Source organism: Suricata suricatta, chromosome 3, assembly GCF_006229205.1.
Source record: "Suricata suricatta isolate VVHF042 chromosome 3, meerkat_22Aug2017_6uvM2_HiC, whole genome shotgun sequence".
NCBI classification, from domain to species: domain Eukaryota; kingdom Metazoa; phylum Chordata; class Mammalia; order Carnivora; family Herpestidae; genus Suricata; species Suricata suricatta.
Genome location: NC_043702.1, coordinates 93,732,729 through 93,876,907, shown reverse-complemented (window position 1 = coordinate 93,876,907; position 144,179 = coordinate 93,732,729). Strand labels below are relative to the sequence as shown.

The 144,179-nt window shown below is 38.9% G+C and overlaps 2 protein-coding genes across 2 annotated transcripts; one reads left to right on the top strand and one right to left on the bottom strand.

Moving 5' to 3' along the window:
* Positions 1–59,913: 59,913 nt before the first annotated feature.
* ACTR3 (actin related protein 3) lies at positions 59,914–126,153 on the bottom strand. Its single transcript, XM_029934685.1, has 12 exons — positions 126,076–126,153; positions 101,552–101,607; positions 97,412–97,536; positions 90,564–90,674; positions 85,989–86,084; positions 83,547–83,654; positions 78,338–78,481; positions 76,214–76,387; positions 66,336–66,428; positions 66,016–66,141; positions 62,867–62,950; positions 59,914–61,133 (listed from the first exon to the last, which is right to left on the bottom strand). Exons 1-12 carry the CDS (start codon positions 126,117–126,119, stop codon positions 61,038–61,040), a joined length of 1,257 nt encoding a protein of 418 aa, XP_029790545.1. The 5' UTR covers positions 126,120–126,153; the 3' UTR covers positions 59,914–61,037.
* On the top strand, positions 125,382–126,189 carry LOC115287882 (translation initiation factor IF-2-like). The gene is made up of 2 exons (XM_029934687.1): positions 125,382–125,494; positions 125,641–126,189. The coding sequence occupies exons 1-2, from the start codon at positions 125,428–125,430 to the stop codon at positions 126,165–126,167; spliced, it is 594 nt and encodes a 197-aa protein (XP_029790547.1). The 5' UTR covers positions 125,382–125,427; the 3' UTR covers positions 126,168–126,189.
* Positions 126,190–144,179: the final 17,990 nt, after the last annotated feature.

Here is a 144,179-nt window from a genome sequence, read left to right as displayed (position 1 = left end):
AAAAAACAGAAATGGAAGGAAAACTTTTTACTCATTCTATGTAGACAGCATTACCTTGATTCCCAAACCAGACAGAGACCCCACAAACAAAGAACAACAGGCCAATATCCCTGATGAACAAGGATACAAAAATTCTCAACAAGATACTAGCAAATCGAATTCAACAGCATTTAAAAATAATTATTCACCATGGTTAAGTGGGATTCATTTGTGGGCTCTGGGACTGGTTCAATATTCATAAGTCAATCAATGTGATATATTAATAAAAGAAAGGATAAGAAATTTATGATCTTGTCAATTGATGCAGAAAAAGCATTTGACAAAATACAGCATCCTTTATTAATAAAAACCTTCAAGAAAGTCAGGATAGAAGGAACATACTTAAACATCATAAAAGCCATATATGAAAAGCCCACAGCTAATCATCCTCAATGAGGAAAAACTGAGAGCTTTTCCACTGAGATCAGGAACATGAAAGGGATGGGGTGCCTGGGTGGCTCAGTAGGTTAAGCGTCCAGCTTTGATTCAAATCATGATCTCACAGTTCATGGGTTTGAGCCCTGCATTGAGCTCTGTGCTGACAGCTGGCTCAGAGCCTGAAGCCTGCTACAGTTCTGTATCTCCCTCTCTCTGTGACCCTCCCCTGCTCGCACTCTCTCTCTGTGTCTCTCAAAAATAATTTAAAAACATTTAAAAATTTAACTAAAGCAAAAGAAAGAAAAAGTAACATGACAGGGATATCCACATTCACCACTGTTGTTTAACATAGTGCTGGAAGTCCTAGCATCCGCAATTAGACAACAAAAGGAAATAAAAGGCATCCAAATTGGCAAAGAAGAAGTAAAACTTTCACTTTTCACAGACAACATGATACTCTACATGGAAAACCCAACAGACTCTAACAAAAAACTCCTAGAACTGATACATGAATCCAGCAAAGTCCCAGGGTACAAAATCAATGTACAGAAATCATTGGTTGCATTTTTATACACCAATAATAAAGCAACAGAAAGAGAAATAAAGAAAGTGACCCCATTTTCAACTGCATCAAGAACCATAAAATACATAGGAATAGACCTAACCAAACATGTAAAATATCTGTATGCTGAAAACTATAGAAACCTTATGAAAGAAATTGAAGACACAAAGAAATGGAAAAACATTCCATGCTTATGAATCGGAAAAATAAACATCATTAAAATGTCATTATTACCCAAACCAATCTACACATTCAATGCAATTCCAATCAAAGTTGCACCAGCATTTTTCTCAAAGCTAGAACAAAAATCCTACAATGTGTATGGAACCACAAAAAACCCGAATAGCCAAAGTAATATTAAACCAGAAAACAAAGTGGGAGGTGTCACAATCCCAGACTTTAGCCTCTACTATAAAGCTGTCATCATCAAGACAGTATGGTATTGGCACAAAAATAGACACATAGACCAATGGAATAGAATAGAAAACCCAGAATTGGACCCACAAGTGTATGGCCAACTAATCTTTGACAAAGCAGAAAAGAGTATCCAATGGAAAAAAGACAGCCTCTTTAGCAAATGGTATTGAGAGAATTGGACAGCAACACACAGAAGAATGAAACTAGACCACTTTCTTACACCATACACAAAAATAAACTCAAAATGGATGAAAGACTTAAATGTGAGACAGAAAACCATCAAAACTCTAGAGGAGAAAGCAGGCAACAACCTCCTTAACCTCAACTGCAGCAATTTCTTACTCAACACATCTCCAAACGCAAGAGAATTAAAATAAAAGCAAAATAAACTATTGGGACCTCAAGATAAAAAGCTTCTGCACCACAAAGGAAACAATCAACAAGACTAAAAGGCAACTGAAGAAATGGGAAAAGATATTTGCAAATGACATGTAGGATAAAGGGCTAGTATCCAAAAATCTATAAAGAACTCACCAAACTCCACACCCCAAAAACAAATAATTCAATAAAGAAATGGGCAGAAGACATGACTAGACACTTTTCCAAAGAAGACATCCAATGGGCAACAGACACATGAAATGATACTCAACATCACTCACAATCAGGAAAATACAAATCACAGCCACCAAGATACCACCTAATACTGGTCAGAGTGGCTAAAATGAACAAATCAGGAAACTACAGATGCTGGCGAGAATGTGGGGACATGGCAACACTCTTGCACTGTTGGTGGGAATGCAAACCGGTGCAGCCACTCTGGAAAACAGTGTAGAGATTCCTCAAAAAATTAATAATAGAACTCTCCTATGACCCAGCAAAGCACTGCTTGGAATTTACCCAAAGAATACAGGAGTGCTGATGCATAGGGGCACATGTACCTCAATGTTTATAGCAGTACTTTCAACAATAACCAAATTATTGAAAGAGCCTAAATGTCCATCAACTGATGAACGGATAAAGAAAATATGGTTTATATATACAATGGAATACTACTTGGCAATGAGAAAGAACGAGATCATGCCATTTGTAGCAATGTGGGTAGAACTGGTAGATACTATACTGAGTGAAGTAAGTCAGTCAGAGAAGCAGAGATATCATATGTTTTCATTCATACATGGACCGTGAGAAACTTAAGACCATGGGGGAACGGAAGGGGTAAAATAGTTACAAACACAGAGGGAGGGAGGTAAACAACAAAAGACTCTTAAATACAGGGAACAAACTGAGTGTGGATTAGGGGGTGGGAGAGAGGTGAAAATAGGTGATGAGCATTGAGGGGGGCACTTGTTGGAATGAGCACTGGGTGTTTTATCTAAGTCAACTTGACAATGTTATATTTAAAAGATAAATAAAAATAAAAGTAAAAATACACACCAAAAAGGACAAAAATAGAGTAAGAGCTATTTTAAGAGTTGGGTTAGGTCGGTAACATTAGGATGATATTACTGCACTAATGTCTAAACCTACTAAAATGGAGTTCTAATGGTTGTGTAATTAATTAGTGAGAACTACTTGGCCCTCAAAAGGGGAAAAAAATGAGTCCCATTTTAAGATACCGGTTTAGCAAAAGAGAAGAAAAAAAGCAAAGATGTTAGAGGTACAAAAAGACTACAGCAAAAACAGCCCCTTTCCCAAGAGTGATAATGAATTGGACTGGAAACCCTGAGGTCTGTGTGTTAAAACACCCAAGATGTGTCTCCCTTTATTTCCAAAGTGTGAAAGGAGCTCACAAATATTACCTGTAACTAAATATGTATGGCAGAGTTTTTCTGCTCATTTTATAACTTTTATTATTAAGATAAAATAATATAAAGATATTTTCCATAAAACGCAAACGATGTAGAAATGTTTGGAATATCTAAATAAAAATGTGGTCTTAGGGCCATATCTCCTGGGACTCGATTAAAGACTACTTTCCGCTCACATCTTGTCACCTCAAATGCCTCAGGAACACACACAACTTCTCACAGCCCCGTGACCTGCCAACTAAAGGGCACACTCACACACACGCACGCGCGCACAATAAGGGATGATGGACTCAGACTCCACAGTGGCAAATAAAACACCCAGCTGGAAAAGGATGATTCCAGCAACATGTGGGAGTCACTGGTTTACTGTAGCTTTGCTAAATCTCACAGGGCAAGGATTGTGAAGGTGTCATCTCAGGCCTCGAGGTAAGTTGGTTGGTGGCTCACCTGGCATTTTGTGTGTATCCTTGGAGAGCATGTAGGCTTTGGAGAGTGTGCCCTTAGGCTTATAGCTCACTTCCTGCTGAGGCAGGTTTGGGATCAACAGCATTATTTCAGAGGTTGAACAATTACACACATTTGTGGATAAAGATAATCATTACTTGCAACAGTAAAATTCCCTCGAAAATTTGCTAAGCTTCTTGTCCATTTATTTTCCTGCAGTTGCTCTGTACACAAGATCTTATCTTGCACATCTTTATGCCTAAGCATGGAATGTAGAAGTTGGCAAACTTGTCCTGTAAAATAGTAAATATTTTGGACTTAGTGGGCCCAAAGGCAAAATCAAGACTATTATGTAGGTAATTACATAATAAGAAAACAAACAAATGTGCACATTTTTTCTCACGTGTTTTAAGGTGGGGGGCGGGCATACGAAAACAAGTGACCCATGAGATTCACCTGAAAGGTCCAGTTTGCGGACCACTGTTGCAGTCATTATACCCCTGCCTGTGTGCTGCATACCCTCCCACCCATATTCACAGTGGCCACTTGGAAGCCATTGAGACAGGAGGTCTTGGATCGAAGGCAACACCCTACATGCTCTTTGTCACTATTATTATTTTACTTTGCTTATGGTGATGCAGAGAACTCTTAACAGAGGATGCTTGAGAAAGGTCTGCAGCCTTAAGCTATATCCTGGTAAAGAATCCCTACCAGCCATGTCAGTTTGCAATACAAACATACTTGGTATTTTCAGCCCTGCCGGGTCCCCGGTATGACGGCACTGTCAGTTGACTTAGATTGCAAGGCACAGATAGAATCGTATTTTAGCAAAGCCATGGTCCCTTCCACCAACGCCGGCAACCTATTAACCCTGGCTAGAGCTCATCTCTTGTATGGCAAGAATGTTAACACACATCACACGGAAAAAATTTCCACCAGTTCCCTAATCCTAAGGACTCAGTCTGTCCCTGCTCTGCCTCCCTGTGAGCTCAGAGAAGAGTTTTTACTAAATGTTTTGCCACCGCAGAGCAAGGCTTGCCAGCTTGTTAGCGTGCGATTCGGGTCTTCTCACCCACTACCTGACCACATCGACTACTCCTGCGCCAGGTGCTTAGGGGTGATTACTTGCAGCCTCTCACTTCAGGAACCAAATTCCATCTTGCAGCTATTGTATTTTTGGCTTTGATCTTGTCTGGGATTATAGCATTGGCTCCCAGAGAGCAGGATGAGGAAGAGATAAAATCAAAAGGGAAAAGGGGCATGTGCCAGATGTCTTTTTCCCCCCCAAGTTTAAAAGAAGTCTCTTAGAAGCTGCTTAAATGATGCTTTTGCTTGCATGCCATTGGCCAAAAGTAGGGACATGGCTATATCTAACAATAAGAGGATGTAAGAAGTACAATCTCCATGCCGAGAGCCAGATCTCTACAAAGAATGGAGCTTTATCATTTTCGAAGTGAGATTGGTAACTAAAGGTTGATGGGTGGTCTCTGCCATAGAGAGGTGCTGATATAATTCCCATTTTGAAGATGAGGACACTAAGGCTTTAAAACGTGAAGCCAGGGGCACCTGGCTGGCTCAGTCGGTTAAGCATCTGACTTCAGCTCAGGTCATGATCTCCTGGTCCATGGGTTCAAGCCTTGCAGCAGGCTCTGTGCTGAGCACTCAGAGCCTGGAGTCTGCTTCCGATTCTGTGTCTCCCTCTCTCTCTGTCCCTTCCCCACTCATGCTGTCTCTCTCTCTCTCCAATAAATGAACATTAAAAGTTTAAAAAAATAAAATAAAAAATAAAACATGAAGCTAAATGTTGCTTGACAATAAATGGTAAAAACCAAAATTCCAAACCCAGTAGTCTGACTCAGGAGCCTCATGTTCTTAATATAGGGTCACCCAGCTTCTATATAGGGGTACATAGTCTGGGGCTGCCAGTCCAACATGAATACAAATAGATTTTGGTGAAGAAAACAGCTGTGGGATTCTCCTCTGTGACTTTTGGAATCATAACATGCCTTAGCAAAATTATGAGACTAAGTTTGAAAAAATAAAGGGGAAAAAGTAAGTGATGATCCATCAACAGAAATGTGGTATATATCCATACAGTGAAATATTATTTGGTCACTAAAGGGATGAAGTACATGCTACAACATGGACGAACACTGAAAACACTGAGCCAAATAAAAGCCAGTTACAAAGAACCACATATTATATGACTCCTTTCATGTGAAACACCCAAAATAGGGAAATCCACAGAGACAATAAATTAGTGGTTACCGGGGGGGTGGGGAAATGGGGGATGGGGAGTGACAGTTATGGGTAGAGGGTTTCTCTTTGGGGTAATGAAAATGTTCTAAAAATTGATTGTGGTGATGGCTTCCCAACTCTGAGAATATACTAAAAACTGTTGAAAGACATACTACACATGAATGAATTGTGTCGTATGTAAATTGTATCTCAATACAGCTGTTGCCAAATAAAAAGCCCAAGGTGATGTTGCAAGAGGAAAGTTAACACAAGGCAGTAGCTCGATGACACATGAGCACCGCATGAGCTTGCAGAAATAGCTGGTGCCATCAGTCATGCTGGTGAAAGAGTGCCAGGGTGAAGCCACACCCATGTTAGGAATCACAAAATGCAGGTGCTGCCCCACAGATTAACAAACGGAAAAGGAAAGGAAGTTTTTTTTAAAAGAACTATGACAATCAAGGAGCACAAGATGCATAAACTTTCCTCTTAAACTGTTAAATTATTTTAATTTTTGTTATAGAATAATTAACCATCCTTGACATGTTTCATGATTCAATATAGGGCCAAACGTTCTGCAGTTGCAGTAAAAAAATCATATGAATAGGGAAAGCTTTCTCTAGCTGTGTTGTCTCTTTAGAACAATGTAGATGGTGCCTACACTCTCCTCCACTCAGTGCCTGCCCTCACCTAGGCAGTTACTCAAGATTCTACTTATTGGGGCATCAAAGATCCAAATGATCCATCTCCTCTTAGTTTATAGTCAAGCAACCACATTAACCTGGTGTTCAGTGACTTTTCCAAAGTGATGAATCCAGTGGGGGCAGAGCTCCTGACCTCCTAGACCAGGATACTTTACCCTATACCATGCTCAATCCTGAAATAGCAATGAACAAATGCTGTGAAAATGTTCAAAGTTTATAAAACTCAATTCTTTAAAGTTTATTTATCCATTTTGAGAGAAAAAGAGAAAGAGAGCACCAGAGAGAGACAGAGAGAGAGGGGGAGAGAGAGAGAATCCCAAGCAGGCTCTGTGCTGTCAGTGCAGAGCCCAATGTGGGGCTCAAACTCACGACCTGAGCCAAAACCAAGAGTTGGACACAACCAACTGAGCCACCCAGGTGCCTCAGAAACTCAAGTTAATGTAAATATTCTCCATATTTAACAGAGACCAAAGTATTATTGTGGAACAGGTACAAAAATGTATGTGTGCCTACTCACACATCTAAGGAGGAAGAATGCTTGCAAAGCAGGTCAGCTCCTGCGCTGTCCCGCAGTGTGGAGATTCTGGAAAGGGCAAAAGGGAAAATAGAGAGAATAATTGCTTACAACCATCAGGTAATGGTTTTCAGGGACAGGGAAATGAGAGCAGAAGGGAAAGACTTTCAGGAGGCAAAGGATATTAAAAGGAGCAGCAATGGGAGAAAAACTATCTTAAAGAGGGTGGCTGTGTACTAAGAACATACTAGCCCCTTTCCCATTTCAATGAGAAATTGAGTAAAGAACTGAAATATTTCATATAACCTTTTGGCCACTATATTGCTCCTTCGAACATAACAAATCCACCCAAACTGACTCCTGAGATATTCTATAATTTATTCAATTTATATTGATTATCAAATTAATCTATCAAAGTCACCTACATGGTGATACAAGAGAAGAGCTCTCAGAATTTCTTTTAACATTGTTTGTTCTTAATTATTGCAGTATATGAGCTACACCTAGTAGTGAAAATTTAGAAAGCACAGAAGTTCTTACTCATCTTTGTATCCCCAAAGTACCTAACACTGCTTTTACATAGGTGTGAGAATTGTCAATATTTGAACTTTCTGATTATTCTCACATGTGAAAAAGAAACAGGAAAGCAATGCCTGGAGCTCTGTGACAGAACTGACGGTTATCCCCCAAGATCACATAGGATACCTTGGTTGGTGTTGAAAAGAACAATCCAGCCTCAATTTCCATAAAGTGCGGCCCCAAATTTTAGACTCAGAGCTTGATGTTTGGCTTGTAATAGGTTCTCTTCTGGAAAAAGAAAAGGACCGGGAGCAGAGGGTGAGCTCAGAAGACCATTCCAGGAAATCGATCTGAGTCAGAAGCAGCAGGGACAGTTTTTTTGAGAAGATGGCCAAAACACATCAGTCCAAAGTTAACAAGAGTTCAAAAGATCCCAAGTTATTTAGTTAAAAGACAGTTCTAATGCTTTTTCTTGCATACAGCCCATCAGAGCTGAAATAAGTGAACCAGAAGACTTCAGACAATGTCATTAAAGGTATTTCCTTAGAAAACCAACCTTGCAAATCTAACCAGCTCTCAGTCGGCCAGAGGTTGGCAGTTGGATCTGTGAATCCAGACTAATTCTTCATCTCTTTGAGATCCCTGCTATCTGCTTTTTAACACTTCACCAACTCCCTCAAGCCTCAGAGGGAGCATTTAAGAAAAAAATCAAAATGGTTCATCTAGGAAGCTGAATTATCAGGGCTGTATTTTTGTCCTCTGTCCAGAAAGTGATATTTCTCTCTAAGCCACAATCTCTACCATTGACCAAATTTTATGGGCTATTTCTTTCTGTATCAGTCAAGTTATGCAAGGTTGCACTACAATAACTAACAGCCCCCACATCTTAAAAGCTTAAAAAACAACAGCTTACTTCTCAGTAGATGCAAGTTCTGGCACCTTCCAGGGAACTGTCTTGAGTATTGTATCACCCATTGAACTCATATGATCACTGGAGGAGAGGAAGAGAAAACACACCTGTTCTTTTTTTTTTTTTTTTTTAATTCTGGTATTCATTGTTTGTTTCTCTAGAGTACAAGGATTATTTTTCTTTTTTCCTTCTGTTTAAATTGAGATTTAATTGACATGTAACTTTATGCTAATTTCAGGGGTACAATAGAATGATTTGATATTTGTATATATTGGGAAATGGTCACCACAGTAATTCTAGTTCACATGTGTCACCATGTGCAATTACACATTGTTTTTTCTTATGATGAGAACCTGTAAGATTTATTCCCTTAACAACTTTCAAATACACAATATGCAGCATCATTCATTAGAGTCACAAAGCAGTTCTTAAGCATTTCCACCCAGAAGTGACCTATACCTCTCCTACTCACATTTCATTGACCAAAAAGATCACATGGAACATCCGTCTTCAGAGGCTGGGGAAGTGCAATCCTCCCATTTGCCTAAAGGCAGGAGAGCAGGAAATAGTGGTGGGCAGCAGTCATGTCTTCCACACATGTCCTGCTCCTGAATATTAAGAAGCCTTATTATTGTTTGCTTTTTACTTTGATTCCTGAAAGCTTCAAGCATGGCAGGGAGTTCGTCCAGATGCTTGGGAGTAAGAGAGCTTGAATGAATTACTTGCTAAACATGAGTCTGGCCACCCTCATCCTGACCATCCTCTAACATCAATTACTTTTTGAAAGCTACCCTTCAGATGCTGTGGTGACCCTCAGGGCTCTGTTGGCAGGGCACGGTCTATGGGGTTCCATTGTAATGAGCCGTCCTTAGTCTTTCCATCACTTCTTATAAGGAATGTCAAGCATCTGTACAACTAGAGAACACTGTGTGACTTTGGAACCAAGTTTCAGAAAGTCTAAATCAATAACACTTTTTTAAAATGCCCCCATTCCACACAGAGTATATTACAGAGGGGAAGCTTGAGGCCCAGAAATGAAGTGACAAGTCAAAATTGTGAACCTAATACATGGGTGTTGTTTTAAGTTGCTAAATGTGCAGTAGTTTGTTACACTGAAATAGAAGACGAATAAAAGTGATAGTTTCCCCAGAAACTCCCCAGAGTATTTACATTGTAACTAGGCTCAGATTAAGACCTAATGTACTAAAAAGCACTAAAGGCAATTAAAAACATTTGATGTTCCACAGTAACTTCCTTAAGTAATTCAAAATAAAATTTAGTTTTTGAAATATTTATATGTATGGTATAATTAAAAGAAATTTCTTACAGATATCTGATTTTGAGAATCTGGATCTTTCTATCAACAGAGTATTCTGTTCTCTTTTACTAGGAAATCCACCATTGCATTTTAAAAGAAGGAGGCTTAAAGTTAATGTCTAATTATGGAATTCCAGAAATCAAGGTAAGAATGAGGCACATAGGGGTGCCTGGGTAGCTCAGTCGGTTAAGTATACAATTCTTGGTTTTAGCTCAGATCATGATCTTGCAGTTCCTGAGTTCAAGCCCTGCATCAGGCTCTGCGCTGACAGTACTGAGCCTGTGCTTGCGATTTTCTCTCTCCCTCTCTCTCTGCCCCTCCCTTGCTCTCTCTCTCTCAAAATAAATAAATAAACTTCAAAACATAATAATAAATTTAAATAAATTTCAAAAAAAAAAAGAAGAATGGGGGCACATAAGGAATGCTTCTCTGTGATCCAGAAACCATTGCAATCACACCTACCCTGCCAGTCAGCAGGCCACCACCCAGGTAACCTGATTTCATGGCAGCAGGGATCAGCATGTGCTCCTTTATTCTTCCTGTTGGGGTCTCTCATTCTTCCCGCACTACTTTTGACCCAGGCTTCTACTGCCATCCAGCTATGTCAGGAAACTAAACAATACACAGCAGAACTATCAGATGCCTTTCAAATCAATATTCAGGCTGCTTCTGAGGTGGAGAAACCAGTGAGGCCAACAGACAATGCCAAGGCCACCCAACTGCCAGGTGCAGCGATGCACGGCCAGCCAGCATCCCACTACAAATGGACCAAAGGTACTGAGGCAACTGCCCCCTTCAGGGCGACCACTTGTAGCCACTGTTTGCAGAGGGCCCACTGGGAAAGAGGCATGGAAGAGGGGGCGGGGAAATAAATAGAGAGAGCAGGTGGGCACACATGGGCAAGAAAGCAGATGTCAGACCACCATGAAACAGAATTCTACACACCGTAAGCTTCTGTAGAAGTCAATGAGGCCACCCCCAAGGCAGTCTACAGAGGTGAAAAGCAATGGCCTTGACATTGCTTGCTACCCATGACCCTAGGCAAGTTGCTTAACTTCTCAAAGCACCTTTTACCTTGTCTGTAACATGAGGATGATAAAAGTAGCTTCCTCAATGGGTTGCTATGAAAGTTAAATGAGTTAAAACACAAAGCACTTCATCCAGTAGCTTACAGAAATTTCTCTTTTTAAGACACTCTCTTTCTAACCTCTGGTAAAGTTGCTTTCACCACGAAAGGAATGGACAACCATTCTCCACCTTCCTTCCCACCCCTGCCACCGCCATTCCCAAACACACTTGCCCTGCTCACAGGACAAAGTCTGGTACAATTGCTGAAGTTCACTCTGTGCTTGAAAGAAGCAGCGTGTGATGTCACATCATCCTATCTTGGTTTCAGCAACTGCTTCTCCCCTCAGCCCCACCATCATCTCCCTCTATTGCAGCAGCTAATTGATAAAGGACAGTTGATTTTTTTTTCTTAATTTGTGGCCAGAGACAATGGCTTCTTTTAAATAATGGAATCATAGCTCTGATAGTTAGGAGGAGGTCTGAACTCTGTTAGGAGAGGTCGTGTCTCTTTCCCATTCCAAGTTTCCCCTGCAGTGAATCTGCTTGGAGGTAAATATGGCTGGCACAGCCTAGCATAAACGTACAACCACTGAGTGCGAATGCCCATCTTGAGAGAAAAATCACAAATTCCCCACTGTCCAAGGCAGTTAGCAAACCTCAAGCCAGTACCCTGAGCTGTGACAAAAAGTAATGAAACGAGAAAGAAGAAACAGGCAAAAAGATTGTGGCTTTAAGCTACATAGTCTTAATTTAAAGAGATGTCCAGCAAGCTCTTGGAACCAATATAGACAGTATAGGAGGGTGATGAAAATGCAACCCCAGTTTTTGAAGCCAACTGGGAGAGCTCCCTCATACTGGGGGAAAAAAATTACTCAGAAGGTCTTTCAATTTATAGCTCAAAAATTACATTCCCTTGGTCAACTTTCTAACTTACCCTTTGAAGGGACTTTCTCTTCTGAGCCCTGGGCTTAAGATAAGATAAAAATAGAAATAAGGGATTCTAGTGAACTCTTTGATCCCCATAGGTCTTGTTCAAATGACCCAAATCTCTGTGTAAAGTTGTCTGTCACTCAAAGTCACAGATTGAAAATTCTAATTCCAAAAACCCCACTGATAAGACAAAACAGCATATACATTATCTGAGCAACATTAAGAGAGGGAGATTTTTCCTTATTTACTTTTCAGTGTGGAATTATCACCTAATGTCTAAACCTCATGGTTAGAACTTGTAGAATCCCTCATTCCAAAATGCACTGGGTCCATGTCCACAAAGCGGTAGTAATATGCTCCTTCCCGAAGGGAACAACAGCAAGAACAGAAATGTAATTTATTTTTTATTGCTGAGTTGGGCTTTTGCAAATGATTTTTGTAGACATATCTTTAATAGATTTTCAGGCATATTTTATTTATTGAAAAATCCCCATGCCCTAGCATAATTTCAATTATTCAGTGGAAACCATAGTTGGGGGAACTGTTTCCAGCCACTCGTTCAGCTCTTTGAATAAGCTATATATATAACTTCAATTGATTACTTTTTCCATTTGGAAATTAGCTCAGATGAAGAGGGATTAAGGAGAGGATGTGTTTCAAATTCTTTTTCCTCCTGCAATCACACAGGAGCTCTTTGATTCCTTGGAGCAGCTTGGAGCCTGGCTTTTCAGGTCACTGGACTCATAATGAAGAAGTACAGGAGACAGAGGGTGCCGTTGAGGGCACCATGTCCCTGAAGATGCATTCAGCTGTGTGTAACAGAGGTTTGTTTATTCACAATACAAGGTGTGACTAGCCTTCTAGGCCTGCCCTTAGAAATGTTAAGGGTGTTAACTGGCCTTTCCCGATTGGGTGTTACAAGGGTGGTCCCTCCTTCCTTGGGCAATGTGTGCCCTTCTATTGTCTAATGATTCTGAGAATTGACACCTAGGCCTCCAAGGTCAGAGTCAGTTTGATTCAGATTCCTTACACTAGAAGCCTAGGAACACCAGCATCCTACTTGCCACCTTGTGCAATTATTTGAAAAGGGTAAGAAACAATGCAATGACTTTTTAATCTCAGGCAAATTATAAGTGTGATTTCAGAAGTCTAGACAGGTTACCCTGTCCCCAAGCCAAAATATGTCCCACCCACTTCCATGTTGCTGCTCAATATTCCTTTAACTACAGTGAAAGATTTCATGATTCTAAATGCTAACTGAACATCTTGAGCCTCACAAATTTCTCCTGAAATTAGTTTGATGTTTTTTCCATCTCACAGCTTGTTCACCTGTCACAGGCCTTGGTGTGTTGTCCTTCCTAGAGCATAAGCAAATGAGGAGGAAACCATGCCCTGCACATCTAACATCACATTTCCCCCCATCAGTGAATATTAAGTAAGTGCTTGCTGATGGATTGTAAAGTTGAAAATGCAAATCTCTCAGGGAATGTATTGTATTAATATATCTGTGTTTGGAACAGTGTACTGGCGATAAAGTATAGGAGGGTGATGAAAATGCAACCCCAGTTTTTGAATGCCTCAGTTTTTGAATGCCTCAATTTCCACCCTGCTTCTACCAGGATGCCTTGAACTCCCAGAGCCATCAGTATCCACATTTGTAGGCCAGTGCCTGGCCTATCTTGTCCCTGAGTCAAAGGTAGACTCAATGACCCTCAGTTACAGCTACTGTTCTCGTTGGAAGGGGGTGGTGGTGGGGAGGTGAATGGCACCTGTTGGAAAAAACTAGCTGAGAGCAACTCCTTCCTTTCATGAAGGACCAGTGGTTCCACCAAGGCATCATCTCAAGAGAAGGGCTGGCCTGAAGTTCTGGAGAGCCAGAGTAAGGCTCTTTGGCCACTCTAAACCTGCCCCTAAGGAGTGAGATTCCCCAACATAGAAGATAGTGACTCTTTTGTGAAAAGATATCCTGAGGCTTAGATCTAGCCCAGGCTCAGCACTCATTCAGAACATGATCCACTCAGATAGAAGAGGAAACTAAAATCATCACACCCTCATTCATGTAACTGTCTGATGACCCAGCCACTGGCCTGAGGGAAGCTGAAAGCTGCAGACCCACAGAGCTCCTGAGTTCCCTCTCTAAACACCATGCCTGCCCTCCCAACCATTTTCAGGGTGGCTGCTCTCCTATCTCACCTGTGTCTTCAGGTTGGGTGGCACAGCCAGCTTCCCTTACCTCTTTGCCCTTCCAAACATTACTTGCCACCCTTAGCCTGCAGTATAGTTGACCATCCCCTTCCCTGACACACCTCCCAGGTTCTACAGTAGAGACGTTGCTATCCTTCACACATTTTTTTAATGTTTATTTATTTTTGAGAGAGGGGGCAAGTGGAGGGGCAGAAAGAGAGGATGAGAGACAATATGAAGCAGGCTCTGCGCTGACAGCAGAGAGCTGGATGCAGGGCTCAAACTCACGAATGGTGAGATCATCACCTGAACTGAAGTCAGACACTTAACCAACTGAATGTTGGCCTCCACACTTTGTAGAGACCTACACTGTCAAGTGCGGCTTGGAGGCCCTGAAGTGTGGCAGGTCTGACTTGAGATGTGCTATAAGGGCAAAATGCAGACTAGCTTTTGATGAATTCATATGAAAAATAGTAAAATATCTAATATATCTTTATATGGATTACATATTGAAGCAAGACTGTTTTGAATATATTGGGCTCAATAAAATATACTGTTAAAGTTAATTATAACTATTTGTACTTTTTTAAGTGGCTACTAGAAAAGTTTAAATTACTTTTGTGGCTCATGTTATATTTCTGTTGTTTACCACTGATGAGGACAATTCATCATATTATACTGTCATTTGTTTTCTCTATGTCTCACCCACTAGACTGGGAGCCCAAGGAGGATGGTAAGGCCCTCCAGTGCCCAGAGAGAAGCTCTATCCAAAATGAACATTCCACAAATGCTTGTTAAATGAGTGAAATTATGACCAAACAAACAAACAAAACCCTATAAATATTCAATGTTTCTGAAATAATTACAAAATCACTTGGAATTATATGCTATTGTATTGCTATTGAATTGCCACTTATCTCTTTGGTGTGGAGATGACTTCCAATGCATATTGCTGGACTGTATGCTCAATTATGCCCCCAGATATGAATGAAATTAATATTCCAAAACTACACTGAGCATTATGCGTGTGACCTTGAGCTTGTACATTTATCTTGTAGGTGAGCTGAGCAGGCAACTAATTTATAGTCTTGTAAGTGATGATTGCCTTTTCTCAAATTTGGCTTAAGTCAACTGTTCTGTTTATCTCCTTGGGTGGTCCAAAGACCAGCAGCCTAAGCATCACCCAGGAGCTTGTTAGAAATGCAGAATATCCAGTTGCATCCCAAACTTATTGAATCAGAACAAGATCTCTCATTAATTGTATGTGCTTAAAATTTGAGAACCCTGAGCTATGCATTTTTGTTTCTCAGCTCTAAGGAAGAAAGAAAGTTCCACCTGGGAACTTTGGGCTATCATTCCCTTCTACTCTTCACACATTTTTACACTTAAAATATGTTGAGCTTTCACTTTGTGTAAGATACCATCCTGGGCACTGAGATATGAGGACGACCCAGACACATGACTCTGGGTGCTGTGGCTTACGGCAGAGCCTCGCTGCATGTGAGAGAGCTGGATACACTGGATACAGGAGTGCCTGAGAGGCCCTGCAGGAGGGGCAGCAGGAAGTGAAGGGGTCGGAGATGGTGCAAAATGGCCCCCTGTCTGGAGCGAATCTACAGACAGCTGCTTCATGAATCATGCATGCTGAGGGCGTCCAGAGGAAAGGAAACAGCCAAAACTGCCCTTCCCTTCAAGAAGAAAACTTCCAGAGTCTACACGTTTCCATGGAGACCCAAGAATCTGCCAAGCCAGCATCAGCTCTCTGGTCCCCAAGCTCAAGTTCAAGAGAGCTTAATTCCCCTTTGTCTATGTCTCTGGGGTAGTGTGAGTTTTCTTCCTCTGGAGGGAGGTGGGTTTGTCAGTCTCAACTGTGTGTTCCTGGAGAGCCAAATCGATTCAAACTCTAACTTGGCAGCAGTCCCCAGACACCCTGTGGATGGTGAAGTGCAGTGAAGCCTCAGTCCACTCTCACCCAAATAACCTGAAAATTCAACTACCAGGATTCTTTCCCTCTATTCTACAAGTATAATTGCATTCACTTCATTAGTCAAATTCCTTGAGCACCTATGAAGGTCACAATAAAGAATGCAGAGATGGCCCTTCCTAACAAGAAAAACTGATGTGAAAACAGGTTACAGCTTAAAACCTTCCCATAGCTCCCATTACTTCATACATGGAAATTTTGACACAAAAGCACAGCCTACCAGGCTCTTTTCATCCATCCTCACTGTTCTCTAAACTCCAGTCATACTGATTGCTTCCTCCTCCTCCTGCTCTACCTCCTCTTTCTCCACCACCTTCTGTTCCTCCTCCTCCTACCCTTCCCCATCCCAAGGCCCTTATCTGGAATGACCCTCCCTCTAAACCTCCTTTTGCCTAATAAACTCACATCCATCCTTCACATCTCAGCTTAGGATCTTCTTAAGGAATATTCCAGATGCTGAGTGGCCAGCATGCCCTGGGTCCCTGCTCTGTGCTCTCAAGTTATTCTTCCTTACCCTTTCTTCACTCTCCCTTAGAGTATGAACCTCTTTCCTACTGGCACAGACTTTATTCCATAGGTTTTGAGAATCTGAAATTTTCAAGGCCAGGAGAGTTAAGATTAAAGTTTGGGGAAGATGAAGTCAGCAACTGGGGGCAGAGTATATTAAACAAAGGGAGAAACTGCAGGCACAGGAAAGAGACTGGAATGATGTCTTTAAGCCCCAGGCTCAGGGCTGTTTTGAAAATATTATCTTGCTTGTTCTTTACCATAGATTTATGGGGAAGTCATTGATATCCCCAGTGTTTAGTTGAAGAGACTGAGACCTTAAAAATGTAACAACTTGCTCCAGGCCACAGAGCTGGTGGGCCAGGCCTGCCTGGTATCTATGAGAGTCTGTAGAGAAGCTATCATGAATGTTCCTTTATGGGAAGATACAGAAAAGAGAGAACTGACCTGGTAGAGGTTGCAGGGTAAACTCAGCAGAGTGTATTTGTGACTGTTCGTGGGGAGACTGAGTGCAGGGAAACTCATCAAAGATGACTCAGGTTCTCACCGGGCCACTTGCCCCCTGAAGTGCTCCTGCCATGCCTCCTGGGTGTTTCCTTAGGACCCTGTGGATCCCCCTACGAGCACTCGTCACAGACTTTTACAATCCCTAGTCTTCCCCACCAGGCCTGTGGACACCACTGCTGGACAGATCCCCCAGTGAGGCAGATAGCCTGTAAGCATCCAGCAATGTCTTGCTAGATGAATGAGCTGATGAATGAAGGAAGAACCTGGTGACTAGGAGAGTGAAGATGCCAATGACAAGTTTACAGAGAGAAGTTCCTGGGGCAAAATACTAAGCATCAGTCAGCCAGACCAGGTGAGGCAGCTCTCTGGGGAAAACCCAGAGTGTTTGCCTATGAGGAACTTTGTAACTTAATATTCACTAAAGAACGAGACTCTTCCAGGTGTCAGTGAGATGATTGGATGGGGCAGGGCTGTGGCAGCAGAGAGTCAACTCCGTTTTGTACCAAAGCTTGGTACAAAATCAATAATGCCACATTTGAAAGTCTCAGATAAGCCTGAGCTATTTGTCAGTGGGAACATTTGGTGCTTGAAAAACAATTTATGCCACAACTTGTAAAACTTGAACGTGAAGAATTGGTTTCCCTTGAGATTTTGCAAGAACGTTCCACAGAGAGAGAGAATCCATATCTTGGCTCCAAAAATGGCATTTACCTCAAACTTTTTCTGTTCCCCATATGGGAAAGGATCAAAGAGACCTGCAGACCTGTGATCCCTACTTTGTTCCCTCTGGAAGTTGTAAAAACTCCTCTTCACACTCTAGAGGAGCCTCAGAATCCCCCCAACATCTCCCTGTGCTGGCTGTAGTCACCATCCCCCCTCTTAAAAACACCATGCCAGTCACCTCCTTCTAATCTGTTTCCAGTATCTCTCCCCTCTTCACTCTTCCCTCCGCATTGTCAGTAGATTAAGTTTTTCTAAACACTATTCAGAACTAAGAGTAGAAATTACAACTCCTCAAGCTGCCATTTGTGATCCTTCATGCTGGCTGTCACCTCCCTCCCTGGACTCACCTTCCACTGAACCTCCCTTCATTTCCATAAGCCACAGTCAAGCCCATTTCTAGCTTTTCTTGTATCCTATGCTCTGTTTTCCAGCCATATTGCTACCTTCAACCCATTATGCCTTCTTTCCAAGTACTTTGTCAAAAAGTCCTCCTGGCCTTCCAGAATTTTCTCAAATGCCGTTTCCTTTCTGAAGCTGATCCCAATTCTCTCAATGAGAATTAAGCCCTCCTTTATATATGCCCACAGTACTTCCTTTTTATGGCTTATAACCATTTTTCAAAAGATTGCCGCATATCGTAGTAGGTTCCATGACAGCTTGTGAAACAGCCCCATTGCATGATGGTCTCATTTTGTGTGATATGGTTAAGGTACATCAGCACATAAGGTGCAGCACATCAGCACATCAGTGGGTGGTTCTGATATTCTTTGCAACCTAAGAATTTCTGTATTTAATGACCCTAATTAGAACTCTCAGCATATCAAAGGAATTTTTTAGACAAACAACAATTAGCTTTGGAAAATTTCACAATATGTTAACTTTGTCAAGCTCAATAAACACTGGGTTATTTTTCTTCTTACACGTCTTCCAGGGAAAGCTTTGAAATCCTGAAACCTCCCCTCTTTTGAGTAGAAATAGCATGGGCAATCATTTTCCAACTTTACTCTTTTCTTTCCTCTCAAGTGAGAGATTTTATATAGTCTTTAAGGATAACCAACTCAAGCACCCATTATTATTTCCTCTCCTTTGGATAATTCTTAGCTTACAAGAATATGCTGGAATCTCCACATTTAATTACCTCGTCTTAACTCAGTTCCCCACTCCAGAAATGACACTGGCAAAAATTCTCAGAAAGGACTGTTTATATATTCCCTATCTCTAGTTTCTTTCTGTCTATTCTTTGTTTTTAATTAAATTTATATTTGTATTGCACTAAATATAAACCCATTGTGGCAAATTAGAAAATATAGATAAACTATGAGAAAATTAAAGTATTCATATAAGGAAACTGCTAAGCACATGGTAAAATACATTCCCAGCCTCCCTTGCAGTTCAGGTGAACACATTTCACTGGTAAGTGAGACATAGTCTCATAGCCTACTTACTAATGAAATGTGAGTGGTGGTGCTACGTCCTATTTATTGGCATGAGCTAGAAACCCCCATGCACATCCCTCTATGCTCTTTCTTCTCCCTGCAAGACTGAATGGCAGAGACCAGAGCAAACCCGCACCGCCAGGTTTTTGAAAATGGCAGAGCCAATATCAATCCTGGTTTTAGAAGGACACCTGCTAACCTTGAAGTCTAGCTCCAGACTACTTCCAGAGTAAGAAAGATCTTCTATTAAGTTTGAGCCATTAAGAAATTTATTTCCATCATGACAATAGTAAAAAATGCTCGTGACACGGGGCACCCGGGTGGCTAAGTCCATTGAACGTTCAACTCTTGATTTTGGCTCAGGTCATGATCTCATGGTTCATAAATTCAAATCCCAAATTGGGCTATAGGCTGATGGGGCAGAACCAGCTTAGAAATCTCTCTCTCTCTCTCTCCCTCAAAATAAATAAATGAACATTTTTAAAACATTTAAAAATGGTGAAACTGAAAATTATTATTATTTTTGAGAGAGGGCACAAGTGAGTGAGGGGCAGAGAGAGAGAGAGAGTCCCAGGAGATGGGGTGGGGGGAATGGTCAAGAGAGAAGCAGGACTTGCTCAAAGTGGAGCTGTGTTTTTACCCAAAGCGGGGCTCATGTGGTGAAAATTATATTTTAAAAAACAATCATTCAGAGCCTTTGGTCCTAAATATAGAAAGCATCTATTGAAGAAAGTCTATGAAAATTCAGGAAGAAAAATGAGAGTCTGTGGTATCTGAGCCAATACTGCTCCTTTCTTCTCCTTTCCTCCAGCTCAGTAGTTGGAAACTCAATCCCAGACTCCTACAGCTAAGAGGTCAGGGCTCCTACTTGGAGGCAGGACATCAGTGTTTTTTACTCAGTCCTCAGTGCCTTACTGCCAAAGCCAAAGCTAAATTTGGGCAAGTATGATCAAGAAGGTAGATTCCCTTTTTCTGCCCAATTCCCACTCATGGAATGGAGGCTCTACCTTGAATATGGCGCACTGAGAATACTGGGGCCCTTAGGTTCTTTTCTTGACTCATGAATCAGTGGTTCCCCACTAGGAGAGGCAAGCTGAGAGGAGCCCAGGCTGCTGTCTCCTAACAAGTGCTCAATTCCTAGAGTGGGGGGGGGGGGGGCGTTCTTCAGAGTAGTTTGCCATTATCTCTACTCTCAACCCCAGAATTCTGCCTCAGAGATTGTTGCTTAGGGGAAGAAGCAGGTCATAAAACAGATAGCTCCTAATCTTTCTTCCCAAAAGAACTGACTTCATTTGCAACAGAACATATAGAAGTTCAGGCCTAAGAATGCCCTCAAGAACAATGAGGATTGTAGTGAAAGACAATTGGAAGGAGGTTTCACGGATCAATGAAGATACGCCCTAGACTCTAGGCTGGCTACTGCAGGAGAGAAGTGAGAAATAATCCAGCTGGGACAAACCTTCCTGGGGTCAGGACAAATATCAAACACGAACCACCAAAGCCATTCCTACAAGGAGCCACAATTTAATTGAATTAGTTTGCAGAGGAATATATACTCCAGAGTACCATTGAAACCCTATAGCAATCAGCTTGCAATTAGTGGAGTTTAATAGCTTTCTGGGAAAAGAGTAGAAGAAAGCTTTATCAGTACCATTGTTATGAGGTGTCATCCTAGAATGAGGAGCAATATCAGAGGATAACATTGTGGGAGAAGGCAGGGAACAGATTTCACTAAAATAATCTAGCCACTCACCAAACAAATAAATAAGCAAATAACAATAATAAGTCTAGCCAGTGTTGGACGGAAGAAGACCAATACCCAGAGTTGCTACAATATATCACCTAATATGTCCGTTTCCTATAAAAAAAATATTACAAGAAATGCAAAGAAATGGGAAAGTATGACAAATAACAGGCAACAGAAACTGTCTGGCAGAGCAAACAGACAACAGATTTAACAGAAAATACGTTTCCAGGTACCCATTAAGAAAGTTCACAGAAGTATAGAAAAGTATGATTAAAAAGGTAAAGGAAGGCATAATAACAATTTTGCATCAACTATAGAATATTAATAGAGAAATGGAAATTATTTAAAAGTGGAAATTCTGGAGCTGAAAAGTACAATAACTGAAAAAAGACAAGACTTAAATGAATAGAATCAGACATGACAGCAGGACCATTATTACCAACTCTACAGAAATAAAAAAGATTAAAAAGGAATACTATAAGCAATGTATGCTAATAAATTAGATAATGTAGATGAAATGGACACATTCTTAGAAAGATACAACTACCTAAACTGACTTAAGAAGAAGTATATAATCTAAATAGACTTAAAACAAGTGAAGAGATTAAATTAGTAATAAAAAAAACTACCCACAAAGAAAAGCCCAGGCCTTGATGTCTTGTCACTGAATCCTACCAATCATTTAAATTAAAATTAAAACTAATTCCTCACAAACTCTTCCAAAACATAGAAGAGGAAAGAACACCTTGCAACTCATTTTATGAGGCCAGTATTATATTGATAACAGAACCAGGCAGATATCACAGAAATGAAAACTATAGACCAATATTTCTTATGAATATGGATGCAAAAATCAACAAATTCTAGCAAACCATACCTAGCAACATATGAGGAAGTTATTCACTATGACCAAGTGGGATTTATTCCAGAGATGCAAGGTTAATTCTACACTGGAAATTAATTAATGTAACACATCATATCAATAACACGAAGCTGAAAATTACATGATTATCTCAATAGACACAAAAAAGCATTTGACAAAATCCAACATTCTTTTAGGATAAAAACCACTCAACAAACTAAGAATAGAAGGAATGCCCTTAACCTGATGAAAACATCTATGAAAAGCCCAGAGCTAACATCCTACTTACTGGTGAAAAACTGAAGGCTTTTCCCCTAAGATCAGGAACAAGACAAAGATGTCCATTCTTGCCACTTCCATTTATGTCCCGGATGTTTTAGCCAGAGCAATTAGCCCATTTGGGTTACTGTGGATTTAGTGGATTAAACAACAATTATTTCTCACAGTTCTGAAAGCTGGGAACTATTAGATTGTGTGTCTGGTGAGAACATGCTTCCTGGTTGAACGACCAGTCTTCTGTATCCTCCCTGCAAAAAGGACAAGGGAATCTCCAGAGTCTCCTTCATGACTTGACCACCTAACCAAGACCCCACCTCCTAATACCATCACCTTGGGGGTTAAAATGTAAGCATATGAATTTGAGGGAGATACAAATCATGACAGCACTTAGTGAAGAAAAGTAAATAAAAGGAAATCACATTGGAAAAGAAGTAAAACTATATTCATAAATGACATGATCTTGAACATAAAAAATCCTAATGAATCCCCTAAGAAACTATTAGAACTAATACATGAGTTTGGCAAAGTTGTAGGATACAAGATCAATATGTAAAAATCAATTGTATTTTATTACACTAGTAATAAGTTATCCAAAGATGAAATTATGAAACAATTATACTCAAAACAGCATTAAAAAGAATAAAATACTTAGGAATAAATTTAACAAAAAAAAGTGCAGTTTTACATGCTGAAAACTACAATACACTGTTGAAAGAAATTAAAGAGCTAAACAAATAAATAAAAATACCATGTTTATGGATCAAAAGACTCAATATTATCAAGATGGCAATCATCTCATGTAATATAGTGTGCCAACTATATGTCAATAAAAAAAATAAAAAATAATTAAATTAAATTTTTAAAGATGGCAATCACCCCCAATCATTCTAAAGATTCAAAGCAGTATCTGTCGGAATCCCAGCTGAAATTGTAGAAATTTTAGAAATTGACAAGCCAAACCTAAATTCATATGGAATTGTAAGGAACCCAGAATAGCTAATAAAATCTAAAAAAAGGAGGACAAATAAGAGGCATTATACTTCCAAATTTTGAAACTGACCCTAAAGCAATGGTAATTAAGACAGATTTGTACCAGCACAAGGTTAGACATGTACATCAATGGAATAGAATTGAGAGTCCAGAAATAAACCCATACATAAATGGCTAACTGTTTCCCACAAGAGTGCCAAGACTCTTCCAAGGAGAAAGAATAGTCTTTTCAACAAATAGCACCCGGACAACTGGACAGCAACATACAATAGAATGGAACTCAACCTTTATCTCAAACCATATACAAAAATAAACACAAAATGGATCAAAGACCTTAATGTAAGAACTAAAACTATAGGGGCACCTGGGTGGCTCAGTCGGTTAAGCGTCCGACTTCGGCTCAGGTCATGATCTTGTGGTTCGTGGGTTTAAACCTAGTGACGGGCTCTGTGCGGACAGCTAGCTCAGAGCCTGGGGCCTGCTTCAGATTCTGTATCTCCCTCTCTCTCTGACCCCCTCTGCTCACACTGTCTCTCTCTCTCTCTCAAAAATAAATAAAAACATTAAAAAAAATTTTTTTAAAGAACTAAAACTATAAAACTCTCAGGAGAAAATATAGAAGGAAGTTTTCAAGACCTGGTATTTGGCAAAGCACTCTTACATGTGACAACAAAGGCACAAGCAATAAGAGAAAAACTGAACAAATTGGTCAGAGTATGGAAAATAAATTTTTTTAATGTTTATTTATTTTTGATAGAGAGAGAGCACAAGCAAGGGAGGAAGAGCAGAGACAGAGAGGGAGACACAGAATCCAAAACTGGTTCCAGGCTCTGCACTGTCAGCACAGAGCCCAACACGGGGCTCGAACTCAAAACTGTGAGATCATGACTAGAGCCAAAATCAGATGCTTAACAAACTAAGACATCCAGGTGCCCCTAGGGTATGGAAAATAAAATGTTCTTACACAGCTGGTGGGAATTCAAAATAATACAGCCCCTTTAGAGAACAATCTGGCAATTTCTCAAACAGTCAGATATAGAGCGACCAATATGATCAACCCATTTCACTTTTGGTATTTACCCAAGATAAATTAAAATGTATGTCCACACTGGGGAACCTGAGTGGCACCATAGGTTAAGCATCTGACTTCACCTCAGGTCATGATCTCGCACTGTGTGAGTTGGGGCCCCAAGTCAGGGTCTGTGCTGACAGCTCAGAGCCTGGAGCCTGCTTTGGGCTCTGTGTCTCCCTCTCTTTCTGTCCTTCCCCTGCTCGTGCTCTGTGTGTGTCTCTCTCTCAAAAATAAACAATAAGCCTTTTTTTAAAAAATGTATTTCCCCACAAAAAAATTGTACTTGAATGTTTATAGCAGCATTGCAACAAGCTAGGGTGGAAACAACCCAAATTTCCACCAACTGATAAATGAATAAACAAATGTGGCCCATCCTTACAATGGAAAGCATATTCAGCCATCAAAAGGAATGGAGTACTGATACACGCCACAGCATAGACCAACCTTGAAAACGTTATGCCAAGCAAAAGAAGTCAGTCACAAAAGCCCACATATTCTATGATTCAATTCATATTAAATGTCAAGAATAGGCATTTAATCTCATTCCCATATGGGAGTCAGTCATATGAGAATAAAAGGGTAGTAGATGGCTAATGGGTAATGGGCTTCTGACTGAGATGACGAAATGCTCTAAAATTCACTGTGGTGATGGCTGTACGTATCTGTGAATACACTAAAAAGCATTGAATTGTACATTTTAAACAAGATGATTGTATAGTGTGTGAATTATGTATCAATAAAGCTGTTTTTAAAAGTTTGAGCCACTGATTATTGGGATCTATTTGTTACAACAGTTCAGCCTATTCTAACTAATACACCTCCATCATCTTACAATCCAGTGATAGATTATTTTGATGTACATCCTCTGGAATTTGTTTTGTATGAATATAGTTTTAAAAAGAAATAAACCAATATTCCTTAATATGCATTTCCACTTAATTATAACTATTTATGTCAATAAGTATGTCTCATTTTCATTTCATTTAATATCTAGCACTAAAAATTTTGTCTTATTGTAACAAAATCTTGGGTTTGTCAAACAGCTAAATTTTTCTTTCAGTTTTTATTTTATCATCGTAGTATCATTTATTTAACTTTTTTCCCCATCTTTTTATTATGTTTTCATCTGAAAGATTTCCTTAACTTTATTACACCAATTCTTTGAGTATATTTTACATCTCTAAACTTCATCTTTCCTTCTGAATACTCCTTTACTAGAGTACCCTATCATTTTTCATGAATGTAAAATCCCTTAAGTCACTGAAAGTATTAATTACTGGTTTTGGAAGTTTTTGTCTGATCTCCTCATTATCCGACTTCTTTAGGTCCTTTTTTTTTCCTGTTTCTTTGTTTTGTTCTCTGTGTTTTATCATAAAAGATTCTTCTAAATATGTACTTTATTGACTTTCTGCTCATGTTTAAAAACAAGGCACCGGAAGGTAAGTGTGTCAGAGTGCAGTGTGCTAACTGGCGAGCTCACTGAGCAGGCGGGGAGTGGGTATCTGACTCCTTTGCTGTGCTGCCCAGATGTCAGTATGTGACACTCCACAGGTTCTCCAGGTAGATTCCCACCTCCCGGCCTTCACACTTAGTTATGACTGTCAGGTTTCTGGTCACTGAGAAAGGCAAGGGTGTGGAGGTTACCCCTCCCTGTATGTAGAATTTCCCTTGGCCCCCTTACTTCTGTGTGGCAACTCCCAACCCCAAAGCTTCTCTCTCCCAGCCTCTCACTCGGGCATCTTTCTTTCTGCAGCTCACTCTGTCATTTTTCCCATATACCAACCTCTGCAATGAAGAGTCTCTTATGTAAGTATTTAACGGTAGCCATCTTATTAAGTCCTCAGCCTCTCAGAAGAATTGAACACAGCTTAGTATTACTCCTCTCCAGAAACTCCTTATTTAGCCCATGACAAGAGATCTCTCTGCTACCTTGCCGTCCATTTCCTACAATTTTTTGCAAATGTAAAACAAGCATGCCATTCTCCTGCTTAAAATGCATGAAAGCTTTTCAACACACTTTGAAAGTATGTGGTTTCCTCACCATGACCCACAATGCTCCACATCGCCTCTCCCTGCCTGCTCCTCCAGCTCATCTCTGACCATCTTCTGTGTACTCACTCTGCCCCAGACACCCGTGCCTTCGTTCTGTGGCTCAAACATACCAACTCGGTCCCTGGAGAGAGCTTTGCACTTAGGTTGTCCCCTAAGCACTCTTCGCTCAGATGTTCCCAAGGACGGCTCTGTCTCATTATTCGATTCTCAGCTCAAACATCACGTCCTCACCCAATCCAATGATGCGCGGCCGCCACCATTATCCAAGCTACACTCACTGTATCAATCTCTTTAGCTGTCACTATGACATTTAAAATTATGTGATATTATCCTGATTTTTTTTCCTTTACTCTCTGTCCAAATTTCCCCACAAGAATGGAAGTCCCACATGAAGAGGTGCTTCCACAGTGTTGTCTTCTCTTGCTCATAAGTGTCATCAAACGGTGCCTGACATGCAGCAGATCCTTGATAAGTGTTCACTGCCTGAAGGAGTGAAGTGAAATGAGAAATCATTTCAGTACAGTTCAGTGAAGCATCTATTTTTGGCTCAGACTATCCCCCAAAGGAAATCTTCCCAACAGAACAGATTTAAATTCCCTTGACCACCACGGATCCTGGAATGGCTCAGCACCTCACAGAACACAGGACATTTACCGAGAAAGGCAGGAGACCCATCTCCTATAGCCATTTCTCATCAGCAGAAAAGCAAGCAACTAGAAGGCAGTAAGATCTTTCCCAAAAAATTAGTTATGATAAATTCAGTACCTTAAGATGGAACTCTGGACAAGGACACAAGTAAATAATAAGAATTTCACAACAGCAAGTGCAATATGTGAAGAATATCCAAAACTGTCTAAAAGAGGGGCTGCCCTCTTGCCTCTCTGATTAGGGGCTCTAGCCATTTTCTTAGAGTGAAAGAATTAAAATGTGCCACCTCAATTTGCTGTAAGTATTTTAGTTTTTAAGTCATATAAACATGCAAAGTGAACTATATCATAAAATGGCGATGGCTTTGCCACAGTCAGCACATTCTGACTTAAAGAGATTCTTTCAATACTTCACACATACAGCACACAAGCAGGAGGGCACTGCTGTGACTTCCTAAAATCCTGAACACTTTTTGGCCCTACAATTCGACTTTAAAGAAGTTAATCAAAGAAAACAATTAAAAATGAGAATTAATTCTTGGTCAAAAAGGTAGTGATTACACTATCCTTGATAATAGCAATCTAAATATCCAACAATAAGAGTTGGTTATAGCCATTTACAAAATTAAATTACTCCATGGATAAATATTTATTGGCATGTAATGAGTTCATTAGGTTGAAAAAGGAAGGTTACAAAGCAATATGGTCCCATTATAATATTATATAATACAAATTTAAGAAAGAGCAAATAAAAGAGTAAAGGGGCAAGGAAGGACATACACTAAACTAAGATTTTAAAGAAGTTTCTCTAGATAGTAATTTTCTATAAATTTCCCTATGTGTTTTTTCTTTATCCTAATCTGAATTCTTTTTTCTTATAATAAACTGGTGTTAACACTGCAGTTTGAGGGGCTCCTGGGTGGCTCAGTCGGTTAAGTGCCCGGCTTCAGCTCAGGTCATGATCTCACGGTTCGTGGGTTTGAGCCCCACATTGGACTCTGTGCTGACAGCTCAGAGCCTGGAGCCTATTTCGGACTTTGTGTCTCCCTCTCTCTCTGACCCTCCCCTGCTCACGCAATCTTTCTCTGTCTCTCAAAAATAAATAAAAAACATTAAAAAAAAATTTTTTTAAAACACTGCAGTTTGAAAAAAAAGCTGTAAAATTAAAATCAACATTTTGTTGATGATCAGAAGGAGTACAATCGAGTAAGAAACACTCTAGTGTTTCTTAACAGGTTTATTCCACCTGAAACCCCATATACCGTACACACAGGATGACACCAACATTTAAATAAATTGACAGGGTCCACCAGACACCTCCAATTCAGGTGTCTCCCAGGCCTTGCTTCTCCTCTCTGATGCTCACCCCTCTCCACACTTCTCCCTCTGGCATCCCATGAGTCCTTGCTTTCTTTTCCAGAGGCTCCTGCCCCAGTCAGCTTGGATGGCCAGAACAAAATCATAGACTGGGTGGGTGGCTTAAACAACAGACCTTTATTTCTCATGGTTCTGGAGGCTAAAAATCCAAACTCAAAGTGCTAGTGAGAGCTCTCTGCCTGGTTCGCACCTTCTTCCTGTCCTTACGTGGCCTTACTCAATGCATGTAAGCAGGGAAAGAGGTCTCTCTCCTCCCCTTCCTCTAAAGCCACAAATAATAAAGCCCCACCCATCTGACCTTACATAACACTACCACTCGAAGGCTCCATCTTCAAATACCATCACTTTTGGGGTTAGGCCTTTAGAATATGGATGGGGAACGGCGGGGTAGAAAACTCAATCCCTAACACTCCTCTTCTCCTAATTACATATGGATGTTTGCCAGGGCTCTGTCCTGATGCCTTACACATTCTCCATCATTCACACATATGGATGGTTTATTGTTTTTTAATCTCAGATATGTCCCATGAGACCCAAACTCCGATTCCAGACCTCAATCTCTACCTGAGTCTGAGAAATGGTTCAAACTCACATGCCCTGAAGTGTTTATCCTTTTCCTGCTTCTTCTACCACATTCACCCCTGTGGTAGAGGTGTGGCAAGAACATCCACCCACTTACTTGCACTGGCGCACTAGCAGATGGCCTCCTCTTACCCACAGTGGCTCAGCACTCATTTTGTATCATAAGCCTTGGTGGCTCGCGCCTATAGAAAGACATAATGTACACAAGAGGTGCTCAGGCCTCGAAGAACTGGCAGAGAAATGGGGATTTCTCAATCCGGGATCTCAAGACTCAGAATTCAGAACTTAGCATGACAGGTGTGACCTGCCTTGTGTGAAACTAACAGTGGCTTTAGGTGCTGACGTGGCCAGCCGTGAGACCCACACAGCCCTTGGCCTCCCCGACCTGTGGACATCTCACTGGATGGCAAAACCTCCAAAGAACAGGACCCCCGGAAGCCAGAGAAGCACAAGATGACTTTCCTAGTAAATCACAAATGGCATATCATCTGCTCACTTAAGGTTTTGTAAGCAAACAAGGTAAAAGCAGCCTTGGACAGGGGCGCCTGGGTGGCTCAGTCAGTTAAGCCTCCAACTTCAGCTCAGGTCATGAACTCACAGCTTGATATTTCAAGTCCCACGTAGGACTCTGTGCTGACAGCTCAGAGCCTGGAGTCTGCTTCAAAGTCTGTGTCTCCCTCTCTCTCTCTGCCTCTCCCCTGCCTATGCTCTGTTTCTCTTTGTCTCTCTCTCTGTCTCTCTGTCTCTCTCTGTCTCTCTGTCTCTCTCTCTCAAAAATAAGTGAACATTAACAAAATTTTAAGAGAAAAAGCAGGCTTGAACTGAGTTGAAGTCTTCCTTCTCACAAAATTTGTCCTGACTGATGTTGGTCCTGCAGGGTTCTACAACATGTCCTAAATTTCCTCTTCCTGCTGCTCTCCCCTCCGGCTCTAGCCTTTTCTCATGCAGACCAAAGCTTAGCTCCTAGTTTCTCTCTTACTCAAATCTCTCCTGACTCAAAACTCTTGTCCATGTTGCCCCCGGAATGGATCTTTCCAACATGTAAATCTGACACATTGCACCCATTGAAAACCCTGGGGTGGCCTTTGTTATCCCCTGGGAAAGGGACCCTTTATCACGTGGTTTCTGCTGGCCTGTCAACACCTCCACACCTCATTTGCACTCACTCTTGCCAAATTTGCTATTCCCAAGCAAGCCATGTTTCCTGGGTCACCTCCAATCCTTGCACAGGCGTTCCTTCTCACTGGGTCTCCTGGTTCCCAGCCTCCCAGGTCCTCTCCCACCTAAGAACTTCCCTGGGAGCCCTCCCCCCACCACACCCAGAGATGTCAAAGCCACTGGCCCCTGTGACACCTCATACAGCCTCTGGGGTGGCCAGACCTCACCACATTCTGTAGACCTCTCTCTCCTCCATGATGTAAGCACTTAGAGCTCTGGAGTTTTCTCACCTTTCTTCACACTTGTATTTTTGAGCTTAGACATTAATGGTCAAGAAATATTTTTGAATGAGTTGACTAAAAAAATTAAAAACAAATCAAAGAATGACTAGATGGCACCGATGACAGTAGATATTACCTCTAGGGTTAAAATATGCTTCAAAAGCACTTGGGGCTCCTTGTGGCCATGGATATGGAACATCAGACTTGGGGGAATAAAAAGGTTAGAGAACTTGGGGTTGCCTGGGTGACTCTTGATTTCAGCTCAGGTCATGATCTCAGGGTCATGGAATCGAGCCCTGAGTCGGGCTCCTCACTAAGCATAGAGCTTTAAGATTCTCTCTCTCTATTCCTCTGCCCCTCCCCCCCCAGCTTGCATACACAAAAGCATGCACTTCTCTCTCTCTCTTAAAAAAAAGGGGGGTAAGGAACCTATTTGTGGTACATGGAAATCTGGAGAGTCAGGATAATCCAAAGATGGAGAGACCTAAGATACTGGCCTGAAGCAATTTGCAAGCTCCTGTGTTATGGATTTGGTGATTTTCCAATAGCCAAGTGAAGGAAACACTGGAGCTTTTCTTAGCAAATAAACCTACATTTCCTTAGCATATAAACCCACCTTCCCTTAGCAAATAAACTCCAAAAAAATGGCCCCGGGAAAACAAATCCCACTGGAAGCAACATCCTGTTAATCAGGGGCTCTGAGATGTGACCTGCCCAGGCAGCTCCTGGACCTCTTCTGCCATTTTATATTTCCTCTTTAATCAAATCCCTGGATGCTACAGTTCTCAACTTGCAGAGATTTAAAAGGCACTTTGATTAATGGACTTGATCAGTGTCCGCTCTTGTTTAACCACGGTGCTCTCCTCCACGTTTCACATTTCACACCCACATAGCACTGTTCCCCTTTTACTACAGAACTGAAGATTGCGATGGCCTGCCAGACAGCAGAGTAATTTATGAAAAATATATTTTTAAAGGGAGAGTGTATTAAAACTTGAAAAGAACTCAGTGCCTGTTGCTATTTTAATTTTAAATAGGCTATGCAAATAATTAAATGTCAGGTCATATTGACAGCATCAAATTTAGGAGAGTAGAGATGGTGTACAACCCCCGAGTCCCAGGGAATATTAAATCAGGTAAGATTTACCAGGGCACTGAAACATATCTGCTTTTGACATGAAATAACAGTATCGATTGCTTTCAAAATGAGCCAATGTCCAAAAACTTCTACCAGCTACAAATGTTTCCATACATACTACAATTCTTTAAAAGGAGATAAAAAGAAATCGAGATGAATTTGTAACTATATTTAAGCACTAAATCCCTCTTGGGTTGTTTTTTTTTTTTTTACTTTTCTCAATCCTGCTCTGCCTTACACTAGCCTATTTCAAATATTGACTTCCAGGAGAGGATGGATAAGAACAGCCAATATGCAAGGCTAAGGTAATGGATACTGCTCACCTAACTTTAGAACAGTTTAATTTGGGTATTTACCTCAACTTTGCTCATGGCTTTGTACACTTGAGTCTTAATCAGTCACACCAGTGTGCACTGGGTACTGTGGGGTAGCTTTTCCAGATTCGTAAGAAAGTCAAAAATCCTTTGACAGTGGCACTGAAAAACACAAGTGGTTAATGAATAAATATCTCCTGTGGAAAGAACTGTATAATATCATAGGAGTTCTGTGATGAATAAGACACTAAAATACATTTTAGAAATATTTATTTATTTTTGAGAGAGAGCATGCCAGCACAAGAGGGGAATGGAAACAGAGGATCCAAAGCAGGCTCTGCTGATAGCATGGAGCCTGATGTAGGGCTTGAAATCACTAACCGAGAGATCATGACCTGAGCCAAAATCAGAAACTTAAGCAACTGAGCCACCCAGGCACCCCGATACTATGTAATAGTTTTGAGGAAAGGAGATAACAGCAGAAAAATGTATCTTTCTCCTTACGTTCTTATTTGGTGATTAAATTCCTGTTTCTAGGATACCTGATAACTAGTCAAGCTGAATCAAGCGGAATGTCAGGTGGAAACTAGTTTTTCATCCAGGATCAGTTGGCCAATGGCGACCAACCCTATGTTGACAAAAGCTTGGCGCTGACATAGTGACTTGCACCCTTGACCATGGCAGACATCATTCACCAGTTATAGCACTGGGCCATCAATTCCACAAATATTCCCTGAGATTTTCCTACACGTCAGCTCTCTAATAAACACAGAGACATCATAATAGACAAGAGAGACAAAATCCTTGCCCTCTTGGAGCTCGCACTCTAGAAGAAGAGACAGTACACAGGAAAGATTTCAGAGAATGAGAGGTTCTAGAAAGACTGTTAAGCAAATAAAGGAAATAGAGTATGACAGAGAGGGTCATGGAGGGATATCAGTTAGCTAGGGTGCTTGATGTCCTGTCCTCTCTCTAGCAGTCAGTATGTGGGAGAAACTCGACCAACGAGAGAGGGCCAGCCATGAGATCAGACCTCTCCTCAGCACAGCACTCCAAGTGGCAATTAATAGTCAACTGCCAATTGGCTGTGGATGAGCCCTGTGCAAGGCATGCTGGGGGATGTAGAAAATCCAAGGTAAAAAGCAGTCCATGTAGCTATGGGAAGACATTTGGCAACATCAAACATCACATGATTCTGCATCAGCAAATGGAAAGAAGACTTGGAATACTTGGATGCTAGTCTTCCTCTTAGAATCTTTCCTCATCAGTAAAATAAGAGGGTTGGACCAAATGATCTATAAAATTCCTTTCAGAGCCTGTGGCCACTAATTCTAGCTAAAAAAGTGAAGTAGGGTTTTAGACAATTGGAGAGATAGGGTAGACTAAGTAGAGAAGCCCTTTCGTGAAGGGAGTCATTTGAACAGTCAGGTGAGAAATAAGATATAGCTATTGCTTCTTGGAGGCTTCTTGGTGATTTCATAAAAAGCCATAATCAGCCCCTAGTTTTTCAAAGAGCGTCAACTGCCACAATCCAAAGCAGTTTTCACCTTGACTTCTGCATGAAAATTAATTGGTATGATCTTCACAGCCATGCATACATTCAAAATCATCAACATACGGATATGTCATCTGGTCATCTCAGAACACAAAGGGTGGCACAAAGGCAAATCACAGCGCTGTGGAATAAAGAGGGATTCTTATGAGAGAATTCACCTTTCGCTGCTGCCTGACAACAGGAGAGCCGGCACAGATGCGCCGTGGGAGAGAATTATGGGCTTGCATGGTAATGACGGGTCTGGATCAAGACTTCAGTATGAGTGCAAAAATTCCTGATCCCGCTTCACAGTGGCATTAAAAACAGGTCCTAAATGTATGAAAATATCCCCTGACCTACAGGCAATAGTTCCAGCTTGGGTCATTAGCCATAATACAGATACGTACATATTCCTGTGATATTTAGATAATAAACGATTAAAATTCACTTTGTGGGTACAAAGTGCTTCATAAACAATCTCCAGAGAGACTTCAACTTAGAGTTACTCACCCCATTTTTGGACTCCTCCTTACCCCAGTCACACTGGGTCCCTGTTCTCTTTGTAAAAAATTCACGTTCCACACTAGCCTCTTCACAGTTCCCACTGTGGCTGATGGATACTGGCTTGGGTCTTGCCATCCCAGAAGACCAAGAGATCCAAGACAAGCCAGGAATGGCCTTTTGAATGACTTCCAATTCACAAACAGCCCCATTGGCTTATTATTTCTTAGTTTCTCCATGCTCCAAGCAAAATGGAACTATCCATTTTTCCAAGCAAAAATGGAACTATCTCTGGGACTTACCCCAGACCACAGGGATGGATGGTTTCACACATGGATGCTTTCTCCAGAGAAGAGCTCATACTGCCAACCCACTGCTGTGGGCCTGCATACTGTTCATCAGCCACCTCGCAGCCCCCACATCTCAGCCAGGAGCTAAGCAGGAGGCTAACCGAAGACTCGAACTCTCTGGGAATATATGACCGAGTAGTGCAGACATCATCTCCTCTAGCTCCCTCCCTGAAGCAACAGTTCTAAAGACACCTACTCAACATGGTTTGGGCCTATATTCTAGAGACCCTTTAGAGTCAGGATAGAGTTGTACTGGCCAGAGAATTCCCCGTTAGTGATAAAACCCAGCAACAATCCTACTCCATCTTCCTGGTCCTCCATCTTCTCATTCGTAAAATGAAGGTTTGCATCCGTGTCTTAAGGCTTTAACATCCATGGTAGCCTGGGTGGTGGATAAGCCTGCTAGGTGTCCAAAACTCATCTCTGGTGCTTACTGCTATACAGTCTGACCTCAATTTACCTGTTTTTGTGATAAAATAAAATGTTAGTTGTAAGAAACAAAATTAATTAAGCATGTACGTGTTAAACCAGTGAGCTGTTTTACCTTATGTAGCAAGACCTCTTACCTTACCACCCGGCATAGTTCCCTCCCCATGGAGGTCCTCACTAAGCACTAGATTGATTACTTGTTGGACTTAAGCTGAGAACAAAATTGGACCCTCAGGATATCCTAAACCCCACTGGCATGAGGAGTTTACTTGGACCATCCCTGCTGAAGGTGGAGATCCCAGGCTAATAATACTTCCCAATCCATGAAATCTGGTTGGAGCAGCCAGGCATGCAAGTCAAAGGAGCCATGTTAAGAGAAAAGGAAAACCAGGCACCTAGGAGTGAGCATTAAGTGCATACGCACCTGTCCCATTATTTTCATGTCTTCAGACAACACAATTATATCTCATGACTTTGAGGGTCTGGAATTCAGGCCAAGTTTAACTGAAGGACTTTTCAGTTCCACATGGAATTAAATGAAGTCAATCTGTGATGCTTAAATAATGAGGAGACTGGACTGGAGAGTCTAAGATGCATTCACTCATATTTTCGGGGCCTTGGCAACAATGGCTGGAAGACTCGACTCAGCTAGGCTGCCAACTGGAGTATCAGAATGAAACGATGCCAGCACGGGGGCCTCAGGGTAACCAAACTTCTTACATGGTAAGCTGGAGTCTTGAGGGAGTTTTCTAGGAGACCATGGCAGGAGAAGCAAGGCTTCTTCGATGTAGCTTTGGAAAGCAGGCACTGTTGTTTCGACCACATTCTAATGGTCTGCTGCTTCTATTGAATGACTAAGGCTGGTCCAGATTTCAGGGGACAAGTATCTTGAATTTACCTCAATACTTGAGCTTCAGTTCTGCAGCATAGAACCAGGTATGGTAGGACCTCTTTCATCTTCTCATCCTTCCCATTGTCACCGCCAATGTCTTCATCATGGAATGAGAAAGCAAGACTGAGATGTCACCAGGGCCACAGAAAACCCCAGCAGGTAAGGACCAAAGGACCCTCTGAATGGCCCCCATCTTGAAATACCTGGCCATATCCAGCCAGCTTTCATTAGCCCAGAGCCTAGAATACGAAAGATCTTCCCACAGTCTCTGCTCCACAGAGATGAAAACTGCCAACTGGAGGTTCTCTGGAGACTGGCACTCCCCAGGAGGCTCTCTATCATCTGCTATTGATGGCAGTCATCAATGTGAAGGGAATCAGTCTTCCTCAGAGAGGACAAGAAAAATTGTACAGTTGAAGGCATGTCCCTTTGCTTCTGGTAGCCATCATGCAAGAGGGACCCAAGTCTTCTCGGGGTTGTCAGGGTGCCCAAGCCCTCTCCATTAGTCTTAGCATCCAGGGTCTTACAACCGAAATGTACTTGTTCATATGCTGCATTCGTTCTGGGTGGGGCTGTGGCTTTGTTCTGCACCGTCTTTACTCCAGGACAGAGACTGGAAAAGCTTCTGTCTGGAACATTATCAGCCCTCACAGCAGAGGGAAAGGCGAACACCATGATTCTTAACCCTTCTGCTCCAAAGTCCTCCTGTCACCTCCTACAATCACATGTTGTTGGTCGAATAAAATCAGATGGTAGCACTGAACACAGGAGGACCAGGATGTAGAGCCCTCATACTGCAGGGAGAAGCCCTGCAGAGGAAGGTGCCACAATATTTGGTAAATACTAACATCATCCACCACAGTCTGTACTCTGGATGCCAAACACGCAGTTCCCTCCCCTGCCCCTGTAAGAGGACACTTATCCCTCCCCAAGGGAGACAACCCCCAATTCCCTTCCAGGTACTGCTCTGAGCTCAGAGGCCAGGACTGGGGCTTATACCTTATGCACCTCTGTAGGTTTGGATGTGCCTGATCCTTTAGATGAGGACACCTGAAAAATTAAGTAAGTCACTTGCTCCCACACACAAACTCAATATGCAGTTAGGGACGGGGCATAATAAACACTCCCATTGGGAAGTGGATGCATGGAATTCATTTACCAGTCACGGACCCCCAGTAAGGCTAAAGTCCCACCAGGCAGGCATGGTGAGCAGCCCCTTGTTCTAAGGATGGGCACATTCCTTGATTAGTCCCCGCTCCCTAATGCTTTTCTGCAGCAGAAACTCCCCAGTTCTCTCTTCTCCATGGTCCTTGGTTCCGCCCACGGAGAGGTCCACTTTTTCACAATCCTCCTTTGTTCTATCTACAAGGGAGTATGGTCTTCTTAGGGGCTAAGCAGAGCTCTCGGCCTCCCCTACATATAAAAGATTGGGGGACGGGCAAAGTTTAAGTAACAAGTGGGTGCAGTCTCTTTTACTCCAAGCTGGTGGCTTTCCCCCTCCCCCATACAATTCTTTTAAAATGTTAGCTGGTTTCTTATATGTTTGATTCTAGTCAACCTCCAGAACTAGGAAAGATAATACAGTGACTACTTTTGCTTTAAGCTCATCAGTTTGGGGTTGGTTTGTTACGTAACTATAGATAACAAAACTGCAAAAAGTACAGATACCCAGGCCCAGGCAAGGCCTGGTGAATCAGAGTCGCTGGTGGAGAAGCCTGTACCTCATCACTTGGTTTCTCCAGGTGATTCTATTGTTGCTGAGGGTTGAAAAGCTGTTGATCTTCTGTAGGCGATGCCAGTGAACAAAAATAAAGGGTTACACAAAAAGTCATCTTTGGCTTATCCCTGCAAGAAACTCCCTTTTCTATTTTTTTCCCCATCACATTCACATAACAGTCAGATAGGACCATGGAGCCAGTGACCAGAGGGTAAAGGGTTGGATGTTACATCATAGGAAGAAAGTAGGGGAGGAGGTGCATGGGGAGGCGTCTAATGCAGAGAAGAAAAGTTGACAGGGAGCACTTAGTTATCTCCGCATATTTAAATGGGTAAGAAACACTTTCTCTGCTTACTAGAAATCAATAGGAAGCCATTAGATAGAAATCACAAGGATAAAGATTACACTTGATATGATTGATCGTAATAAGATGGAGAAAGCAGTATTTTCTTAGTAGCTCTTACCAGAATATATAACCAGGGCAGGGATTTGGGCTTTTCACAAATAGCCTGGTGTTCTCTCATTCTGCGCACCTGACAGGATTGCATTTCTTCACCCCTTTGAGGTTGGGAATGACCAAATGACTCACTTTGGACAAAAAAGAAATGTGATTGGAAATGCATATTCCAAAAAAGACCCTTCCAGAGCCAGCATGCAAACGGCCACATCCCCTTTGTTTCTGTGATGGTTAGATCGTAGAGGCACCATAAACCTGGGTCCAGAATGAGGTCCTGAAGCAGAGCCCCCAGGTAGGGGTGCTGGGTAAATTACAGGATTTCCAATTAAATTTAAAGTTCAGAAAATAATAATAATATTTTAGTATGCATTTTTGGGGCATATGTATGTTAAAAACAAAATTATTGAGTATTTGAGGGTGCCTTATTTTTTCCTTCCTAATTCTGGCAACCACACTCCCGAGTGATCCCTGTAAGTCATGTAACATTAGAAAGAAAGAAACTGTTGTTATTTTAAGCCATATAGACTTGCAGATTATTTATTACAAGCCAAATAACAGCCTAAACTGACTTAACTATTTCCCACATATTTTGATGAGGCCTAAGCGTGGCCTTAGTATGTGAAAGGACTAGGCAGCTTCTCTGCATAAGAAGAGAGAAAACTGAGAGCTTCCAGAGGTAATTTGAGAAGGAGACATGGATAGAAAACTGTTAAATCAGGGAATTGTTTATCTACTTGAAAAACAAGAGAAATGATGGTAAAGAGTAATCTTGACGTCCTAGAGGTCATTGTGGGTTTAGTGTAGGCATGGAAGGACTTCACGCAAAACTGGGCTTGCCTGACCTGGGGGTGGCCAAGTAATAGGAGGAGAGCTGAGCCCAGAAATGCCCCGTGGAGAACCGGCGGGACCATGTCTGCTCTACACCGCCACCTACCAGCGTCATCAGTGCTGCAGGGCATGCTGGAGGTAAAGCTCTCGGTGGCACCTGGACCCACCGTCACAGGCCTGTGCTAATGCTGAGACACTAATTGCATTCCATGATGCAGATGTCAATGCCCCTCCTGCACCGCTGGCAGGCAGGGGGATGGTGGTTGGGAGTTCATTTCAATGCCCAAGCATTTTTACTAACTTTTGTTTGACACATCAGCGTTATAAAAAAGCTCCTTGATAGCAAGGGATCTCTCATTTCTACGTGCCCTCACCTCACATGCCCCCCTCTTAGCACGTGGTGGGTGTTAAATAAACATACAATGTAATTGATGCCAGGAGGCCCAATACTTTGAGGCCCCTTTAGCCGCGACAGCAACTCGTTTGGCCACCAGGGGGCAGCATAGTGTCACGAACTAGAAATTGCGCTGGGGAACTTCAGAATCAGGGTAGATGTGATTCCCATAAACCAGTTGGTAGGGGAGAGCCCAGGCTCTGCCAACATTTTCCTGAGCACCCAGAAATGGAACATAGGAAGATAGACATTTTTTTTCCTATAAAGCTATATCCATCCAATTTAAAAGAGCTGTCCTTTATTCTGAGATTTTCTTTCCCAATTTTTTACCATTAAAACATCCTTACTTTTATGGGGTAGGATTTTTGTTCTATTTGCTTATGTTTTACATTCTTATTTAACCAAATAAATATTGGCAACCTTCCGGTGTCCGAGGACGCTTGCAGTAAATGTGTGATCAACAGTTGGGAGATCGCTTAGCGTTGGCCCATGACAAAAATAGGGGAGTGGATAAACTTCACGTTTGGGCCCCTCAGACCTTCTTTCCTGCCACCCATTGCTCTCTCCTTTGTGGCCAACGGGCCAGCTCAGGGCCCTCTTGCTCTCTATCTGTCCAGCCTCCTCCTCTAAGTTGAAACCTGTTCTCGGAAAAAATCTACTATCAGTAGCTTAGACATCAGCGAGAATTTAAATTGCTCCGTCTCCCTTCCAGAAAACTTGCCTCGCACGTCTTATCTCCGATTCCAGAATGCAGGTGTTTGTGGCTGCAGGGGAAGACATGAGAAGAGGGAAAGGCGGTCAGCATGGTGATAAAATCAGGCCACCCAAGGGACTCACAGATCCCACTCTGCTTCAATAGAGAGGCTACCAGAGCCGCCCCAATGCCCCAGTGCGGGTAGACCAGAGTGGCTCCCAATGCTCATTCTTCCTTCACCTTTATGGAAAATCGTAAGTCACACCCACAAGTGCTTATGGTCCTGATGACAGAGCCTTCTATCCGTTGGACCAGGGCAGCCCAGGCAAGAGACAGTGCCCCAACTCATAAAGGGCCTGCTTCAGTCACAAATCAAGACGTACTGCCCCTAGTGCGTTGTGGGAAACAGCAGCATTTTTAGCAATGACTATACCAAACTAATCAGTGAGCCTGTGCGGAGACCTGGCATGGCGGGGGCTGATATGCTAGTGTTATGGGGAGATACAAGGAATTATGAGACACAATGAGGCTGCCGTCAGAAATGCTCCAGGACTGGGGCGCCTGGGTGGCTCAGTCGGTTAAGTGTCCAACTCTTGATCTCCGCTTAGGGGGGTTCGAGCCTCGGGCCAGACTCTGTGCTCTCAGCTTGGGATTCTCTTCCTCCCTCCTTCTCTGCTGCTTCCCCACTCATGCTCTTTCTGCCTCGAAATAAATAAACACACTTAAAAAATACTCCAAAACAACTGCCAGAGTTAAAAAGGAGATGACAATGTGTTTGGGACGCTTGAAAAGCCTTCCAGCGCTGGGCCCGAAATAACACGCAGGCTTTGGAGGGAAACCACAAAGGGAGAGCGCCATCCAAGGGCCGGGGCAGAAGCGCAGGGTTGTGCTCGGAGCGCGGGGCCCATGCGGCAGGGAACACGGACGCTAAGGAACCGCAGGGAGGCTTGGCGGGCGGCAGCGGCGGCCTCCAGCCCAAGGCCACAACGGACCACTCGGTGGCCTTGGTTGACTCCCTAAAGTCACAGCGACTTGAGCGACCTTAGCCCCCGAACCCAAGCAGTACGAAGTTTAATAGTAATTGTTACTGTTTCCTCACCCAGCTTCTGTCTCAAGCCCCGTTCCTCTGATGTCGGAAACGTCATTTCCCTTGGTCCGGGCGCCGCTGCACGAGGCGCGTGGCCGGGAGGGCCCAGCAGGGGCGGCATCGGCAGAGGCCTCCGCACCCCCTGGCGGTCTGGGGGCCCGCACTGCCTCGCCTTCATCCTCGCTGCCGTCCGCAAGGCTGGCTGGGGCTGCCAAAGCGAAGCGCTCCAGCCCTGTGGCTTAAATAACATTTATCCCCCCACCGCGTGGAGGCCCGGAGTCTGAAACTGCCGGTCAGCCGGGTCGACCCCTTCCGGAGGCTCCAGGACAGAATCCTCCGTCCTCGTCGCCTCAGTACCCCCTCCCCCGCACCCCACCCCCGTCACCCCCACCCCGGCCCCGCCCCAGAGGCGGCTGCGGGCCCACGGCTTCCCCTGCTGGCTCCGCGCCGCTCTCAGCCCAGGAACCCGCCGGCCCCCTGCTCTGGGCGCGGGTACAACTGCGTGCTCCCTGAGGCCCTCACAGCCCTCCCGTGCTGTCCCCCAGCCTCACCCTGAGCTCCCTCAAGCCCGTCATTACCCCTGGGGAGTTTGCCAGAAGGCCGAGGACAGTCAATGTTACTCCCAGCTCTGAGGCTCAGTCTCTCTCCCCAGCCACTCCCTCTTTGCCGGGAACATTGTATTTATTTATCACATCTTCTCCCAAATCTATGGGTTAAGGCCTAAACTTCTCAACCTCAAAAACCAAAAGAAAGGGCACCTGGGTGGCTCAGTCGGTTGAGCGTCCGACTTCAGCTCAGGTCACGATCTCGCGGTTCGTGGGTTCCAGCCCCGCGTCAGGCTCTGTGCTAATAGCTCAGAGCCTGGAGCCTGCTTCGGATTCTGTCTCCCTCTCTCTCTGTCCTTCCCCTGTTCACACTGTCTCTCTCTCTGTCCAAAATAAATAAATGTAAAAAAATTATTTAAAAAATGAATTAAAAAAAAAACAAGAGAAGACCTATTTCTAACAGAGCTTCACCATTGTTGACATAAGTCTCGCTGGCTAAAGGGGACAAGGGAGTCTGGTAAGAAAACACCAGCAACAAAATGATTTCTTATTTGAAAAGGTTATTGCACTCCCCCGAGGCGCCCAGCTCACAGTGTAGGTGAAGGTCTGGCCCCGCCTCTGGTGTGAACATTCCAGTCTATGCCCCGATGCCAACCCCAGGGCGCTTTACCGTCAGGGCTAAGAGCAGGAAAGTACCAGACAATCCAGGACACGATGCTGGCCACGCAGTAAACGTCGGGTTCGTTGCCCGACCAAGGACACTGAGCCACCTTGGGACACTACTGCTCAGGCCTTAGTAGTAGTTCGGAACCCAAACTGTTGAACAATGAGGAGGTCTCTCCAACAAAGGCTTTCTTTTACCAGGCAAGTGGTTACCATTTCAAAGCACCGAGTGCTGTTTGGTCTCCCGAGGACCAACCCAAAGATGTCATTGAGGAATTTTATGACCAGACCCACCCCAGGGGCTAAGCTCACATTCCTTTCCTCCCCCAGAGTCTTCTTTACTACTCGATTCCACCATCTGCACGTGGCTCTCCCCACCACCACAAAAAAAGGACACCTTGAGTTGCGCCCCATATTCTTGAAAATACAAACACGGTAACCGCCTCCACCCCCACCCTTTATGGCTCCCAGCCGGACATTTGTCCCTATCAGCTTCTGTTCCCCTCGTGACAGCCAGGGGCAGGCATCGGATTCTGCGGCTTGTCAGCCTGTCGGGCTGGGTGGAAAAACAACTCGGATTTCCACCACCTGAAATCTAATTTCTGGTACGAAGGTACCATCTGGTGGATATTTGGGAAACTGCTCACGTCCTGCGTTTGAAAATGAGCATCTGAGGGCATCCTGTGTGGAGCATGCCAAGGGAAATACTCCTCCAAGATGGAATGAGACTGCCGCATTCAAATATGGGCCGATGCCCTAAATGTTTGACTCCACATACACACAGTCGTCTTAGAACCCATCAGAAGCATCTACAAGAAACTTCTCTGTTTTCTAGGCTTCTTTGTCCAGTTTGCCATAATTCAAAGAGCTATTTATTGTGTATTCTCTTCCTCTCACAGTATAGTTCTTGCTTCTCTTTATCATGGAAATTTATCTGTGAGGGCTGTACCTTGAGAAATGTGGTGATACGACCATATTCACGCAGTTAGTGATCCTTTATGGGGTCCTCTCCGCTGAGACTCTGTCCTGGTCTTCATATACTTGCACCAGTCACTGGACATGAGTCACCTGGCAAAGGCCAGGGCCTTGGACAAGGAGGCTCTCTAGAGCTGAAAAGTTGCAGCTGATCAGCCCCCTAGCAGTAGTAAGATAAGTCTGTCCCTAAGGGAGCCCCAATCTGTGAAAATAGGCTGGGCTTTAATATAATCTTTATCCACTTGTTAAAGTCTTGTTTCCACTAAAAGATAGGATCATTCTTGTTCTCTTCCTTCTTAACTTCATTTAAAACCAATGGACAGTGGCAGTTACCTAAAGTAGATTAAAACCAAGGTTGTGAGGTTGTGAGGTGACTTTTGTGAGGAGTTCTGGGAAGTCATCAATATCTGTTCTATTTCCACTTTTGCTCCTTTGCCCCTTCCTTTTGCTGTAGCCTCTCTCTATTCCTTCCTTCTGCAGCCAGAGTTTTGTTTTCTAGGATAAGAAACAGGACATACTGATTCATACTATGGGGTAAATGACTGCTAACCAATCACTCCAGTCTAATGTAATCTTCTCTATTCCTACTATGGTCCAAATGTTCATTACAACTGTATTTAGACAATCTTCTACCAGCTCTCTCTTTTCCATTTCTTCTCTAGGCTACCCTGCCTATTGAAGCCACACCAGTCATCCTTAAATATCACTTTTGTCATGTCACTCCCTTGTGTAGTATCACCTCACCTCACTGACATGCCCAGTCCAAGGACAAGGAGCACTGGACCAGGAGTCACAGACCTGAGGGGCCATGAGGGTCTCAGCCATTAAGACCACAAGCTCTGGAGCCCAACTGCAGGATGTGAGTCTCAGCTCCACCACTTACTGGCTGGACTTTGGGCAAGGTGTCTCTACCCTTCTGCCTCAGTTTTTCCATGTGTCAAAATACTATTTTGGAGATGAAAATGGCATAACTTTCTGTGTTAGATTAGTTCATATACCTAAAGCACTTAGATTAGTGGCTGGCACATAGTAAGTGCTCTATAATCTTAGCTATTAATAACACTGTTAGTACTTTTATTACTATTGTCATTCATAATATTAGTACTATTATTGGTTATATTATTAGTACTACTACTACTAATACTAATGATCACTGAGTTCCAAATAACTGAGTGACCTTGACCTTGAATAAACCACTTCATCTTGCAGAGGAGTTTTAGTTTTATCATCTTTAATTTTTTTTATATGTTTATTTTGAAAGAGAGAGAGAGAGTGAGAGAGCGAGCAGGGGAGGGACAGATAGGGGCGGGGACACAGAATCCAAAGCAGGCTCCAGGGTCTGAACTGTCAGCACAGCTCACATCAGTCAGAGCCTGATGCCAGGCTCAAACCCATGAACTGCCAGATGACCTGAGCCGAAGTGAGACCCTTGACTGACTGAGCCACCCAGGCACTCCAGTTTTATCATCTTTAAAGTGAAGGGCCAGTATCCCTTCCAGCCCCAGAATTTTGTTTCTCCCATCCTCTTCAAGGCCTCCAGGCCTGACTCAACAATGTGCATTGTCATATAATTGTGGGGTAGCTCCAATGTTCAGCCCACAATTACAGGAGCCTTTGTTCAGACTTCTACCTGCCTAGAACTGTCCGCGCACCTCTCCGTGGGCTGGCCCTCTTCCCACATACAGGACGAAATGGTCGCTCTGATCTTTGTGTGTGTCTACGGACTCTGGAATAGCTTCTTCTATCTAGGTGTTCAGGAAATGTTTATTGACCAAATTGATGTTGAGCACCAAATGGTTCTGGCCACTTTCCAGCGATTTGTCTCCCCGGCCTCTCTCACTCTGGTGTCACTGCTCTAACAGAGGTCCTGGAAACGCTCTGGCTTTGTCAATTGCCAGTTTAATTTGCCACCATCTGTCATAGGGTGTGTGTTCCCAGAGGCCTGGCGCACATCTTGCAGGGGCATGAGCACTGTGCTGCATCCAACTCCAAGCAGAGGGAGTTTACATGCAAAGAAGCCCTGGATCCTGGGTGGGGGATGGGCAGGGGGATGGGCAGGGGGAGGGGAGAGGGAAGGTGGAAGCTGGAACGGGACACATCGTATATGGCCTCCACTTTCTAAACTGCCCTCACTCACTGTGCACTGACAGAATTTAGGAATTGATTTCTAAACGTTTAGAAAATTCAGTGTCCTTGAATGCAGAAGTAGTCCAGAAAGACAGCCTCCTACATACATTGTTTATTCCTTTGTATGTTAACACTTATAGCACCAACCGCAAGTAGTTTCAGCTTAGGTCACGGTAAGAGAAGGAAGTGACAAAAGTCTTAAGATCCACAGGTGTGGGAAGGGGGGTGGGAGATGCCATTTGCTTCCTAGAGGGATTGGTGATAAATCTGTGCTGTGGGATAAAGAAGCCAGCGCGATGTGAATGAGTGCAGCAGCCTTGGACCAGTGCCCTCTGCCTAGAAGGTCAACAAACATGTTTATGTATTTCAACTTGTGTATATTCGGGCCTTTTACAGTAGCCGTACTGAGAACACTGGCTAGGGGATTCAAAAATCAGAGCATCTTTTTAAAGAGGTAGCCAGATTTCAACCCTCCAGCTCACAACTGGGATCCTGGCACTCGAGTATAAAGGTCTTGCTGTGCCCCCAACTGGTGTGCACTCACGGAGTTAAGGAGTCCTCCTAGCCTGAGCAAACCGTATGCTCACAAGCACCATACTCACTGTGAAGCCCGTCCAATCTTCCGGGAGCCCCTTTTGTGCTGCCGACAGGATTCTAGGAATGCAAAGCAGCAGAGCTTCTGAATTCCAAGTCAAGTATGTCCCAGGTTCACAGTGCCAGGCTCCCTAGCCAATGCCGATCTCAGCTCTTGAAGCTGGGTAGTTCCATCCCTGGTTAACCTGATCAGGAGACATGTGCCCAGGGTCTCTTGCTAATACATCACGGTTGGGTTCCTAACCTACAGTTTGCTGCCACCTGCCATGATACAAGAGAGACGGCAGATTGTTTCCTGGGAGAGGGATCTCTACCACCAAGCCTTGATCAGCTGGAAAAGGTCTCCTCTATATGTACCGCTTTGAAATCCAGTCTCCTGAACCCTAAAGGGGACATTTTATAAACTTCACTTATTGAGAGTAAATAGAACAGAAAATCCCTTAAGGAGCATGCCGTACTGAGAAGCCACCACAGCTGGGATGCTCTGTCCTCACCAGGGAAGTCTCACCCATCCTCGCTTCTACTGCTTTCGGAAAACAGGACTGAGCCATCATTCTTCACAGCTCACCACCCTTGGCAATTTCCATCCCGCCGTTACTCACCTCTTCCGGGAAGCTGAGTCCGACACTCTCCTGCCTCCTTCGCCCAGGCCATGGGCGTGCTCCATGTTTCCCAGGGAAACAAACCAATTGTCCTGTCTCCCAGTCTTTCCTCTCACCCCACTCCTACCCCTGAGCTCCTTATTACTCCTCTGAGTACACATTTCTTGAAAAAAGCTATTTATAATTATTGCCTCTCTCCCAGTACCCTCTCTTACTCCACAGACCCTTGAAACTTGCTTTAGCAGCAGAGGAGGGTGGAGAGGGCATCTGAAGCAGGTTCTGCACTGACAGCAATGAGCCCAACATGGGGCTGGAACTCATGAACAGTAAGATCATGACCTGAGCCTAAGTCAGATGCTTAACTTATTGAGCAACCCAGGTGCCCCACCCCTGGCCATTTCTCTTTTTAAGGTGGTCCCTCAAAAGCCAGCCGTGAGCTTCCAGGTGGGACATTTAATGTCCAATAATGCCGTCTTCATCTTGGTCAGCTCTCTACAGCTCTGGCATTTCTGCCAGCTATTTCCATTCCTTTGTTTTCCTGGTTCCCAAGACACTCCATTTCCCTGCATTCTCACATACCTTTGCCATGACCCCTTCTCCCTTTGACTCCTCTTCCTGCTTGAGCCCTCTGCATGGAATTTTCCAAAGCTATTTATTCCCTTAAACTTTCCTGTTTCAGGATTTCAACATTCACCTCCTTGTGTATAACTCCTGATCTTCACCCTCAGTCCTGAAGGTGCTATGGAGCTAGAGGTCCGTACTTTCACCTGCCTCATGGGCATTTCCATTATGTTCTTCCACATCCTCATCAAAATCAACAGGTACCAAACTAACTCACCGCTTTCCATCCTAGACCTGTTCTCCTATTTCTCTTACTGACACCAACACCATCCTTATCCCCAATCTGGTCATGTTGGTCACCCAGGCCAAACTGCTCAGCCCTGTCCTTCCAGGACTCATGAGGCACCAACCTCCATGGATACCACCTCCACCAGCTTTCTCCGCCCTGTTCCCATGTTCCACTCTAACTCAGACCCTCATCACCTCTTCTCGGGATGACTAGGTGGCACGCTAATTTGTTGAGATATTAATTGGTGTGTTTTTGTGTTGTCTTTCCTTCCTCCATCCCATGAAGATTCAGCATGGAATACTTGCTGCATCCTTGCCTTTAGTAAGAGCCTTTCTGGTCTTTATTGAAGAAAACACATGTAATGCCCTAGAATGCAACACGGGGAAGGAGGTGATGCTTTTAAAGAGAGAGGAGGAGAGGCAGGGAAAGACTTAAATAAATAAATAAAAGTGAAATACTCTTCCACAATAAAAAAAAATACTAAGCAACAGAAAAGGAATGAATACTGACATACACAACAACATGATGAGTGTCATTGATAAAATGTTGCGTGAAAAAAGCTGCAGTAGGATTCTACTTATGTGAAGGTCTAGAACAGGCACACTAATCTATGGGGACAGAACTCAGAAGAGTAGGTGCCTCAAGGTAAGGAGAGGGTGGCGTGGAAGGAGACATGAGGGAACTCCCTTGAGTGACAGTGAAGTCTTAGATCTTCAATGGGATGTGGGCATATGGGTATTCCATTTATCCAAACACAGCAAGCTCGACACAAAAGGTCTATAAATTTGACTGGATGCAAAATTTAAAAAGAGTTCAGACTCAGGGAGCATGATGGGAGCGGCAGTGATGGCAGCACCCTGAAGAGGGAACACCACTTACAGGAGATCACTGTCCGGGGTCTTTACGGAATCGGGACCTTGGGCGTCAGGGGTCCTAGATTTAACAAAGCTTTGCATGCTCTTAGGCCAGAGAGGACTACCAGTCTTCAAAGATGTCCGTGCAACCATGATGGAATGGAGATTGGGGGTCCTTCCCAGGCCTCCCAGGTGCATTGTAATCTTCCCAGATTCCGGTGCATCCTTGAGAGGGCAGGAAATAATGACTGAGTTTCCTGTCAGCCCAGCAGAACAAAACTGGAAACTCAACCTGAAGAAAATAAACAAATGGGCATTTCCAGCACACCAGACTTGGTGGACTGAGGGGTCAGACCTCCTGCAAATGTAAAGACCTCTAATATTTCTCTCAATTCTTCTTATTCACTCTGACAGATTAATCTTCCTAAATCACAGTCAGGGTCATGTCTTCCCTTGGCTAAAATCTTCCACGTTTCTATCTACATTCCTTGAAGGAAAAAAATTTATATCCCTTAGCCTGAATTTCAAGGGCCTCCTTAATCTTTCTTCCCAAACTCAGTAGCCACCACCTCGTAGTAAGGAGAGAGCAATTAACTCTCTGGTTAATCTTTGTAAGATTAACACCAGTCAGAAAAACATTTTAAAGGCTGTTGTCCTGTTGCTAGGAGGGGACCCCAACTCAAGGCCACAGGACTTCCACACACTCCTGGGCCAGTGTTTAAAGCAAGGGAACACATTTTAATATTTATGCAACCAAAATATAATTACAAGTGCAAATCTCAAAATCTGAAATTTGTTCATCATGCTTTTCCTAATCACCACAGAGGAAACCCTCATGCACGTGTGTTTGGGGACGGAGACACACTCAGCTTTTGGGATGAGACAGACTAGGTCTGAATCCCTGCTCTGCTCTGACTGTAGCAGACATGGTTGTGCATCCAACAATCCAGCACGTGCGCACACGTGCACACACACATCCCTTCCAAACAGCCGATTCGTTTCAGAAAGTCACACGTCCTCCACTCGGTCTCCTGCTAAGCCAGTCCTTGAAATCCATTCCACTTAGGATGGACATGCGGTGGAATTCTGATCACTGAGACGTAAGGAGAGCTCTTCTGAGAGGCTTGCAGGAAAGTTTCCTTTCTCTTAAAAATGACCACCCAGGAAGAGGTGTCTCTTCTGCTACTGGATTTGTCTGGATATGAAGCCTGAAACTGCAACATTATCTGTCATCCACAGGAGACAGCCTGAGGACAGAGCCTCCACAGCCACAAGGGCACAGCAGAAAGATGGGCAAAACTGCTGCGGGTACAGGAAATCAAGTTGAGGTGAAGAATTGTGCATTTCCTCCTGCAAATTATATTCTGTATTTCCTCAGAGGGGAATCTGACAGCATACCATCTATTTGAGTTCCTGTGTGTCTATTTCATCTCTAATGACACCACTAATGGGGCGCTTATTTGCACTTACCACGCACTAGACAAACACATCTATCCATTGGCATTTAGGGGACTGCAGACAAACGGAATGATAAAAAGCTTCAATTGCTCACAGCCTCATTGCCTGAGGGTAATTTGTACTTTACAAGGCAGAGGTGGAATTGTGATGAAGATACCACAATCTGCTGGTTTCAAACTTAGGGAAGGTATCCAAGAAAGAGCGAAGACACAAAGCTACGTTGATTCACCATGGAAAGTATTTATTGAACATCTACTGTAGGCACAACAACAGCCAAGACATTGAAAAAAAACTCAGTTGAAATTTTAAGCAGCCAGATTCCATCCACCAAGAAGAGATACTACTTTTGTGGAAGGAAAGAATTTATATACAAAATCACAAATGTGGAAAAAAATGAAAGGAATGGATGAAATGTATATATTATGTAAACAGGCTACACATATACATCATGTATTTAATGCTAGATTGAGAATTGGCAAAATGGAAATTTTAAATGGAATGGTCAAAAAGGAGAAAGTTTATGGGGCCTGATATGTGTAATACCAAATAAACTGTTAGGGAGTGACACACCTAATAAACCATTAATACAAGTGCCTTCTTGAAGTGTTCCTCAACACTTAGTTAAAATCAGTTTCTAGGGGCACCTGACTGGCTCAGTCAGTTAAGCATCTGACACTTGATTTTAGCTCAGGTCATGGATCTCACAGTAGTGGGACTGACCCCCCGTGTTGGGCTCTGAGCTGGGCATGGAGCCTGCTTGAGCTTCTCTCTCTACTCCTAAGATTAAAAAAAAAATGTATATAAGTTTCTGGATCCTATTGTGCTTTACACTTTGAATGCACTTCTGTCCTAGCTCAACCAAAGACCTCAAAAGCAAATCAATAGTCTGACAAAGTCAAGTTTATTGACCCATTAATATAAAGGACACTGCACATGGAGGAAAGGTGGAACTTAGAAGATTTGGGGTATGGTGACATTTAAATAAATGAGCATGGCAATAGGTTCAGAGCAAAGCAGGGATGTGTGTAGAGGGCTAAACATCAGGTCTGGACTGCAAAGTGGACCTAGGACCCTATATCCTTGGGAACTAAAGTTTAGATGTGGAAGGCTGTGTCCCCAAAACCCTTGTCTGAAGCTCTGTACCTCATGGAAATTGAGGCAACTTCTCCAGGTCAAAGTAAACTATGTAAACATGAGATATTTCATTCTTACTTATGTCAAATAGCAACATTTCTGATGGTCAGATTCTGGAGAACAAAGTTCCTCTAGAGAGGAGTAGTCACCTGCAAAGGAGTTGTTCTGACAAGTTGCAGCTGCAGAATGTCCTTGGGAAAAACATTTTTTTTTTCCTGTTAACTGCAGCTGGCTTTATCTGTGTCTGATGAAGGGCAAGGCAGATTTATATTTTCTTAGTCTGAGCTAATTTTTACTTTCTCACCTCCATGACAACTCAAAACACACACTGTCCTGCATTTTGGTTACTTATGTTCAGAGCTGTCTCCAAGCTAGACTATAAATATACCAAGGTCTAGCAGTGTCTCCTATGCAGTGTGTGCTCAGAAATAGTTTCTGGACTTAATTTGATTAGCAATAGCAATAGCAGTATTTCAACTTCCTCAACGAGGGCACATTGGGTCCAAGCAAAACTAAGATCAGGTCACATCAAGTGGCAGGTTAGGAAGCTCTTCTAACAAAAAGGCCTTCCCACTTACAAAACTGAAGGCACACCATTCTTCCTCAGCTGGAAGAAACTTTTAACAGGATTTCAATAGGAATGCATTCAGCAAAGTCGCACCTACAAAGGGAACTTGCAAAAGAATAGGGTTATTACCCTTCTAACATATGAACAGTATACTTTCAAATCTGCATTTTTCAGATTTTGCTCTTTTTATGAACCATGGTGGTAATCAGCCTTTTCCATCTTATCCTGCCCTTGACATCCATAATTGCTTAAAAAGGCATAGCCTGTCAAGTATTTATTTGCTCAAGTAATGTCTGTTTAATCATCTCAGTTCAGATAGGTCATCATTAAACAATCACACCCATTATAGAGAACATAATGAAACCATTTGGAGTGGAAAACTGTTCTTAACCCCAGAGTACCCCTCAAGTAAAGGGCTTTTGTGTTGTAGGAACACTTTCCACTTCCTCTCATCATGAAATGTTAACATGCTGCAAGTTGTTTGTAAATTGGCCTGGCGGTGAAAACCAGAGAGCAATCGGGACAAAAAGCTGTTGTTCCCAAGACCTAAAGAAATGACATCGGAATCTCTCTGTGCACTTAAGAATTCTAGCGTGAACTTAACTAGGAGTTGGCGGACACAAGAACCCCCATCTGATAAAGTAGTCTGCTTTGTACTCAACTGGAAGCAGGAGTTCATCGGTCAACATTGAGATTACCAAAAAGAACGCATTCTGAAAGAGCATTCCTTACTGAGGGTCCCTCCACGCCCTGGTGCTGAACAGCCCTATCTGAGAGAACAGGGGTTCAGCTCAGGATGGACACGTTACGACACACAGTTCAGAAGCAGCAGGGATGACAAATGTCAGCGATGTCACTCCCCATAAAAGACTGCTTGGTTTTCACTGCATGTGTGGAGCCTCCTTTTGAGACCAGGGGCAACAGGGCAGAAACTACAGCTCTTAGGGCCAGGGGTCTCCTGCCAGGTGTAATCTGGAAGCTTTCTCACTCAACATAACTCAAGGCCTCTTAAAATACAATCTGTCAAAACAATACACAGACATTTATTCCTGTTTTCAAAACATTTATATTTAACCTCAGGCAGCTTTGATCTCAATCTGAAGCACCATCACCCAAATTTACAACAGCCTTTGGGCAAGGGTTGGGGGGAAATTCGTTGAGAGTTAGCTTTAGGCTTGTGCAGAGTCTGTTTTGAGATTCTCTATGATGCTCTAGGAGCTCTAGAACAGACTAGCATAGAGAGAAAAGAAAAACGCCTGCTTGTTTGAAAAAGTAGAACTTCAGTTTATTTCTTTACCACTTAGGCTAAAGTGTCCTGCATCCACAACTTAAACTTTAATCACTTCCTTCTGCTATTGTTATGTTGCTCATTTTTGAGACCATAATGGGCCCAAGCAGGAAAAGTGTCTTGAGAATGGGCCGTGACCTAGCCAAGAACACAGGCACTTCAGAGTATACAATTACTGGGTCACAGAATACCATAAATTCTGTTTTTGGTGTTAACGGTTAAGACGTTCATCAGTTAAAAACAAACAAACAAAAAAAGTCACTGAGATTTTCTATGGAAAATAACCAATACGTTATTAGAATATAGAACAGAGGAGGGAATATCTTTAGTTAATATATTTTGGAATATAAAACCCAAATCGGAATCCTCCCCCATGCTAAAGTTCAGGACGCTTATTGTTAGCTCTATCCTTAAATAGTAAGAGCAAGTCAACCAACCTATGCTGTATCACCTACGGTTCAGCTTGATACATGTAAAACATACTACTCACAGAGTTCTAGATTATATATTGCAAATTGCAAATATATATTATAAATTGACCCTTTTTTCCAGATTAGAATCTTCACTTACACTACATATATTAATAGGAAAAGATAGGACACTTAGTTGATGGGCACCTGAAATCTGCATGATGAATTAAAGGCAATTATCATGTCCATGCACCTTATTAGTAAAGGAACATTTCTGCAATCAACCTTTGCATCTTTTTAAGAATCCATATCACTAGAGAGAAACTGTACAAAGTCTAACCTAAAAGAAACATAAAAGACACTAAAAAGTAATATTAGACACTGAAACATGAAAAAAAGCTTAAAATGTTACCCAATCCCCTACTTTTTCTGGCTTTCCTTAACACAAGAACATAAATGACGGGTCTCATATCATATTGAAATTTTACTATTTTGCTATGACTTAAACATTCTCTTAAACTTCCAGGATGCAAAAACCATGTCTGTTTTGCTATTATATCCCCATATCTTGAACAGTTTTCAGTATAAAGTTCCAAAATGATACTGCTGAATAAATAAATTCCACTGTGAATTACTGTCACAGCCTAAGTTGCCTCTTTGTTTTTACTGAAGGCATGGATATGTTGCTGAAAATAGCATACTTTAAATGGGAACATGAAATGTATTATTTCCATAATTCACATCCAACTTGCTTTTGACAGCAGCAAATTTAACTGAAATATATTCTTTATAGGTGAAGGGAGAAAAGAGAGACATCTAGTGGACAGACTAAAAGACTCAAAACTCAAATGCCACATCTGTCTCTCCTTCCATCTTTTGTTAAATGTCTCTGAAAAAATTAATTTGTCTTCTTTATCAAAGGGGTCAGAGACAAGTAGTCACTTCAATTTCAAGAATACTAAAATGTTAATGCTTGAACAAAAAAGCCTTATGCTGGGACTTCTAATGTTAAAGAATCCACTTCGTTATCCTTGGGGGGGGCAGTGCAAGGAGGGTGAGGGAAAGTTACTTAAAACCATTTTATTCATACTTCAAGTACCCTAAAGAATAATGTCCATAAAGTTGTAACTTTACATTTTATAAAGGTGAGGAGAGAAACAGGTAGAAAAATATACTACTGCTCAGGTCAAATAACTCTCTTTTGAGATATATTAGTGGCAGGTGAATCTACCAACACAATTCAATTAGCATCCAAATGTGCAATCATTAGCAGATCCCCGATCTTGAGTTTATTAAAATATAACATACATGTAAGGGCTGAACCATTTTTCAATGGGCCACCTTGAAAAGGATGAATTTTTAAAAGACTATATGTAGCTATAAATGGGTATGTATTTTTTTAATGTTTTTTTAAATTTGTTTTTGATACAGGCAGAGACATAGCATGAGAGGGGGAGGGGCAGAGAGAGAAGGAGACACAGAACCAGAAGCAGGCTCCAGGCTCTGAGCTAGCTGTCAGCCCAGAGCCTGACGCGGGGCCCGAACCCACGAATGTGAGATCTGACCTGAGCCGAAGTCGGAGGCTTAACCAACTGAGCCACCCAGGCGCCCCTGGATATGTATTTTAATTTGTGCCAATAGTGATCTATTTTAAAAATGGGTACTGGGGCACCTGGGTAGTCAGTCAGTTACAAGTCCAACTCTTGATTTCTGCTCAGGTCATGATCGCAAAGTTTATGAGTTAGAAGCCCTTTGTTGGGCTCTGCACTGACAGTGCAGAGACAGCTTGGGATTGTCTCTCTCTCTCTCTCCCTGCCCTTCACTGGCTCATGTGTATGCATACTATCAAAATAAATAAATAAACAATAACAAAAAAATTGGCAATATCCTGCCTGTATCCTAAGTATTCTCAATTACTAAACCAAAATCATGGTAGGGTCAGAAACACCATTTCCAGAAGCCTTTTTCAATCCAGATAACTTTATTCAACAACTATTAGAGCACTTGCTCCATGCCAAGAATTGTATTTCATAATAGTAGCACAAAGTTCACTTTTATTTGTAGACTAAAAATGCTTTTCCAGTCTTTAAAACCAGTTCAGGTACTTTCTAATTCATAAAAATCCAATTATGTCATTGTCAAGTTTAACTTTCAGTATGAGATCTGCAAATAGGTACATAAATTTAGCCAATTTGGAGAGACATGGCCAAAATGTCCAAGAGTGTAAACTCTTGGCCTAGATCAGGACAGTTTAATGTTCCAATGGTTGTTCTATATACAAAGAGGTCTCTTCCTTTTCCTTCTTTCTTATTCAAGAGTTCATTTCCTTATAACATCCAATTCAGTCTCGAACAGACTTGCTGAGATTTAGGCTCTTGCTATTAACTCTGGTAACTAAGGAGATCATGCATGATTTGGAAAACATATTTAAGGTCATTTGATGGGGCACCTGGGTGGCTCAGGTAGTTAAATGTCCGACTCCAGCTCAGGTCATGATCTCACGGTTCATGGGTTTGAGCCCTGCGTTGGGCTCTGAGCTGACTGCTTGCTCAGAGCCTGGAGCCTGCTTCGGATTCTGTGCCTCCTCTCTCTGCCCCTCCACCTGCTCATGCTCCATTTTACTCTGTCTCTCCAAAATAAATAAATGTAAAAAAATGTTTTCTAAGGTCATGTGACCCCCTCCCTCTCATGAGCGGCATCTAGCACAATAAGGCTATCACCTCTCTTAATTAAATGGTCAGAGAGGCTAAGCAATATTGCCAAATAAATTTTATGAAAAATATTTAATAAACCATATGCTATTCAGTATAAATAAAACAGAAAAAGAAATATTACAGGTCTTATTCTGTCCATAACTACTTATGTGGCTTTTACCAAGTCACTTACAATGGTAAAACGTGATTTGGATTAGACCAAACTCTAAAAATCCCATGTTACTGATGTCAGTTGTTTGCATATGTGATCGCAACCTTAACTGCATCCATTTTTAAGTTTTTCAATCCATGTGTGAGGACAGTACACATCCCCCAATGTTGTTATCCACTATTTCCAATTTGTTTACAGCCACAATACATTCACCCCTCATCACAATCACTAATTGTTACTCAAGTCCTTTCTTCCATACCTAAAATATTTTCCCTACCTACTTTATCTACCAAAATCTTACTCATCATTCAAGTGTCCTGGGAAAGAGGAATCAGTCTATTCTAATAGAATTGCTCTGTATTTAGTCATCTCGTAAAGGTACAGGATATCCCAACTAAGCATTATTCCACCAAAACATAGGTCTCGTATTTTCTTACTGCCCCACTTAACAGTGGATTCTTAAGAATTTGTTTGTGAAGGATACCATGTACTCCCAAAAAGAAAAAGGCTGTACTTCCAATTCCGGTATCAACTTTCTAATAAGCCTCCAAGAAAGATTAACAATCTACTGTACCACTCATTCTTACTCAGTGAAAACAGAGGGAATTTTAGGTCATCTTCTCTAAATTAATGGTCTCAGAATGGGATTTGACTACGAGAGAATCAAAACTGGTCAACAAAAGCCAGAGCTAAAATTAGTAGGGTTTCTACTGATGATGTTGAATGACACAAAACATTTCAAGGCATTTCAATTAGCATCATATAATGCTCAGATTTTGAGTGCACAATCATTTACACTACGGAGATTTAAAAATTACCAAAAACCTAGATAAAGAGTTACTGAAGACCAACCTCAGAAACTTTATGATAATTTAATAACCCCCCACTGTTTTACACAGAGTATCATGGTTTAAGATAAAAACTAGTGGGACAGAAAAATGTTAATTATTCAGTTTTACTTTCTTGATAAATCTGGATATTTTTAAAGGACCACAAGTTGTATATACAAGTAATTCAAATCTTCCATTTCAAAATGAAAAACGGATTTTATTCACACATCCATTCATCTATCAAACACATTTACTGAACCACTACTATGTGCCAGGTATGTAAGGCACTAAAAATACCAAATGAATAAATACCAAAGTATCATTATTTTGTTCAACTATTGTTGGATGTAACATTTTTCATTATTTTGAGTAACAATTTCAGGCACACATAAGACTTCTTATAAACCACAGCCACACACTGTAACTATACTGTACTTAGAGGTTTTTTCCCTCAAAACCACCACCACAACCATCACCTTTACGAAGAAGAATTCTAAGCTTAGTAAGACATCTTGAAGTCTCACTCCTCTGTGAACTGTGTTCAGTACTACCCCAGCCTCTGAGCTCAGAACAGAGTGTTTTATTCATGACGAGGCACAGTGCCTGAACCCTAGTACATACTGAAGAAAGAACTCTTGGATTGAAGGCCCAAAACTTGATGCAGTTCACAGGCAGTATAAATGAGTTGTAGTGTTTAAATAATAGTGACACCATTTCAATTCAGCACCTTAGTTTTAGTGTGATGTATAAAAGTCACCAAAAGTGATGGGTCACTGGAAAGCAGTAAAGATAAATCATTTGCAAAATCAAAATAACAGAATAATTTTCTTCTATTTTTTAATTTTCTCAGTTTTTTCTTTTAGGTTTTTTTCCAGTTGCCATTTTTTCTAAGTCATTCATTCACCTCTATTTTTGTACCTTTTAACTGCTGCTGTATACATGGGAGCAATGTTAATAAAATTCTGAATTCCAACAACGTTATTTAATTTCAGCTCCCAACTTCTAAATACATCAGTTTACACTGGGTTATGGCATAGAGAATACCAGGAACAACCACAGGGTTTAATATATTTTTGTTAAGATTCTATCAAGACCAAGCACACTGTAAGGAAACTTCTGGTATGCTGAAAAACAAGTAATATGGAAGAGGAATGAACAGGACAGAAGAGTCATCAACATGAGTAGAAATCCTTTTTCACTCAAGTCTCCAGACCTCCCAACAGATCTAAAATTCTTAACATAAGCTTAGATGTGATATGGACCTAATTACAAACACAAAGTACTTATTTTTAGGATCTGCTGTGAACGTTCGCCAGAACTTCTCTGCGTGTGGCCATGTATACTGGCTACGTGCTATTACACTGAACTATGTTCTGCGGCACAGAGCAGAACGTTTTACCTCACAAGTTTGTACATGGTTGGTTTGAGTGTATTTTAGGTAATACATTTAGTGACATTAACCTAACTTGGGAATCTAGGTGCTAATAGCTAAAGAGACTGCAGGGGGCTATCAGAGGGACTGACGCATGGTGATGATGAACGAGATTTGGCAGTTAGAGGGGGCACAGGAGTCAAAGCAGAGCTGGTAAGAAAAGCAGAAATACATGGGACTTTATCACTGACAGATCAGTCCAATATTTAGTGGTGCAACACTCTTCACAAAATACCGCAAATACTCTTTGATACTACAAATAATTTGGTCAACAATGCTACAAAGTACTCTGGTACCATCTTTATGGTTATCTGAAGGAAGTTTCTATCTATGTAGACACATTTTCCAAGACTTCTCAGCAGAAATTAAGTAGAGAATAAAGAACAGAATAGCTTATTATCCCTATACATCATATTATTATTTCTGAAGCTATCTCCACAAATCACTGAAAGGACAGCTATATCCACTTGTTCAAGTAGCTTTGAAAGCAATCTATTGGTGGACCTGATCGATAAAACTGCTGTATCTCTTACCAAAAAGGAAGACAGCTCAGAAGGTGATTACTTGCAGTATATGCAATGTAATAATGTGTAAGGATTAAGTTGTAAAACCCGGCTTACTGAAGAGTGGACAAGTTAGATAACCATCATCTATTTTATTTCTGCCCATTAAGATTTCCCAATTGATCAAAGCCATGCCTATTGAAAAGGAGACATCAGAAAACACCCTTACTAACACAAATAAATCAGTTCTCACAACTCAGAAAAATTGCACTGTTAATCCAGATACCACCACCTTCATATGTGGATTAAGGTCCAGAAAGTTCAAGGAATTTGTCTAATATTATACAAATATATCTTCCATGTTTTAACAATAACAACAAAAAAATCAAAGTTGAAGGAGTTGTATCACCAATCTGTACAATCAGAATAAAACTTTCAATCACTGGTCTTAATTTGGTGTTTTTCCAATGTACCATGCTCATGTAGCCTGACAGCGAACCACTGTTATAGATTTGAATTCATCTTGGCCAGCATCCACACATATACAATCAAAGGTGCTATGAACTGAAAAATGATATACAGTGATAGGAGAGATGTAGAGAAATAAGAGTACTGTTTCTATCATATTATAGCTCAGTCCTATAAAAGCAGTGCAAAGGGGTATCAGGAAATATAAGAAAGGTTGGAGTCTTCTTGTTTCCCTAAATACATCTAAGTTTAAAGAAAAATTCTTGACCTTCACATTTTTATATCAAACAGTTAACACTTTATATAAGTATGCATGAGATTGTAATCTGTAGCTTCGTAAACATGGTTTGAGCTTACTCATTTACTCTTCGATAATACTAGGTAGAAAAGATATATTTAAGGCAATGCTAATGGGTCAGAAGGATGAAATCTTTAATGCTTATCAATTTAGTTCTGTATCAGAAGATCCATGAAAAAGCAAATGAAGAACAGTGTATGTAGCAAAGTCCTATTTGTGTTAAAATAAGGTGGCTATGCTCCTTTCTACACACACAAAAAATTACCAGGACATAAAGACACTTCTAAGTGTAATGAGGAGGTAATAAAAGTGAGAGTGGAAAATAAACCTATTTTCACTATCTACTCTTTGGTACTGTTTGAATAGTTTATTTTACATGTTCATGGACTACTTTCTCAAGTAAAAAAAAGATCCTTGATACTGATACTACTACTCCTTGAGGGCAAACATTCTGTTCTTTACTCCCACATTCAAAGATTCATAGAAATGATTAATGTAAGGATCCAGCTTCACTCTCAATAAAATCTGAAGTTTACTCCCCAATTCTATCTTTATATTAAATATAAACAACAAAGATATGCCAACTGCTCTTTAACTTTTGGACAAAGTATACTAATCCTATGTGTTATCTTCATGGATAATGAAGTTCAAGTGTACCCTGGCATTGATGCTAAAGCTCTAAAAGGCCTATAAAACATTTTCCATTTTATTCTTCTATAAATAGCTGGTAAAATTTCAAGTTCACAAGATACTTTCTGCCATACACATTATAGAGATTTTAATGAATCCCACTATTCCAACAGAAACAGAAATCATATAAAATACATAAACACAAAGTAGAATGATACTACTTCTTAAAAAAAAAACATTAGAAAAGGTAATTCAGTTTTAATTTATTTTCATCACTGTTTCTTCATGATCCAGATATTTTAAAATGCAAAGAAAATTAACTTTCCATGATATGTCAGGGACGGGCACTAAAAAAATTTTCAGACTGCAAATGAGTTATACAAATGAAAATATCAAATGGAGATCCAGTTATCAAAATGAAAGCACTCAACATATTAAAATTTCACAATTATTTGTTCAGAGCACATAAAAAAGTCTGCTTGCTAACCAACTGTTGTGATTTTAAAGAACTATTGCAGAGGTTTGAAGAAAATAGGTTAGTTAACTTATAAAGAGATTAAAGAGCTTGAAACAAGTATTAAAAAGAAATTTGTGCCTTTATTAGAATGGTGTTAGGCTTTAAATATACCAATTTTGGTAATCAAATTATTTATTTTTAATAAGAAATGACACTACAGAACTGCAGTACTGGTCCAACAATCTGGTCTTCACTTTTCCATTAAAGCAAGAAACAGGATTCGAGTAATCAGAAAGCACTAGCAGGCATCAGTTAATCCAAGATAACTAGCTTCTTAGTTCCAAAAGCACTTGCAAAGAAAACCGTTGTGGGGGTACAGGGGGACGGAAGCCATTTGTAATAACTGGAATCCCGTGAGTGTGTGTGTACGCCAAGTCTCATGAGGCTTTTTTAATTTATCCTTTACTTGGTCACTTGTTTTTCCTCAAATACTAGTTTTTCTTTGACTTTTTTTCCTCAAAGTATAAAAAGTATGAAATATAAACAAGCTCTTGCATTGCACACTTAGAAGTGTACAACTCAAGCATTATAGAGCTATCTACATACCGATAAATCCCATCAAATCTTGGATAATTCAATAATATACAAAATATCGGGGCACAGAAAGAACTAAAACCCACTTCTTTTTGTTACACATAAGATTCAAATATTCAGTCTAAAGAAAAACAATCATTTTGGCTCTCCTCTACATTCGCATGTTGATATACTTATTAAAATATTCCTGTATAATTATGTTTGGTCTTCTTACTTCAAGTCAGGCTTAAAACCTCAAAACCAGCCATCCAGACAAAACAGGTAATCAGAAAGATTATTTCTTCCCCACCTCCCTAACCCCAATAATTATGAAATCAATTTTACGACATGACTCCAAACACTGGATTGTGACGACAAATGCTAGGTCCAATTTCTTCATAATCCTTTTTGGTGTGGCACACTTGGTAGAACTCGGGCTGAAAATAAAAACGTGTATTTTTACAAAGGTAAATATGCTTTAAATTACTTTTATGTTTATTTATTATAGAGACAGAGAAAAACAGAGCATGAGTGGGGGAGGGGCGCAGAGAGAGGAAGAGACAGAATCTGAAGCAGGCTCCAGGCTCTGAGCTGTCAGTACTCAGCCTGATGTGGGGCTCAAACCCACAAACTGTGAGATCATGACCTGAGCTGAAGTCGGATGCTCAACCAAATGAGCCCCCAGATGCCCCCAATATGCTTTAAAATAGATTTGTAGCGCGCCTGGGTGGCTTAGTTGGTTGAGTGTCCGACTTCAACTCAGATCATATCTTACAGTTCTGAATTTGCATCCTGTGTCAGAGCCTGGAGCCTGCTTCAGATTCTGTGTCTCCCTCTCTTTCGGCCCCTCCCCCACTCCTTTGTCTCTCTCTCTCTCTCTCTCTCTCTCTCTCTCTCTCTCTCTCTCTCTCTCTCAAATAAACATTGAAAAAAATTTTTAATAAAATAATTTGTTAAATCTAAAATTTTTACTATTAACCTATCTCAATATTTGAACAAAGCTTAAAAATTCTAGCAACTTTGACTTGAAGTCAGTTATAATTCTTAATCAGAAAGGAAAAGTAGCATTTAACACATGTCCTAACACACATCCCCCCAACCTTAGTATAATTTTGAAATTCTAAAGACTGGCAGGTGGATTCTCAAAAGCCCAGACTATTCTGCTGAGGCTTCCCCCCACTGCACAATTAATCAATAATCTAAAAGAGCATCATTAAATCTAAAATATAGGTAAACTCCTATTAGTCATATACAAAAACTTCTAGATCAACTTGCTTTCCTCACTCAAGGTATGGACAGAGGCTCTCTCTCTCTGTTAACTCCTTTCTCAAAGGTCAAACTTCAAACAAGTTATATGGCACAAATGAAGATGACTAAAATTAGGGACGAAAATAATTTTTACTTCTTCATTGTAAATGGTTTTAAAAATCCAAGCATGTATAATATTCAGTAATTGAGATTAAAGCTTCTTTATTTTATTTAATACTCGGTGCACTACAGGATAAAGCACCAATATTTAATAGACTAATGATGTTAAATTATCTTTTGAAGGGATTTTGAGATGTTTTGGTTTGGGAAGTGAGCTCTTAGAACAATTCCTTTTATTAAGTTTTGAACACCGTGCTTCCTATGCAATGATCTTAATGCTTTTAAATACTTGCACAGAAAAAACAATGACCTTCTGATATCTATATTATCACAAGGTTAAAAGAAATTTCTCTACAAATTTTCAAACCATACATGCTCACTAGAAAAAAAGTCTAGCAAGCAAAAAAATAATATCCAAAGGACTTCTACTTTTTAAAATACTATGTGTGTGTGTGCGGTGGCGGATGAATCTTAAAACCTGCTCAAGCAATATACAGATGCAATGTAAAGGAACTTCCCTTGTTCTTCCATACTGTATAAGCACTGGGGTGCCTGCCTGGCTCAGCCGGTCAGGTCACAGCCTCACAGTCTGTGAGATGGAGCCCTGCTTCCAAACCTGCACTGAAAGCAGGGAGCCTGTTTGGGATTCTCTCTCTCCTTCTCTGTGTGCCTCTCTCCCCTTGCACACATACGGTCTCTCTTTCTCAAAATAAATTAACATTAAAATTTTTTTTTAATTATAGAAGTACTGGTGAATTCTCCTATCTGAAAAACCACACTTTAAATGTAAGCTGTATCTTACCGTGGAAGCCAGCATCGACCCTCCAAACCAAACTGCGTATCGCTGCATGTGGTGTGTAATGACTTGTACATCAATAGGTTTTGGCTAAAAATGAAACAGTAAGAGCAGTTCAATAGTAAATTCAAGTAACAATTTCTATATTAACTTTAAATGTACATACATAAAAATGTAATGTTTCACATGCCCCAAAATAATAAAATTTTAACAGCACACACGTAAGGCAAAACAGAACACAACAGAAACAAATAAAGCTAATTTTTAAAAAATAAAAAACAACCACATTGAAGTGAGGAAAGCGACTAACCCAAGTAACTTGTGAACACAGTATTAGGACTATGCACTCTGGCTTAAGATAAAAACTAAGTAAATGTTGAATGCCAGTTAGTATATTTCTCACAGTGGTGTGGATTAACAATTCTGAAAGTACTATATACATATTCCAGATTTGAGCAAAAACATAAATATACTGTACATAATGGAAGCCAAGTTTCTTACTGTCAGAGAGCACAGCATTACAAATATGGAAAAGAAGGCTAGAATGGACCTCTGGTATTCTGGAATGGGCAGTATCTGTATACATTCAGAGTTTTAAATTTATATAAATTTATACAAAACTAGACACAGGTTGTATGTGTGTGTGCGTGCACATGCACACACAAACACATCCTAGTTGTCTGCCCAGGTCTGAAGCAGTGACTCAGTAATAGTGAACTAACTAGTATCCAAAACTTGGTTACCTAATAGTTTCCACAAAAAGGAATCAAAATGGCACAATGAACCTGAATTATTCTGAGTCAAGGAGTAACAAAGCACCTAAAGAATACTAGCACTACATCAAAAGGATAGAGCCATCTTTCATGGCTCCCACTGGCAAAATCTGAGAAAATCTGAGCATCAAAATTAAAGATATTAATAGTATTAAGGATATGTTGATATTATATCACAATATTAAATTATACAATAATATGAGAAATCAGGTTTTCACAGAAATATTACTGAATGAATGAATGAGAAGGAACAACTCTTCCTTACAGTAAAATGAGATTTAAAAACACAGAAGGAATGATTGGAATTTACAAAATACCAGTTGGCAACTACCACAGTGACAACTATTTTAGAAAAGAAAAATGGATATTAAAACCAGTGGCTGAAAGTTTGGTAAGAAATAGGATAGCTATACTGTCTGAAAGTGTCTTTTCATAATATTCTTATTAAATATAAAAAAAACTTCATAAAGAAACCTAACAAACACAACTCTATTAACCAACTGATCAAAATTAACACCTGGGACAAATTATACTATGTGTCTAGTGATACAATGCACTAAAAAGGATACAGCATCAATTCTGTGATACTACTGCCACAAGTACATGATCTGAACCTAACTAATCATGAGGATATATCCCAAATTGAGAAACATTCTGCAAAATAAACAGCCTATATTCTTCAAAAACACTAAGGCTTAAAAAGACAAAAAAGACATAGAATTTGTTCTAGACTGAAAGGACATAAAAATTCAAACAATGTGATCTTGGATTGGATTCTAGACCAGAATTTTTTTTTTCTTTTGCTATAAAGGACAATAAAGGAAGAACTGGCAAACCAGGAATCAGGTCTATAACTAGATTATATATTGTATAAAGGTTAATTCTGTGATTTTAACAAGTATAATGTCCTGAAATACACACTAACTTACTTAGAGGTGATGGACAATTATATTTTCAACTCACTCTCTAATAATTCAGAAAAATGTGTGTATACACGGATGTGTTCATATATTTAGATACAGAATAAAGGAAACATAAAATGCTAACATTTTGGGAATCTAGACAAACAATTTATCAGAATTCCTTCCACTAGGTTTTATAACTTTTCACTATGTATGAAATTATTTCAAAATAAAAAGTTTAAAAACTTACAGGTCATAAAAAATGGCTAATTTTGTTTCTGTTAAAGAAAGCTATTTTAGTTGCATTAAAGATTACAGAATGAAAGGGAATAAAGCCAGATGTAGAGACAGATCTATAATAATGTTATGAAAAGCCATAAAACATCAAATAAAAGAAAAAGACAGGCAAGAGATCTCCAGTAAATGGGATTTTTCCTATATCATTTAATGTCCATACAGCTGACATCACTGAGGGGGGAAAAAAAATCTTCATTTATTTTGAAATGTACAAGAAGCGTAAAAATGGTAACTTTTCACTTTATTAAAATTCTACACACAAAAACAGCATTTCCAGTTTCATTTCATGTCTCTATAATGAGTCATTATAAACTAAACAACTACTTAAACATACTTTATTCTGTGCTCTGAGGGGCAGGTTTAAGATAACCAGAATTTAGGGGGTGAAAACAGTCAGCTGTCATGCAATTTCTAAACAAGCAGCAAACCCCAGAGTACTATGTTTGACTTCTAAGTAATTTTGAATGTTTGACTTCTAGTAGTCTCAGATGAAGCCCTCATTCTTGATAATTTTCCAAGTTGAAAAAAATGTATTTTTATTTAGCAACATACCCTCTAAATCAATGTTTTACTTCAATCGTCTACACTGAATAAGGATGAAACATAAAATTTACTGAAAATCTGTCTCATGAATACAGAAAGCAAACATAGGAGAATTTAATATTAATTCTGATTTTGACAGTGAACCCCAAAATCCAGGACATGTAAAAGAAAAGTTTTTTCCTGCTGAACCACCAATTTGATTTTACACTCGAGCTGCTATGGAGGGCAGGAGGGGTAGGGTCAGTCTGTATAAGCAGGCTTGATCCCACAGCATCAGCTTCCCTCTCAACTCAGCTTTAGTGTACTACCAGAAGAGTATTTAAAATTGTGTAGATCCCTAAGGGGTATTATCCTTGGAGTATGCAAGAAATCTGCTCTATATATGTTATCTGTGAGAGAGGTATGAAAAAATGTCACTCACACAGACTACTTTCCAGGAATGCAGATAATAGCCCAGAGGAATCAAATGACCAAGAATATCATAGATCTGAATCTGTAGTATTAATACCACTTTCCATTAGACTGCCTGATAGAGGCCTCTTACTTTTCTAAATTAAAGCAAAAGTTGGCAGACATCTCCCATCACCATTACAGGCATCAAGGAAGCCTCAGCCCTCCCACCAATAACCGATAAACCAACCTTCAATCTGCCACCACTCAATTCCTCACTTAGTTTCAGCCTGGCATCTACGGTTCTTTTCAAATCTCTTTGCAAGCGACGTCCAAAGTCCCTGAACATAGTTGAACCTCCAGAGAGGACAATATTCTATATTGGTGAAGAAAAATAAATAAGTATTGACTTTTATTTAAAAAGAAAATATTTTTAAAGACATAAGAAACAATACTAAAATCCTATCAGAGTCTTTTGAAGAGAGTTTTAAATTTCATATTCAAGAACAGACCAAAAATTAAGTTTTTAAAAGTATGACTCTGAATAACAATCTTACTGTAAATACTGACCTTGTAGAGAGGACGTCTGACGTCAATAGGGCAATTCTGAATTACTTCATCTACAACTTCTGAGATAGGCTGAGTAAAGTCTGGATTAGCAAACTGAAAAGTAAAGGTAGTTATACGATAGAGATTAGATCACTACTGACAGATATCACAATAAAGCAGTAAGCATGTCTTCAGTTCAAAAACAAAAGAATTTTTATAAACCATAAATTCTGGTCTCTAATTCAAAATTAGACACTGAAACAGAGATTGCAGAAGTCAAATTGTAACAATGATGATATATACCATTTCACAACCATCAGAACAGCAAAAATGTAAAGCCATGCATACACTATGAGCTGATAAAAATCTGTGGGCAGGCACATAGCAAAGCTGCAAAATTCTGAACTTATCAACACATTTATAGTTGAGGGCAAAGAAGGAAATGCTCAGCCTTCTCATTTCACCTTTTATACTATAAGTGTCGTTTTCACAATATAGGTACTGTCACAGTTTCCACATCTTTGTGGGTGATTTTGCTCTTTAAAATGGTCTCCAACCACAGGAGCGCCAAAGGGCTATCTTCTGTTCCTAAGCTTGAGAAGGCTGTGACGTATGTTATGGAGAAAATATAAGGTTGGATAAGCTTCACTCAAGCACGAGTTACAGGTATGTTGGCCATGGGTTCAATGCTAATGACTGACAATACATATTCATGTGTCTTTAAACAGAAACACAAATAAAACAAGGTTATATTGTATGTTCAGTTGACAAAAAATGTAACCTAAAGCTCACAGGACCTAACCCTGTATTTCCGATATGAACAACGGTTTAGTATTCACCAATTTGGTGTTCAAAGCAACTTTACAGAGAACTACTATGAATAATGAGAGTAAACTGTGTAGTTACATCATGATATACTACATTCAAACTATTTCCAAATAGCTGACACTCAAAAGCAGAAGTTTTTAAAAAGCTAACGTCAAAAAAATTTGAATAATTTTATACACACACACACACACACACACACACACATATAAATCTTTTTAAAATGTATGTTTTGGGGGTTCCCGAGTGGCTCAGTTGGTTGAGAGACCAGCCTCGGCTCAGGTCATGATCTCATAGTTCATGAGTTCGAGCCCCACAGTGGGCTCTGGATTGAGAGTATGAAGCCAGCTTGGGATTCTCTCCCCGCCCCCCTGCCCCTCCCCTGCTCATGCATGCATGCATGCACACACACGCACACACACACACTCTATCTCTCTCAAAAATAAATAAACGTTAAAAATTGTTTTTAATGTATGTTTTTGTGAATATACGCATTGTTAAAAACATGAGCTGGATATATACTAAGTTTATGACAACCATCCTTAGGAGAAAAAGAAAGAATGAAAACCAAACAGAGAAACAAAAAGGTCTGAGGAAGGGAATACTTTATTTCTTAAAATAAGATCTCAGTATGATAAATATTAATATTAGTATGTATTTATTTGGAATGGAATGTACATGTATTATGCAACACCTTTTTTTACTGGTTAGGTAAGTTCGAGATGGAAAGTCGTTTGACAAATTAAATCATTATTGAAACAGAAGTAGATTAAAAATAATAAAATTTTAAAAACAATCTTTACATACAACAGGCCTTATACAAGGAGAAACAGTATTAGGGAAGGTTTCTTTTCTTCCCGTCATTTATTTTTATATGCATGCCTGTGGCATGCTGTACGTATATTTCTAGATTTCCTTAGAAGAACTACAAAATATAACAGTTTTTCTTTTAACTTTATTTTAATCTGAGAGAGAGAACAGGGAGAAGGGTGGGGGGAAGAGGAAAAGGAGGGAGGGAAAGAGAGAGGGAGAGAGGAAGAGAGAGAAGAAAATCTTAAGTAGTCTCTACACTCAGTGCTGAGCTACAATGAACTAGATGCGGGCCTCAATCTCATGACCTTGGGATCATTACCTAAGCCAAAATCAAGAGTCAGACACTCAACCAACTGAGCCACCTCAGCACCCATAAAATAGTTTTTGAATGCTAGATCTCAGAATTCAACTTGTATTTTGAAACAAAGATCTCAGTTTACTAGAACTTTTCAAAAATCTATGTAAGTGGCCATGTATTACTCTTTAAATTGGAAAGGAAATGCTAGATGGGGTTTTTTCCTAGCTAAAACTAAAAGGTCAAAAGTTAGCCTAATTTGTTAAAATAAACAAGTATATTTCATTAAAATGAATAAAATTTAAAGTACTGTCTAGAAAATGAGTTGCCAACCACGTTTCTTGGCCTCTCACAATGGGAGACAAAATTCCTTTGTTCATTAAACTGATTCTAAAACTTGACTGACAGATAACTCTTAAGCATGTGTCAATTTTTTCCAGTTTTTAAAATTAGTTTTAAGTTATTTAGAGTCTGGGCATATAATGAAAAGAGACTTAATGTTACTTAAGTGATGAAGCAAAATGCTACAAAATATTTTAATTTAGATAAAGTAGAATATCACTAACAAAGAGTCTACTGACCTCTATTATCATAATAAAAAACCAAACGGCAGCCAACATCTATCTGTTTGAAGCATGCCCTAACAGGGATATCGAATCCCTAAGCAATAATGAATACCTAAGAAATGGGTATAGAAATGGGACTCATAGTGAGGCTTGAAAATCCAAAATACAGACTATTTGTCCCATCTGTTAAAGGCAGTCCATATTGCATCCTGTGGGAAAATGGGAGAATATGACCCCACTGAGCTGGCTCTGTATGCCATTTTCAGACAATCTTAGTTTGCAGGCAGGGAATGGCTCAGTTCACAATTAACTGGAATGAGTAACAGAATTGGAATCCTGAAAATTTCATTTTGTGATCTATATAACCATCTCTCTAGGCTTTCGTCTATGAAATCTCTAAGGAAACTTTAATTCTCAAAACATGCTTTTATGATCCCATAATGATACTTCAACCTGAGAACCTGTCATGAGAGTTAATCCCCAAAATGTGAATACAGAACATTAACAATTTGATAGAAAATATGGTCTATAGTATCTCATCAACTTATTAATATAGAACTTACAAATTCTCTACACTGTCTTTTGTTAGCCATACTCCTTAGTATTTACCTAAATAATACACACACACACACACAGGAGCATACACTCAAGGGATTAACCTTCACATAATTCTTTCCCAAACCTCTTTGACACTTCAATTGCTATAACAAAGCAAGAAGAAGGCAGGGATAGTGTCATTCATTCCTGTGCTATGCCTCTCTCCTAGCAATTTTTAATCAGGAATATACAAAAGATAGAATTTATACAACCTTTAAATATTCATATACCCTGGATCCACTGACAGAGATTCTGATTTAGAAAGAAATGAAGTCTGATTTGAACAGATCTTTACAAAATGCTTGGTGACTACTGTGCTATATAGAACCCACGTGAGAATGTGCAGAGTAATATGTAGTGAAGAAGCAAGCAATGAATACTTAGTAAATAAATGAAGGAAAAGAGTTAAGAATTCAATAAATTGTTGCAATTTATTTAATACTTTAATATTAATAGGCTCAACCAAGGGTCCCTACTCTGCATATTTTTAGGCCTTTGCTTTCACTTTCAGCAAAAGGATTGGTGCTGCTTCTGTCCTCTGATCATGTCTTAATACTACTACATGTGGCTATCAAAAGAAGAGTATTTTTTCTCTCTTCTGAAAAATTTACAGAGAATACTCTCAAAGTAAACAAAGCAGTCCAAACAACTTTGGCAAAAAAATTAAATTTCCTTAAAAAAAAAAAAAAAAAACCAAAGTGCCAAGCCTCTTCCTTTTAAAAACAGTTCAAGAATTTGCAAAAAAATTAGCAATTCCTAAAATGAACACCCTTACTCTTTCAAACAGTTTATCATCAGTGTTCAAGTTCAGATACCTATACTTTTGTCTAGACAAAACAAAAACCACAGTGAATTCTTCAAATGACAAGAGGAACTCTGGCATGGAAAAATCTAGAACTACCCAAGACAGAATCTTAAAATTCACTTGGGAAGTGACACAGTTCATATGATACAAAAAAAAGGGGGGGTCTATTCTGCAAAACATGATGAACTGTACACACATACCTCATCTTGTTTTCTATACTAAAAGCACCAATAAAGATAATTTATTAAAAAGGCATAATCCCAAATGTATGGAGAGAAGAGAACAGGAAGAAACAGCAACAAAATTTGGCAAACTAGAATCTGGAAAGCAGATGGACAAGACCTTGCACTCCCTCCAAAACACTGAGTAAGTCATCAGTAGGGAAAGCCAAGAATAAGGCTGTTTTCTCTCACCAGCCCTCCTCCCTCCCCCTACAGAACTGGCTGTACCTGTTAGCACTGCAATGGAGGTAGAAGGAGGGCAGGGAGGAACACTGGTTGAAAATGTCTGTGAAGAACAATTAAAGTCCTAAATCCCACACAAAGAAGTCTATCAAAGGCCTCCTCCTCATCCAAGGAGCAAGCTGGCTTATCTATTCTATAAGGAGAATTGATTGGCCCTGGGACTCTTACACATGCTAGAAAGAATGAAAGCTGGGGGGTTTTAAATGAAGGTATACAGCCTAATGGTGACACGCAAATGCCGACCCTCTTGCCCATTTGGCTGCCAACCTTTGCCCTCCAGGTAGCAATCCTCCTGGGAATCAGATTACCTGATATGATCTAAGGGAACACACATAGGGCTTTCTACAAAGAAAGGCCAACAGGCCCTACACCCACAAAGCTCAGATTTCCAATCAGGTTTTTAGTGTCCCCCTACTTAAATTGAGTGGCTCCCAAAAAATCTCTAGCATGGAAAACACAGGAATCAAAACAAAGAGAAAGGTAATCTGGAAGAAAGAGACAATACACAAAGAAGAAAACTTCAAAAGCCCTAGACTAATATCCTCAGAGAACCAGAAGGTACACATCCATGAAACAAGAACAGAGCAACATAAAAAAGGAACATTCAAAAACAGACATAGGGGAAGCCCTTGAAAATTAGGTATGTTAGAAGGTTCAGAAGGTAAAACTGAAGAAACATCTAGAGAGTAAATAAAAAGATGAAGTGCAACTAGAAGAGAAAACAGCACATCAGAATGCCACGGGAACAAAGGGACAATCTACAAGCAGCTAGAAAGAAAAAAAGCAGGTCCTATATAAGGTTTAGAAATCAGAACAGTTTTGACTTCAAGTAGTAATGGGTAACTGAACAAAGGCTTCAGAAGGCTGAAGAAAAATGATTTACAATCTAAGATTCTATACTCAAATTATCAGACAGATGTGAAGATAAAAATGAATACATTTTCAGACCTGCAAGGTCTTGAAATTTTCAGCCCTCATGTACCCTTTTTACCAGGAACCTCACTGGCAAATGATCCCCACCAAAATAAAGACAGAAAAAGATACGAGATAGAAGGGAGAAGACTCAAAGTGAGAGGCAACAGGAATCCTCACAATGATGGTGACAGAACAGGACAACTCTATAGCAGGTACAAAAGGAAACAGTTTCAGACTGGGATGGGAAGAGGCTCTGGAAATCTAAATTGATGATAAAAAAACCTCTTCATCTGAATACCCTGTCAAGACAGTTATAAAATTGGTGGATAGAGTTTAGAGGTGAATTAAGGATCATTTTTTAAACTAAGCAAACAGCTTACTGTTTTCCATGGAAAACAAAATATAAAATAGGACAGGAAATATTTCATGATAAACTACATGACTCAGAGCTGATTCAAATTTGTACTGACAAAAATGTAATAAGCACTGAATTTTCACCTAACTGAAATTATAATGTATTTATTGTGACAAAAGGGTATGAAAAAGTACTGTTTGTTCTGGGGACAAAAGAAGGGGAGAGAAGACAATCCTCATCTTCCATAGAAACTAAATAACTTGGAAGGTGCGAGGTCACCAAAGCAATCTGTAGCTGTGGAGGCGATCACCAAAACTTACAACTACAGAAGGTTGAAGTGCTCACCTCGCAGGGAAAAAATAGGGAGAGGCGCATATGAGTATCCAGGGCACTCCTAGTTTTTGTCAGAATTTAAGTAACTAGGGCTTTGAAACAATGTGCATATATTAATAACTGATCCTATAAAACAACTATGAAAAAGAAGAAAAACAGATTTCTCACACCAAAAATTATTTTCAAAGAAAAAAAGTGCTATGGAGAGTAAAAGATGATACAAAGTTTTGGGGTGCCTGCATGACTCAGTTGAGCATATGACGTCAGCTCAGATCATGATCTCACAGTTCGTGGGTTTGAGTCCCATGTTGGGTCTGTGCTGAACACTTGCTCAGAGCCTGAAGCCTGCTTCGGATTCTGCGTGTCCTTCTCTCTCTGCCCCACCCCCACTTGCACTCTGTCTCATTCTGTTTCTCAAAAATAAATAAATGTAAAAAAAAATTTTTTTAAGATGGTACAAAGTTTTTAAAAATCTTAAGAAAACTTCATATATCAAATATTTCTTAAATTAATGAAAAAATTATATAAATGGAAAAATTATATATGAAATATTAGAAACTCATATCCAAACAACTATCCCTTTCCTAAGCAGCATGACAACCAAAACATCAGAGTTTCTTTATATATCTAATGTCTCAGGGTTTTTAAGACTTTCAAGACATTAGCGGAAGATGTCTGTAAAGAGTATTCTACTCAAATGGTTCTCCTTTAAAATCCAAGATATCTCTTATCTCCTATTGCCTTATGGATCCCATGGTAATGATTCTGTAGGCTAAGACTCTGGTTCTGGATCTTCTGCAGTACTCTAATTCCTGTCCTCAACTTGAAGGCTTAGTATTTGTCTTCAGCATTTCAACTTCAATTGATGCTCCTTAACCCAAGTGATCCTTAATCCATTTCTACTTCAAGAATCACATATACATGGCCCCAGAGGAAAATCTGACCTCACTTCCAGCTACGTGGTTACCTTTCTCTCCATCTTCTTGAATCACTACTAAAATGACATAAAGAAATTACAAGGAAAGTTAAATGTCCAAGGACAAAAAGAAGAAATAAGTAAAAATGAACAAAATACTTCAACTCTGTTTGGAAGACAAAAAAGGAATGTTATAGCGTAAGAGCTTCCATGCTTCAGATTCTGTGCCTTCCTCTCTCTCTACCTCCCCCTCATGCTCTTTGTCTCTCAAAAATAAAAATAAATAAACATTAAAAAAATATTTTTACTAAGTGCTTTCAGAGGGGGCATATCATCCCGTAGAACCTTCAGAAGTCCCCAAAATTTAAAGTATAAGACACCACACAAGGAAAAGTAAAACGAGATTTTTTTTTTTAAATGTTAAAATTCTCTATATAGAAAGATTGAGACCCCCCCACTGCAGGATCCCTTCCAGATCTTGTAAAACCAGACAGTTAATTACAACTTCAATGAATAAATGAAAGAATGAACAAACAGAAAATAAAACAAATGAAGATATGAGGCAAAAATTTAGGAAAAGCTCAATTGTAAAATAAAAAAATAATTACAATAGCATCTCAAAAGCAAAAAAACATTAACAGGTATAATACCATAAATACTATAAAACTGAGTAAGCCAATAATTAGAACATAACAGGCCAAACGAAGAGGGTCTAAGAAAAATACCAACTAACCTAAAAGGAAGTTAGCAGATACATTATTTACATTGATATGTCATACGACAGGCAGGTAAGTGAAAATCTGGAGGTAATTGCCAAGGGCGAGGGCTATATGCGAGGTCCTGGATGCTCTGCAGAGCACAAAAAGGGGCAGGGGATGAGGACCTGCTGTTTTTGTTTTAAGCCTGTCAGTATTATCTGACTTTTAAAACTATATGCATATATCCTTTTGTTGATTTGTATTTTAAAAACTGGAGAGAACATGTGCTGTCTAAAACCTTAAAACACCCACATACTAGTCTGACCTTATCCTTCAGGTGGCTCACCCCTTTGCTCCCAATTTATAGCTATTTGCACTTCATCATAATCTCCAATTCCTGTCCACATCCTTCACTGTCCCTAAATAATTCAGGCCTTCAGATTCAGGCTCTTACACCCTGCAAAGCTTTGACCTCTGCCTTGTCAAAAACCTTTGTTCCTTTCCCACAACTGCCTGGGAGGGAAAACATTGTTGTATGACTCAAAGTTCTGAGTCTCTAACTTCCACTACTATGAACAGAGTTACCCTCTCAATTCTCCTCACTAATGATTAACATACAAGTTATTGTTCTCTCCCAGCCCTCAACTATACGTCCATTTCCTTCTTCCAACACAATAACTTGATTCCCCTTCATGAAAAATAAAATTATGCACTGTGACAATGAACTTCCTCAGCTACCTGCCTGCTCCTCCGTCTACCCTTCCCAGCTCCACATTTTCCTGTACGCATGCATAACTCTTTACCGCTGCTGGAGTAATCCCTCTTAAAGACAAAACTAACCTCAGCCTTATTCTTGCAAATGAGTTCTTACCAGTCCCTCCTTCATCTGGAAAGCTCAAATAAACTCACCTGTTTCCAACACAATTCACACCTCTGTTCTAATTCATCCAACCCAGTGTAGCCAGAGTGACCTTTCTAATACCATTCATAAATCTGTGTCATTTGCACTGAAGATTTCTGCACAATTCCAAAATCCAGTAAACTCATTTCTGTGCATATTAGTCTCTCATGAACACCTTTCTGGACCCATCTCCTAACACTCCTTTCCTTTCTACTTCTATCATCCAGCTCTCTTCTCTCCCAGACTTCTCTACCCAAACTATCTCCTCTGCCAGAAACATGCTCCCCTAACACACCTGCCTGACAAATTCCTATTCATCTTTGAAGTCACAGTTCATCTGTTACCTCCTCTAAGAAATTTCCATAGTTCTCTCAAGCTGACTTAGATGTTCTTTGTTCCTATGCCCTCCCCAGATCCATGCATATTAAAGTAACTAACTGTTTAGATACTCATCTCCCTTAATGTCTGAGCTCAGTAAAAGATAAAATAATTTTTCATCTTTTAATACTTAAACTGAGACCATGAAAATTGTATTCACTTACTATTCGCTAAGAGAACAGTATTTTTTTTTAAAAACTGTTCTTAATGTACAATAAACACAAAAAGCATTTAATGTAATTTATTAATAGGTTTCTGACCAAGGCGCATGGGTGGCTCAGTCAGTTAAGCATCCCACTTTGGCTCAGGTAATGATATCATGGTTCAGGAGTTCAAGCCCCACATCGTGCTCTGTGCTGAGCCTGGAGCCTGATTCAAATCCTGAGTTTTCCTTTCTCTCTCTTCCCTCCCCTTGCTCATGCTCGCTCTCTCACTCACTCGCTCTCTCTCTCTCTCTCTCTCTCTCTTTCAAAAATAAACACTAAAAATATTTTTTATATAAGTTTCTCATACTAAGTTACTAGAACTTTTCATTATTAAAACACATATTTCATTAATTTAATAAAACTTGTATATTACTAGCATTTCATAGAGATACAAAACTATTTTGCTAATAATATTTTGTTACAATAGTTCACTAAAGATTTTTGGCCTAATGGTCATTTTATATGAGGGCAGAGGTAGTTCTAGAACTTATCTCAAAATATTGATTTAAATGGTCATAAATTTTAAGGGCTCCCCTCTTTGCATGACCTCACATAAACCACAAATATTAAAAAGGCAATTGTCAGTTTCCTAAATGTGTGAAAAATAGTAACTTGTTTAGCCTATTTCAACATAGGCAATCTTTCCTCTTGAAAATGATTAATTCCCTATAGTATTTTAGTATACAAAAGAAAGTTCCTGAGATTAACTCTTTCCTGAATATACTATAGCTGACTGACAATTTCTGCCAAATATTTCAAAACAATTCCATCTAACAAAAAAAAAAAAAAAAAAACAACCAAAAAAACAAAAAACAAAAAACAAAAAACTTACCTCTGGATGAAAAAAGATTTCAGGTCCCAAGAATCTTTCATAACCAACATCAATAGAAAATTCTTTCTTTGAGATAGCATTGATCCCAGTATATTGCTTAATCCACTTTGATCCATCTGTGTCATACTTGTTAAATTCTTTTACTAAATCTGGGCAAACATAACTATAGCGCTCCTAGAAAAACAAAAAACTGAGTAATTATTTCCTCATTTTAGTTTACAGAAAATTAAAATGACATATTTTCAGTAAATAAGAATCAAATGAACAAACACCTTCAGAAAATAAAGAAATTAAGCTGAAGAAAATTTTATGTTATGGTCGTAGCCTTGTACAAATAAAAAGCTCGTCTCATCTCCTACATACAATTCCTGGCTTCATACATAAATTGATTAAGATTTGAACAACTGAAGAGACCATCTCTACTATCTCAATGTTATTCCATGAAAACATTCATTAATGTCATTCAACATTTTAAACTACTTCAGTAATTAATGGAGTTTGCATTCTAGAGAAAAGAAAACATAAAATACATAAGAACCAGAGAGTAAATAATAGTTGGAATAACCACATAAATTAATACAGATACTTAATCCTTAATACCTATCTGGAACAAAACTAAATATAGTCTAAGTAAATGAGCAAAAGAAAAATGACTAAAAATATAAATTATTCTTTTTTACTATAACACCTACAGTGCTAAATTGTTCCATATCTGATTACGTTCTAGGTAAAATTTTTTATCAAAAATGCAATTCAAAAATGTTATGGGTTATAACATTCTATTTGCAATTTATGGCTCCTGAATCCAAATCTCTGGTTTTTTTTTTCCTTTTAAGCCTGGGTGGCTCAGTCAGTTAAGCACTGACTCTTGATTTTAGTTCAGGTCATGATCTCATAGATCCTGAGTTTGAGTACACATCAGGCTCTGTGCTGATAGCATGGAACTTGCCTGAGAGTCTCTGTCTCCCTCTGTCTCTACTCATCCCATTCTCTCTCTCTCTCGCTCTCTCTCTCTCTCTCTCTCTCTCTCTCTCAAAACACACAGACACACTCATTTCACCTATTTTTGCACAGTAGGAATTCTAATCCACGACAGCTACAAATATTATTACTAATGATCAAAAGACATAAAAGGAAAAAGTACTGGAATACAAAGGACAATCTGATTATGCTACCATAGGTCTTTCTTCAAACCTTAGAAGTAGCAATTACATGGAAATAATAAGTTTTAAAAGACATTCAGACTAAGCATCAGTATTCTCTAGATTTAAATCCTTGGTGCTCTTGTCATTTCTTTAAATTCCAAAGACTTCCCAAAGATGTTAAAGCAGTAATGTTCATATTAATTTTTTTACATATTTAATTTTGATGCCACCATTGAGGTGAGTTTTATCAGCCATTCAGTAACTCCTTTACTACTAAAAACAGTGAATTCCTTTTCATTCCTAAGCTTTGACAATGAAAGAAACCCTATAATCATGCAAATACAGGCAAATAAATAGTTATTTCTGCTGGGGCAGTTTTGCTTTCACATACTGAAAACATAGGACAAACCCACAGAAATATGTTTAGGTACACTGGCAAATGAGAAATTTAAAAAGCAATGCTAAATATTTTGATAGTTTACATAAAGCACTGATAGACTTAATGTAACATATAAATTATTAAAACACCTTAAATAGCTTTCACATTCTTCTATTTGCCATATCACTGGAGCCAAACATCACCTGTATTCTATAGACAAATGAAACCAATTACATAAAAAAAAAATTTTGCAACAGAAAACCATGAGGATTAAAATAAAGAATTCAGTGAAGAAACTGAGACAAGAGGACACTGAAGTGAACTAATTATTTCTACAATGGGGAATAATCATAGAAATGTATGCTCAAGTATACAAATGTTCTTGACTCAAATGTGAAATGTGGAGACAACAGGCACAAGGCTAATAATTCCCCAAAAGTTATTTACAAGAAATACAGAGAAAACATACACATAATTAAGAGTAATGATTTACAAAAGGTTTTTTAAAGTACTGTTCTTCACCTAACAGTTTCTCATGTTAACACTGTAAAATTTGATTTTAATTTCTAAATGAATTACACTCTCATCATTACTTTGTACCTTTACTGCCTTAGCAGTTTCCAAAGATTGTTCTGGAGGGATTCCTACTTCTCGGTCTCTCAGCAACTGTTGAATAAAATATGTTATGTCTCGTCCTGCGATTGGAATGTGCTTAATACAGCTGCCAATCACATACCCTTCGGCCTAGATGGAAAAAAAAAAGTGTCACATTTACTTGCATTGATTTCAAGGTTAATGTAACTAATCACAAAGACTAATTTCCCAAGTTGGTATATTTATAGTCTCAAGTATTGTTTTATCGCAGGAGGATTCTTCTAGTCTTTACTCCTCAAGTCTATTCCTTACAGTACTGTATTACATAATTTATAATACTATACAGATATTATGAACAAGAATGGCCAGTAACTCAGATCTATTCTTTTACTGCTAAGAGTTTATAACCAAGACTGAACTGACTGAACAGCACAAACAACGAATTTCAGAAGTATTAAATGTTTTGATATTAGACCAGATAGAAAATTATTTTAAAACCTTTTATAATTTCAGTAAACAGTTTAGACAACATTGCAGGAAATTTGTAGTCTACAAACTATCTTTTTTCCTACTGATGTAGGTACCAGTTTCACAAGGCTGAGGCATTCTATGCATCATCATAATGCCAAATAACTAAATTCCATACAATGAATCCAAATTTTCTGATAGGAGTCAGAGGTACAAAAAGTAATGTAGCAAAATTAAATTTCATTAACAAAGAATATTAGGGATGTCCTCATCTGGCCATGACAGATTATTTGTGATTGGATTTATCCTCTCACCTTAAAGAAAAAACAGTACAAATGATATGAAACAAAGGTTTTCAGACAGTGAACAACAGGTCGAGTAGGGCAGTGCTCCCCAAGAGGAGAGAAACAAGATGAATGCTAGGAACATCCCATCTCACTGCCTCCGAGAGTTCCCACACAGCAATAACAGGAGGGAAAGCCCAAGCAGAGCCCGGGAGTCTCATTAAGTTAAGGATACAGAGTTTTGATTTAAGAGAGTCAAAATTGCTACAGTTTCCAAGTCAAACTACTGAAGTGGAAGGAGCTGCACTGACAAACTCTGGAGATGTGAAAAGTAACACGATAGCTGACTAGTAATCACCACAGCCATATTAGGAAGCCATCAAGACCAGAGAAAGAACCTCTAGAAAGGAGAAAACAAAATAATCTCCAAAGCTTATGCATAGCTGGGAACAGTCTACCTTCCCATTAATTACAGTTTAAAGATCTCAAACACAGGGCATTGAGTAGAGTCCTCAGAAGGGTAGGGTGAGGATAGAGTAGAACCAGACAAAAGACTATTCCAGACTTGCTCAATAACACTTAAAAGGAGCTCCTAAAAGAATCAAATGATTCCTAGTAACTTAACTGTGTTCCATGAAAGAAATCTCAAAATATTTTAAGAAGCCCCCAAACCCAGGACACAACAATGTGAATATACAGTACCTAATGAAAAATTATAATCAAGCAAGGAAACAGGAAAATACAACCCATGACTGGGAGAAAAATCAAAAGCAAAAGCAAAAGAAATACCAAAGATAATAGCATTGATAGCCAAAGACACCAAAACTACTACTATATATTCCACAAGAACAAGATCAATAGAAACATAAGTTGGAAAGAAAGGGAAGATAAAAAAGACCCAAAGAGAACTTCTATGAAGAAAAATAAAACATCTGAAATAAAAAATATTCTAGGGGTTCAGTTGGTTAATCCTACAACTTCAGCTCAACTCATGATCTCACGGTTTGTGAGCATAAGCACCATGTCAGGCTCTTTGCTAACCAGCTCAGAACCTGGAGCCTGCTTCAGATTCTCCCTCTTTCCCTCTATCTTCTCTCTCTCTCTCTCAAAAATAAACATTAAACAAAAAAAGAAGAGCATTTAAAAAATATATGCTAAATGTGATAGAGCAAATTAAGTTAACTGCTCTAATAATTAAAAAAAAAAGTAAACATGAGGACAATAACGAACCATTTAATTCATGAGTTCCAGCCCCACATCAGTCTCCGCGCCCACGGTACAGAGCCTACCTGGTATTCTCTCTCTCAAAAAACTTCGTGGAGAATAGAAAAAACAACAACAACAAAAAACAGAAGAATACATATATCACAAACTGCTAAAAACTAGTGGACCAGGAATATATTACAAGAAAATCTTGATGGCAGCCGGACAAAGAAGAAACATTACAAAGAAACAAGCTTAGGAATAATACCAGACTTATTTTCAGAAACAGTATAAGCAAAAGGACAGTAGAACTACATCTTTAAATTACTGAAAGTAAAAAGCTATCAACCTAATACTCTATACCAAGTAATAGCTTTCAAAAATGAATAGTTTTTCAAACAATGTACATACATTGTAAGAGTTCATAGTCAGTAGACTAGCACTTTAAGGAAAGCTAAAGGCCATCACCATCATTCTGACAGGAAATTAGGCTAGATGGAAATCTGGACCTTCATAAAGGAAACAAGCCCTAGAAATGATAAGTGCATAAATATGAAAGAAACCTATTTTTTTAGAGATTACGATTTGTTATGGGCTGACATGTCCCGCCTCTCCCAAAATTCTCATGTTGAAGTGCTAACATCCAATACCTCACAGTGTGACTGTATATGGAGACAGGGACTTCAAAGAGATAATTAAGTTAAAATGAGATGATCAGAGTTGGCCCTAATCTAATATGTCTTACATTTTTAAGAGATTAGGACACAAAGGGAAGACCATGAACAGATAAATGGAGAAAATTAGGCCATCTTGATAGAAGACACAGAGAGAAGCCTCAGAAGAAATTAACCCTGCCAACAACTTGATCTCAGACTTTATTACCTCCATCTGTGAAAAAATTAATTTTCTATTGTTTGAGCCAGTCTGTGGTACCTTGTTACAGCAGCCCTAACAAAACTAATATGCTATTTACAATGGAACAAAGTAATAACACAGTGTAAGTTTTTAACATGTAGAAGTAAAATGAGTGACAATTATAGTTCCAAAAGGAAGTACAAGTACAGTACCTACTTATGAAACATTAGAACATTATTTGCACTTCAATTACAAATTCAAGATGTTTATAATAAACTCGAGAGCAATCACCACAAAAAAAGAAATGACAGTAACAAAGAAGTAGAACATAGCTAAAAAGTCAGTAAAGAAAATAAAACAGAATATTAAAAAATACTCCATTAATTCAAAAGAAAGAAGGAAAAGAGTACCAAAACAGGAACATCCAGTTCTTTATATCTTTACAAAATTTCCCTCTTTTTCATGTTCATAACTTCTATTTGAAAATTACCTCCTATTGAAAATTATCAAGATACTGATATTACTGATTAATTGTATAGATGTTCAGACTTGGGTCAGCCAGAACCAGTTCAAATACTAGCTCCATAACCTACTATTTGCTGATCTTAGGCAATTCATTTATTTTCATTTTAAATAGGTAAAGAGAGGTCCTCAAAGGATAATATAACCTACATAACAGATTTTGAGGGTCAAATAAGAATTTGAAATGAAAATTTTAAGGTGTATGTACCACTAAGAAAGAAAATTATGATGCCAAACTGAACTATAAAAAAAATGAAATACTGGACACATTCCAATTGCCAAGATATTAAAATATCCCCCAATGGCAAAATAAAATGTGGCATAGCCATACAATAAAATATTACATGGCATAGCCATGTAATGAAATATTATGTAGCAATAATAATAATAGAAGTACTATACATGCTACAATTTGGATGAATCTTGAAAACTTAAGGCTTCATGAAAGAAGCCAGTCACAAAAGACCACAAAGTTTATGACTCCATTTATGTGAAATGTCCAGAACAGGCAAATCTATTGAGACAGAAAGTATGTGAGTGGTTGCCAGTGGCTAAGGTTATCAAGGAGAGAGTGACTGCTAGTGGATAGAGCGTTTCTTTTTAGAGTCATAAAAATGTTCTAAAATTGACTGCACTGATGGATGCACTTTGTGAATATAAAAAAACCCACTGAATTATACATTATAAATGGGTGAACTGTATGTTGTATAAATTGTATCTTAAGAACGATGCTACTAAAAAAGGGACAATTAATACCAAAATTATGATGACATTGGGAGAGTCAATTATGACATCTAATCTAAGTCACCCTGAGGATGTAATCCTCAAGAGGTTGCCTGATCCATTAAAAAGGGGCACTTGTGGAGAAGAGCACTGGGTATTACATGGAAACCAACTTGGTAATAAACTATTAATAAGTACAAAAAATAAAAAAAGTAAAAAAGTAAAACCCTCTCTTTGCAGGACAAATTAGAAATAAAAAAAAATAGGTATGAGAAAATGAAAAAATAAAAGTTCAAAATAATTTCATTCTTTACAAGACATCTAATATACTGTAAACATTATTTGAAAAGCTAAACCTTTATATGTATATCCATCTAATATTATCAAGTATGAATTCAAGTGGTCATTTTCAATGTACCAGGCACAATAAAAACCCTAATTTGTCATTACGAATTGGAAGCACAAACGCCTTGGCAGAAAAAATGTTATCTGATGTATTTTTCTTAATATCCTTTACTAAATCCAAACCATAAAGCACAATCATAACTTCAACTTTTTATTAAAAAAATTTTTTTTCTGGGGCACCTAGCTGGCTGTCAGTAGAGCATGTGATTCCTCCTGATCTTGGGGCTATGTGTTCACGGCCCAATATTGGGCATAGAATTTAATTGTAAAAAATAAGTAAATAATTTCCCAAAATTTTAACAGCCATGAACTTTATTATAAACTATTTAGTTAGCCTATATACCCAACTGCAATCTGTTAACTAAGGATAGCAGAAACTATCAAGTGGCTAACATACACACACAGACATATCCAACAGGAAAACAGAATTCCAGGTTGAAGAAAAGAAAGGCAAAATATATTTCTATTCCAGTTACTCCAACATTTCCTAATTATGAGTTAGAAATAATTTCTAATATCTTTAGAATCATTTTCTAATTACAGTACAAACCTATAGCAAAATAAAGATTTCAGAATTTGTTTATAGAATTTTAATATTATTTGAACAAAATACAGCTAAAGCTGAATGACCAGATTAGAGCCGATTTTTAAAGTATAACATTTAAAATTTTCTAAAAGTAGTATTAATTCATATAATTTATTTCTGCCAGACGTGTTATTTGCTGTCCTATTTGGTAATTGTAAAATAGTCTTACCACAGGAATGACATGAGTGACACCATCTCCACTGTCTATTACAGTACCAGTCAATGTCCGTTCTCCTACTTGTCTTGAGGTCCAAGATGCAGCTAAGGCAAGAACAGCCTTTGACACACACACACACACACACACACACACACACAAATTATGACAGGCAAAAAAAAGAAAAAGAAAAGAAACAAGGGCAAAGAATTAATAGAAAAAAACTATTTCAATGGAGTACTTCAATTTTAAATGTACAATTGACTCTTGAACAACACCAAGGTTAGGGACACTGACCCACCCCCCAATACAGGCAGTTGAATATCCAAGTATAACTTTTAAATCCCCCAAAACTGAACTACTAATAACCTACTGTTGACTAGAAGCCTTACCAATAACCTAACAGTTGATTAATAGAGATTTTGTATATTATATTATAAACTGTATTCTTACAAAAAGCTAGCTAGAAAAAAGAAAATGTTAAGAAAATTGTAAGGAAAACACATTTACAGTACTCCACTAGACTTATAAAAAAAAATCCATGTTAGTGGACTCACGCAGTTCAAAACTCGTATTATTCATGGTCAACTATAGTATTTTTGGAAAGAAAATACACAAAACTAATTTACATTATGCAATAAAATTACTCATCCTTGCATTTTAAGACTAACTTATAGGCTTATATTCACTTTCAGGGGCATATTCAAAAATGTTCCATGTTTTTGTAACAAGGGCCATTTTTCTCCTAAACCCCACAAAATGGGGAAGAGTAACATGAAATATTACAGTACTAAGAGTGCCAGGACTTAAACTATGTTTATATGGGCTAGCCTAAATACAAACCACAAAGTAAAGTGAAAGGAAGATCAAAAAATACACAAAGACCCAATCACCAGTTATTCCATACATAGATGGAATTACCTCTAAGGTAAGATTAGCTCCAAATTTTCTAAGTGCTACATGCATTTAGAAATATGTAACAAGTTATTCAACCATAGAAAAAGCCATTATACTCTTCTAAATATTACGATTTAATCAGGAAACAAACACTGAGGGGATTGCATTTTTCAATGCAAAATACTGCCATAGGCAGCAAGATACGATTCTTTTTTAAAAAGTTTATAAATTAAGAAATTAACATAGCTAGTTCATTTTTTAAAAACTAAATTTCATACAATCTAAGCCTCGAATAAGATATACAGCCAATAATTAAGAACAGAGCTAAAGTGGCTTTATTTTACCTACTTGCAATATAATAGCTGAAAGGGACCTAGAAAGTTATCTAGGCCATCCTCCCATTTTAGCACAAGATCACACACCATAATCACTGTGACCTAAGAGAACTATACAATAGTTTACATACTTATTAAGCATTTTAATATGATAGCTAGGCATCACATTTGCTACAGGGTTAAAAAACAAGAGGTGAGCTGTAATCCTGAAGGGTAGGAGAGAAGCCATTCCATGAAGATATACTTACAAGTAAGTTCAATATAATACTACAGGGATTTATGATATATGGAAAGCAGAGGGGCAAAAAGTAGAAGGTGGTCCAACATACCTAGCAGTAAGTTAATCAAAACAGACTATGAAAAAGAATACAATAAATGTTTCAAGGATAAATGAATATGTATATAAAGTTCCTGACCTGGAGCAAACACTCACTAAATATTAGTTCCCTTATTTCTGTCTCATGAAAGCTTTGAATTATCACAAGACCATTAACTTATTTCCTTCAACACTTCTCTTTTGTTGATTAGCTCTATTCCCTATGATTTCTAAATTATTGATTCAGGAAAGAACTATAGTATACTTCGAGGTTATGAAAAATATGTATTTTTTAAGAGCAAATTAAACCTTAGATTAAAAATTTTTTTTACGGCACTGGACTTATTTTTCTAACTTTAATTCCAGCATATTTAACATACAGTGTTATATTAGTTCCAGGTGTACAACACAGTGATTCAACAATTCCATACATCACCCATGACTCTTCATGCCAAGTGTACTCCTTCATCCCCCACCACCTATTTCACCCACCCCTCCCCCCCATCTCCTTTCTGGTAACCATCAGTTTGTTCTCTATAGTTAAGAGTCTGTTTCTTGGTTTGCCTCTCTCTTTTTGTCCTTGAAAGCATGGCGTTTCAAAAGCACTCAGAACATACTCAAACCATAACTCGCCCCATGACTAAGTCCCAATCTTATGAGTACTACAAGGAGATCCTATGAAAGACACTCTTTTGCTCTCCCTTTAATAGTGAGGAATGAAGTTGAGGAGGGAAGATAAAGAAAAGTATAAGATACAGTTTTATTTAACATATATTTACGAAGAGCCTCCTCTCTGTAAGGTAGTGGACTAACAGAAACAAGACATTCTCTATTCTTCTGGTTAAATGGGGCAAAGAGTTAGATTAAAATTTAAGAGTCATGCTTATGTTGACTTGTGAACTTGCTTACCTGCACAGCAATGTACAAGCCTGGAACATTGAAGGACTCAAACATTATTTCAGCAGTATATTCCCTGTTTTCTGGGGTATTCAGTGGAGGTTCAGTCTATTAAATTGAATAACATATTAAATAGACAAGATCAGATTATTCTGGTAACTTTATAGACAATTTTTAAATAAGAAATAATTTATGTCATTTTATTTAAAAATCTTTTTTTCATGTTTATTTTTTTGAAAGAGAGAGAGAGACAGAGCGTGAATGAGGGAAGAGCAGAGAAAGAGGGAGACAGAGAATCTGAAGCAGGCTCCAGGCTCTGAGCTATCACACAGAGCCTGATGTGGGGTTTGAACTCACGAACCACAAGATCATGACCTGAGCTGAAGCTGGATGCTTAACCAACTGAGCCACCCAGACACCCCTATTTAAAAGTCTTTTAATTAAACTTTTAAACTTGCAGGTACAAAGACAAACATACAGACCAAAGGAAAACTAATATAAAGAATTCAAACAGATCTATGTGTATATGAACACAATATAGTTCTTCACACAAGAAAAGAAACTGACTTCCTATGTCACACCATTAAGAGAAAAGAGACCCAGTTAAATCATCTTGTAAAAGGGTAATGACAGACCTTCAGGGAAACATCAATCATGATCTGCTGATGGAAGAATTCTCAAGACATGTAATATTTTCAGCAGGATGCTCCTGGTCTACTTATTACTACAGCAAAAAAGTCAAGATTCTATAAATTTATAGCATGGCTTCTTGGAAAATGTTACAGAAGTCCTATAACTGTTACAAGTATTAAATTGGATATGTGTAGGGGCATCTGGGTGGCTCAGTCAGTTAAGCGTCCAACTTCAGCTCAGGTCATGATCTCACGATTCATGAGTTTATTAGCACTGGGCTCTGTGCTGACAGCTCGGAGTCTGGAGCCTGTTTCAGACTCTGTGTCTCCATCTCTCTCTGCCCCTCCCCTGCTATGCTCTGTCTCTCAAAAATAAACAAATGTTTAAAAAATTAAAAAAAAAATGAAGAGGTTTACACCATTTTCTCTCATTTATGTGACCGCATACATCATTTAGAAACCTGTAGGTTAATTAAGTCTGGGCCAGAATGCATCCCAAGGCAAGAGTGGATTGAAGAAACAGTGCCTGCAATCCTGGACTTCATGTTTCATCTATGCTTAAATCATTTACATTATTAAAGCTTGAAACTGGGAAAGACCTCTAATTCTTACGAATCTGATTTGACAATCCTTTTTGTTATCTCAAATATTTAAACAGAAAGGTAAAACTTTTAAACTTCAGAAGAATTGCCTTTTTGACCTTGAGATAAGAATGATTCCTTAAATTTCAAGAGCACAAATTACAAAGAGAAAGATGGATACAACTTTAATTCATTGCAAATTAAATGTCTTTTCTAATTAAAAAAACTATAAAGTTTTGAAAGAAAAAAGTAAACTAGGAGTAAACTTTTTACATACGTAAATGCTTTAATACTAAACTCCCTGATGTGTTTACACTTATTTAAAAGAGTTTTAAAACTATGTTCAGGGGTTTGGAGATAATTCAGTGATAGGCACATAGAAAATTAAGCACACTAAAAAAAAACAAGGCAGTTAAATTATAAACGTCAAGAAAAACAGAAGTTCTATATAAAATATAATCAGAAGACCTCCCAAGGAAAATATACAAATACCTAATAAGCACATGAAAAAGTACTCAAGATCATTAGTCATCAGGAAAATGCAAATTAAAACCAAAATGAGAAATCTTATACACCCACCAGAATGCTAAAATTAAAAAGACTGACACACCAAATGTTGGATAGAATGTAGAACAACCAGATTGCTAACACATTGCTGGTGGGTGTGCAAAAAGGTACAACCCCTTGGAAAAAATTCTGAAAGTTTCCTATAAAACCAATCATGCACCTACCCTATGACACAGCAATTCTGTATCTAGGTATTTACACAAGACAAATGAAAACATGTCCACAAAAAGACTTGTATAAGAACGTTCATAGAGACAGCTGGGTGGTTCAGTAGGTTGAGCTTCTGACTCTCAATTTCAGCTCTGGTCATGAACCCACGTCCACTCTGCTGAGTATGAATCATGCTTGGGATTCTCTCTCTCTCTCTCTCTACACCCATCCCCTGTTCGTTCACATGAGCAAACACACACTCTCTTCTCAAAATACACATTTAAAGGGCGCCTGGGTGGCTCAGTTGGTAAGCGCCCAACTTTGGCTTAGGTCATGATCTCACAGTTCGTGGATTCGAACTCCACATTGGGCACTATACTGACAGCTCAGAGCCTGGAGACAGCTTCAGATCCTGTGTCTCCTTCTCTCTCTGCCCCTCTCTCTCTCTCTCTCTCTCTCTCTCTCTCTCTAAAATAAATAAACACTTAAAAAAAAGAGTTTTAAAAAAAATAGACATTAAAAAAAAAGTTTACAGTGACCAAAATATGGATACTAATCAAAAATTTGAAACAGCTCAGGTAATCATCAATAAGAAACTGGAAGGTGAGGTACATTCATACAACAGAATATGATCCAGCAACAAATTACTGGTATACCCAACAATGTGGATGAATCTCAAAGATTACTCTGAATGAAGGCATACCAAATAGCTCATCTTGTACAATTCCATTTATACAAAACTCAAATATAAGCAAAACCAATCTGTGCTGGAAAAAATCAGAACAGTAGTTGCCTCTAGAGCATAGCGGCATAAATTAATCAGAAAAGGTCATCAGAAAACTTTCCAGGCTGATAGTAACGTTCTATATCTTGATAAGAGTTGAGGTTACACAGATATATTCATCTGTCAAATCCAGGAGATGGGTGAACTACATCCTGTATCCTGTAAGACAAATCCACCCCACTTCTTTCTGTAAATTCTATTTGACTGGAACACAGCCATACCCATTCATTTAAGTATTTTCTGAAGCTGCTTTCCTGCTACAACAGCAGGCTGAGTAGATGCAAGAGACGATCTGGCACTACAAGCCAAAAATATTTGCTATCTGATCCTTCAGAAAAAGTCTGGCAATGCCTGGTCAACATCTACAGAATGGTAGAATTAAGATTTGTACATCTGATAGAATGTGAATGTTATATACGTGAAAGAACTATAAACAAATAATGAACTCTATTTGATAATATGCATGGTAATGTATTTAGGGGTGAAATTACTCCATCTACAACTCATTATGAAGTAATTAAGATTGTGGCACCTGGCTGGTTCAGTCCGTTAAGCATACAATTCTTGATTTTGGCTCAGGTCATGATCTCACAGTTCACGGGTCTGAGCTCCACACAGGGCTCTGTGCTGATGGTGAGGATCCATCTTGGAATTCTCTCCTTCTCTCTGCAGCCCCCACCCACACACATGCCACACACATGCTCGCTCTCTCTCTCTCTCTCTCTCTCAATAAATAAACTTTAATAAATAAATAATAAGATGGAATGATGGAAAACCTAAGAGCTGTCATGAAGCAATTATAATAAAATTAGAGTCTAGGTTGTGTACACGTGGATATTTATTGCAAAGCTCTTTTAACTGTGTTTATGGTTTACCCATAAGCAACATTCACAAATCACCATAGTAGAATATAGAATACTGATTTACCAAAAATTATAATATAACTATATTGCAGGTAGGGGGAGAAGATAGGGACTTTGTGTTAAGAGAAGGGGGATAAAAGGAAAAGAATAAAAGCCTCATCTTTCCTACTAGGTACTTAGTAGGTAGTGTCTAATATTTAATTAAACAAACAAGAAATAGAAAACATGTTTAAATTTATGAAATAACTAGCACAAAAAATTCTTAAAAGTTTAAAGTGTTTTCCTCTGGGGAATATGAATCAAAGGTTGGGAAAAGAGAGTACTATCTTTTTATTTTAAATCTTATACCACTTAATTTTTTAAGCTATACACATATATTATTTTGATAAACATAAGAAAAAAGTTTAAAAGTAAATTATATTGTATTTTTTGCTGTCAAGAATTATTAATAAAATAATAATCAGACTAGTTATTCAAGAAAAGCAAAGTGAGTGGTGTGTGGGTGGCTCAGTTGGTTGGATGTCTGACTCTTAATCTCAGTTCAGGTCATGATCCCAAAGTCGTGGAATCGAGTCCCTGTGTCGAGCCTGCTTAAGATTCTCCAAATTCTCTCTCTCCCACCCTCCCTCTCCCCCTGCTTGTGTGTACATACACATGCTCTGAAAGAAAGGAAGGAAGGAAGGAAGGAAGAAAAAGAAAGAAGGAAAGAAGGAAGGAAAAATGCTTCATTTCTAATTTGTTTTGAACCTTACTTACTGTTCTTATTATAAAAATTAAGTATTAATTATGAAAAGAACTTCCTAAGCACCTAACTCTTAGTGCTTCAAGTGGTGCTTTCACTCTAGTGGAACCCAGAATTAGATCATCTTAAAGTCAATACACCTTTATAACAAAGTCCCTTGGGCATATGGCCATGTAATAAACAAGAAAGTATGCCCTACTGAGTACAGATGTGATGAAAATGTTGTTTCTTCAAAACTGTCCCTGATGAAATTATAATTTGTACTTACCAAAAGAAAATAATGGTCTTCTGGTTCTGCCCTTAAATATTTAAAGATCACCTGTTCCATAAACCTTTCCATCAAGTCCCAATCTTCAACTATACCATGGCGAATTGGCCACTATTAAAACAAAACACAAAACAAATAAAATCGTATTAATATCAAAAGTAAATACAACTACCCAAGAAAGGGAATATTAAATCAGGACAGCAGTTCTGAGGTGTGATTAAATGAGACTGCAGATTGTGCTTAGAAGACACATGCTTAGCTACTTAGAGATCAATGAAATTATTCCTACAGCATATTTTCAGATGGTCCAATTAAAATAAATAATGCAAATACGTCAAGTGCTAAAAACTCTTACATTTAGAATGAAGTTCACTGTACCAGTCTTTCTGGATTTCTGAAAAATCTTGTAATAATGGGAAAATAACCCATTAAAACTAGTGTCTATGAAGAGTATAATTGATTATAGTTTCCTTAATTTACAATTTATTATTCCTTTCAATAATATCACTTCTTTGAGAAGCTGGGTTGCCAGCAGTTGCTATTACAGAAACCAAGTACCTCCCCTCAAAATATTATGTAAAATAAGAAATGAGGGTGGCCATGAAAGTTGTTAAGTGCTCAACAGGCATATGCATGTGATTATTTGACAATTAAATAAAAATAGTTTCATTTTGAATAGTGTCTTATTTTTTCAAATTGCTACTAGCTACTTAGTAAACACAACTGCTGGGTATTTCTTTCTGTCTAGGTGGCCCAGTAAAAATCTTACTGAGACACTGAGAGCACTGAGAAAGTTTGTGAACCTCTACAATAATAGGTCCACAACATATATAACTAACAAAAGATTAGTACTCTATATAAGGAATTTCTTAAGCAAGCAAATTAAAAATTTAGGCAAAAAAACTTAAAAAATATACGTAACAGAAAAGAAAAAATATAGTTTCATGCATATAATACACACTCAGTGTCTAAAGCTGAACTAAAGAATGAACAAGTAAACATCCTACAGTTGTTTACTCAATCATTAAACCTCTTATCTATTAATCCATAATGTTCACATCTCACTCCAGCATTGTAGGTACTCATTTAGTCATTATACTTATAAAATGACTTCTACTAGAATTTAAATTAAAAGTTGAAATAAAAAAATACTGGGGCGCCTGGGTGGCTCAGTCGGTTAAGCCTCCGACTTCGGCTCAGGTCAGATCTCACGTTCGTGGGTTTGAGCCTCGCATCAGGCTCTGTGCTGACAGCTAGCTCAGAGCCTGGAGCCTGCTTCCGGTTCTGTGTCTCCTCTCTCTACCCCTCCCCCTCTCATGCTCTGTCTCTCTCTGTATCAAAAATAAATAAAACATTAAAAATTTTTTTTTAAATACTCAGTTTGCTCTAGGGAAGGAAAATAAATGTACTTTCATTTTATAACATTACTGGAAGTTTACATATTTCAATGTTCTAAGAGCTTATTATTCATTTTTTAGTCAAATATTATTGTGCACCTAATGTGAACCACTGGCAAACAACTAAGGACATGAACATCCTGCCCATAAGAAGCTCAGACAAATGAAAGAAACAGATATAAATATTACATTGTAAGTTCTTAAAGAAACAAAGTATCTAGGACAAGATGACCAACTTGGCTTCTGAAACAGAAAGGCTCCTCCTATTCCCTTATGACTGAGGTCATATTTAAGCTGCTTTGCTTAAAGGAGCAACCCTGACAATGTTGTTTTTTGGGGGCAGAGGGAGAACATGGAGATAGAACAGGAAAGATATACACAAAGATAAACACTACATAATATACACACACTGCAGTTATCAAAAGGATTGGGAGAGGAAATATAAAGAGATAAATCTGTCCTAGATGAAGGAAACCAGATTCTCAAAAACTGTATTTACTTACCACGTATTTGTGTTTTATTCTATAAGAAATAGCTCATCTGGAGAATTTTAAGCAGTGCACTGACAAGCCCAGCTTTGATTTTCAGGAAGATTATTAGAGCAGCATTGGGAAAGCTGAAATTCATCTTAAAAGAATCAAGCAAGAGAGAATAAGAGCCCCAGTTGTGGTATGGATGATGTTAGGCCATATTGAAGATTTCTGTCAATAAGAATGAAAACAAACTCAAAGATATCAACAAGTTTTCAGTTCTGAAGTCAGGCTGGAGAGGATCAAGACACAAAAGTTCTGTTTTGTCTTGTCTTGGAATAAGCAAGGGTAGAATATCTATAATGAATTTTGTTTTGGATATATTAAATAAGAGCCTGGTAGTTGAAAATGTACCGGTCAAGGAATTGGAAGGAGAGATCTAGGCTGTAGTTGTAGAGAATGAAGTGCATGAGATCACCTAGGTAAGAGGGGCACCTGGGCGGCTCAGTAGGTTAAGCTTCTAACTTCGGCTTGGGTCATGGTCCCACATTGCATGGGTTCAAGTCCTGCACTAGGATCTGTGCTGAAAGCTCAGAGCCTGGAGTCTGCTTCGGATTCTGTGTCTCCTTCTCCCCCCCCCCCCCCCCCCCCCCCCCCCCCCCCCCCCCCGCCGCAACCCCAGTCTCTGTCTCTCAAAAATAAACATTTAAAAATCAACCCATCAATCAACAAAACGGAATCAGGTAAGGCACATGCAAATAAAACATCTGATTAGAGGCAAAGGGGCAGGGGAGTTAAAAAAAAGAAAAGAAAAAGTAAAGTCTATGTTAGAAAGAGAATTATTAGAGCAATCCTGTGATAGACAAAGTGAGAAGGATAAAGATTATTATATACCATTGGATTAACAAAAAGTTTAAAAATAATCTGCACTCAAATAATCTGAGACTAAATAAGAAGTTTGGTTTTAAAGGGGAAGAGGAAAATGATAGCTAAAAGGCTGAAGAAAAAGAGTAGGACTTGTAGATTGAAACAAGTTTTATTGTTTTGGTTTGTAGCATTTGAAAATGTGTTTAAGAGAACAGAATCAGTGCAGAGAAACTCTGGCCTCTTAGCTCACTGACCTCATAACCTTCAAAGATTTCTTTTCCATTCTGGCTGCAGTTTAGATCTTGGTATCACTATCATCTCTAAATTCCTGGAATCCAAGTATACCCCTCTCTGATCACAACCTCTTCTGGATTACTCCAGTAGCCCTCTATACTGCTGATCACAGTTAAGATTTGCAGTTCATTGGCTTCTGTAATTATTCCCTAATCATCAACCATCAACTCTCCCCAAATACACACACACACACACACACACACACACACACACACACACACACACACGGTTTAGGTTTTATACCCCACCACTTTGACTATTCGTATTTCCTTTTGTCATTCCACCTATCAAAACCCAACCTAACATAACCCTTTGCTAAATGTGCCTTTACCCAGAATGCTGACTATACTGAAGACACATACATAACTAGGTAGATAAAACTAAGTATTCACAATTGCATTCTCAATTCTATACCTAACTTTGCCTGGCAAGCCTTTGTTTCCCTACTCTGTTCATCTAACTCTTCACAATGATAATTTTAAATGTTCTCCCTATCTAATATATTCTTCCCCCACTCCGTAAGCAGCAGAGATGATGTCACCATGAACTTCATTCACAGAGAAGGTAGAAGCTAACAGTCAAAAATTCAATCTCCTTTCACCAAACCAATAAATTTGATTCCATACTTACCCCTGTTTCTCTTTCACTTTTTTATAATTGAAGAGAACCCCCCTCCACCATATCAATTCCATCATCTGTGCTCTGGATCCCATTCCTCTATATTTCTGAGACACCTGGAATTGACTACATCTTTCCTGTTACTTAAAAATCTTTTCCTAATGACTCTCTCACATTAGTATTTAAACATCTCTTCTATCTTAGCCCCACAAATAGTCTACTTATCTGTCTCTGCCTCCTAATCACAGCCAACCCCCAATGAATATTACTGTCATTCTTTCCTGGCCTAATATTCACAATCCAGCCTACGTGAACCCAGCCTCACTGAGTTCTCACTCTTTAAAACTGTTCTTAAGGTTACAAATGACATCCTTGTAGCTAAATACAGTAAATACTATATGGCCTCTAGCTTACTTGATAGCTTGGTAGCATTCCACGCTGTTTATATTCCTTCCTATCTAGTTGAGTCTCTCTAACCACAGGTTCTCAGTCTCCTTTGTAGGCTTTTCCTCTTCTACCCAAATCTAAAAGGTGCATCCTGGGCCTCTTCCCAAGGACACTCCCCTAAGTAATTTCATCTCTTCTAGAGGTTAACTGATACCTTCCAAACATTTGACTCTAGCTATCATGTTTCTGAGCTCCAAGGGCCAAGAATCTAACTGCATAATAATGTCTGCCTCTCAGGTACCTCAAACACAAGACATTCAAAACTAAACTTACCCTCTCCTCCCTATACCACTCCAGTCAAAAATGTTTCTCTTCAAGTGTTCTCCATCTCAAGAAATAAAGAGCAAGAAGACCGTCCAGGAGCTAGGAACAGTCCTCAAGTACTGTTTACCACTGATGTCTTGTTAATCGTTCCCTATTACTCCTTAGGTATCCACTGTTTTCTTCTTGGCAAAAAAAACAAAACAAAAACAAAAAAAACTCCAAAAAAACCACATAACTTATAACATCTAACCAGCCTCCTACATTTAATACCACTTTACAATGAGGAAGTAAACAAAGAAAGCAGAGAATCATGTTAAATGACAAGACTATAATCATCAGAATCCAGAAAGTGGGACATTTAACAAGACAAATAACCAAAATTTTTCCATAAATAAAAGAAAGAAAAAACTCTCCCTCCCTCTCCCATGCAAGCACACACACACACACACACACGCACACGCGCACACACACACACACACACGCACACGGAACAGAAGCCCAGACCTAAGCAACTTGTCAACCAAATCAAAGGAGCAGACCTGGTTTAAGATCTTGATTCAAACAGATTAAACAATATAAGAAATAATCAGGGAAATTTGAGTACTTACTAAATTTGGGATATTCTTAACAAAGTGCATTTAGGTATTTAGCTGTGGTATTTATATTTTTAAAAGTTCTTATCTTTAAGAGAGATTTGTAAGTGAAACAATATGTGAGACTTACCTTAAAATAATAGGAGGAAGGGGGACGATACAGATCAAACAAGGCTGGTTAAGGGTTGGTTAAGTGCTGAAGCGGTATATTTGGTACATGGGGGTTCATTATATTCCTTTCTATACGTTTATACATATGAAGCTTTCCATGATAAAAGTTAAGTGTGTGTGTGTTTGTGTGTGTGAGACACATGCACATAATTTCTGTTTCTGTCCATCCCCACTGCCATCAAATGTAGTCCAAGTCACATATTCCTTGTCTCAGCTACAGTATGGCCTTCCCAGAATCATACTGTCCCAAATAATAAAAACAGCTACCACATATTGCTCATTTGTTATGAACAAAGCACCCCATTAACAATTGCTTTATATGCATTATCTCATCAAACCTTCCAACAATAGTGAAGTACTGAAAATATTTCCATTTTATAAATCAAGAAACTGAAACTCAGAAAGCTTAAGTTGCTGAATGATAATCACAGAACAAGAAAGAAGCACAGTCAGATTTCTGGCCTAAGCACAGAAACTTCAATATTTGTGTTTTTAGTCACTAACATTACCCTCTACTGAAACCCATTAATGTTGCCCATGGGACAGAGTTCAAACCCTTTAACATGTCTGGCCTAACAACACTTCCAACCATCTTCTCCTGGCCTCTATATTCAGCCTCCTTACTTCTTTCCACCTTATTCTCTATGTTTCAGGCACATTGGTTGTTCAATTCCAAGCTCCCTCATACTTCCAAGCCTTCCTGAATATTAGAATCTCAGCCTAAAACAACCTTGTCTACGCAATTCATTCATCAAACTCTTGTGTTCTTCTTCAAGCTTGAGCTGAAAAAATTCCTCAAAGACTTCACTAAATCCACAAACCAGGTTAGCTACTCTTGATTCATATTCCCAAATCATCCTGTACTTTTGTTTTTTCTAACCTTCATAACACTTGTAATTATTTCTTCAATGCCTTCCTTTCCATCACATTATACTAGCCTTATAGACAGGGAAGCCATTTTTCTCATTTACCATTGTACTCTTAGCACTTAGGGTTTTTTCCCCCCACAGTAGTTGTTCATTAATGATTAAATTATCAGGAAATAAAAGAGGTATGAAGGAGAAAATGCACAAATAAGGCAAAGTCGGTGTCTAAAAATAAGATAATAAAGGTCACAATGGTGTTTGCCTTCAGAGTGGGCAGGGGTGGTAACGATGGGAGGAGGTACAAAGAAAGCAGGTGGGTCACTAGATTTATTTGCTCTATCTGCTGAACTTTAAGGACTATGTTCACAATTATTTTTAAACTACAAAATGAAGACTTACTTATTTCACTACATAGAAATTATACCTCAATAAAAAGGGAAAGGAAGGAAGAAAGGTCAAGAATGAGAAAAGGACAAAGAAAAAGAGGAAAAGAGAGAGGCACTTCCAGGTGACATAAGCTTCAAAGGAGAGAAACAGTGTGAGTCTGAAGATGGGGGCACATGTCTCTAGATGTGGCACTATGGAAGTAAAAGAAAGCCCCTCCCGTTGATGGCTGTGAGATCTAATCAGCATGGAAAAGTAAATACTGCTCATTTGAATTGGTAAAAATTTTCCTCTCAGGTAGAAAAACCAGAGTTAAAGCAAGGTTGGGAGGAGTCCCAAGAAGAAGAAATTTCTACAGTGAAGGGGTTGAGGGCATTAGGCCTATCTGTAATGGAGTAAAATTCTACATGGAATAATTATTGAATGAACTAATTTTTTAAATATATATGTTTACTTATACAAATCATAAAACTATACCTTTGTTGCATATGTAGGTTTTTCTATTGCTTCATCACCAATAAAGAAGTCTAGGTCATCAACACCTTTCATCACCCTCCTTTGAGCTTGATCACCCACTTTGGCTGACTCCTTAATAGCAATACCTTAAAAATAAAAGTTATTTATACATGTGAAAGTCTGCTTTTCTCAAATGAGACATTTTAACTTATATTTCTTCCATTATAAAGTATTATTAAATACAACATGATCTAACACAAAGTAGAGCACAAAGGTCATTTAAGAAATTGATGACAAAATTCATTTAACACAATAAAATCTCAACATCCATCCAGAGACAAGGCCTCAAGTGTAAAAGATATAATAGAAGTACTGCTGTGGAAATGTTTCAGTTATATTTTTAAAAACTATGTAGAATCTATCTTGATGTGAGTAAGATTATAATCCCATCGAATGAACATATACTTAATGGACAATCAGAAAGAAAAAAAATGAAAAACACAAATGAAAACAGGAAAATTGCAAGGGGAATATTTTTTCAGAAGCTTCTTCCTGTTTGCACTATTATGGACTGGCAATTCAAATATAACACTGGGGCACCTGGGTGGCTCAGTTTGTTGAGTGTCTGACTTCAGCTCAGGTCATGATCTCAGGGTTCAGAGTTCAAGCCCCACATCAGGCTCGCTGCTATCAACGCAGAGCCCATTTCAGATCCTCTGTCCCTGTCTCTCTCTGCCCCTCCCCAACTTGCACTCTCTCAAAAATTAAAAGTAAAATTTAAATACAACACTGGCATAGGGTTCTGTTAAACTTTAATCCCATATTTAAAGGGAAATTTCAAATCATTCAGGTATACTCCACAAGAATCCCCGTAAATAATTTCAGAAACCCAGACACAGTTCTTGACCTAAAACTTAAATTATGTATTTCTTAATTAAAATATAAATGTCTGAATCCTTCAAGTTAAGCAGTCATTCATTCAAAATTATTTTCTACATGCACTCAAACTGATCCAGCATTCAACTGCTGAACTTTAGTAACAATTATATCCTTAATAAGATGCGTAAAAAATACTGACGGGAAGACATTCTTAATCCAGTCTACTCCTTTAAAATGTTAGAAAGCTTCCTAGTAATTTATTTATAATGTACATAGACATCCAGATGGCTCACTACAAGATTCCTGAGAAACAAAGATATATGCAAAAAACTTTGAACCACATCTACAGACCTTCCAAATCAAATATCCATGCTCATCAATGGCAAGTGACTGTATCTGCTGATTACAAAAACTGGGCCTGCAGCATTAAAATTGGGTGAAAAAAACCCAACTCAACAACTCCAAAATCAAAAACCTTCTTTCAGTAGGCAAATGGATTTTTAACATGCTATAACTTCTCATAAGACAAAGAAAACTAAAATTGCATATTTTGGCAAAGAAACAAAATAGAGAATGGGTACAATGGTGATGAGATCCTACGGTTTCAAAGATCAAGATTATATGGTTGTCCAACAAAGACAACATAGCCACTTAAATAAAATAAAATACATTCAATAATCTCATGAAATAAATGATTAATCACACCTTATAAAAGATTATAAATTATGAAATAACAAAATCAGCATTTTATGGGTTGAACATCTCCCCTAAAGTATGTTGAAGTCCTAACCCTCACCCAGTACCTCAGAATGTGACCTTATTTGGAAATAGGTTCTTTTGAGGTGAAACGAGATTATTAGGGTGGGCCCTAATCCATCATGACTGGTGTCCTTATACAAAAGGAAATTTAGACAGAGCCACAGGGAAGACAATGTGAAGACACACAGGGAGAAGACAGCCATGCGACTGGAGTGATGCATGTACAAGCACTGTCAGCAAACATCAGAAGCTAGAAGAAGAAGCAAAGAGGGTTTCTCTCCTAGAGCTGTCAGCAAGACCATGGCCCTAATGACACCCTGATTTTGGAATTCTAGCCTCCAGAACTATAAATTTCTGATGTTTTAAGGCACCCAGTTTTTGGAACTTTGTTATAGCAGCTTTAGGACACTAATACAAAAATACACAAGGGTCTAACACTAAACTCAAAAATAACCAAAGACAAGTGCTAGTCCACATAAGTAATTCCTTATTAGTGGGTAATAAAGCCAATATTTGTTATCAAAGTCTTAAAATAAACAATCACTATATGGATACAGAAATGTGAGGGAAAAGTAAAAAAAAAAACAAAAACAAAAACAGCAAATCTGTCCTTCAGTGTAGACAACATGTATGAATAAAACATAAAGAAAAGACAATAGTACCACCAAACTACAATCGCTATAGTCACATGAATGACCTATCTCATCAGTGTCACCCAAAATCCATTATATGTATTAAAGAATTAGATTTAGGTAGTAGCCTAAATTTTTTTACTTTTTAGTTGAAGTGTAATTAACATAAAATGTTTACTAGTTTCAGGCACATAACACACTCATTCAACAACTCTACACATTACTCAGTGCTCACCAGGCTAAGTGGTGACCATCTGTCACCATAAAACGCTATTTACAATATTATGGTCTATATTCCTTATGCTGTAGTTTTTATCTCCATGACTTACTTATTTTATAATTGGAAATTTCTATCTGTTAGTAAGCCTAAGTTCTTACAAAATCAATTCATAGCTAAGTGTACCAAGTGTATCAGAAGTACAAAATCAAACAGGTTTGTCAGTGAAGAGGCTAAAAAATAAAATACATAAACATTTATGTATTTATATCTATATATAAATGTGTATGTATGTATGCACATAAATATAAAACCTCCCCTCTTAAATGCAATTTTAACAATGTATTTCTCACATTTCACACCTAATTCTGTCCTTGCCATATTAATTATAAAACCACTGACCTACTCATGTCCAGTGAGTGCCCACTGGAGACTAAAGATCTGCATTTTTGACAATTTCTACCATGTTCTCAACTTCACTGATCTGAAACCTTAGCTCTTCTCCCTACTCTCCTGCATGTTTATTTTCCCATTTCCTTATTTTCATAAATAAGGATAAGCTATACAAAAATATTCAAACAGTCGCCTAAATACTACTCCATAAGACTAGTGACACTCCACATGCTAAGCAAAATAAGTCAGGCAGAGAAAGACAGATACCATGTTTGTACTCATAGGTCTAGCAGGAGAACAGGAGAAACCTAATGGAGGACCAGGGGGAGGGGAAGAGGGAAAGAGAGTTGGGGACAGAGGGATGCAAAACTTAAGAGACTATTGAATGCTGAGAATGAACTGAGGGCTGAAGGGGGAGGGAGGGAAAAGAGGTGGTGGTGATGGAGGAGGGCACTTGTGGGGAAGAGCACTGGGTGTTGTATGGAAACTAATTTGACAATAAACTACTTAAAAAAAATTTAAAAACAAACAACAACAATTACAAAAAAGACTAGTGACACTCAAGGAGTTAGCACCACCAAGCAATGGCTCAAAAGGTTTTTCACCTGTTATGTTAAAGTTTTGATTTGGCAGTAGGACAAGTGTTACCATATAAAGTACAAAAGGTACTTTATATGTTTGAAAGCCAAAAGAACAAAAGTACATCCATTAAAAGCCAGATGCACAATCCACGCTAACAACCAAGAGGGTTAACAAACCAAGGGTGAGAGTATTTTTTAAAAACTACTGAAAGACAATCTACTGAGAGTTGATGGTCAGGCTAACATAGGATAGAACAAAAACAATGTAAATATGCTTATAAAATGTTAGAAAATAGCTCAAGTCAGCATTTCTAAATAGGAGAGGCCATCCTTATTTTGAAACATGGTCTCTCATCAGGGATGTAAGTAAACACAGGTCTGAGCGGTCTTCACAGGCATGCAATGGAGGATGCACTACTCAACAGTTACACCTACACACTGTTAATAGAAATTCCCTCAAAGCAGAAAGTTGTGTGATTTTCAGTTCATTCATTTTTATCTTTAAAAAGAGACATTTGGTAGATTTAGCAAATGAAGAACTAAATATCTAAAATGAATGGTGAGAGATGTGCAAATGAGGTCACACTTAGCAAACCATGTTTTTAAAGGACTACATCTTACACAATGTCAGAAATAATTATCTTTTACTTTAAATCATGATCTTTAAATCAGCTTATTGGTGGCTTAAAAAAATACTTACAAGAAGGGATGATAAATTGTGGTTCTGTGTTTCCAGCATATCCTAGTTTTGTATACCTGCAAAATAAAAAAGAAAATTTTAAGCATTTCACTAATATCTCAGCAATTATGAATTTACTTCTCAGATTTCCACTGGTTATGAAGTGAGACTCCACTGTTGGTAAATTTACAAAATCCCATAGCTTTAATGCATGTAAATAACCCTACTTTCCAAAGCTATACCTAAGTTATAAATACCCACAGCTTTTAACAAGAAATTCCACTTCTAGAAACTGATCCTACAGGAATATCCATACATATGTGAAATAACAAATACCAAGGCCACTTGCTACAAACTTGCTTTTAACAGCAAGAGTCTGAAAATAACCTAAATAAACGTGAAATGGGAAACTAGTTAAATATGCTAACTATCTCCTTTTATACTATGCAGCTATTTCAAAAAAGATTGGAAAAGCTCTGGACTGATAGCTTCTTGGACTGACATGGAACAACCTCCAAAATGTACTGTTAAATGAACAAAAAAGCAGGGTACAAAAATGTTTCACATAGGCTATACAGTATTTGTATAAAGGGAGAGGAGTAGGAACATATACAATATACTTGATTGTACAGACATACAGTATCTCTGGAAGAATATAAAGACATCAATAATTTTGGTTGTCTCCAGGAAACGAACTGGGTAGGTGATGGGCAGAAATGAGGAGGCGATTTTCTTAATGCATATTTTTTCATACCATTTGAATACATGACTCTTCAAAATAACTATAATTTTTAAATGCCTTGCCACAGTGGATTCAGCCTTTATTCTTACAATAACAAAATAATGACAACAATGATTAGGAACTAAAAGCTGAGCTTTGATAAGCTGCATGTTGTGGGCTACATAGGAGATATCCAGCTAAGTATGAAAACCTATAAACTATGAGCAGGCTTTAAAGACAAAATAACAACATTTTATATTACTCCATATTCAAACTCACTGCTAAATAGTAGGCAGGTAAACTGTTATCAGATTCTTGAATTCTACTAGTATCTGCAGAACTTCTTTTTTCCTAATATATGAAGGTGGAAAAAAGCTCTCTTTGGGGAGAACTTATTCAAAACTAAGTTCACAAACTAAGAGTGCCAAATAGGCTAACTCACTAAAAGTAAGGAGAAAACATAAACTCTTCCAAATGTGATAATGCTCTGACAAAACCTCTTCCAAGATTTCCCTATTTCACTATCCGTGTTTAAAAAGTAAACAAACAAAACTTCTTTGCAATGCACACACAAGAGCTCTTTTAATATTTGGCTCCTGATCACCTTTCCTAACAGAGCTGACACACTACACCAGGTTCTGGAGCCATAAAACTGCTAACACTTTCTGGACAGACCAACTCATTTCATGCCACAGAGCAACTATTAACACTGTTCCAACTATAGGAGATGCTCTCTTTTCAATGCCAAACGCAACTGCTAATCTCTCCCCCATCCTGCAAACTGCAAGGTAAAGATCACTGCCTCTCAATGAAAACTTTTCTAACATTCCAACAGTATACTTTGCCCCCACATTGGACAAATGGAACTGACTTATGTTTTATTACAATAAAGACTTAGAAAATAAGACAGTCTAAAACTGGCTGAGCCATAACATCCTAGAAGTTTACTATCTAACACTTAGAGTAAGACTGATACCTAATTATTTCCTTCTCTAATCACTCCACTTTTTTTTTTTTTACCATTAGTCACCAAAGCAGTTCAAGTCATTATAAATAATACCCTAATAGAAGAGAATGTTTTCTTCCAATTCTATTACCCCTACAAAGAATAATCTCTGTAAATATCACGGCCTAACTCAAATATCTTCAAACAAGGCTCTATTGCTTACAAGATTAAAGTACAAATTTGTTCTCATTTCTATAAAATGATTCATTATAATAAGTCCCTTTCAGATAAAAAAAAAAACACATGATTCTGATTCCTTCAGCTGAATATTAAGGAACTCCACAATAAGCTCCAATTAATCGTTTTAAGTGCCTCCCATCATTTGCTTCCATGAACCCAGCTCAAAGCACACTGCACTTGTTACTCATTTTCCCCCCACAATGACTTGCAATTTCCCCATCACATGTTTTGTGTTTACACGGCACCCTCTCAGAAGGCTCTCACCACAACTTCGGACTCCTCCATGAAGTCCTCCCTGATCACTTTAATTATCAGTCATCCTTTCCTTCAATAAACTTAACTTCAACAATCACTCACTACACAAGCCTATACTGTTAAATAACTGTGTGTAAATAGCATCTCCTCAAATAAAGTATTAAGATACTTGAAGTAGAAACCATATTACAGTAGAAACTCCCTTAAGAAAACTTCCATTTATCAACTTCACCAGATTAATCAATCCTCCATCCATAGTCAAAATCAAACTCCCTAAATTGAGCACACTCAGCAATAGTTTCAGAACAAATACCAAAAGAAGAACCTAACCAAATACAAAATAGTCAATACATAATCAAAACAAATGTGCCCTTCCCCCAAATACAAAAATAACTCCCTTAATATTAGCTATATGGATATACCATAATATTTCACCATTTCTACTATATTTATAACACCACAGCCAAAAAATTTAATTCTAAATTTTTGGAGAATAGCCAAATATATTTTCCAATGTTCTACTGTCCTAGACTTAAAATTAAATAGTATCTCAAAGATACTCAAATATCTCAAATAGTATCAAAAAGTATCTCAATTTTAAGAAATATAAAGGGAAATCTAGTTTACTTAACCTTAAAAGGTGCTTAGCCTCTAAAAATTAATCTGGCTTGTGGCTTAAAGAAAAATGTTTGTGGTACAAAATACAACCTAAAAATACTGAAAACGCCTTATCCTAAAATCTAGAAAAGTTATATTGAGTTAGGCAGAAGTCACATTTTACTGGAGAGAGAGCAAAGTGCTAGATAAAAAAACAAGAATATGACTCTTTAAAACCACTCTCATTCTATTAGCAAACTTTAAAAGTTGTTTTTAAAAACAGCTTTGAAAATACTCAAAATCCACAGAAGTCCATTTTTTTAAGTTTATTTACTTTGAGAGAGACCACACAAGCAAGGGAAGAGACGAAAGGGAGGAGGGGAGAATCCCAAGCAGACTCCACGCTGAACTCAAACTCACAAACTAGAGACCATGACCAGAGCTAAAATCAAGAGCTGGACATTTAGCCCACTGAGCCACCCAGCCACAACAAAGAAGACATTTTAATGTTCTTATATGAGCAGAGGAGCATTTAAATAGGGAAAGGAGGAGAGAGGAAAGGAAGACCTGCAGGAACTGTTCATCTGAGTCTAAAAGGATGAGCCAGAACAGCACATATCAATGCACACAAAATATGGTAATATGTGCAGAGTATACAGGAATGTACTGGAGAGGATTTGGGTACAGGTATAAGAGATTTGTTTTTAACCTTCATTTAAACTTTCTTAACATAAATATAAGAAAAAATATAAATTATTAATAAAGATATTAAATACTAAATTTGTTTACAAGTATCAAATTAACGCTTTTTAAATATAACGTAGCCTCCATTAACCTAATTTAATTTATCTAGTTTTATTCATGAAATGGCTAATTTGATTAAGGCACTTTTATGATAACCTCTCAAAACTCTTGATGGTCACCACACAGAAGAAACCATGCAAGTACATGACAGAAAAGTTTTACTCATCTTTCTCTGACTAAAAATACTCCCTCCTCATAATTAATGGCATTTGTTAACTTGAACTCTTTAAATTATAATTTAATGATGTGTTCACTGTATTTAAAAGTTCTCTGCTTTCACGGACACATAAAAAGTTCAAATTGTGTAATAAAGCAGAGATTTCAAATCAAACTTTTCCATATTGACTTTCTCAAGCCATGCATACGTTCCTCTCCTTGTTAAACCAATATTCTTTAGTATTAAAATACTGACCAAAGATCACAGTGAACCATTTTTTAACTTCACTCTTACAAAATGAATTTTTGTTTTAAATTGATAGATTCGGTCAGTAAACTTTATTTTTTCCAAAGGCCTTGCAATTTCCTATTAAGTTCTTTTGGGTGTTCAAAAAGTCTTCTATATAATTAAGCAACTAAGGAACACAATACTTAAACCAGATTATATAATAAATCTACAAAGAAGCATTCACACACACAAATCAAAATCTAAATTGCCTTCAAGCAGAAGCTCTTCCTTCAGACCACTAGTAGACGCTTCGCTAACATTTCCACCCAGCAACCTTTACACATAGGATTAAACAGCTTGGCTTTTTCTTAAATTTGCCATTTGGATAATATCACTTAATGTTAAGATTCAGACTTGGGACAAATCTTTATGTTTGTAAGAGATTTAATCAAATCAATCTACAGACTCATGCAATCCTTATCAAAATCCAAAGAATTTTTTTTGGAGAAATAGAAAAAAAATCTATCCTAAATTCAGATGGAATCTCAAGGGACCATGAACAATCTTGAAAAAGAACAAAGTTGGAGATCTCACACTTCCTGATTTCAAAGTTTACTACAAAGCTAAAGTAACCAAAACAATGAGACACTGACATACAAACAGACATATAGACTAATGGAATAAAACAGAACTCAGAAATAAAACCTTCCATATATGGTTAAGTATTTTTTGACAAGGGTGCCAAAACCATTCAACTGGGGAAAGGATGGTCTTTCAACAAATGGTGCTGGGGAAAGTGGATATTTACATGTAAATGAATGAAGTCAGACCTTTATCTTACACCATATAAAAAATTTAACTCAAAATGGATCAAAGAGGGACACCTGGTGGCTCAGGTGGTTAAGTTTCTGACTTCACCTCAAGTGATCTCAGGATTCATGGATTTGAGCCCCATGTCAGGCTACATGCAGACAGCTCAGAGCCTGGAGCTTGCTTCAGATTCTGTGTCTCCCTCTCTCTCTGCCCTCCCCGATTCATGCTCTTTCTTCCCTCCCCCCCAAAATAAACATTTTTAAAAAGTTAAAAAAAACATAAGAAATAATAAACAGGTAAATGTGAAAGTTTTTTTTTATAGTTTTTGAACACACTTAAAACTAAAGCAAAAATCTGATTATCTTGTGGGGTTATACAGTGCACAGATGTTAATACCTATGACAACTAGAGCATAAAAGGACAGTGAAGTAAGCAGAGAGGCAGCAAGAGTTAATAGACCTCCTGAGATGCAAGATCTCTACTCTTTATATGCAATTTTAATTAACTCTAAAGAAACAGTGAGTAGTGAATTTTCTTAAAGACCATATATTGTAATCTCTAAAGCAATCGCTAAAAAAATGCAAAGAGGTATGGAATTACAAACAACATTCAAATGATTGAAAAGAAGGCAGAAAAGATGAAAGCACAACAAATAGGGACAACAAAATTTTTTAAATAAAGAAACAAAATGGTATACCTAAATCCAACCATAACCATTATTATATTAAATGTAACAGACAAAACTCCCCAATTAAAAGGGCAAACCCCAACTATATGTTGTCTACACGATATGCACTTTATAAAGACAGAATGAAAAAAAGATGGATAGAAAACAAAAATCAAGTGTAAGAAGGCTGGAGTGACCATAGTCATGTCAGATAAAACCATTCTTTAAGAAAAAGAGTAGGGGCGCCTGGGTGGCTCAGTCAGTTAACCATCCGGCTTCCGCTCAGGTCATGGTTTCATGGTTTGTAGGTTCGAGCCCCGTGTCAGGCTCTGTGCTGACAGCTAGCTCAGAGCCTGGAGCCTGCTTCGGATTCTGTGTCTCCCTCTCTCTCTGACCCTCCCCTGCTCACGCTGTCTCTCACTGTCTCTCAAAAATAAGTAAAAAACATTAAAAATTTAAAAAAAAGAAAAAGAAAAAGAGTAATATGAGGGGTGCCTGGCGGGCTCAGACAGTTAAGCGTCAAACTCTTGAGTTTGGTTCAGGTCATGATCTCACCTTTGTGACTTAGTGCCCCAGGTGGGACTCAACACTGACAATACAGAGCTTGCTGGGGATTCTTGGTCTCCCTCTCTCCCTCCCACTCCATCTCCCTCCCCCTCCCCCATTCACTCTCTCAAAAATAAATTAAAAAAACATTTAAAAAAAGAGTAATATGACAGTAATTTTATAATAATGAAAGGTTAAGTTCATCAAGCCCTCTAACAGTCTTAAGTGTGTATGTGCCTATTAATAGTTTCAACTTACTTGAAATGTGTCATAATTAAAAGCTGAGGTAATTCAACTCTTAGAGCAAGAAATTTTGTCACCTCTCAGTAACAGATAAAATCACACACACACGCGCACACACACACACCAAAAACTCAGTAAAGGCATGGAGGATCAATGTTAGTAACTATTTTGGTCTGATATTTACAGAATATACTCAAGAAGTGCAGAATATGAATTCTAAGTATACATGAAGCATTCATTTGGACCATGGATGGACAAACTATGGCCCGAAAACAAAATTCAGCCTGTTGCTGTTTTGGTATCACTATTGAGTTTAAAATTATTTTTATATTTAAATTTTTAATTTTAATTTAATTTTATTTTTTTACATTTTGGGAGGAGGAAGGGAAGTGAAGAGAAAAGGGAGGAGTGAAAAGCAGCAGCAGGGGCCATGCATGGCCCACAAAGCCTAAAACAAAGACCATATGTGGCTCACAAAGCCTAAAATATTTACTATTTGGCCTTTTATAGAAGAAGTGTGCCAATCCCTGACCCAGACCAGATGCTAAGCCATAAAAAACAAATCTCAATAAATGTAAAAGATTAAAATCATAAATACAATATTCTCTGACTAAAAAAGAATTAAATTAGAAACCGACAGCAATAAGATATCTAAATAAGCCCCAAACATTTGGAAATTAAACACACTTCTAACTATAATCCATGAATCAAAGAAAAATTGTAAGGGAAATTACTTAAAGTTGATTAACTGTGAAAATAAAAAACATCAGAATGTGTGGGATGCACCTAAAGCAATGCTTAAAGGGAAAATTCCTACTTTAAGTGCTTATGTTGGAAAAAATAGAAAAGTCTATAGGATCAGTGACCTAAGATTCCACCTTAAAAATTGCAAAAAGGAGGGACGCCTGAGTGGCTCAGTCGTGTCAAACTTTAGCCCAGGATATGTTCTCCCAGTTCATGAGTTTGAGCCCCAGGTCTGGCCCTGTGTTGACAGCTCAGAGCCTAGAGCCTGTTTCTGATTCTGTCTCCCGCTCTGCCCCTGCCCTGCTCACACTGTCTCTCTCCCTCTCAAAAATTATTAAATATTTTTTAAAAAGCTAGAAAAAGTAAAGCAAAGTAAACTCAAACCAAATAGAAATAAACAGCAAACAGAAGGGCACAAATAAGGTTAACAGAAAAGAAACAGAAAATTAACAAGAAAAAGATGGTACTATGAAGACAGGCTGATCAAGAGTAGTACAGAAATTGCCAACATAAGGAATGGAAAACTGGTGAACACTACAGCTCATATAGATGAGAAAATGATCAAAAAAAAAATAATACTATAAATAACCACGGCCATCATATTAAGATGTAAGGGGCAAATTCCTTCAAAGATACAATCTACCAAAATCAATACAAGATGAAACAAAAAATCTATTTGAATAACCCCAAAGCTTTTAAAGAAAATATCAGTAACCTTCCCCAAAAGCAAACTCCAGGCCCAGGTTTCACTGGTAAATTCTATCACTCATTTAAGTTAGAATTAAACAACAATTTTACGTAAGCCTTTTCAGAAGAGAGGAAAAAGCTTACCCCAAACCCTTTCGTGAGGTAGGCAAAATTCAAGTACCAAAATCAGATAAAGACATTTCAAATAAAGCAAACAGCAGCCCAATATCCATTATGAATACAGATGAAAAAAATCCTTAACAAAACAAATAGAACAACATGCAAAGAGGATATAAATCATAACTAAGTGAGGCTTAGCCCAAGAATCCAAACTCGGTTTAGCAGTCGAAAAATCAAGCTTCTGCTTTTTCAGAACACCTCAACTGATTCACTGGTTTGAAGACTACTCAGTAAGTTAGCAGTCTGATGCCTGCTTACCGCACCACTCCCCCCGCCCCCCAGACTCACCCAAATACTTCACCTGCATAATCCTCAACCCCTACAAAACACATTTTTTATCTAAAATAGAATTACTCTTATAATGCTTTAATAATTATAATTAGGAACAAAACATACAAATCTTGAGCACTTACATAACAGAAATGCTCATCCCTCTTTCCACTGTTGTTTTTGTTTTACTCCAATCCTTTGATTCCTTATAGGCCCTCTCCAAATCTTCCATTTTCATCATTCCTTTTGGAGACATTTGATTTTCATAGTACTATTCCTAAGCAAAATTAGTACAGTCCTAATGCCTTCCAACTGGCTATTCTTTAATAAATGGTGAATAAGTATGTGTGTTCATGTATGTGTACTTTTAATATTAAGTACATCTTGTTACCTTGAAATATCTTTAAAAAACTTTCAAACCTAGTCATTTTTAATCTCAATTCTAAACAGGAAAATAACATTTTGTGAATGTCCTATCTTTTTTTGATGTCAATTGTAAACAGAAATTTACATTTAAATGCAGAGTAGAAATAAAATTACAAATCAAGAAAAATTCTATTACAGAATGCATTCTTTTTTTTCTTCTGTAAGTCTACAAAAGAAACAGAAAATTGTGAGGCATCTGAGTGGCTCAGTAAATTAAGCATCTGACTTCAGCTCAGGTCACAATCCCACAGCTGAGTTTGAGCCCCACATGGAGCTCTGTGCTGAGAGCTCAGAGCCTGGAGCCTGCTTCGAATACTGTGTCTTATCTCTCTCTCTGTCCCTCTCCCACTCATTCTCTCTCTCTCTCTCAAAAATAAACATTAGAAAAAAAAAGAAACAAAATTGTCATTGTCTCCAGCTAGGGGGATGGAGAAAATGAATTTTCTAAATTTACACTGTCATGTCTTAAATGATCTAACCATATACATTTAAGACATAACAACAGTGTCACATTACTTTTTTAATTAAAAGAACTTCTGAACTGATAACATTAGCCCATTAAAAATTTTTATTAGTAACACTGGAAAAGTACTAATGTAAGTTACCCTACCATGCCTTTCCCTAGCGACCCAGTTGACATCCCAAGAGTAAATCATTTACATATCCCAGAAATAATTCATGCACGGACATGTACATATATTACTTTAATTTAAAATATATCATTGGCTTATGTAGGAAGTCAAATTATTAATCCACTTAATTCCTTATGCTTTCCTATATTTCTAAAAAAGTGTCACTTTCTAAATAGTTTTTAAAAAGAGAACATAAAATGAAAAAGGCAAAGCCATCTTATCTAATGTTTATGAAACTTATAAGCACAATACAGTATTTTGGGAAACTAAACCAAAGAAGCAGGTTAGATTTACAGAAACTCTCCCTGAGTTATACAGCAATGGGGGGGAAAAAAAAAACCTCTGATGCTTATTTTGGCCAGCAAGGAGGAGAAAGAAATTGGAAATGGCTTAGAGAAGGAAATATAGTAAAGATTAAAAAGCATCTTTGAAGTTATCAAAGACTTTGTGACTTTTGAAAAATAGTAGTGAAAATATAATAAAGTTAGAAGAAAGGGATTACCTGCACTGGGAGAAATGAATGGCAAAAAGCAAATGAGTTTTATTTAAGAAATGGTTGGTCTATCATGGTCCTAACTGCCTCTAGGGCAGGGAAAAATGGATTTGGGAATAGTCATCAGTAATGTGCTTTTTTTTTTTTAATGTTTTTTATTTATTTTTGAGAGACCTAGAGAGACGAAAGCACATGCAGGGGAGGGTCAGAGAGAAAGGGAGACACAGAATCCAAAGACAGGCTCCAGGCTCTGAGCTAGTGTCAGCACAGAACACGACATGGGGCCCGAACCCACAAACAGCGAGATCATGACCCAAGCTGAAGTCAGATGCTTAACCTACTGAGCCACCCAGGTGCCCCAGTAATGTGCTCTCTTAAAAAGAAATGAAACAAACATGATAAAATGTTACTAGGTAATAATAGTGATAAGACTATCTTATATTATTCACTATACTTTTCTAAAAGAAAAAACATTTAAAGATTATTTTTAAATAATAAAACCAGTTAGTTACGCTTGTAATGTAACACATTAGCATCCCTTATGTTTTTAATTCTGGGGGCGCCTGGGTGGCTCAGTCAGTTGAGCACCTAACTCCAACTCAGGTCATGATTTCACAGTTCATGAGCTCAAGCCCTGCATCCAGCTCTCTGCTGTCAGCAGAGCTGGCTTCAGATCTTCTGTCCCTCCCTCTCTCTCTCTTCCCTGACTTGTGCACATGCTCGCTCTCTCGCTCGCTCTCTCTCTCTCAAAAAATGTTACTTTTAATTCAGCAAATTCAAATTTTACTTATTAAAAGCATGTAGTTAACAAAGAGTACTTTTACTTAACACATGGTTCACATTTCTTTTTGCTTTGAAAACAATCTCACAGCAAAAAGCAAAAAGTTATTTGAAGATTCCAATATGTTACTGATACTGAACCACTAATGGGAATAAAATCTTAAAAAAAATACAGTTCAAAAATGACTGGAATAAAAAGCTACAACAACAACAAAAATCATTCCAGAAAAGAACAAATATGTATTGAGGTTATTATGCTAAATATAGTATATGTACCTAGAGCCTATGTAAGGGAGAAATGGCACTAGATATAATTTTAACTTTCCATGTTTCATCAGTCTTCAACCATGTAACAAAATGAATATAAAACCTCTAAATTTTAGGATGGAAAGAACCCTTAATGATCTAGTGCAACCCACATTTTCCAGAATTTCTTTGTATTGACAACTACTATTTTAAAGTTGAAAGAATTCCACCTCAATATGAGTAGCTTACATCTTTACTATATAACAAACACAAACTATATATTAAGCATAATTATCAAATTATAAATGAAATTGGAGGTCTACAAATGAATCCCAATGCTTAACTTCTATAATACCTCAATTCTCAGCTTAGCTATCATTTCTTTTTACTTCTAGTGTTAGGAACTTTTACAACAAGAAAGCAGTTATGGAGAGCCTGGGTGACTCAGTCTGTTAAACATCTGACTCTTGGTTTTAGCTCAGGTCATGAACTCACGGTCCGGTCCGTGAGTTCTAGTCCTGCATTGGCCTCTGTACTGACAGAGTGGAGCCTGCTTGGGATTTTCTCTCTCCATTTCTTCCTTCTCTCTTTACCCTTCGGGTATGTGCTCTTGTTCTCTCTCAAAATGAATAGAATAGAATAGAATAGAATAGAATAGAATAGAATAGAATAGAATAGAATAGAATAGAATAGAATAGAATGCAGTGGCTAATTTATTGGGAATATTGGCTATAAAGATAATTAGCAATTATTTAAAGAGCATTTGCAATGTCCTCCAGTGTTCTGCTCATTAAAGTCAATGTTTAGTGCGACACAAAAAGACTGATAGACTGAGTGAAGGAAAATGGACTCCTCTGTGTCTACAGAAACAACATTTTCCCAATCCGTAAGATTTAAAATCTAAAATCTAACTCCTTTTCACTAGTGGGAAAGAAAGAATATGGACCTTAGAATCAAAAAGTTATCAGTGAAATGCTTGTTGTACCATTTACTATCTATCTTATGATCATAAACTGTATTCCTACTGTGTAAGGAATAAAACTGAATTCACAAGGCTGTCACGAGGATTAAAGAAGGTAACTGTAGATGACACTATATATTTAGTAAACTTTTCCTCCCCCAGATCTTTTTCCTGTATCCATGAGCCTCCTTTTACTCCTCTACCATGCCTGTGATTATTTTTTCAAAGACTTAGCAAGTTATCCCAAACTTTTTGATGATCTACATAATACATTGCCAATCAAACCAATTCGAACCCACTGTTTCCCATTTAAAATCTTTCTGAAATAAGGCTGGATATAAATGAGTAAAATTAACTACTTTCTGTCACACAGCTACAAATGGGGTCAATTTCAGGTAGGGCAATCTCCTAATTGATTCCTCCCTCAAATATTTTGAAATTCCTGACTGACCTCCCTCATCAATAAAATGTTACTGAGCATTACTAAATATAATGCACAAGGCAATAACTTGGAGAGTGAACAAAAAAGACATCCTACCATCATAAAGCTTCCAATTTAGCTTACTTTAACAAGGTTTTCCTTCCCTTAGATCTATCATATCCTACTTTGCATTTCCAAGAATTTGAGCAAGTTTAGCTCCTTCATAAACCATCCTCCAAATACTACAGCCTTTAATAATGTTCCCAATTAAACACTAATATGCCATATTTAATTATTTCACATACATCTCTGGAGCTAGACTGTTAAGTCTTTTAAGGAATAAAATCATGCTATAGCTTTCTAAATATACCACAGAACAGAACTGAGAATTCCAAAAGTGAAATAGTTGATCACTTGTATGTTGATTACGCATATAAGTAGTTGATTATTTTTATAAGATCTTTAACTATAGCTGCAGTTGTTACTGTATGTCAATTATTTTGCTATGTTCCTTATATTATCCCTAATCATCAAAAGCATGCAAAATGGATGTTTATACATGGAGAAACTGCAGCTCACAAAGAAACCACTTCCAAGAGATATGAAAGCTAGATATGAAATTAAGTATCCATCAGCCTCCAAAGTCAATGTCTTTTGTACTCCTTTTAAACATGAGTGGTTACTTCCAAAATAAAACCAGAGAAAGAACAGGATAGTATATTATGCTAGCTATGTGATCTTTGGCAAGTAATTTACGCTCTCTGTGTCAGTTTCATCTGTAAAAAAGAATAAAAGTACCTACCAAAAAGATTAGGCATCAAATGTATTAATATTTGTAAAGCAACTAGAACAGTGCCTGGCACACACTAGGCACTATATAACTGTTGGCTATTATTTTTATCATCAAAAAACACCATAATGAAGTCATCAAATGTGCTTCCTACACTAATAAACTTGGTTTATGATAGATTATGGCTTCGTACTAGCTACAACATAAAGACCAAAGTAGTGCAGAATTCAAGGACATTCAGACCTCCATAATCCAGTTCAACGTATCTTTTTAATCCAACTCAAAAAGCACTTACTGAGCACCTATCATACATCAGACACTTTCACTACTTTCTGTACCTATATCTGCACCATATGAAACATCACTATTGCCTCGCACCATATCAAACCTAACATATCCAAATTCAACCTATATTTTTCTCCCCTCACTTTGTTTCCTTCCACTGTTCTCTCACCTGGTACATTAGTCCCATTTCTGCCTATTAATATTTTACTCATCCTTAAAGGCCTACTTTAGTTATCATTTCTTCCAGGAAGCCTTTTTTTCATCTTCCCTGGAAAAAGTACATTTTCCTTCACCTTTGATTCCAAAAGGTTTCATTTATACTTGCCACAACATTTATCATATTGTTACAATTATGTACATGTAAGCTTCCTAAAGGCAGGCACCATTTCCTAATCATCTTTATATTCCCCACATCAAGAGTATTGCAAAAGTATGCATTTGCGGATCTTTACTACAGCTCCTGAGAAACAACTTTTCCAACTATAACCAAAATAGATGCAAAAACTACTTCCTATTTCCTAGTTTTGTTTATAAATATACACAGGCAAATATTGACATATATATGTGTATGTGTGTATATATATTTACTATGTATGTAATCCCATCATGTTCTGAGGAAAACAAAAGTACAGCTCAAATTCTCTCAATTATTATTATCTGAGGTTTATTATCAATTATTATTTACTATCAATTATTATTATCTCTGGTTTATTATTTTTAAATTTTTTGAAGCTTAAAGAAATAGCCTGTCACATCACTGCATTTATCGAGAAGGTCCTACTTTCCAAAATACTCCATACTCCCAAAATAACTAGACTGTTATACCTCTGTCCTAATGAAAAATCCCATATTATTCACACCATCATTAATTATTCCTTTCAAAAAAAAACTGCTCTTTCATATATTTAGATTGAACACTCTGTGAAACTTTTTTTTCCCCAAAAGTTTTTGTACTTTTGGAAAAGAATGTGTTAATTTAAACTGCTAAGTAGTAAAGGATCAAGCAATTATCAAAATAAAATAAGGAATTTAAGGCAACATAAAGAAAAATGGGCACAGTCACTCCTTCTGCGAGCATCAAATCCCCACTCCCATTCTGATGAACCCACCAAGGATAAAATCTTTGCAGAACGTAAAACTTCACACCCCTTTATAGTACTCCCGTCAGCTAGTACACATCACATGACCTATGTCTAACCAATGTGAGCTTATGTAAGAACGCTGACCATCCCACAGATGTTTTAGAATTCATACTGCTAGTCTCTATCTAGCTGCAGCATCTTGCAGACTTCAGGCAGCATGACTTTGACAGCAGGCTCTCACTAACTGGCCTCTCCTTTCCTCTGCTTTTCTGACCCCAGTTCTCCAGCCTTCCCATCGATTTTGTGATGTACACCATATCCTTTCAATAATTCATGTTTTGCCTTATATAAGCTAGTTATTTTATTGTTTGCATCCAAGATTTCCACAAGTTACATTTCTCTCATTTGTACTTCTCATGGAGTCTTTTCAACTTAAATCCTATTTCAGTTTTTTTAAAGCCAAAGTTTTGTTTTGCTTTTTATTAAAAATGTTTATCTTGACAGAGACAGAGAGACAGCAAGCAAGGGAAGGGCAGAAAGAGAAGGAGAGTGAGAATCCCATGAACCCTGAGATCGAGTAACCAACTGAGCTGCCCAGGCACCCCTTGTTTTGCTTTCAAAAGAACTTTCCTGACAGGAAGACAACTTGACACAAGGCAGACCCCTTTGAAATGCATTTTGGAAGCTATAAAATTCTCAGCTAGTCTATTATACAAACAACAAATTAAGGAAGGAAAGAAAAAAAAGCCCAACAAAGTCTCTTTCCTTAGCTCTATTACCACTAACTTTTTTAATTAGCGTGAAGCAAAATTTTTAAATAAGTACTTATTAAATAGGAAACATAAGTTTCTACTAAAACTATAACTTTTCAGATAAAATGCATCAAAATTCATTACATACTTGAGATAACAATCTCTAAATACTGTCTCAGACAGGGTGCCTGGGTGACTCAGTTAGGTGTTTGACTTCCGCTCAGGTCATCATCTCACATTTTGAGTTCAAGCCCCACATTGGGCTCTCTGCTGTCAGCACAGGGCCCACTTCAGTTCCTCTGTCACCCTCTCTCTCTATCCCTCCACCCCCACACACACTCTCTCAAAAACAAACACTTAAAAATAAATAAATTATATTTTATGGATAAAAACTAATTTCTGGTAACCCCTATGTTTCTCTTAACCTATATATTCACTATATTCCAACTCAAATACCAAACATTAAGTCTTGAGTCCAATTAAAATTTTTTCTTATTAAAAAAAATTTTCTTATTTATACTTCTATATTCTTAAGTTCTTACTCTGAAGTTCAACTGTTTCATTTCTGTGTTTTATGCGGTCAGGAATGAGAGAAATGACTTTTGTAATGCATTAATTATTCATTTCAAACAGTAACCTCAGAAATATACCTTCATTCTGAAATTATATGTAATTAAATGTTATTTCCTTGAGTTGTCCTGAATGAACCAGCAACTATCAGTTTTATCACGTTTGACAAAATTTCTGTTCTCACAATATTCAAAGTTAATAAATAATTCTACGTCAATTAACCTGCTTGTGTTTCAGGTTAATCAAATCAATGAACTCGTCACTAAGACTACCCTATATATCTCATATTTATAGTAAAAATCAGCAATTCTAAAAAAGATTTTTTTAAATGTATATTTAAATTTGAATATTCTCCCCAAACTCAGTTAACAATTTAATTGCTCTTACAGAATATATCCCAACTGAGGGCAATGAGCTCTGGAGTCAGATTGCCTGAGGGCTCAGACTCTAGATCTACTATTTAACCACAGCCACTATTTTCTTGAGCAGGCTACTTAAGTTCTGGATACCTCAGTTTCCTCATCTTAAAATAGTAATTATATCACAGTACCTATACCTCATAGGGTTTCTGAAAAGGTTACAAATAATTATCTAAAAAACATAACTCTTAAATGGCTTTGAAAGGCTGACTTGTACACACCCACGCAATGTCTTTAAATAACTGAAATCCAAAAATAAAAATAATTTTAAGATTTAAATAACTGAAACAATAAAAAAGCTTATTTCCTTAAAAAAAAAGCATTAACTCCAAAATAATAGTTTCTGAACTTGGTTTAAAATGTTATGATGGGAAATAATTCGTTTTTCATTTGTGCCATCCAGTATGTATTCGTACTGCCCAAAAACCCCAAGGATTTCATGTACTGCACCATGCCTCAACCAAAACCACTCTAACATACTTTGTGTCATTTCGACTAGTAATAAGAAACTTCAACTAATATAATTCATAAATGTGAACTCCTAAGAAAATTTAAGAGAACGCAACAAGCTATCAATTGATAGCTAGGAACACACCTGAAAGATATTTCTCAACTCTGGATCTCTGTTTCGCTTCTAAATAGAGAGGGTTAAATTATTTCTCTAAGTCTTTTTTTTCAGCTCCATAATTCTATGTCAATCATGAGGCACTTCCCTTAATTCACATTAGTTTCACATATTCACTTTAAAAGCTATTTTTGTGGCCTCAATGTAACTGAATTTAAAAATGCTTATAGCGAAGAAAAATGCACCATATTTAATTTACTAAGTTCTAAGACTTTAAGGAAACAAACAACTGAGTTTTATCATAGAATGATACGAACAATTCAGTATATATTTTTACAAAGTTCCAAAACCAACCTTAAACTGTAAGGCATTTTGTACCCTAATTCCCCATTTTAAGACTTTCAATCTCCTTGTCATAACCCCTCATTCACACTAAATACTGCAACTGAAAACGTCTTCAACACCCTTCCGATGAATATTGCATTTTCACGCTGGGCAAGAAAACTTGAGAATATTTAAAGATGTAATGTTCAACATCAGAAGAGATGAAGAAAATACTCTTGTGAGGTATGTGTTAGGAGTAGAGAGAAGTTAGAAAGAAAATTTTTTCAGACCACACAAATTCAAGACTGTTCCATTCCTGGTTGTAAGGAGTATGTAAGAATGACTTGAATTTAAAAGTCAACAGTTTTGGGGCACGTAGGTGGCTCAGTGGGCTAAGTATCCATCTTAGCTCAGGTTACAATCTCTCGGTTATTGAGTTTGAGCCCTGCCTTGGGCTGTGGGCTGCCAGCTCAAAGTCTGGAGCTTGCTTTGGATTCTGTGTCTCCCTCTCTCTCAGAGATAAACATTTTAATAAATAAATAAATAAGTCAACAGTTTAGAAAGTGTTTGGTTTTTTTTTTTTAATCCTGGAAGAAAATTAGGAAAATTCCACAAAATGGTCCTTTGGAAAAATTAAGATATTATTTGTCTTTTTGTTCTGGTATTAATCAATTATGGAAGTGTCTCATTTATATATTGTATGATATAAAGGTCCATATAAAGATATAAAACACTAGTAAACAAAGTAATATGTCACTAACCTATTCTGAAGAACCAAATTTAACACATTAATCCAATAACATCACCTTATCTTGCACTGTCACTTAACAATACGTGAATTTATAAGAAACTATAAATCATGTTAATGGAGTGTTATTATTACTTAACTGCCTTGCTCTTACCTCTCTGAGCCAGATCAGTATGCTATTACAGATCAGTAATGTCATTAAAGAGCCTACATGTTTCAACAGAATTAAAGATGAATACTGAAATGCTTTTCTTATAGAAGAATTCTGTTTCAGAAAACATTACTTGAAGCTACATTTTAACCATTCCACACTTCTGCCCCTATTCCAATCATTTATCTGTTTTCACTTGTTGGAGAGGGCGCACACTGGACAAGGAAGACCATTGTGGTGAGCTAAAATCTCCTCCTAAGGATTCCACCTCTAAAACAAAGTGAGAGGAGACAGATGACTGGCTGTCAGCGTGGCTGACTTGACTTTAAGCCACAACTGCTCACTCATTCTTACTGTGAAATTCAAGAAGCCAGATTACACAGCCACGATTTCTAAAAGACAGAACATTAATATTCAATCTTTGTTTCTCTTTATCATTTCATTAGCTTCCATTTATAAATTGTAATGATAATCGCCACATCTCCACCTTCATTCCTGAGGTTCCTATAGTTTTAACTTCTCAAATGTTTCCAACTATGGTCCTAGTCCAAATTCAGTAACAAATTCAAATAACAAGCCTTACTCACCTTCTAAAAACCAACTCCCTTATTGTCCCACTCAAACTCAAAAACTTGAAATTATCATTGATGACTATTTACAATCCATCACAAGCAAATGCCAAGCCTAGCTATACCTCCATCTCTCGAATCAGCAAAAACATTTCAACTGTGCAAAGAACTGTGTTAAACCAAGCACTGCAGGAGAAAAAAATAAATGAGCATAAACACTGTGTTCCTTTCCTTAAAAACTTCAATTCAATAAAAACAGTAGCTCAGTGATAATTGTAATTACAATGTATCAAGTTATTACCATGTGTTAAGCACAGTTCCTAACCATTTTCAAGCATTATCTCAAAAAACAACATCTCTCTCACACACACACACACACACACACACACACACACACACACACACACAAACACACACACCAAAAAGGTAGATACTATGATCTCCAAATTACATATGGGGAAAATATAATGTGCAGAGTTTGAAGTCCACAAAGTCATACAGCCAGAAAAACTTGAACTCAAAAATGGCTATGACTACAAAGTCCTTGCTAACCATAAATAATACAAAATATAATTGCATAAGAGAAGTATAAACAATAAAGAAGCAATTTTCCCCAAATTTCTCTCTTCTGCTCTTTTCCTACTATCAATACCCTATTTCAGAACTTGTGCAAAGCTGGTGCTGGGAAGGTTGGTTAAAAATCATCTAGACAGACCAATTATATGAATATTCCTAGGCCCAACCCTTGAGATTCTGAGTCACTGGGTATGGAGTGTCTCCCAGGCGGTTTTTTTTTTTAAACCATACACCTAATTCTTGTTTAGCCTTTCATCTGCCCATTCATCCAACAACAATGTGAGTTCATATTCTATGTGTCAAGTCCCATAATTTCATCCCAAATACCTCCTCTATATCTGATCCAACTTCATTCCACTCTGCAAATATTTTAAAAGTCCTACTTAACAATATTTAACTCCTCTCATAAAGGATTTTTTATTCCATAGCAAATAAAAATATTTTGAATCAAAGTTTTCCTGACATAAAATGAACACCTGGTAAAGTAAGTGCTCAATAAATGTTGGTTCCTTTTCACCTGACGAAAGTATTATTTCATTATGTTATTACATAGTCCTCAGATTGTAAGGGAAGGGAGTGGTACAACATGTGCTAAACAGGCTAAACACAAGAAGTGGCTACTCTCCATTCTGCTGCATATGCGTTTCCTTCCCCTCTGTATATTCAAATCCTTAAAAGGAGAGTGTATCCTACCTTCACTAATACATCTTGGACCCTTCCTAACCACAATAATCTCGTTCCTTACAACCTATGGAACAGCTAATACTGTCAGAAAAGTAAAGATCATAATATTTGATTAAGTGGTCTTTTACCATTCTTTTTAAAATGATTTTTAGCTCTTGTCTCATTCAGATTCTTGAGAGCAGATTGTATTACACATTTTCGTTATAATTCCAAGGGAGTCTCACCTGCTGCCAAGTATATAGTTAGCCTTAGATTTGGCATACCACTTTTTCTACCTGTAAGAGTGATCCTTAAGTCACTAACATAACTTTCTGCCTTTACAACATCAAAAATGAATTGTCAAAAAAAATATCAAAATGACTAAAAACTGCCAAAGGTTCATCCTCTATGTAAGAAACATATCATATAGTATAAGGGCTCTCCCACACTTACTTCCTATAATAACTTGGGTAAGTAGATTAATTTCACTAAACCCTAAATTTTTCTGTCTATAAAATAGAGATAATTCTTAGATTGGTGTGAAAAGTAAATGAGATAAAGCATTTAGCGCTAGACCTGATAGGTAATTCTTCATAGATACTGGCTATTAGTATTTCCTCAGAGTAACTTTTTTCCAGAAGTTAAATTTAAGCAAAGTGACAAGAAAATAAGTTAGGAATTCATGTATCTTTTATATATACATACATATATATATATATATATATATATGTACACACACACACACATAAAATCAGAAAGATCTGCACAAGAATGGTTTCTCTAATTCATTAAATCAAATGTGTAAGGCTATGATTTATAATCACATTTTAAAGAAGAATAGAATTAACCCTACTAATAAAGCAGTGTGCATAGTTCTGATAAGGTGCTCAGGAGTCCCCACAGTGTAACAGAAAGAACACAGGGCTTCAATACAGAAAAGCTTACGTCCAAATAGCAACTCTTACCACCTGCTTACTACATGCTGTTAAAAAAGTATATTAAATTTGTAAAATCCTGTTTTCTCACTTGTAAAATGAGGTTAAAACAGCTGTCACAAAACTAACTAAAGTAAATAAAACCCTGGCCAGCAGATCCCCCACTAGGGGAGCTTTCCATTCTGTCCTTAAAACTAAATTTCTGAGCAGTGTTTTACAACTAGGTCAGAAGGTTCATTACATACAATGTATATACAACCCAAAGTTCATATTTCAACACAAAATTTGGATGCAGGAAAACAGATTGGCGGGAAGAGAAAGGAGAAAGATTGTAGGTAAGTCTAACTAAGAATCCAACTTCTCAACAAGAGCCTGTATGTTATGCTTCAAACAGCAGGTAAAACATGACCCGTGAAGGAGTAAGAATTTCTGGTACTAAGACACTGTGAATGCTTCTGTCCTTAGAGACGGCTGGAGAAATAATTATTAAATATTATGTACAGAACTCACATATGAAACATGAGCCTGCCACTTATGTTTTTCCCCACACACTCAGCTCTTCCACACTGGTTCTCAAAGAAAATCGCCCTACCTGCACTAATTGCTACAATGTAGCCACAGTATGAATTACAGGAGCTCCTTATCCACTGACTCCAACAAAATATTTATGCTTATATTGAAATTTCTCGGAAGCTTGAATCAATTATGGAAATTCCTGAATTCATTCTAAATCTGAATATATCTAGCTCCCAATATACAGCTCTACAAGGCCATATTAACTCCTGCTATCATAATGGAGATAATTTACCAACAAAGTATTTATCAGTGAAAAAAGAAAGACATAAAGAGGAAAAGGCAATTTCACAATGCAGAGTTGTGTAATCAAGCTATAGCATAGAAGAGTACATAAGGAATTCCTTCATTTAGCTTCAGTGTTCAAGAAATGAATGAAAGAAATGAATGAAAACACGCAAACTATAATTTAGGATCCTCTTAACTTTGCATGTGTTACAATGTTATAAAAATGTTTATTTTAAAAAGATGTTTCCCTTAGGGCACCTATGTGTCTCAGCCAGTTGAAGAGTTTGACTTCAGCTCAGGTCATGATCTCACAGTTCCTGAGTTTGAGCCCCGCATCCGGCTCTCTGCTGTCTGTGCTGAGCCTGCTTCAGATCCTGTCCCCCTCTCTCTGTGCACTTCCCTTGTTCCTGCTCTATCAAAAATAAACATTAAAAAAAAAGATCAATGTTTCCCTCATCACGGGTAGCAGGTTTGAGTTTTGTAATTCTAATATTAGGCTACCAGCTCTATCAATGAGAATCTCTACCCAAATTTTATTCTACAGTACTATACCAGTGAGGACAAAAAAAAAGTGTAGATATGATATCATATGAAAGTATTATTTCTAAATTCTTTTCAAAAGGAGTTATTTTCTTTCATGATCTGAGCTTAGGTGATTCTTTATCTTATGGTGAGATACAGGATCTTTGCTAGAGGATCTCTAAAGTCTGGGGTATTAAGCTTCAGGTTTCCTAACTCATAGCTTTTCATAGCTGAGAACATTAAATTTCATAGATGGTCACTTTTTCAGTCATCATTTTCCTAACTTACATAATGAAATGGAATGAGCAACCAGATTCAGGTTATAACTATTCACTTACGTTAAGTAGGTAATTGTAATTATAGACCAAACAGATGAATACATTCTCTAAAGCACAAAGGAAAACACAAATTACTGGCGCACAATCTGCATCTGGGGACCACAGTATTCTGTAATACAGAACTCCCTATTAAGGCCTTACTAAGATATGCCTATCGCAGGCCCCATCTCAATGAGCTAATAAAGAGAGCCCCATCTCTCTGTGCTAATAAAGCTGAAGGTGTGACTTTCCTGGAGTTGTATTAACAGGCAACACCGAAGACTAAAAAACCTTTTAAAGACCATACAGATGATAAGAACGGCAAGAGAGAATGGGAATCTTAATCAGTGCCATTTAAATCATGACTGTCCAGTTAACTACCTCACCTTGTGAGGTAAAACTAATGTAATAACGTCAAATGTGATAATGTAATAATAACTGAAATTTTAAAATAAAAATAATCCCTAGAATAGACTGAACCCCTCCTGCACCTCCTGGTCACTCAGCATGTGTTTTAAATTCAGGGTTGCCCTACCAGAAGGAGGTCACTTAAGGACAGTCAACCTCAATGAAATACCTAATACACTAACTCAAAAATAACCAGAACTGTATTTCAAAAAGGGAAAAACAGAGTGAGAAATGGTAACATCCAACTTAAGATGTAAACCATGTTAGTTATTAGGGTTACAATTATCTACACTAATTTTGTTAACAGCCCCATAATTTCTAAAGCATAAAAAATTTAATTATGCAGCAGTATTTTCCATTTTAACAAAACACACTTGAAAATTCCTTCTCAGGCGAAATCTAATTTTAGAACTGACCCTAAGCAGGGAACTACTCACCAATTAGACTAAGGGGGGAAAAAGGAAAAGAAAATACTGACTCAAGAAAATCAGACTGGATAAAAAATAACTTTAATAAGCTGACCGTTAGAACAATACATTTAGAAGTTCCAAGGCTAAAGAGGGCTGGTGATTCCCAGAGAAAAATATTAATAAATCGGTTGTTTCCATATGCACAGTGGGGATTTTAGAAACAAAGTTATGAGCATGAAGATTAGAGCTGTTGTATGAGAGCAAATGGAGTGAGGAACAGATTAATAAAAGGAGGGAGCCTGGCACTCAACCGCTCATAACCCCCCCCAACTGGATCATTTGATACCCCCCCAACTGGATTATTTGAGGAATGAGAAATGTAACAGCAGCAGAGGACACATACACACACACACACTCCCAGCGCTGAAACTTAAAGCAGTTATTCCACATAAAAAATATCTCTATTTCTATGAAAACACAAGTGTGCCAAACTCCTAAGACTCCTATTTATTTGCTTTAACGCCATTCTACATGTTAACAAACTACCTTCCTGATCTGGTGGCTCCGAAAGCAAGCACGTCCCTTTATAACCCAGTACCACCTTCCTTCTCGACTTGAGATACCTTCACAGAATGAAGGCACAAAACCTTAACGATTTTCCTGGGTGCTTCCCTTCCTCCTACCTCGCGAAACGCTAATACATATAATTTTTGAGCTCACATAAATTGATAACTAGCACCAGCAACTCAATCTAACTGAAATATGCTTAACCGTGGAAGTTCTAATAAGAGGTGTTCAGGTTGGAAACGAAAAACTACCTTATAAGGGTATGAAAGACAGAAAGCAGGAAGCGGCTTTGACAAAACTAAGGAAGTTGCAGCGCGCTTGCTCACTGGGGGGACTTTTTCGAGGCAAGAGAAGTAACACATGACATCTTTCTCTCTCACATTAAAATGGGACTTGGTTCACCGGTAAAAGCGCAGTGGGAGATGGAAGAGACCGAGAGTCGGAAAGGAAGAGGTGGGTGGTCGAATGAAAGCCCCGACCCAGGTTCCCATTTTCGGAGTCGGATTCTTCCCTTTCCCCACCCACACCCTGGGCAGGGTTGTCACAGCGATCTTGCAAAACCTACAAGGAGTGCTTCTCTTTGCTCGCTCCTCTGCCAGGCTGTCCCCGCGCTCGATCCACTCCGTCCCGAAACCCACGGAACAGGAAGGGACGCCGAGGAAAAGGAGAGCCGGGCGCGCCGGACCGGCGACCACCCCGACCGCACCAAGGGCCCCGGAGGGACGACCGACCCCAAGTCTCCTCGGGCGGCGCTGCCCACCGCGATGGGGGAAGGGCCGGGAGCGGTCCCGCCGAGCAAGCCGCCCCCAGGAGGGTTCTCGGCCCCGCACCCCTGCCCGGGTCCCGGAGGGTGAAGCGAGGCGACGAGGGAGGCCCTGGCTCCGGGCCCCACCCCTCGCAACCCGGCGGAGCTACGACTGACACGGCCGGCGGCAGCACCTTGCCGCAACACACATCTCCCGACCTCCACCCTCCCCCGCCATTTGCGCCCCTTGCGCCTCAGTTTCCCGACCCCCGCCCGTCAGCCCCCTTACCCCGTGCCACAGTCCACCACACAGGCCGGCAGCCGTCCCGCCATCTTCCTCCTCGCCTGCTGCTGCCGCTGCCGCCGTCTGCTCCGTGCTGATTGGGGCCAGGGATTGGCGGCGGGAGAGCGGAGCTATCTGACCATCCACAGCCGGGCCGCCCTCTCCGTCCGGGGGGGAGCCGGGAAGCCGAAGCAGTAGCGAGAAAGCAGCAGGTTCGGTCAGCGGCTACCACTTCCGCAACCCAGGCGGGCAGGCAGTCCCCGCCCTGCCCCGCCGCGGCCTCCTCCCCCTCTGTCTCTCCCCTCCTCCTCCCTCCTGCCCCCACCCTACAACTTCTTCCCCCCAAGCCGCCTTGCCCCGGGAAGCCAAGATGGCTGCCGGTGCCGCCGCCCCGGCCAGGCCAGGCCCAGGCCGCGAGCGCTCCCGCTTCCGGCTCCGAGAAGGAGGGGCGAGAGAGCATGCGCAGTGACGTGCCGCCGCCGGCCTGCGCTCGCGTCCGCATAGTAATGAAGTCCGCTTCGGGTTTTCCAGACCGTAGGGGCGGGGAAGTCGGCCTCTGCTTCCAGATCTCCTTCTGAAGCTGGAAGGGCTTTTTAGTTTCAGTTACTTCAGTGGTAGGTTGAGGGAGGAATAGAACTGCCTCCGGCAGCCGCGAGTATCTTCTCCATGCCCCGGGGAAAACTGGCCCGATAGAAAACGTTCTCAGCGGCACACAACATTCTTGTAACTTGGAGCATCTGCTTTTCTAGGCAGAAAAGCGATACAAGACCGAGGGTGAGCAGTCAGGAGGGATGGGTGAACAAAGGCTTTCACGGTAGCTCTTCTGCCTTTGTGCCGGGTTTTTAGTCATTTCCACCTGTGCGTGGTTACAACATTGCACATTACAAGTGTTACAACATTGTCTAGATTTGTAGCCCCCGCCCACTCCACGGGTAGCCCTGTACCCACGAGGACAAATAGTCCGTTACTCAAGGCTTTTGGATGATGACAAAGATTCCCTCGGAGTAGTTTAAGATTGTACTATTTTACCAGCAGGATTATACCAAGGATTAAGGGCCAAAGAATTGGAGGGGGGTGGGGGAGGCTAAAAACTGGGGAACCCAGAACAATGGTTTTCAAACTTAAATGTGCATCAGAATTACCTGGAAGATTGTTAGAACAGATTTCAGCCCCCCCCCCCCCGAGTTTTCCACTTCGTTTGGAGAAGGGCCTGGTAATTTGCATTTACACCAAGTTCCTGGCAAGGGTCTGGGACCCCACCTGGAGAGAATCTAGAAGTTTAAAAGCTTTCCACCAGGCTTATTCTCTGATAAATCATCAATTTGCTTATATGTCGGAAATAAAAACATTTTCCCTAAAAAAGGTGTCTAGTCACTCCAGGAGATAACAGTATGGTGTTAGAGCAGCCTGAGGAATGGAAGGTGGGTTTTTCATTCATTTAACAGATTATGTATTGCTCACCTACTCAATTATGACAGGGACTGTACTGCCCCTAAAGAGTTATTGGGCCCAAAAATAGATAAGGTCTCTATTCACCGTTCATGATGTAATGGGAAAACATAAATTTTGTTAAAAGCAATAGCAGAGAGCAGGGCCTATGAGAAATGGGGGTGAAGGGTGGAAGAATGGGAGGAAAGTGGAATATAGCTTCTCTGACAAAGCGACATTTCAAAGGTTAGGTAGGAGGTAGTGGAAAGGGTGAGGAGAACCTACCAGAATGGAAGAGCAAGAGTCAAGGACCTGAGGTGGAAAAGAGCTTGGATTGTTTCACAAATTCAAAGAAGACCCAAATGGTCAAAGTGAAGCAAGCCAGGGAAAATGAGAGGTGAAGCCTGAGAAATAAGGAAGAATCAAACTGCAAGGATTTGTAGACTTCTCCATGAATCTTTAGCCTAAAAACAACCTGGAAGACATCAAAGAGATTGAAGCAAGGAAATGTGGCTGCTTTGTAGGAAATGGACCCCGCAAAGAGTGATGTGAGTGGTCTGAGAGTACATGTGTGCTGTAAACCAGGGGTAGAATTCTGTGAGCAATAACACCCAGAAGGGATCAGACATGTGCAGAAGAGACAAGGGGGTGATCATCATCAACTAGTGCCCAGCACTTCCACAGCTCCTCACAGAAAATAGGTAAATAATCCTCCTGGGAGACTTTCTTCAGCGATTGTCTTACAAGAAGTCACACAGAAGTGGTTCTCTGTTCAGATGCATAGTTGGGGTTTTTTTCCCTACATTTTAGATGATGCAAAACGGATTCTTTGCTGCTTTTTCTCCCATCAGTTAAGGTCATTTGGAAGAATAGATGCTTGAAGATAAGCTGTGGCAGAAAAGGGACATGCGGGTTGGTTGGGGTAAACAGTTGTTTCCAGAATTACTTGTAGCAAGCCAGGAGTGAAAGGATCTTACCAGAGGGGTCATAAAAACAGGTTAGGCCCTTGAACAGGTCGCTCAAAGAAACCCACACTGGTGGATCCTCAAGATGGCTGCCTACACTGGCCTTGTGTGGGCTGACACAAAAGTAGTTACATTAAGTGTCAGAAACTGGAATGTTTCCAGGGTAAGCAGGTGACATTATAACTGAAAAGGACCATGAGGAGGTTTGACAATAGAGTCCACATCCCCACCAACAACAAAACTATTGCTATGCAGAAATGTAGACCCAGTATTGCCAGAGCCTCTCTTATTCAAGAAAAGTTGGAAATCTGTATTTTTATCTATTGGTAATTAATTCTTTGCAGGCTATATCTGACCTGTGGGCTACCAGTTTTCAACTTTTGCTTTGAGAAGTCATTTAACAGTTTACTTGTATATTGGATTCACATATACAGCTTATGGCAGTGCTGTATACTGTATCTCATAGATATGAGGAAACCTTCTACAGATAGTCTCTTTCATGTAGCCAAGTCTGACCTTTGTCTGTAAAGGCTGTGACTGTTAGAAGCATTTGGAAGCTTCCAACACTTATTGAAAGTATCATTTGTGCTTGTTCCTCATAATTTGTCTACCGAAACACTTTGCTTGTTTAAGACTCCTCCTACTTCCTACTTGCTACATGCCAAAATTGGTCAACCTCTGTGCTCTTGCTGTGGTTAAGCCTTCCTCAGCTGCATGCTGCATTCAGATGCATCCAGCCAGGACGTTTGTTTGCATATATACCCTTTTTGCTCCAAATACAGGGAAGCAGAAGATGTCAGAGCTGGAAGACCTCACAGAGATTATCTTGTTCAGACATGAAAAGGGAAGCGGTGGTGGATCAGTGGAGTTTGTATGACCACCATATATCCATCCTTTAATAGCATCCTGATTTCTTTGTCATTCAGATCAACCAGGTGCTTGTCACTTTCTAAGCCTGGTCCCCAACATTTCAAGCACTGTAAGTCTTGTAATATCCTTTCAAGAAAGCCCTATTTACTTAAATTGGTAGTAATCAGCATTCATTACTTGCATCAAATTTAAGAACACTAAGTGACATAGAAACCAGGGAATGTAAGTGATTTTCCCAGTATCTTAGAGAAATTAGGGAGCAGGACCCAGACCAAAGCCTGGCTCTTTCCAGTGCTCTTTAGTTGAAACCTCACAACGTTTTTAAATTTTGACTGATATACTGGTTCACAGTTATTGTGTGATCTCCTAGGTTATTTGTAATTTAGCACTCAGCTCTTGATTTTTGCTCAGGACATAATCTCATGGGTTCATGAGTTCTAGCCCCGCATCAGGCTTCACGTTGATAGCACAAAGCCTGCTTGGGATACTCTCCCTCTGGCTCTCACTCTGCTCCTCCCCAGTGCTCACTCTCTCTTTCTCCCTTTCTCTCAAAATAAACTTTAAAAAAATTTTTTTAATGTCTCTGGATCTTAAAATGTCCACAAAATTCACATGTCACTCAATCTCCATTATTTTAATATGGGAAATGTTATTTTTTTTTAAATCAATGTAAGTATTTCCTGCAAGGATGACTATTTTCAAACGAACAGACCAGTATTGATTAAGGGCAAAGAGACAAATGGCCAGGATGGCCATGCAGCCAAGTGGTCAGAGGGAATGTTTGTAAACCGCGGCTTCTCCCTACTCCAGTTGTGTGATCTTCGACAAATTAGTGTGTAGAGAGAGCCCTGAGCTTGAAATTAAGAGACTTGAGTGTGAAATCTTTAATCTGTCTTTATCTATACATTTGCAGAATAACTAACCTGTAGGGTTGTAAAGTTTAAATTTCAAGGAAGCATATTATAAATTATGGGATGGTATTATGGACCAATCAGGAGAACGATAGTTTAATTATAAGATAATGACTCATTTACTTACTACCTAAACAAACAGTCCTGTGTCCTCCTTATCACAAAACTTATCTTGGGGCCTGTGTACTCCTTTAATGCTACCATTGTACAGAATATATTTCAGATCCTATAGCACATTCTTTCAAATATCTCCATTGGTGGCAAATCTTGGGCTTTTTGTGGGTAGGTTTGATTTTTGAAACTTGTCAAAACACATTTTGTTCAGAGCCAAGTCCAGTGAATAAAATGTCTGATCAACTACAGCTATGTTTTCTGATGATCAGCTTTATGTGATTATGAAGTAATAAAACTGGATTCCCAAGGGGACTTGTCAACTGCTGCTGTCTATGAACTTCCAAAAAGAAGTTCTAGAAAGACATTACTCAATGGACACATCCTTAGGATAAAAATGTTCTATTCATCATATGTTTTATTCCCATTGAAAATATATTTCAGGGACACCTGTGTAGCTCGGTCAGTTAAGCATCCAGCTCTTGGTTTAAGCTCAGGTCATGATCTCATGCTTCGTGGGATCAAGACCCACCGACAGCACAAAACTTGCTTAGGATTCTCTCTCTCTGCCCTCTGCCCCTCCCCTGCTCTTTCTCTCTCTCAAAATAAATAAACTTTTAAAAAGTATATTTCCTATAGTAATAATAGCTGTACAGTGTTTGACATGAGGTGAGATTCTGTAGGATATCACCCTAGTCTCCCTCACTGCTGCAAAAAATGAATAATTTATTTAAAATATAATGGGGCACCTGAGTGGCCCAGTGGGTTAAGGGTCTGACTTTTCATCTCGGCTTAGGTCATGATTTCATTGTGAGTTTGAACCCTGCAACACACGTCTGCACTATCAGTGCGGGACCTGGATGGGATTCTCTTTCTCTCTTCATTGGTCTCTGGCCCTCCCCTCACTTTCTCTTTCTCTCTCAAAATAAATAATAAACATTTTTAAATAAATTGAAAACATAAGTCAATTGGAAAGACAATACAAGCTACACTCCCCCCCTCACACACACATCACATATAAAGACATGTTCCATATGGGCTACAAATCTTCAATATACAGTAGAATCCATATTGGTCATTGTGGCCTCCTAAGACTGCTGTATTCTGGTGTCTGCCTCCCTTTTCAACTTCTTTTGTCCCTGATGTGTTAGCCCCACATCAGCTTTCTCGCTCTTCTTCACATACACCACGGCCATACCTCCCTGCATCTTTTCCCTGGACTTCCCCCCTAATCCTTAGTTCTTCCGGAAGCAGTTTAAAATCTCACTTGCTCAGGATAGCCTTTCCTGATCACCTATTCTGAAGGAGTCTGGCTCACTCCACCATGTCATCGTATTTTAATTCTGTAATGAAGTGCCTCATTTATTTATTGGTTCATTTGCTTATACTCTATCTCTCCCAGATGCCCACTAGAATTTGAAAAGGACCTGGCTCATAATAAAGTGCACAACAAAGATCACTTAACTGAATGACTTGAATAATAAAAATAAGACTATAAATATACTAAAAGAAAATTTAGGAAAATATTTATATCATCTCAAAGTGGGGGGAGACTTTCTTAAGTAAAAACTCATAGCCATTAATGGAAGAATTGGTTACATAATTAAATTTCTATTGGCTAAAGGATTTTCTAGAAATTATAAATTAAAAGAAAATATTTATGTCACATATTACAAATGTTGATACTCTAATAATTAAAAATGATTAGAAAAATGCAAATAATCCAACATAAACTTTGGCAAAGTCCATTAACACAAAATCCCTACAGAGCAGTTGGACAATTAACCTAGGGAAATAGGCCTTTCATTGCTGGTAGTAAGGGAAATACCGTTTAAACAATGACACCATTTTTAACCCATCACTAACAACATTTAAAAGAAGAAAAAATATCCGGTGCTGATATGTATACAGAAAAATGTACCTGCACTAAACACTGTTCCCAAGAAGCTAAATTGCTACAACATCCTTACAAAGTTAACCATCAATATCAATTCATTTATGTCTATGTATTTGTACACATTAGTCTTAAGAATTCCATGTTGATGAATCGTTAAAAAAGTAAAGTACTGTTATAGGAGGGTGAGAAGATTATGATCATGAAGAATTATTTTGAAATTTGGAGATTTTAGAAATGCATTCTTTGGGAGCACCTGGGTGGTTCAGTCAGTTAAGCGCCAGACTTCGGTTTAGGTCATGATCTTGTGCCCCATGACTTGGAGCCACTCTGACTTGTCAGCTGTGCTGACAGCTCAGAGCCTGGACCCTGCTTCGGGTTCTGTGTTTTCCTCTCTCTCTGTCCCTCCATTGCTCATGCTCTCTCTCTGTCTCTCAAAAATAAATAAATGTTAAAAAAAAAAAGTTCAAAAAGAAATACATTCTTCAAGTGCCTTTGTGATCAGGTAAATCACTTATAGATGATTGGCAGGTAATAAAGGCAGACTAGTGAAAGTATAAATATTAGGGAATGGAGAGGACGATGTTAAATTGGAAAGCCCATGCAGCATGAATAATATTAATGCCATGCAGGCATGTAGATCCAGATCTTCCAGTTTTTCATATTAATCTTTCTCCACTGTTGTGCAAGCAAAACATTTTCTTTGCTATCTCTAGACTTCAGGCCACCATTTTGTGACCTTGATTTGTAATGTGGTCTAATATGTGGGAAAATACATAAAAGGGGGGGGATAAGAGACAAAGAAAGGAAGGAAGGCCCTATTGTTGACACAAAACAAACAAACCTTTTAGAATCTCTAATACAGAGTTTAATTCAAGCCCAGGTTAGGAGGGCTGCCTGGAAACACCCTCTTCTCAGGGTAGAAAGTGCTCCAGAGAATGAACAGTTTTTAACAGGGATGTATATTTTTGACATCTTGTAAATGCTCAGTGGACTATAGATTTGCATGTAGGCAAGGATCATAAGTTTTACCATAAAGGAATGCAGGTGGTGGGTGCATTGAGCCATATTCAAGGACAAGATGGTTTTCCATTGGGGGTGCCAGGGTGGCTCAGACGGTTGATCATTTGACTCTTGATTTCGGCTCAGGTCATGATCCCAGAGTTGTGGGGCTGAGCCCTGCATCGAGCTGAGCATGGAACCTACCTGGGATCCTCTTAATAGTGCGCGCGCTCTCTCTCTCTTGCTCTCTCTCTCTTTTTCTAAAATAACAAAAAAGATGGTTTTTTGTTAGGCATTCATAAAGCAGATGTACGATGCATGCGTGGAGAGCCATAAATCAGGTTTCTGGTTTGAACAAAGTTTATGTACAGTCATGTTGACTTAGAAATCTAAGATGGTTTCCCTTTAGAGAGTTCCTCCCTCATCACTGTATATGTACAGTAGCCCCCCCTTTGCCGTGGTTTTGCTTTCCACAGGGTCAGTCCCAGTCTGCAAGCTGATGAAACTCCTGACTTAGCATCAAAGGTTAATGGTAGCCTAATGCTATGTCACAACACCCCACTTCATCTCATCTCATAAGCATTTTATCATCTCACATCACAGGAAGGGTGATTAAGACGACAATAAGATATTTTGAGAGAGAAAGACCACATTCACGTAATATTTATTACAGTACATTGTTATAATTGTTCTGTTTTATTATTAACCTCTCACTGTGCCTAATTTATAAATTAAACTTTATCATAGGTATGTATGTACAGAACAAACATAGCATATACAGGATTCGGTACTATCCATGGTTTCAGGAATCCACTGGGGGTCTTGGAATGTATCACTAAGGATGGAGGTGAGGGAGGTGGGCAACTGCACATATATGTATGTGTTATAAACATAGAGACGCTACGGAAGGTTGCACACAAAACAATGGAAACCCTAGAAGGCATGAGATTGAATGGGAAGATTGTTAACTTTTTCCTTATAACTCTGTATTTTCTGTCTTGTTACAATGATTTTTGTTATTTTAAGAAGTCTAATAAGATAGGAGGAAAATTGCTGAGGTTACTCAGACTGAAACTCCAATGCAAATGCCACAACATAATCATAGAAAGCTTTTAGGATAATCCAGCCAGAGGAATTTCAATTTGTCTTAGGAGCAAGTCATTAAGTTAAGAATTAACACCTGAAACTAGAAACTACAGCTTTGAAAGGGAAAATATACACACACTGTAGGGTACAGTGACTTTTCTTAGGTATAGATGAACTGGAAGTTACATATAAATATATAGGCTTGCCAACTGGATAAAAAGATGTTCCAGGAAATGTTACCTTGGTTATTTTTTAAATAAAAGATTAAAAAGAACTGCATGCTTAGTTCTTTAAAATTACAACATAGCCCAAAGTGTACATTGGATTTAGTATAACACATTATGCTGTTTTATTAAACCCTGTTCTAGTCTTAGAGTGGCTCAGATCTTTCAATATTTATTGCTTTTTTCCTGCTTACCTCTCAGGCATTGCAATGCTCTTCAAAACACATTCCAATCCAAAGCTGAAAAATGTTCAGGCTTCTCATTCCAATCCAAAGCTGCATTTGGTTCCAGTTTAACGAGAAGAAACTAACTTGCAAATACATTTTTCAGACACATTTATTTTCATCCTTTGGTTAATTTGACTACCGGTAACAGTTCTCACGTTTCTGGAACAAGTCCACCAATTATAGAAGAACCTAATAAGGACAATATGATAAATAATAAATTTTGAACTGGGATTTATCCAAAGTAAAGTTATTAAACTTTCTCCTCCTGCTTTCTACCCTGACCGCAGCCCACCCTGACGCACACCATGTGACCTTGCAGCATTTATGCTTAGTAGTCAATTAGCATTGAGTTAGTGTTTTTTTCATAGAATAATAACTTTATGGGAGAGACTTAGTATACCTCCCCAGTTTAGCAAATGAGAAAACTGGAGCCCAGAATTAAGTGACTTATTTAAGATCTCACAACAAACTAGTAGAGTACTTCTACTTAAATATATCTCTGGAGATTCATAGATGATAAAAGCTATATTGAAAATCTGCACAATTCTTGTGTAAATTCAATGGAGAAACCAAACTCAAATCAGCTCAAAAATAAAAAAGGAATTTCTTCTTTAGAATGAGTGGATTTCAAATAAGTGTAAATTCCAAGAGGAAATGAGTTGAGGCATGGCTGGATGCAAAGCTCAAAAGTGTCAGAATCTGGCTTTTTCTTTTGGTTTTGCCTGCAACTATATTGGCTTCATTCTTAGGCATCTTTACTCACACAGTGGCAAAAATGGCTTATGTTCTAACAGTTCATCTACAGCAGGATAGAGAGTGGATCTTTCTCAATGGCCTCAACAAAGGAACTGGGAGTAACTCTCATTGGCTGGTTTGCATTGTGTGTCCTTTCTGGGCACTACACTGTGGCTACTTGGCCAAGCCTGGGTCACATCCTCTACCTCCTCCCTACCAATCCCACCAAAAGGAAGCACATGGAAAACAAATGGAGGAGGGGTAGTCACACCAGGGAAAAAAGTGTTCATTACCCAAAAGGAAGTAGTAAATGTAAGGCAAGCAAAAACAAAGTTCATTAAGTTTACATTGACTTGTAAACTGACACAGTTAAGTGTTAATTTCTTGCTTAGTGGTTGGGAGCTCATAGTATTTGCATCAAAAAAAAAATACTACCAACCCTCTAGAAGAAGATACTGTGAGAACAGAAAAAATAGAAATACACTGAAAAATATCGAGTTTGCAAAAAAAAAAAGAGATGTATGGCATGTATATATGTTTATAGTGTCGGTCCATAAATTAACACAAAGGCAAATGAAAAATTAAAATGTAGGACATCTGCCAAACATTACATTAATTTAAAAGCTTAATTATTCCCTCGATCCCGCACTGGAAAGCAATCATCATGTTTTTGCAGTAGCATTTGTTTATTTTGGTTTCCATTTCATCTTTAATGCCGATGAGCTTGTGCTGACTCCATTTAATAGCTTTCCATTGGAAAGCATATAATTATTCAGTTCACAAAGAGTAATGGCCTCATCCATAGCTAATTTTTATCATAGTGTAACTAGAACTCTGCTCATTCATTTATCCATTCACTCATTTACTTATGTGCCTGTTATGAACCAGGAACAAGGCTGGACACTAAGATGAAAGAGATGAGTAATTTGCAGCCTCACCCCTGGAAGAAGTCAAGGTGCAATAAGGGAAACAGACAAATAAAAGTTAAAGTACACCATGAGGAGGGACTTGCATCTGACTTTAGAAGCCAAGGAGGACACATAACTTACACAGCTAGACTTCAAAGAAGAAGGCTTAGGGCATGCTTTCCAGGGTAAAGCAGGTGACAGGCAATTCTGGAGAAAATAACATGTGCAGTGACACAAAAACTTAAAAGAACTATGGGAGTTTCAGAAACGGGATACAACTGTGGCTGTGGTATAGCCTGCGTACAGGGTAAGATCCACATAGATGACTTTGGGTGCTAAGTTTGGACTTTACCCTGCAGTTCTAAAACCCTGGTTCCCCAACTAGGACCAGGCTGATAGCGAAGAGCCATCTGGAGAGCTTGACAGAAATACGGATTGTCCAGGCACTTCTGGAAAGTTGGGTTAAGGAGGAATCTGTGTTTTAAGAAAGTCCACTGTGTGATTCTGGAACACATCCAAGTTTGAGAACCACTGCGTATGAAAGACAGGGATCCTTCAGAGGGTACTGGGAAAGAGACTAACATGTTTTGGAAAGATAGCTCTTTGCCAGTGGAAAGTTTCAGTAGAGCAGGTCAAACACAGGAGGTGGAGAGACCTGATAGGAGACCGTTGTGATAAAACAAATTAAGAAATGACCAGCACCTGCACTGTAGCAGAGACAGCGGGGGTGCAGAGGACGTGAAGGTTCAGAGAGATTTCTGAGAAACATTACCCACAGGTCGAAATGATCTGTTTGATGTGGGAACTGGTGCGTGCATGTGGGTGGCTGGGGGCGGAATCTAGTTTATAAAGGTGCCCTTGAGAACTAGGAGTAAGAGGGAAGCAGGAGGCGTGGCTGTGTGTACAGCGGGTTCGATGTTAGCTCAAGGTAGGAGACCCGGCTGGAGCCGGCCATGGGCAGGAAGCCAAGGCTGGGGACTGGGCTATCCAAGATCCAGAATCTCGGGTCTGAGTTTGAAAACTTGCTGATGATCTTACCCTGGGACCCCTCCCTTCTTTGTGCCACATGGGGTTTCTCCCTGCAGTCATCTCTCACAGCCTCTCTAGCAGCTTCTCAGGATTTCTCTCTCACGTGTAAACTTTCTGAAGCCAGGCATGGTGTGACTATGTTCTCAGAGTCTAACCTCATGCCTGCACATACTAGACGCTCACATGTCTAGGTAAATGAATCATATTAATTACCTAGATAATTACAGCTAAAACAGACTCATTACATCAGTATAGGCTTAGGATCTCATGTATATGCGTGTATGCATGTGTGTGTGGTTGTATGAATATGTATTTCTATAAGTCTACATGCTTCTTTTACCTCCCCAAACGCACACTTTTATCGTGAACGAGAGTATGCCAGTTTGCTTTCTTCCAAACATTAATTATTGCAAGATGCATGTGTAATTAGTGAACCAGGCATCTGCCACAGATATTAATTTAAATTTCACCAAAAAGAGCTTGATTAATAAAAAATTATTTTTACAACTTTTGAACTAATTAATTAAAGACAAGGAGTAATTTTCAATTCAGTTATCCAAATAAGTGCACATGGCTCTACAGAGATTATTTTTAAGGCGAGTGGTATGATTACAATACCGATCTTTTTCTCACGTGGTGTTACACGGGACAAAGAAGAAAGCTTCACGCAAGCCCTAAGGGGGCACTGCCATGGAAAACAATAATAGAAGGACAAGAAATGCAAGGCTAACTTGAAAGTATAGCTTCATTCTGTTCACTGATTGGATAATTTCTTTTTTGTCTATGCCCCACTATTTTTGCGTGCCTTATTGCAGTAAGTGCCCTGTGAGTACTGAAAAGGAACATAGAAGAATGCTTCACATCAACAGAAAACTCAAATAGTTACAACTTTTCTTGATAATTTGCTCCTGTGAGTAAAAGCAAGGACGAGTAACCAAGTTAGTATCAGCATTTTCACAGTACAATTTCCACGCAGATGTGGAAATTAACTTTGGACGACCAAAAACTACAAAATAGCAAACATGTTGGCAAAAACTAAGAAAAGCATTGTTTGGATTCTCATGCCTACATTTTCAAACCGGTTATTTGTACTAAATTCTTACATATAGATACCAAATTGTACTTCTTTAAGTCTATTTGACCCTTAGTTACTTCCCAGCATGAATGTTCCTGATAGAGCCTGATTATTGCGAAAATCTATAACTTCCTGTTTCCCCTGATCTCCAGGAGGCTGCTTTATGCCTCTCAACTTATAATTTATAATATGTAGGTGCTATTTCCTTGCCCTTCTCTTGTGCTGTCTGTGTCAAAAGAAGCTGATTTCTAAAAACTAAATAAATTTTTAAAAAGGGGGCACGTGGGTGACTCAGTCTGTTAAGAATCTGCCTTCAGCTTAGGTCATGATCTCATGGTTTGGGAATTTGAGTCCTGCATAGGGCTGCTGTCTGTGCAGAGGCTGCTTCGGATCCTCTGTCCCTCTCTCTCTCTCTCTCTGTCTCTGCCCCTCCCCCATCCACATGCATGTGCAAGTGCTCTCTCTCTCTCTCTCTCAAAAATAATTTTAAAAAAGTAAAAAAAAGAAGCTGATTCCTGCCAACCCTATTTGCTAGACTCACTTGCCTATATCCCAAAGGAATTAAGACACTGAAAGATAAAAAGACAAAGTAGGAGCACTGGCCCGAAGAGGAGAAATCGCATTTCTCCTCCTCTCCGATTCAGGGAGCTTCCCCACAGTGGCTGTTTCTCTATGATTCCCACTCCTGGTCTGGCCAGGATGAATGGCCCCAGGGCTCAGTTAACCCTAGGGTTGGAAAGGAGAGGCTTCCTGCTAATGCTACTTGCTAGAGTGCCCCTCTGTCCCCTGTTTGACTTTCCAGTCCTTCCAGAACTTTTGTAACTAGCTCCTGGTATTCAGTCCCTCAACTGAACAACCTCACTTGGGCTCTGAGTTCTGGTTGGACCCCATCCCATACACTGAGGCCACAATACCTGGAAACTGGTCAGGCAAAGAACAAAATGATTATCGTCACAAAAATGGGTAGGTATTGTGAGGGTAGGTATTGCAAAGGACACACCAAGTCCAGCAGAGATATAAAATAACTCATGAACATGTTGAAAATACATAATACAGTAGAGACAGTTATTTAATTTTTTTTTAAAGCAACTTTCCCTTAGTTCTTATCTCCATTCATTAGTAATCTCCCATCAATAGGAAAACTATGGGGACTGGAGCAAAGTGAACAAAGAACTATGCCCACGCTCAGCCCAAAATAGTTCCAAGTCGCTTTGCCTACACAAAAGAAAGAAAGGTGTAATCAGCACCCAGGGTAGGTAACAAGACACATGTAACACTGTTAAATAACAATGAAGACCTTTCTGAAGTCCTCCACTGCTCTTTCCCCAGATACTCTTTCTCTCTCTGCATTGCTTTGACCTTCTCATGGCACAAAAGCAATCAAGCTTAATTGGATGGGAGAGTCTAGGACAGTTGTCAGTGACCAAAAGGCTTGGGGGTGACACATCTTTTGAGATGGGTTTTGAAATCAGATTTTGTGCTCCGTGCAAGTTTGAGGCTATGGCTTCAGGATCTTGGGCAGGATTCATTTCCTCATGTCTAGCTTCCAAGCAAATCCATTTCTGGTTAAGATGGAGCCGAACTGGAAGCCACAAAAGGGACTAGTCTTATTCTCCAGCCAGTGATGGGCTGCCCATCACTGTGTGTTTGTTTCCTGAGGCTGCCGTAACCAAGTACCCAAACCAGAGGGCTCAAACAACAGAAACTTACTGTCTCAGAGTTCTGGAGGCCGGAAGTCCAAGACCAAGCTGTTGGCAGGGTCCCTCCCTTCTGGGGGCTGCGTGGGGAATGCGCTCTAGGCCTTTTTCCTCACTTCTGGTGGTTTGCTGGCAACTTTCAGTATCCCAGGGTGGCCAGAAGCATCATCCTGATCTCTTCCTTCCTCCTCACAGCATTCTCCCTGTGTGTGCATGTCTATCTCCACCCAAATTTCCCTCTTGTAGGGACATCAGGTATTTGGGATTAGTGCTTACCTTGATGATCTCATTTAAACTTGATTTCTTCTGCATGGACCCTATCCAAAAATAAAGTCATATTCTGAGATACCGGGGGTTAGCACGTCAGCAAATCTTATTGAGATGAACACAATCCACCCACTAACAGGCCACATACACAGATTAGCTGAGCGTCTCTTGCCGAACTCTTCTTCTCACACCCACCTACCCATTTCTCCACCCCAGCCTCTGGCAGAACTCAGTGGACAGGAGCCCGTTTGGTAAATTCATTCACACTGCAGTGTAACTCACTAAAATTGTCCTGGTCTACTTATAAAGTGTAACAGCCCAAAAGGATATTAAGCAGCAATGAGAAATCAATAAAGTTTAATATATCATCCTTCCTGGAAATGTGTACATTTTACCAAATCACAAGGAATTAAACTCATTCCTCACTGTAACATGAATGGTAGCAACACTTGGGGTTGTAAGTTAAAACTTGCTAAGTGGCCCTTGGTTTTCATTGGAATTAACATAAAAAATCCAGAGGTGCCTGGGTGGCTCAGTCAGTTAAGTGTCTGACTTTCACTCAGGTTGTGATCTCATGGTTTGTAGGTTTGAGCCCCACATCAAGCTGATAGCTCAGAGATAGGTTTGGATTCCGTGTCTCTCTCTCTCTCCCTCTCTCTCGGCCCCCCCCCACTTACACTCTGTTGGTCTCTATCTCAAAAATAAATAAACATTAAAAAAATTTTTAAACATAACAACTGCATTTTCTATTGATGGCAAAATAAGGTTAAATTCCATGTTGTTGATACAGTGATATGCACTCACAATTTCTTACTGAAGATTACTGTAAATATTTTTAACACTAGTAAAAAATATAAACACTGCTGAAGGAACTGCAAACTTGGTAGCTACTGCCACAGTATGTTTCTTAAGTGGCACAAAATCTAGGAAATTGGTATGATATTTGAACCCCTCAAGCCAACAATGGCTTTCCTTTAAGTCTGTGCCTTCCAATAATGCCTCCACCCACAGTATTTAAAAGCCATGTTTGCAACCAATGAAAGATTTATTTTTTAAGCTCAAAAATATGACATATGATGGCACAGCTATCACATTTAAGCAAAACTTAAACCGACACTAAGAACTAAACAGTAAGATAGGAGAACTTTACGTGTTATGCTCTAAAATACAACTGATTCTTAATATTCACGGGAGCTGTATTCTATAGTCTCTGCCAACATGGAATTAGCAAATACTGAGCCATTGGTCCTAAGGGAAATACAAGGTTAGGTTCCTTTGAGGCTCTGGTCACAACATTTTTGTCAAGCAAATTCATATTCTTGTTTTATACGTATTTCTGTTTAAAGGCACATTATTTAATATACATTGTTGATTCTTTGCTATGAACTCCTGCCCTGTACCTGTCCTGTACCTTATGCCTAAATGAAGCTTAGCTAACTGTATTTTCTCTGTTAGGCACATTACAACCTACTTGTGCTTAGGAACTGTGGACAGCATGTCAGCACCATGCTTGGGGACCATTTTAAATAGCAAAATCAGCAACAAAAAGCATAAAATGTGAAAGATGCAGCACTAAATAAACTGCAAGAGTATATTTGTTTATAGTATCAGTACCAAAATGAGAAGGCAAAACATTGCCTTGGACCTTAGCTGGGAAGATGCACAGTCAGCAACTCAAATGTTTTGCCACTCTGTTCACATCTGGGAATAACCATGAAAGCATCATAGGTATTGATTTTAAGGTTATAAAAAAATTTTAGTGAGTAGAATGCCCAAATACGAAAGTCATAAATAGTGAGGTACTTTAACCTGGCTCCCATAACCCATTAGTCAGAAACAACAATGACCCAAAAAACCCCACAAAACAAACCAAAAAAACCCAACACTCTGTTTGTCTAACAAAATAGGTTATTTACAGTTGAGGTTCATATTTGTAACATGAGACCTTGTAGAGTGGTGGATAAGTAAAATTAATGTTGAAGCCCTGCTACTGATTCTCTGAGTGATGTTGGGCAAAAAAGCTGGATTTCTGTGGATCTTTGCTTCTTATTCATTAACTGATGGGTTTAGACTGCACTGCAGCTGATGTGTACTGTTTTTGTATGTGTATATGTGTAAAAACATACATTTAGATACACATAAATACAGATACTTACAAAGCTATCTTAGCTTTCTAATACCCACAGCAATGCCCACATTTAAATGTGCTTAACATCAGGAAAACATATAAGAAATAGTACCTTAGAGCAGCGCCTGGGTGGCTCAGTTGGTTGGGCATCTGACTTCAGCTCAAGTCATGATCTCACAGTTCGTGGGTTCCAGCCCTGTGTCAGGCTCTGTGTTTCCCTCTCTCTCTCTCTGACCCTCCCTTACTCACCCTGTCTCTCTCTCAATAAATAAATAAATAAATAAATAAATAAATAAATAAATAAAATAAAAAACATAAAAAAAAAGAAAGAAATAGTACCTTAGATACATGGAAAACAGTGATGTGATGGAAGATGTTTCACTGTGTTTATTTTGGTGTTTGACATGAAAACATATTAACTATTTAAAAAAAATTAAGCTGGGAAGCCTGGGTGGTTCAGTCTTAAGCACCAGACTCTTGATTTTGGCTCAGGTCATGATCTCATGGCTCCTGGAGTCAAGCGCCGCAACGTGCTCCATGCTGACAGCATGGGGCCTGCCTGGCATTCTCTCTTTCCTTCCCCTGCTTGTGTGTTGCATGCGCGTGCGCTCTCTCTCTCTCTCTCTCTAACTAAATAAATAAACTTTAAAAAATAAAAATAAAAAAATTTTTCAAATAAAAAATTAAACTGTATAAAGTAGAAAGAATAAGAGTTAGACTTTAAGAAGGAAAGGAAAAAGGAGGAAGAGGAGGAGGAGAAGGAGCAGAATGAGAAGGAGGAGGAGGAGGAGGAGGAGGAAGAGGAAGAGAGGAGAAAGAGGACTCCTACTAGGCATTTCCTATTCTGCATAGTAAGGGCAGATATTTTAAGCTCAGATCACACTGTGACCATTAGACCACAGAGTTTTATTTGCATATCTTTTTATAAATCATGTGCATGTTGAACACTTACTGAACCCCAGGGACAGTACTAAGACATTATTTAATATTTTCCTTATGCCTGTGAAATAGGTATTAGGTTGAATCACATGAAATTGCCAATTTTGAACAATTTTGACCTACCAAAATGTCCGTTGCTTACCTTCAACCTAATATTAACATCCTCATTTTCGTGATGAGGAACTGCCCAGTGGCGCACACAGCTTCAAGAGGGTCCTGACCTGAACTGAGATCTGTTTCCGCTGAGGAGTGGGTATGAATTTCAGGCCATAAAAATGCATGTACAAGAGCTTTTTAACTTTCTCTTCCTATGTGTGACCTTCAATGCCACCAAGTGGTAGAGACGTGACATCAGTAATGTCAGAATTTTCACCTCTCACCACTTCCCACCCATTCCCTAGAATTGTGGGACCCCAGGGTGGTGCCCCAGGCTCAGGCCTCAGTTTCTCTTCCAGTCATTCCTTCTGCTTCCTGCTCGGTATTGGTGAGGGGAGGGATCTCACCGCCTTTCCCTCAGCCTGGGGGGGACAGGGCGCATATCCCCTCTGCTCTCAGGCCAGAAGTATACCTCACACCCCACTTTCTCTGAAACCACCACTGGCTTCCTCGCTGGC

Coding starts and splice junctions, on each gene's coding strand:
- LOC115287882 (XM_029934687.1), top strand. CDS start 125,428: ATGGGACTTGGTTCACCGGTAAAAGCGCAGTGGGAGATGGAAGAGACC. Junction 125,495..125,640: donor CGAGAGTCGGAAAGGAAGAG/GTGGGTGGTCGA, acceptor CTCCTCTGCCAG/GCTGTCCCCGCGCTCGATCC.
- ACTR3 (XM_029934685.1), bottom strand. CDS start 126,119: ATGGCGGGACGGCTGCCGGCCTGTGTGGTGGACTGTGGCACGGG. Junction 97,537..101,551: donor ACAATTTATCATCCCTTCTT/GTAAGTATTTTT, acceptor TTTATTTTTAAG/GTATTGCTATTAAGGAGTCA. Junction 61,134..62,866: donor GGTCGATGCTGGCTTCCACG/GTAAGATACAGC, acceptor TTTTATTTTCAG/CCCGAGTTCTACCAAGTGTG.